Genomic DNA, 144,179 nt, shown 5'->3' with positions numbered 1-144,179 from the left:
CCGCAGACCTTAGTTTGGGGACCCCTGAGCTATAGCTTAGGGCCCCACTCTCTTGCCCCCCAATTCAACAATTCAGTTGAACAATTATTTTGATATTTTGTTATGTGCAAATGGCTTAAGATACCTATTAAAGGGGCCATTCGCAAACCAAGGTCACCCCCTTAGCAGTCACCTGAAAATGTATGTGTGTATGTATGTATTTCATGAAAATGTCTTCGTAAGGAAGAAACCAAGGCAATGTGCTGAAGTAGGGAGGTAAAGGTAAAGGTAAAGGGACCCCTGACCATTAGGTCCAGTTGTGGCCGACTCTAGGGTTGCGGTGCTCATCTCGCTTTACTGGCCGAGGGAGCCAGCGTTTGTCCACAGACAGTTTTTCCAGGTCATGTGGCCAGCATGACTAAGCTGCTTCTGGCGAACCAGAGCAGTGCACGGAAACGCCGTTTACCTTCCCGCCGGAGCGGTACCTATTTATCTACTTGCACTTTGAGGTGCTTTCGAACTGCTAGGTTGGCAGGAGCAGGGACCGAGCAACGGGAGCTCACCCCGTCATGGGGATTCAAACCGCCGACCTTCTGATCGGAAGGTCCTAGGATCTGTGGTTTAACCCACAGCGCCACCCGCGTCCCTAAGATACCTATTAGGTCCATAAATTACTGTATAGCATATATTCAACATACAAAACAGCGACAATTTGTTGTTGACAAAGGACAGCTGGACATATAATGGGCCCCATTACCTTCAGTAGTTTAGAGCCTCATCAAACCTCAATCTGGCCCTGGCTACCTTCCCAGATGGACAAGCCCCATGTGTCCCTCCCTTCCCTTTACAGAACGTGTCGAAACCACCTTCTTGACCGTTGGACCCACTCTTGGTCTTGTCCACTCAATCTTCCAGAGCCTGTCTTCGTATGCAGGATAAGTCCCCAACTCACCAAGGGCTTGAGGCCCATCAGCTACCTGGTTTAGCTGACCAGTCGAAGCCGTTTGCAGGATGCGGTTGCTGTCTCATGCCAACAGCTTCTATGAGGTGAGAGCTGAGTGCAGGATGGGGACCAGGGCCATCTTAAGTACATCCGGCAAATGGAACAAATTACATATCAATTGATCAGTTTAGATCCCCAAATAGCATTGCTTTCTATATTTGCAGATGAAGCACAAAATCTTAGAGACAAAGACATAACTGTGCATCTTATAACTGCAGCACGTCTTGCTGTTGGTAGGCACTGGAGGACATTAAACATGAACCTGTATGAAGTTTGGTAGGCTTATGTCTGGGAGTTAATTTTGATGGAAAACTTAACAGAAAGGGTACATGAAAGAAAACAATGTGAGAAGCTACATAACTTTTACATAACGTGGTCCTCCTTTATTACATATGCATCAAAGAAAGAACATGCATTTAAACCACCTAAGACACATGGGAGCATGTGGAATGATATTTTTTAAACCAGCAATTGTAGAAATAATTTTTCATTTGATTATATTACTAATGTAATTACCTGGATGTAGTTGGGGCTGTTTTTTTTTTGGGGGGGGGGTTAATGGGAAACTGTATTTTATTGCTTGTATTTGATTATATGTTGTTCTTATATGCAACTAATAATATATATTGATATATTTTTAAAAGTACACCTGGCACCGTGGTGCAAAGATCCCTCCGGCGGTCCGTTCCCCCCCTCCCCCGTTTCCCAGAGTTGCCAACCTTCTTGGCAGCTTTGCGGAGCTGGAGGAGGCGGGCAGTGGCTGGAGGGCGTGACGCTGCTTAAGCGAGTTGGGCAAGGGCTGTGAGCTGATACCGGGAGGCTCCGTGCCCAGCCTCCAGCTCTTCCCTGGCACCCTCCAGAACTTAACAAAACAAAACAAACAATACAAGCAACACGCAGACCAGTATACCAGATGGCACTGTAATTCTTATTGCATAATATACATGATTTAGTAACAAAAACAAAACATGTGCACTTGTAAATCCTCAAATATATTTGAAATCAATTGAACACACATCTATCAACCTTTGAAAGTCCGTAGAAGTATAATAAGTCTATGGTTGAAACAAAGCAAGAGATGCTATCCTGTGGGCTAAGCGGTAAAACTTTTCTTTAGGCGTTCATGGTGCCAACGTAGTAAGTGAATAACAACGTAGGACAGTGATCCTGGATAATCTGACAGTTTCGCTGGAATCTTCTTCAGCACAACCCATAGATTAGAAAAATGCAAAAGGAGCAGTGGTCATGTGGATATGTAACCTGGCACCCCGGTGCCACGCGCCACTATGGGCAAGATGCACCTGGTGGAGACCGAGAATGGACAAACTACCGCAGAAGGAGCATGATGTGTCCCCCACCAGAGGTTTTACCCCATCCCTAACACCCCGCGCATTCCTGTACAACAACAATAGCAACAGCAGCAGCAGCAACAAAGTCATAATTCCTTGCCTCCACCTGTCGTTGGTTCTGGTGCCCCCTACTGTCGACCTCCCGCCTTCCAGCCTACCAGTCCCAACAAACAACCGCCCCTTCGCTCCTCAGGGCCTTGCTCAAAAGCAGAAGCCTGGCGTTGGGTGGGGACTGATAGGAAAGCATCTCTCCAGTTGGCACTTGAAACCAAGGAAATGAAATCTAATTACCTCGACCGCAATGTTCTGCCTGAGTGACTCTGACAGGAGGTTTATTAGCCAGACACATCTCACACAAGCATCCCGACAACGCGTTCCCCGCCACCCCCGGCCCGATCCGTACTCTTCGTTCATGCGGTTAACTGGCAACAAGAGATCTGGAGAACGGCTGTTCCTTTGGGAACAGACAAATTGGATATTGATTAGCGTCTATCGCTAATGACGTGGACTATTAATAGCTCGGGGGGTGTGGGTGTGGGTTAAAAATAGCCAGCTTCTCAGAGCAACAAAATCCTCGCTTGCGCTCCTCAGTGAGGCCCGCTCTGTTGACTTGGCAGTGAAGGCAGGTAGACATTGTGTGAAGAGGCTGAATAAGCATAAATCAGCCAGGAGGAAAACACAAGACCACGGGAACAACCAGGGCCATCCTGAGTCCTCCATGGCACAAGAGAACTACAGACTAGGATTGGTGCTTGTGGGCCTCCCATGAGCCTCTGGGGGGCCTCTGTGAGAACAGGATGTGGGTCAGGTGGGCCTTTGGCGTGGGCTCTTCCAACATCTTTTCCTTCTGTCCTTTCGCAGCTCCGCCCTCACCTTTGATCCCCGCCTCCTCGGCATCTGCCGCCTAAGGCAGCCCTTTCACTCTGCCTTATGGTAGGGCCAGGCCCCATCATATACCGTATATTCCGGCGTATTAGACGACTGGGCGTATAAGACGACCCCCAACTTTTCCTGTTAAATTATAGAGTTTGGCCGCCCGCCAAGCGCCGCCAGGCCGGATCTGGCTCCCACGGTGGCAGCAGCAGGTGGGCTGGTGGGCGGGTGAGCACCATGCTCAGAAGAATGCGCGCGGCGGCCAACGAACATGCGCTGTGCCGGTACGGTATTTTCGAGGCCAGCCCCCTAGCATAACACAGTGGGGGTGGGATACAACTACACTGGATCCCAGTACGTTTCTGAGCACAATTCAAAGTGTTTGTGCTGACCTTTAAAGCCCTAAACTGCCTTGGTCCACTACGAGAAGCCAAGTTACAGGGAACCAGGCAGAGGGCTTTCTCAGTAGTGGCACCCGCCCTGTGGAACGCCCTCCCACCAGATGTCAAAGAGAAAAATTACTACGAAACTTTCAGAAGACATCTGAAGGCAGCCCTCTTTAGGGAAGCTTTTAATGTGTAATAGGTTATTGTATTTTAGTGTTCTGTTGGAAGATGCCCAGAGTGGCTGGGGAAACCCAGCCAGATGAGCGGGGGTATAAATAATATATTATTATTATTATTATTATTATTATTATTATTATTATTATTATTATTACAGGGAACACCCAGCTCTCTCCTGGCAGCCATTCCTGTGCGATGGACTCCTGAGAGCAGGGCAGGGATGTGGTATATGGTTATTGCAATGGTTCCTCCACACACTCAGGAAAACCGCCGACTCTTCTGGAAGGGCTCTAAAGGCTTCCTATTTAGGGCACGGCTTTGTGGAGCAATGGCAGTCTTTTGAGCTTGTAGCACTCTGACGTTTTGATTGATCTTTTCCTCTGGGGGGCTGGTGTTATTGTTTTCCACAACCCCCTGCCCCACCTGAAGTCTCCAGGGGGCAGGTGTGGGGGCACACTTTGAAGCTAAAATCTAGGACACCATCTTCCTGTTTTTTGTTGCAAGAGTACGACGACTATCTTTAAAAAATAAATAAAAATCTTTATTTATACTTTTCAAGTTTATACATTTCACTAATTTTATACATTTCACTAATTTTATACATTTCACTAATTTTACAATCATGTCGACTTTTCAAAACTTGACTTCTTTCCCCCTCTTTCTGCGCTTCCTTAAATTTATTTTTAATATCTTCTGCATATCCCAATTATCCCAATTTGCTCATTTATTCGTTTTCTTTAAATATATATTCTTATGAAACTGCAGGTTATTGCAATAATCCTGCCAATGCTTTATCTGTTTACAATTTGTCTGTAAATATTCAACAAACCATTTCCATTCTTTAATAAAAAGTTTGTATTCTTGATTTCTTAGTCTTCCGGTAAATTTTGCCATTTCTGCATATTCCATAAGTTTTTGTATTCATTTTTCCTTTGCCGGGACTTCTGCTGCTTTCCATTTTGTGGCAAGTAACATTCTTGCCACAGTACAATGGCCATCTTCATTGCCATGATCTCACAAGATTTCGTGCCACAGTTCCCTCCCCCAAAGTGCTTTCCCTCCAGGCACAGCACCCCAAAACACATGTTATGGGGTGCTGTGTGAGATCACAGCCCCCCAAAGCATTTTTCCCCAGGGGGAAATCGCACTGTGAAATCGTGCAAGCTCATGGCAACCAAAATGGCCGCTGTTCTCTCGCAATAAGAAATTGGATGTCATTTTTTTTGGAACACTTGTGGGGTATGGGATACACACACACACAAACACACACAACAGTGCCTGTGGCTCGCTAGCCTTAGCCTTGCAAGTTGTTGTTTAGTCATTTAGTTGTGTCCAACTCTTCGTGACCCCATGGACCAGAGCACGCCAGGCACTCCTGTCTTCCACTGTCTCCCGCAGTTTGGTCAAACTCATTCTGGTAGCTTCGAGAACACTGTCCAACCATCTCATGCTCTGTCTTCCCCTTCTCCTTGTGCCCTCCATCTTTCCCAGCATCAGGTTCTTTTCCAGGGAGTCTTCTCTTCTCATGAGGTAGCCAAAGTCTTGGAGCCTCAGCTTCAGGATTTGTCCTTCCAGTGAGCACTCAGGGCTGATTTCCTTCAGAATGGAGAGGTTTGATCTTCTTGCAGTCCATGGGACTCCCAAGAGTCTCCTCCAGCACCATAATTCAAAAGCATCCATTCTTCGGCAATCAGCCTTCTTTATGGTCCAGCTCATACTTCCATACATCACTACAGTACTGGGAAAACCATAGCTTTAACTATACGGGCCTTTGTTGGCAAGGTGATGTCTCTGCTTTTTAAGATGCTGTCTAGGTTTGTCATTGCTTTTCTCCCAAGAAGCAGGCGTCTTTTAATTTCGTGGCTGCTGTCACCATCTGCAGTGATCATGAAGCCCAAGAAAGTAAAATCTCTCACTGCCTCCATTTCTTCTCCTTATATTTTCCAGGAGGTGATAGGACCAGTGGCCATGATCTTTGTTTTTTTGATGTTGAGCTTCAGACCATATTTTGTGCTCTCCTCTTTCACCCTCATTAAAAGGTTCTTTAATTCCTCCTCACTTTCTGCCATCAGTGTTGTGTAATCTGCATATCTGAGGTTGTTGATATTTCTTCCGGCAATCTTAATTCCGGCTAGGGATTCATCCAGCCCAGCCTTTCGCATGATGAATTCTGCATATAAGTTAAATAAGCAGGGAGACAAAATACAGCCTTGTCGTACTCCTTTCCCAATTTTGAACCAATCAGTTGTTCCATATCTAGTTCTAACTGTAGCTTCTTGTCCCACATAGAGATTTCTCAGGAGACAGATGAGGTGATCAGGTGGTGATCAGATGAGGTGATGGGCGGGATATAACTAATAACTAATAATAATAATTATTATTATTATTATTATTAATGCTTGTATGCATTACTATGTGTTTATACGGAACTGTAAATAATATGTTTTAATTCATGTATAAGTTTCTGCAAGCAAAGTTTTTGAATGTTAAAATCTGGACATTGGCTTCATTTCCAAAGAAGGGTGTCAGTCAGATATATGATTTCAATGCAGATCTCCAGGAATCCTAGAGGGCCATGGCTGCCAGTCAGTGTAGACAATATTGAACTAGATGGGCCGGTGGTTTGACTCCGTGCAAGGTAGTCTCCCATGTTTCTGTTTCATGCATGCACCTGGCCAGGATCACCCTGCTAAACCTCATTCCAGTAATTCCAAATGAGTGCCATTGCACCAGGACTCACCTTCCCAGCCTCTCTCTCTCCCCCCAATTGCTATTCTCCTCCTCTGAATCTCTATAACTGATGGATTACTCAGTTGGCAGAGCTTTAGACTCTTAATCTCAGGGATGTGGGTTCAAGCTTCATGGTGGGCAAAAGATTCCAGCCTTGGAAGGTGTTATGTACTGAGTTGAATAGGATCCAAACTGCAGCAGTCTGATTGGTCCTAGAACAATAGGATCCAAATGCAGCAGTCTGATTGGTCCTAGAACAATGCAGCAGTATGATTGGTTGGCAGGAACCACCCAATCATGCTCCAGATATAAGTGAATCCACAACCTGATTGGCTTACAGTAGAATTCCAGAATTAGCCAATCATGTGCAGCCCATTGTGTAAAAAATGTATATACAGCAGATACTTTGAGGGGACTTTCATTCATTCCTCCTCACCACTATGAGCTGAATAAAGAGCATGAAATCACTTTGCGACTCTGAGTATATTTCATGTACTGAATTGAATAGGATCCAAAATGCAGCAGTCTGATTGGTCCTAGAACAATAGGATCCAAATGCAGCAGTCTGATTGGTCCTAGAACAATAGTATCCAAATGCAGCAGTCTGATTGGTCCTAGAACAATAGGATCCAAATGCAGCAGTCTGATTGGTCCTAGAACAATAGGATTCAGAATGCAGCAGTCTGATTAGTCCTAGAACAATGCAGCAGTATGATTGGTCTGCAGGAGCCACCCAATCCAGCTCCAGATGGAAGTGAATCCACAACCTGATTGGCCTACAGGAGAATTCCGGAATTAACCAATCACGTGCAGCCCATTGTGTAAATAATGTATATAAAGCAGATACTTTGGGGAAACTTTCATTCCTCCTCCCACTATGGACTGAATAAAGAGCATGAAATCCACTCTCGACTCCAAGTATATTTCACAAGGGGTTGGGCTAGATCATGGGTAGGCAAACTAAGGGGCCAGATCCGGCCCAATTGCCTTCTAAATCCAGCCCGCGGATGGTCCAGGAATCAGAGTGTTTTTACATGAGTAGAATGTGTCCTTTTCTTTAAAATGCATCTCTGGGTTATTTGTGGGGCATAGGAATTCGTTCATTATTTTTTTTCAAACTATCGTCCGGCCCCCCACAAGGTCTGAGGGACAGTGGACCGGCCCCTTGCTGAAAAAGTTGGCTGACCCCTGGGCTAGATGATCTTTGTGGTTCCTTCCGCTACGATTCCGATTCTGTTTCCTCTCCCTGCAGCTGAGACAGAGGAAGATGGGGGGAAATGGCTTGTAACTATTATTTCTCGGCTCCCTCCTCTGTGCACCGCTGACGTTAGTTTGGATCCTGTTGCTGAGCTCTTATGGGTCCACTGAGCCTTCTCAAGAATAGCTATTCCTTAGACTGCAGTCACAGCACTCTGCGTTCTTCTGAGAAGCGGGTAGGAATGCCACTGCCTTGTGATTAACTCTGTCCGCTGAAGAATGATAACAATCATTTTACTTAATTTATTACCTGCTTTTCACCAGCAGCAATTAGAACATAAAACTGTACCATAAAAAACCTGCATATAAAAAAAATTCAATTAAGAAACCAGCTGTTATGAAAAGAGGCATTCTTAACCGCCCGCATGAGCCTGATGTATTTATTATTATTATTATTATTATTATTATTATTATTATTATTAATACCCTGCCCATCTGGCTGGGCCTCCCCAGCCACTCTGGGTGGCTTCCAACAAAATATTAAAAAACCGCAATACAGTGGTACCTCGGGTTACATACGCTTCAGGTTACAGACGCTTCAGGTTACGGACTCCGCTAACCCAGAAATAGTACCTCGGGTTAAGAACTTTGCTTCAGGTTGAGAACAGAAATCGTGCTCCAGCAGCAGCAGGAGGCTCCATTAGCTAAAGTGGTGCTTCAGCTTAAGAACAGTTTCAGGTTAAGAACGGACCTCTGGAACGAATTAAGTACTTAACCTGAAGTACCACTGTACATCAAACATTAAAAGCTTCCCTAAACTGGCTGCCTTCAGATGTCTTCTAAAAGTCTGCTAGTTGCTGTTCTCTTTGACATCTGATGGGAGGGCGTTCCACAGGGCGGGTGCCACCACCAGGAAGGCCCTCTGCCTGGTTCCCTGTAACTTTGCTTCTCGCAGCGAGGGAACCGCCAGAAGGTCTTCGGCACTGGACCTCAGTGTCCAGGTAGAACGATGGGGGTGGAGACGCTCCTTCAGAGTTGTGACATTGTTGGCTGGGTCTGATGGAAGTTATAGTCAAGGGCATCCCAGAGGGTACATGGTTGGAGAACACTGCCTGGTTCTCATGAGCAGCTGTAGGCTTTTACGCTTGATTATCCTGAGTTCTGGTTGTCATTGTGTGTTGGTTTTTTTTACCACCCCATGAAATTATATTGATTTTTATCACCCACAAACAGGTTGGGTCAGGCCAAAGCACCAGGACTAGGGAGTGTCACGTGCAGAACAATCAATAGCCTCGGGCCGTTTAATTTCCTTCATGAGACAAGTGAGCATACAAGGCTCCCCCTTGTTAACCCCTGCAAGATGGTGGAGTGTGATCTGCTTTGAATCCGCAGGCGCTGAAGGATCCTGGGCTTGAGGAACAGAGCAAAAAGTGATCAGAGAAAGGAAGCTCTGTTTCCTGGAGGAGAGACAACATCCCACACACACCTGTGAGTCTCTCTCTAGGGTTGCAGCTATGCAGCTAAAGTATCCTAGGCAAATTTTATGCAAAAAATTGTATCCTTTTATGTGCAGGGGGCTGCCCTAGCTATATATATATGTATTATACATTTTTATTAATTTTTTAACATATTAATTTCAACATTCATACAACCTAACTTCTCATCCTATACAATATTTTTGGACTTCCGTCAACGCCTCTGATGATTTCCCATTATTTATCACATATTATGCCTTTCTTAATTTCATAGTACCTTTAATATCCTTAACTAATAATCATCCTCATTATCTTTTTTGCATTATTTCAGATAATTCACCTTACAAAACTTCTTGCAGACCCACTAGCGTAATCTGTTCATCACAATTACTTTTCACATAATCCGTAAATTTACTCCAGTCTTCTAAGAATCTCTGGTCCCGCAGGTTTTGAATCCTTCCTGTTAAATTAACTAATCTAATTCTGCATAGTCCTATCAGTTTCATCCTCCATTCTTCTTTCATCAGTAGTTCTTCTTGCTTCCATTTTTGTGCCAATAATAGTCTTGTTGCCATCATTGCATATAAAAAAGCTTATAATCCTTTCTGTTTATATCATCTCCTACAATGCCAAAAAATGCTTCTGGTTTCTTAATAAATGTATATTTCAACATCTTTTTCATCTCATTATATATCATTTCCCAGAAGTTTCTTACTTTTTTACATTCCCACCACATGTGATAAAATGTTCCTTCTTTCTTTTTACATTTCCAACATTTATTACTAACTTTATACATTTTAGCTAATTTCACAGGCATAATATACCACCTATACATCATTTTCATATTTTCTTTTAAGGCATTGCACGCAGTCAATTTTAACCCTTCTTTCCACAGTTTTTCGCAATCGTCTAACTGTGTATTATACCCAAAGCCTTTGGCCCAATGTATCATAACTGACTTTACCTCCTGCCTTAGCTAAATAAGGGGTGGGTGTGTTTTTATTTATTGCTTTTATACCCCCACCTTTTCCTCCAGGGAGTTCAATGGGGTGTACATGCAGGCCCTCCAAGTGCCCCTATTTTCCAGGGACAGTCCCGGACTTACAGAAGCCGTCCCAGTTCCTGATTTGATCCCAGTATGTCCCGCCGTTCCTTAGGATGTCCTTATTTTCATGGGAGAAATGTTGGAGGGTGTGGGCCCCCCAATCCAAGGAGATAAGTAACTATGCAAGCTTTAGAAGACATCTGAAGGCAGCCCTATATAGGAAAGTTTTTTTTAATGTTTGATGTTTTAAGTATGTTTTTATATATGTTGGAAGTTGCCCAGAGTGGCTGGGGCAACCCAGTCAGATGGGCAGGATAATAATAATATAATATAATATAATATAATATAATATAATATAATATAATATAATATAATATAATATAATAATATAGTATGTTGTTGTTTAGTTGTTTAGTCGTGTCCGACTCTTCGTGACCCCATGGACCAGAGCACGCCAGGCCCTCCTGTCTTCCACTGCCTCCCGCAGTTTGGTCAAACTCATCCTGGTAGCTTCGAGAACATTGTCCAACCATCTCGTCCTCTGTTGTCCTCTTCTCCTTGTGCCCTCCATCTTTCCCAGCATCAGGTTCTTTTCCAGGGAGTCTTCTCTTCTCATGAGGTGGCCAAAGTATTGGAGTCTTAGCTTCAGGATCTGTCCTTCCAGTGAGCACTCAGGGCTGATTTCCTTAAGAATGGATGCGTTTGATCTTCTTGCAGTCCATGGGACTCTCAAGAGTCTCCTCCAGCACCATAATTCAAAAGCATCAATGCTTCGGCAATCAGCCTTCTTTATGGTCCAGCTCTCACTTCCATACATCACTACTGGGAAAACCATAGCTTTAACTATACGGACCTTTGTTGGCAAGGTGATGTCTCTGCTTTTTAAGATGCTGTCTAGGTTTGTCATCGCCTTTCTCCCAAGAAGCAGGCGTCTTTTAATTTCATGGCTGCTGTCACCATCTGCAGTGATCATGAAGCCCAAGAAAGTAAAATCTCTCATTGCCTCCATTTCTTCCCCTTCTATGTGCCAGGAGGGGATGGGACCAGTGGCCATGATCTTTGTTTTTTTGATGTTGAGCTTCAAACCATATTTTGCGCTCTCCTCTTTCACCCTCATTAAAAGGTTCTTTAATTCCTCCTCACATAATATAATATAATATAATATAATATAATATAATATAATATAATAATAGGACATCCCTATTTTCATTGGAGAAATGTTAGAGGGTATGTACATGGCCCTCCCCCATCTCATTTAATCCTTACAAGAACAACCCTGTGAGGTAAACTGGGAGGCAGTGACTGGCTTCCAAGGCCACCCAGTGACCTTCATGGCCAAGTGCGGGATTTGAACCTGGGTCTCCCAGGTCCTAGTCCGACCCTCTAACCATTACACCACCACTGACCCTTTAATGAAATAGCCGATGGTCTCATGAGTCAGTGGCTCCACCTCTTGCAACACCGGCCCATCTCCAGACACACACACACACAGTTTTGATTCCACCAATGTTTAATTGTTTTTCCCATGCTTTTAGTGGTTCTTATTTTTATTTATAAGCCGCCTTGTGTCCTGTCAGGGAAAATGATGATGATGACGACAACAACAACGGGGATTTACCGTATATTTTGCTCTATAAGACTCACTTTTCCCCTCCTAAAAAGTAAGGGGAAATGTGTGTGCGTCTTATGGAGCAAATGCAGGCTGCGCAGCTACCCCAGGAGCCAGAACAGCAAGAGGGATTGCTGCTTTCACTGCACAGCAATCCCTCTTGCTGTTCTGGCTTCTGAGATTCAGAATATTTTTTTTCTTGTTTTCCTCCTCCCAAAACTAGGTGCGTCTTGTGGTCTGGTGCGTCTTACAGAGCGAAAAATACAGTAAATCGGGGCCTTCTGCACACAAAGCAGATGTTTCACCACCGAGTTAGATTCTTTCCCTGAGCTACAACCTTTCCTTTCCTTCGTAAAATTTATAATTTTGTAAGGAAAAAAGCCTCAGAGCAGTTTACAAGAATGAAACAATTAAATTGTCAAATAAAAAAACTGTTAAAGACGGCTATTAAAAAAACAACCAAAAAACAACGATGAGCTAAAAACAAGATGAAAACCCATGTCAACATTTCACCTACCTGAGTAAAACGGTACCCCTGCCCGTCAGGGCCAGTTGTGACCAACTCTAGGGTTGTGCGCTCATCTCGCTCAAGAGGCCGGGAGCCAGCGCTGTCCGCAGACACTTCCGGGTCACGTGGCCAGAGTGACGAAGCTGCATCTGGCGAACCAGCACCAGCGCTGCACACGGAAACGCCGTTTACCTTCCCGCTAGAAAGCAGTACCTATTTATCTACTTGCACTTAGGGGTGCTTTCGAACTGCTAGGTGGGCAGGAGCTGGGACCGAACGACGGGAGCTCACCCCGCCGCGGGGATTCGAACCGCGACCTTTCCATCAGCAAGTCCTAGGCTCTGTGGTTTAACCCACAGCGCCACCCACGCCATTTTACCTACCTGAGTAGGCTGGCCAAATCAAAAATGTTTTTCCCAGACAGCCAAAAGTGACCCTGATGTCAATGTATCTGAAGAAGTGTGCATGCACATGAAAGCTCATACCAAGAACTAACTTAGTTGGTCTTTAAGGTGCTACTGGAAGGAATTTTTTTATTTTGTTTTGACTATGGCAGACCAACACGGCTACCTATCTGTAACCTGATGTCAATAGGCAGGGAGTCTGGTTGCCGCCACGCCAAAAGATCAATTCCTTCTCCTGTTTTCCCTTGTGTTTGTGCCTTCAGCCCTCCAGATGTTTCTGAGCCACAACTCACAACACCCTTGGGCTTATTGGCCATGCTTGCAGGGGAGATGGGAGTTGTAGTTCAGCGACACCCGGGAGCAGTGCTTGGAGCCTCTCCTCTCTGAGCCAGCGGTGGCAGTTTCCACCCATAATCAACGCATGTGTTTAGGAAGAGTGACTCATTGCATTTGACCTGAGGAAAAGCCTTGAGGTTGAGCTCCTGGGTCAGGTCACATTGTGGGCGCTCAGTTTTGTCAAAGAGATTTCCTGTTCCATTCAGTAGCACAGGTAATCCCTCTGGTATGTCTGATATGCTCCGAACCGGCCCGCCAGCTCCTCTGCGCATGGCTCTTCTGCTATTTCAAGGGCTCAAGCCGGCGAGGCAATGATGTTTCCAGCTCTCCACAGCTGAGCTTAGTAGCAGAAGGATTTCCTTTCCTCACCAATAGCCTTGGAGAGGACACACTGAATATGAGGACAAGGACATTGGCAATGACTCCCACAATCTCTTTTCACCGCTAGGCCTCAGCGCTGGAACACGGCATGGCATCAAAACGGCACACCTGGGAATTTCCGAGGGGGAAACCCCTGCCAAATTATCGCCAGCTTGGCAAAAAAAGGGCAAACTCCGGAGCGTGAGAAGTAGCTGGAACAGACCCAAGACCTGCGTCTGTTCTCAAAACAAGTCGGCTGGCTTCCTTTGACAAGCCAGTGATGGTGTTGTGGTTAGAGCGTAGGACAAGCAGCCGGGAGGGATCTGGGTTCAAATCCCCACTCAGAGATGAGGCTTGCTGGGCGGCCTTGGAAACCAGTCCCTGCCTCTCAACCTACCTCACAGGGGTGTTGGGACTAAATGAGGAGGGGGAGAACCACAAGCTTCCCCTTGAGCTCCTTGGTGGAAAAGGTAGGATATAAATGCAATAAATAATTTTTTTTTAAATAAATCTTTTTTATTAAGTTTTACATTGCAAATTTAAATTCAAACATTAAACAAAACCAGAATTACCAATCTTTTTTCAACTGCTTTACTTATTTTCTCTATCTTTTTAAAATAATCCATTTTCCCCCTTAGTTGTTTAGTACGAGCATTACTCAAATCCTGCCAAAGTTTTTAGCTGTTTGCAGCGTTCTCTTAAACGCATTATAAAATTTTCCCGTTCCTTCTTAAAGTTCTTTTCTCCCTGTTTTCTGATTCTCCCGGTCATTCTCACCATTTCGGCATAATCCATCATCTTCATCAACCATTCGTCTCTGGTCAGGACTTTATCTTCTTTCCATCTCTGGGCCAGTAGTAGCCGCACTGCTGTCGTTGCATACATAAATACAGTGGTACCTTGGTTCTCAAACTAAGGTTACCAGACGTCCCCATTTCCCGGAGACAGTCCTCGGATTTACAAATCAGTCCCCATACAAAATCCATTGAAGTTGATAAGTGTCCCTGGATTCACTGAAAAAAATCTGGTAACCTTATCTCAAACACCTTGGTACTCAAACAACTTGGAACCCAAACACTGCAAACCCAGAAGTAAGTGTTTGGGTTTGCAAACCTTTTTCGGAAGCTGAACATGCTCCATTTTGAGTGTTACGCTTCTGTTTTGAGTGTTCCACTGAGGTCTGTCTGGTTTGGCTATTAATTCTGCGTTTTTGTTTTTGCGGCTCTTTTTGTTTTGTTTTTGTGACTGTGTGGAACCCAGTTCAGCTACTGATTGAGTGATTGATTGATTGTGTGACTGCAGTACATTGTTTATTGTTTTTATTTTATGGATCAATGGTCTTGTTAGATAGTAAAATTCATGTTAAATTGCTGTTTCAGGGGTTGTTTTTAAAAGTCTGGAACGGATTAATCCATTTTGCATTACTTTCTATGGGAAAGCGCGCCTTGGTTTTGGAATGCTTTGGTTTTGGAATGAACTTCCGGAATGGATTAAGTACCACTGTAGTCGTTTCAATAAATTACAAAATAAGCCAACAAGCAGCGCATGAGTGCAATAGCCGTTTTTCAGTTCAGCACCTCCAGCAGCTGGTACCCAGATGTATGCTGCCTCTGAGAGTAGATGCAGGACAACACCATCTTGACTCACAGACATCGATAGCCCTCTCCTCCAGGAATTTCGCCAACCTTCTTTCAAAGGCTGGTGGCCACCACTGCCTCCTGGGTTTTTCTCAAACGATCTGAGATGACGCCTGCATGCCTGCCTTTGCTCCTCCCGCTTCATTCCTCTTCTGGTTCTAGGAGACCAGGAGGAGGTGAAAGTCCCAGCTAAGGAAGGATGGACAACCAAGACTATGCCGAAATGGCAAAAATGACTGTGAAGATCAGGCACCAAGACAATAAGAAATTCAGTAAAGAGTGGGGGAAATGTATAGAGTATCTGAAATACCACTGTAGATATTTAAAAAAACGTTAGCAGGATTGTTATAACACTTGTAATAAGGCTTTAAAAGGTTAAAAAATGGACATAAAATAAAGTTGAAAAATGTAATTACCGTATTTTTCGCTCTATAAGATGCACCAGACCGTAAGACACACCTAGTTTTTGGAGGAGGAAAACAAGAAAAAAAATTCTGAATATCAGAAGCCAGAACAACAAGAGAGATTGCTGCGCAGCGAAAGCAGCGATCCCTCTTGCTGTTCTGGCTTCTGGGATAGCTGCACAGCCTGCATTCACTCCATAAGACGTACACACATTTCCCCTTACTTTTTAGGAGGGAAAAAGTGAGTCTTATAGAGCAAAAAATACGGTAGATGCAGTAGGAAGAATAGATTAATATTGGAAACCAGGGGGTGGGGAAAGTCCGGGGATTCAAGTAATCCCAGATATATGAAAAATTAAAAATGTTTTAATTGTGTAAGAATACTGTTGGAAAATTAAATATTAAAAAAGGAGGGGAGTTTGTTGCAGCAGGAGGGAGAGACACCCTGGCTTCTACAGCAGTCTGCCTCATTTTTGCTTCTTGGCCGCCTCTGCTTCTGATCTTGCACTTCTCTCTGCCACAGACTCGCCCCGCTCACGAAGCCCGGTCCTCTCCTCAGCTTCTGACATCTCCTCCTCCCAGTCGTCTCCCTCAGACTGCTCATTGTCATCCCACCGCCAGTCCCCAGGCTCCGAGCCTTCTTCCCTTGGGGGTTCCCCAGCTGCTTCCTCCCAACGTTCTTCTGCGTCCAACCAGTCAGCCCTTGGTTCACTGCAGCACACACATAAGGACTGAAGAGCAGAAGAAGAGCCTGTAGCTGGATCAGGCCAAGGGCCCATCTGGTCCAGCATCCTGTTCTCACAGTGGCCAACCAGATGCCTGTGGCAGGATCTGAGCACAGGAGCACTTATCTTAACTTAAAGAAAGCAAAAGAGATTATTGTGGACTTTAGGAAATGTAAATTTAATATTCATCCACTTATTATTGAGGGGAAGTGCGTGGAACAGGTCTCGATGTTTCAAATTCTGGGAATGGAGTTGTAGATTTAAGAAATATGATTATTATTTTTACAGATTTGCACCTGAGTTTGAATGGAAGGAGGAAGCCACTTTTTATTGAGGGGAAGTACGTGGAACAGGTCTCGGTGTTTCGATTTCTGGGAATGGAGTTGAGAGATGACCTAACCTGGGGAGAAAACAGCAAAGACCTGATGAAGAGCAGAGGTTATATTTTCTGAGAATCCTCTGGAAAAACAATCTCTCAAAGGACCTGTTGATGGCATTTTACCATTGTACTGTGGAAAGTGTATTAACTTATGGTCTCTGTGTGTGGTTTGGGAGCTGCACGGTTAGGGAAAAAACAATGCTGTCCAGGGTTGTAAAGACTGCGGAGAGAATAATTGGGTGCGCTCTTCCCACCTTGGATCAAATCTATGCTTCCAGCTGTCATAAGAAAGCTGCAGAGATAGCGCAGGATAGTGCGCACCCTGGAAATGATCTCTTTCAGCTTCTGCCTTCTGGAAGAAAGTACAGGGTTATAAAGACTAGGACTAGCCGCCTGAGAAACAGTATCTATCCAAATGCGATTTTGGTTTTAAACACAGTGTAAGGTAGTCTCTGTGGGAGTATATTGTATTTAATTGCAGGGTATCAGAGTTTTTAGAGGGCTAACCAGGCTGGGATAGCTGGGATAGCGGGCTTGTTGGTTTTTGAATGTCTGATGTAGATTTTTTCAATTTCGTTGTTCTGTACGGGACAATGACAATAAAGATTATTGTATTGTATTGTATTGTATTGTATTGTATTGTATTGTATTGTATTGGAAGTGGGTGGCGCTGTGGGTTAAACCACAGAGCCTAGCACTTGCTGATCAGAAGGTTGACGGTTCGAATCCCCGCAATGCGGTGAGCTCCCGTTGCTCGGTCCCAGCTCCTGCCAACCTAGCAGTTTGAAAGCACCTCAAAGTGCAAGTAGATAAATAAGTACAGCTCCGGCGGGAAGGTAAACGGCGTTTCTGTGCGCTGCTCTGGTTCGCCAGAAGCGGCTTAGTCATGCTGGCCACATGACCTGGAAGCTGTATGTTGGCTCCCTCGGCCAGTAAAGCGAGATGAGCACCACAACCCCAGAGTCGGCCACGACTGGACCGAATGGTCAGGGGACCCTTTACCTTTACCTATTGTATTGTATTGTATCGTATCTTTCTCTGACACGCCCTCCATGCTCACGCCGCTAGTCCTCATGACAAGGCTTTTGTTAGAAAATAATAATAATACGTGGCAATACCTTGCATGTTTTTATTTTCTCGCTTCCTTCTTGTTTTGCTGACATTGCCACAAAACCCTCCTTTTGCAGATGGGCTGTGTTTACTTGCATTTCACTCTCTCACAATACAATGTTTGTCTGGCCCTGCCTGAACTTCAAATGTGTTTGCTTTTCTGCATAAACTGAAAGCTACTTGGAAATGCCTGCCCTTTGCTCCCTCCTGCCTGATATCTTCATTTTGGTCCATGGAAAGCCAAACCCTTTCTCCCAGGCACAACAAACAAGCACATGGGGAAAATAGCGCCCCTTGCCCCAAACTAACAGATGGGAAAGAGAGCTGTATGGAGCAGTGGATTGGAAATGCTGGGCTGGAGTGGAGAAACCCGAGTGCGAATCCTACTCAGTTGCCCTGAAGGCAGCCCTGTTTAGGGAAGTTTTTAATGACTGATGTTTTAATGTATTTTAAATATTTTGTTGGAAGCCGCCTATTATTATTACAGTCATACCTCATGTTACGTTTGCTTCATGTTACGTTCTTTCAGGTTACATCCTGCGGTGACATGGAAGTACCGGAAAGGGTTACTTCTGGGTTCCGTCGCTCGCGCATGCACAGATGCGCAAAATGACGTCACGCGCATGCGCAGAAGCGGCGAATCGCAACCCGCGCATGCGTAGATGCGCTGCTGCGGGTTGCGCACTTTTCCTGTTGTGAACGGGCCTCCGGAACGGACCCCATTTGTAACTAGAGGTACCACTGTATTATTATTATTATCATCATCATCATCATCATCATCATTGCTTCAGAGGAGCCCGGGACCGGTTCAAAATATTTTGCCGCCTGAGGCAATGGAGAAGTTGACACTTTGCATAAAGAAGTCAACTGAATTGGCAGTCGGATCTCAGTGAGATCCATCCATCCATTTCAGTCCCAGTCAGTTTCTCATCTCTCCAACCTTAAATCAGCTTGCCTAATTTCTGCAATAAGATAACGACAAAGCACGCATCTGAAAAATTGCATGGATTTCCCGCCACATTTCTACTATTATACACATTTCTACAATTCTGCACAATGCATTCATTTTTGCATGCAATTTCCCCTTTATAAGATGCCTTCTGGGAGCAGACAGGAAAAAAAACAACAACTTCAGGTCAGCCCTGAAGTCAGAAATGGTGTGATCCAGCAACCCTACCTGAGGCACTCACCTCACTCTACCCAATGGTAGGTACGGCCCTGTTCAGGCCAGCAGCACCAGGCCTAGCAAGGAGACATTTTCTGTGTGGCAGATCATAGCTGGCAGGACCAAGTGCACACGGAACGGTATACATGGAACAGTGCCAAGATTTAGGACGGGAACAGCTGGTGGCCTCTCCGCTTGGCCCTCAATGGTAGGGGTGTCTTTCCTCCTGAACTGCTGCCCATGGCCTATATTTCGCGGCAATGTGTGCAGGGCGGGGGGCTGTCTCCGGTTACCGTTGACATTTTCTTCCTAATCCTGGCCTCTTTTAAAGCCCGCCGGAGGTGTGAGAATGGTGCTGTCTCGCTGAGTACAGCGCCAGGACATGTTAATGCTTCTCACACCAGAAAGACAGATGAACGGCTGGCCTTTCGCCTCCCCTCCCTCCCCTCAGAGATCTTCAAACACACAATGTTCTGCAGGACTGGCGTCCCAGATGGCTAACTAGGTGACGATAATTCGAACCGAGGCCCGGCTGGGAACATCCAGTGCATCACTTTGTAACCAAGAGGAGGGAGAGGCTGGGCTTCGGTGGAAGGCATTGAGGAACGCAGAACAAAAGCAGAGGCTCAAAGAAACCCATCTGGATCCATGTGAACCCTCAGCCACAGGGCTGGGTACCAGCCCATGCCCTCAGCGCCATCACGTGCCACATGCTGTCGGCCGGCTCATCTCTGCATCATATTCCAATAACATCAACAAGGCTTCATCTTTTTACACTGTTAGTTTGGTTCCCCCTTTTTTGAATGGGTGACCTCCTCCCCAAGCTCAGCTCACGTCTTTCATTCATACACACACACACACACACACACACACAGGTTCCAACAATCATTTAACATACTGGTAACTTCTTATCTTATACAATGTTTTAGACTTCCGTCAACAACCTCTGAAGATTTTCCGTTCTTTATCTCTTGTTCTGCATTTCTTAATTTCTCTATTAGTTTTAATTGTCCTTAACTAATAATTCTTCTCAAAGTCTTCCTTGCAATATTTCACAAAGTCCTCCTTACAGAACTTCTTGCAGTCCTACTAGCAAATCTAGCATGCAACTGAGTCCCATGCACCATAGTGCGCTTTCCCCACATTCAAACCATAGATGATGGTTTGTTGTGATGAAGGAGCCTCCAGGTGCAGTGGCAGTATATCTTGGAGCATTTGGTAGGGAAACAAAGAGCAAAGGATGCCTCGGCCCAGTATACCTGAAGGAGAATTTCCACCCCCATCCTTCAGTCCGGACTCCCTCGATGTGAGAAGTGAGGCTACAGGGAACCAGGCAGAGGGCCTTCTTGGTGGTGGCGCCCGCCCTGTGGAATGCCCTCCCATCAGATGTCAAGGAAATAAACAACTATCTGACTTTTATAGGACATCTGAAGGCAGCCCTGTTTAGGGAAGCTTTTAATGTTTGATGCTTTATCGTATTTTTAATATTCTGTTGGGAGCCACCCAACCAGATAGAGTATAAATAATAAATATTATTATTATTACAGTCATACCTCGGGTTACAGACGCTTCAGGTTGCGTTTTTTCGGGTTACGGACCCCCCGAAACACAGAAGTACTGGAACAGGTTACTTCATGGTTTCGGCGGTTGCACATGCGCAGAAGCGCTAAATAGCATCTTAAAAAGCAGAGACATCACCTTGCCAACAAAGGTCCGTATAGTTAAAGCTATTGTTTTCCCAGTAGTGATGTATGGAAGTGAGAGCTGGACCATAAAGAAGGCTGATCGCTGAAGAATTGATGCTTTTGAATTACGGTGCTGGAGGAGACTCTTGAGAGTCCCATGGACTGCAAGAAAATCAAACCGATCCATTCTGAAGGAAATCAGCCCTGAGTGCTCACTGGAAGGACAGATCCTGAAGCTGAGGCTCCAATACTTTGGCCACCTCATGAGAAGAGAAGACTCCCTGGAAAAGACCCTGATGTTGGGAAGGATGGAGGGCGCAAGGAGAAGGGGAGGACAGAGGACGAGATGGTTGGACAGTGTTCTCGAAGCTACTAGCATGAATTTGACCAAGCTGTGGGAGGCAGTGGAAGACAAGAGTGCCAGGCATGCTCTGGTCCAGGGGGTCACGAAGAGTCAGACACGACTAAACGACTAAACAACAACAAAGAAGTGCTGAATCGCAAGCTGTGTATGTGCAGACATGGCACTGCGGGTTGCGAATGTGCGTCCCGCACGGATCACGTTCACAACCTGAGCATCCACTGTATTATTATTATTATCATCACCACCATCACTGTAACACCAGCTTTGTGGCTTCCAAAGGCATCTGTTTGACTGATGCTGCAGTCAATGGACCAGCGCTCTGAAGAGAGAGTGCAGAGTCCACACTTCTTCACCGACGCCTTATGTACCTCTTTCCACTCCATTGCAAGCAGTGTGCTCTGCAATCTTTCCCCCTTGCTTCTAATCCCACAAAGCTCTGCAGGTGGATCCTGATGTTTGTTTAAGATGGCACATGATAACCTCCCTATCATCAAAGGGGCTGTTGCTATCTGATAAATGATGGCATACTGCTCACCTGACTTTGCTGCACGTGAATCTAGCAGGTGTCGGGCTCAGGAAGCTGTGCGCACAACTAAGGCAGGGAGCATCGTTGAGGCTGTTTGAATGATGGATCTGCATGTATTTTACATCAGGGCAGGGAATCTGTGGCCAGATGATACCCGAATATATAGAGTTTTTGCACATATTACTTGGCCTTATGCTGATGGGAGCAGCGGTGGTTTTAGGGTAGCGCAACCGATGCAGCTGCACAACAACATGGTGGAACGAAGTGTGACAGGTGGGGGGAGGCGAATTTTAGCATCGCACAGGGTGCCGCTGAAAATTGAGAGCCCAAAGTCTGCCACTGGCTGCAGAAATGCACCGCAAAATTCTGAGAAGTGCAAATTTGGAAGTCTGCATTCCAGTTCTTGCATAATGTCAGTTTATATCCTTTAACTGTGAGCTGAATTGAATTTCTCCCCTCTCAACCTTTCAAACGCCATCTTCCCTCCCCCTTCTTCTTTTAATAATTTGAAGTTGCTTTTCTTCATCCACATGGAAGGAAATGAAGTTGGTCCTGGGTTCTCCCTGCTGCGGAATTCAGATCAGATTGAAAAACGCTCCTTCTTGGTGCCAGCTTACGAGTCTGTGTATCTGTCACTCTGAAACCGTTTGCCAAGCAACCAGATAATAATTGTATCTCACCCCCTGCCCCACGAGTGCTTTTATTTACCTTCATTTTCTCAGAACAGCAAGGCATGGGTGAGGAGGCCTCTTCCGCCGTTGAGTGGCGGTTCTGCCTTGTGATTAACAGAGACAGGTATGAACCGGCTCCAGCCAACACAGCCCCAGTTAATCTCGACCCACGAGGCAGCGGTCCAAAATAATTATCCCTTGAATAAATAGCAACAGAGCAGAGACTGAAGGCCTGGCCTGCGGCAGGATCGCAGAGATCTCCATCAACGCTCCATTCTTAAGTGTCGATGCTCAGTGAAGTCCCCAAAGGATTGGTTGCAAAGCTCAAGGAAATGACCCCACTGGTGTTAGAAGCTTGAAATTGAGAAGGGTAAGCTAGGGATGGAAGATGCGTGAAATCGTGAGAGCGTTAGGCTGAAGGAAGGCTTAGATGAAATCTTTAGCCAGGGTTCAAGTCTAGAAACTTGTATTTTAATATTTTGCTAGAAGCCGCCGAGAGTGGCTGGGGAAACCCTGCCAGATGGGCAGAGTATACATATATTATTATTATTATTATTATTATTATTATTATTATGTGTGTTTTTTATGAAGACGCCTACTGGATCAAACAGAAAAACTCCATCTGGTCCAGCATGGAGTACTGGCCAGATGGCTCCAAGAAGCCAAAGAACTGGGCATGAAGACAACAATCCTACAGCCTGGATAGCTCAGTTGGTTAGAGCATAATGGGGATAATGCCAAGGTTGCAGGTTCAATCCCCATGTGGACCAGTTGCGTATCCCTGCATTACAGGGGGTTGGGCTAGATGATCCTTAGGGTCCCTTCCAGCTCTACGATTCTTTGATGACTGACTTAGGTTTAATACTATCAATACTTTCAGTCCCAACCAGATGGCAGATTAAGTTGCTGGATTATGCCGAACTGGCAAAAACGACCGGAAGAATCAGAAATCAGGAAGACCAAAATTTTAATGAAGAATGGGCAAAATTTATAATTTATCTTAAAAACCATTGTAAACATGCAACCTTGTTAGTAGGGTTGGAATAACACTTGTACAGTGGTACCTTGGTTTACAACCATAATCCGTTCCAGAGGTCCGGTTGTAAACCAAAACAGGTTGCAACCCAAGGCGCACTTTCGCCAATGGGGCCTCCAAAAAAGATTGGGTTGTAATCCAAAAAAGGGGACATGCACTTCTGGGTTTGACATGGTTTTAGTCCAAAACAGTTGCAAACCAAGGTACCTGTGATGGCCTGGGATTCCGATTCAGAGGCTGAACCAGAGGAATCCCAGCCTGCACAGGAGTCCCCGCCTCCAGGGCCGGCTGAATTGGGGCAGGGCCTGGATTCTGAAGCGCCTGCACCTGTGTTAGATCCTCAGGAACAGGCACCAGGTGATCCCACTCTGGCCCCAGAGGTGGTTGAGGACTCAGTGCCTGCAGGTGAGTCTCCCCTGGGCCCAGTAACCCTTTAGCCTCTCCTGAACTGCAGAGACTCAGGGCAGAGAGGCGAAGGGAACTGGTTTCTCCCAGGATGAGTGCTCGCCTTAAGGCCAAGAGAGGCGGGTCTCCTGGGGGCCGGGACCGCCCCTGGCCTCAGAACTGATAAAGGCCAGTCGGCCCGGTCCCAGGTTGTGGGAGCAACGTCGTTGTTGAGTTCCTGTTCCTGCCCGGACCCAGACTTGACTCTCCAGTGCTCCTGTCCCCGCCTGGCTTCCTGTTTCGGACCTCGCCCCGCTCCTTGTGGACTGATTCCGGGCTAGTGACCCAGGACCGGACTTTGACTACGCCAACGGTAACCTCCTCCCCGGGATCAGCACAGTACCACTGTAGTTTAATGGTGAATTTTGGACACAGTGGAGAAGTAAAAGATTTGGATTATTATAAAAGATGGAGGAGGAAATGATTAACAATAGGACCCATAAAGGGCAGGAGGGAAAGTCCAGGAGAGTCTATGGAATCTTGTCTTTATGTTGTATGTTGAAAATGTGATTGTAAAACTGTAATTTGGAAAACGAAATGAATTTAATAATAAAAAAAATACTATCAATACTTTCAGCAGGGCTCAGTTGAAACCAACCCAATTTCAGTTACAGATAGGTAGCCGTGTTGGTCTGCCATAGTCAAAACAAAATAAAAAAATTCCTTCCAGTAGCACCTTAAAGACCAACTAAGTTAGTTCTTGGTATGAGCTTTCGTGTGCATGCACACTTCTTCAGATGCTTCTTCAGGTATCTGAAGAAGTGTGCATGCACACGAAAGCTCATACCAAGAACTAACTTAGTTGGTCTTTAAGGTGCTATTGGAAGGAATTTTTTTATTTTGTTCCAACCCAATTTGATTCAGAAAATGTGGAATACTGAATTTAAGACTGGTTAGAACCGGAAATTGCCAGATTCACCACTTAGCAATTGCTGACCCTCCTCCTGTCGCTGTGCCTCCAAGATGGCATGTATTGCATGTGGATTCCTGAGCAAGGCCGGCCCTACCATTAGGCAGCGCAAGGCAACTGCCTCTGGTGGTGGATATCCAGGGGCAGCACTTCCTATACTCCTTCTGAGCACCTACCATACATTGCTGTCTGTTCCCACATGGCCTCTTGCAGCCTGTCCTGCTGTCTCAGGTGTGATGGAGATTGCTACCTCATCATCAACGTCAAAGGAAGATTAATTTGCCAGTGTGGTTGGGCTCTGTAAGTGGAATTGGGAAAAGATGCCATCTCTGCCTTGGGTGGCAAAATGTCTTGCACTGAGAGCAACTGCTCAGTGTTGCAGCCACCTTGGAGAAGGCCTGCTGTCAATGTGACGAGCTGATTGACAGACGCCGTGCCTCTCCCTGGATTCAACTGGACTGCAACCCTTGTGGTGGGTGCAGAGACGTTGCCAGACAGATCTGCCCCGATTCTTAGAAATTTCCCGAGCGATCCATGACGACATTAACGTTTCTTTAGAAATGGGGAGCAAACGGTGTTTAATCTTCGGCAACAAACACTGCCAAGAAGCCAAAGGCGGCAGCTTGGGAACAGAGGTGTTGTGTTGTTGTTTTTGAATATAAAAAAGCAGAACAAGACTCGCTGCAAGCACAACCAATATTCTAAACTTCTCGTTTTGTAAGAAGAGACAGCCAGCAAAATCCGAGCCTCTGACTGCAGAGAACAGGACAGACCTGGAATCTGTTGTTGTTTAACACCTCCTTTCATCACTGGCTTAGCAGATTTATGGATTATGCAAGGGGAGAGTATAAAGGAGTAGCTGTTGACATTAGTGTCAAGCAAAGTTGGGGGGGGGAAGGGCCCTGCAAAGTGAAATCTGCAGGCCAAGCTGGTGGGACAGAGTTGGGGTGGGTGCTGAGCAGCAACGAGGTTGGATGGGTGTAGGAACCCCCTGCTGTGAGCACCCAATTGGCTCAATCGCAGCATCTGTGCAATTTTGACATGCCACCCTAGGGCCATCTAAACTGCAGTAACCTTGGTGTTGAGAGGGCGGGCTTTGGGGCTCTGCCTCATACCATTAAGGGTGTCAGAGCAGGAGACAGACAGATATATTGTTGAGGACTAGAACCATTATTCACTCAGATATTTCTAAAGATATCAGACTAGGGGCTGAACTCTGAGGGCTACAAACGCCAACAGCTCACACAAAAATGCAGAACTGTACCATGACAGTGATTTTACCAGCGAGGTGCGGGACCTAGCAAATAAGGACAACTGGAGTGCATGGAGGCAGCTGCTTTCTTCTGAACCCCCCCCCCCCCCCCCCGCAATTTGCCCTTCGACAAGCGAGAGCTAATTTAGACCCATTAACTATAAGCCAAACCGGTGAAACCTGACATATGTTGTCTGAATAATGCAATGCATCTTTGCGTTCTCAGTTGTTAGGGGGACTACTGCCCCCTCGCCAACATGAAGCAAGTTGAGAGGCTGGTGGGGGGGGGGATATCTAAATATACTGTCCTTTCAAAGAAGTCGTGAACAAGGCTGATTGAAAAGCAATAGGGAACATAGCATACGATGCGTCTGGCAGAACAAGGAACACACACAAATAACCCTGGACTTCTGTATTTTATTTTTTCAAACAGGGGCATTTAGCACTCAGTACCTTGAGGCCCGGGGATGCAGGTGGCGCTGTGGGTTAAAGCCTCAGTGCCTAGGGCTTGCCGATCGAAAGGTTGGCGGTTCGAATCCCTGCGGCGGGGTGCGCTCCCGCTGCTCGGTCCCAGCGCCTGCCAACCTAGCAGTTCGAAAGCACCTCCGGGTGCAAGTAGATAAATAGGGACCGCTTACCAGCGGGAAGGTAAACGGCGTTTCCGTGTGCGGCTCTGGCTCGCCAGAGCAGCGATGTCACGCTGGCCACGTGACCCGGAAGTGTCTCCGGACAGCGCTGGCCCCTGGCCTCTTAAGTTAGATGGGCGCACAACCCCAGAGTCTGTCAAGACTGGCCCGTACGGGCAGGGGTACCTTTACCTTTACCTTTACCTTGAGGCCCAACTGCTGTGGACAAAGCGGGGGGAAACAGGGTAATGCTACCAAGATATAAAGCCCAAATTTGACATGGGCTTCCATGCTGTAGCTTGCTTAATATAGCACCAAGAAGGGCCAGAGCTCACTGGTACAGTGTGACGGAAAAGTTTGTTTACTGAGCAGGTTGAGTTGCTGAGTGATTTTTTCCCCTTGCCAGCAAACAGTTAACTAGCAACAATTCCTGATCAGAAGTCTGATCTAGGGAAGATGTGTAAAAGGAAGTAACCTTAAGCCTGAACAGCATACAAACTATAACTTAAGACAGGTATACATTTTAATAAAAAGCAACAGCACTGTTTGTTATATGTCTGTGGAAGAAGAACCAAAACTCCTTGTTTACACCCGTTATAATAAAGTTTGTTTGCAACCTGTTTTCCCAAAAGGAAAACCCATTCTCCATTGGGGATTTTACCCGAGGGAAAGGGAAACAGAGGCATGGCGCAGCGAGAGAGAGGGCTGTTGTGCCGTTGCATACAGCATCTGACAGAAGGTTCCAGGTTCGAATCCTGGCAACTGCAGGTAGTGTTGGAACAGACTCTTTCCTGCAACCCTGGACAGCTGCTGCCAGTCAGTGCAAACAGTATTGAGCAAAATGGCCCACTGGCCTGACTCTGTATAAGGCAGCCTCCTGAGCTCCTGTCTCCTTTTGGTATTTAGTGAGTATAGTTTGGGTGACTGGAGCTAGTTCAGAAAGGTAAAATGCATGGGGCACAGAAGGTTAGGGCAGCAGTGGAAGGAATTTGGATAAGCCCCAGAAGCCGATACTGGGATTGTCTGGGAGATCTTGGAAACAATGGGAGAGCAGTGGGATCACATATTTCCATGGCAGGCTGGTGGAAAGTGGTAGAGCCATAAATGAACACCAGTAAGGAGAGAAAAGAAAGGGAAAGGAATTTATAGCACCAACTGTACACACAGCAAAAAAAAAGGCACCAGATTCCTCATATTGATAAGGGCACCCGATAGCTTTTCCATCCCTTGATCTCCAAAAGGCTTCCAGTCTCTATCATCTTTTCAGCCTGGCCTGAAAATATGGGGTATGACAGGCAGAGGACGGACACACCTCTGGAGGAAAGCCCTGCTAGGGAAACCAGTTTAAGCATGCCGTCATCGATGTGACCTCAGCTGCAGTAAATGTCATCAAATACATTTCAACTTTTCCCAAACCAAAGGGGCAATCGGCTTTGTATTCTGGGCAAGTGCTCAGAGAAGATTTGTGACACTTATGTCATGTTACTTGTTATTCTAAAGCAGCAATGCAGCAGCAAGCAAAGGCTATAGCAGCCAAGTCTGCTGCTTGTGGCTGGAAAGCCAAACAGGAAGTATGTGACTGTTGCCATGAAAACAAAGGGGCAGTCCATTCTCCTTATTGAGCACAGGATGTGAGCTCTGTGTGTGTCATATGACCTGTACAGGATGTACATGGGTGGAGTTTGGAGTTTCTCTCTGTTTGTTGATGAGAGCAGACATGTTTTCTCTATATGACTGCTGAAGACAGGAATAAAACATGTAGATACATTTCTGTCTGAGTCTGATTCCCCTCCCTGGGGATATGCTGGAGAGCAGGGAGGAGGAGAAGCAGTTTGGTGTGTTTTTCTCACAGCCTGAGGAAAATCGCCGGAACGGACCTCGTGTGTTTTTCCTTCGGGAGTCACCGGAGGGAGGTCAAAGGAATTCAGCCGGTGCCTCGAGAGATAGGCACATACCTCTGACCGGCCCTGAATTCTGACTTTGGTAGCAGTTGACGGTTGCTACGATCCATGGGAGTCTGCATCAAGGAGACTGTATTCATCCCTCTCCATGGATGCCTGAGATGGAAGCTGATTCTCTGCAGCCAGAAGCTGACCAGAGGAAGCTGAAAGCCAAGCTACGGAGCCCAGGTATGAGATTTTCGGGCTTAGAAGTGTGAATGCAGATGGATTAATTCTCTGCTTCATGGGAGCAACGTTTGGGAAAAACAGCTCCGAGAGAGAAGAGTCTGCATTCCAAACATTCCTGTGGTTTTTCCTGTCCAAGGAAAGGAATGTGGTTGCTTAGCAACGCAGGCCAGTTTCAAGATAAGGGCTGGAAGTCGTGTTTTGACTAGGCCTTACAAAGGAACTGTTGGAAAGGGACTTTCCAAGCGGCCAGTGTTAGAGCTGCCAGGTGCACAGAGTGTAAACAAGCCAGCTATTGGATTTTAGAGGCTTGTGTTTGAGAGTCAATGCAAGGACTCAAAATGGATGCCAAGAAGGAAGGCCTGCCTTCTCCACCCCTCTTGACCAGTGACAATTATGCATCTTGGTCTATTAAGATGAAGGCCTTGCTGCAGAATCAGAGACTGTTTGGGGTGATTGAGAACCCCATCCCTGCAGCACCAACGCGTCCTTGGGAGTCACAGGATGTGAAGGCCAGAACCGCTATAATTCTGTGCGTGTCAGACTCTCAGCTTGTTCATATACAAGATTTAGAGCACGCGAAAGATATTTGGGACACGCTGAGAAGGACACATCAGAGAGATGCAGGTTCTTCAGCGTTGTTGTATTTTGAAAAGCTGACTAACCTGAGGCTTGCGCCTGATGGAGATGTTCAAGCGCACCTGACGGAAATGAAATTTCTGCGTCAGCAGATGGTGGAACGCAATTTCCGTCTGCAGGAGGAAGTGTTTTGCTTCATGGTGATAAACAGCCTGAATCGGACTTACAAAACGATTGCCAGTCAGCTGGGGTCTCTCCCAGCGCAAGATCTAACGGCGGACAGGGTCTTTGCCGTGGTCCTGAACGAACATGACAGACTTGCCGCCCTGGAAGTCAAGGACAGGGGGAGACAAGAACGGAGTTCTAACACCCCCACTGCTGTAGCTACTGGAGGAGACGCCGTAGCTTTGAACGTTGTCCGATGCCACAATTGTGGACGGACTGGGCATCTTCAGCGGAACTGCAGGAAGCCACGTCAGAACAAAGGAGCCAAGGGAAGCTCCACGAAGTCTGATGCGTCAGGCAGAAGTCATGCCAAGTCACAGGCGAAGCCTGCAAAGGCTTTGATGTCCCTAAAAGCCACACCACAAGTGGGGAATTCTTTCATTTTAGACACGGGAGCGACGGTTCACATGACCCATCGCAGGGACTTGTTTTCGTCGTTTAAGAAGCAAAGCTTCGTTGTACAACAAGCCAACGGTCGAGAGCTGGAAGCCACTGGAATTGGGACTGTGTATCTTAAAAGTCTGAACCTGACTATAAACGATGTTTATTTGGTTCCAGAGTTGAAGTACAATCTGCTCAGCGTTTCGCAGATTGCCAAGAAGGGACTAAAACTGTCCTATGATGATCAACACTGCGAGATCTACAAAGATGGAGAGCTGTATCTTTCTGCCGAAGAGAAAGATGGACTGTATTTGTTGACTTTTGATCAAAGTGATTACATGGAATGTAATTCTTGTGATTCTAACATGATTTCTTTTGCAGGTGTAGCCAAGAAGAACGCCAAGCAGGTCACCTCGAGGGTTGACAGGGCATTTCAGTGGGTGTATGCTGATGTGATTGGTCCTTTAGCACCATCTAGAGGCAATGCAAAGTATTACCTAATATGTGTTGATTCTTTTACAGGTTTTGTCTGGATTTATCTTTTGGAGAGACCGAAAGAAGCCTTAGAAAGGTTTAAAGAGTTTTGTGACAAGGTTAAAAATATGCATGATGCTGACATAGATTGTCTTTGCACAGATGAGAAGCAAATTTTTCTCTTACAGGATTTCCAGAGGTTCCTGAAGAAGAAAGGGATAAGACACAAAATTGCAGCTTCCGAAGAAGCTTGGAACAGATGTGTCTGTGTTAGGGTGAACAAAGAATTGCAAAAGGGAATGCATGCGCAATTGCTTAGTTCGCATCTGCCACATGAGTACTGGGCTGAGTCACTAATGTCGTTTTGTTATACGTGGTTGAGAAAGTTTTCAAAAGAGTTGGGAAGTTCTCCTTTTGAGAAACTGTTCCACAGAAAACCTTCTGTTGCCCATTTCAAGGTTTTTGGGTCTCATGTGAGGACAGAAGCTCCGGGTGGAGTAAAGAATGCCAGAGGCATTTTTGTGGGTTATGAAAAGGGTCTCTACAGAGTAATTTTGTCTGAATCTGGTAAGGTGATTCTCACAAAATTTCTAGAGAGTGCTCCTGAACAGGAGCGAGTGATTGTTCACACATTTCCCACAGGTGATGATGATGATTCTGATGATGATGATGATGAGTTTGATCTCATTGAGTTCAGTAGTACTGATGATGACAGCGATAGCTCAGACAGCTCAGTTGTCACAGTCATTGAGAGGAAATCTCATGTAATGACTAGACCCTCAGAAGAGGAGGATGAACCACTGATTAAGCTTAGTACTGGTTCTTCAGAGAGTTCAGAGGCTGAACCAGAAAGCAGAGAAGAGCAGCACCTCTTACGTAGGTCTGAGAGAGCAACGAAGGGTGTACCACCCAAGAGGTATTCAAAAGAGTTTGCCAACCAAGCTATTGCATGTGTTGCTGTTGTAAACGACCAAGGTCAAATTGAAGCTGTGTCTGAGTCAGAGACAAAGGCACAACAGAGAGTTGCTAACCAAGGTAATGCAGAAGCACTCATTCCTTGGAAGTCACACAACCAGAGAGGTACATTGGTAAAACCAGTGGCGGGTAGTTCCAAGGATGGAACTGAAACAACAGGGGAGTGTTATACATATAACAACTGTTTGTTTTCTTCTCTGGATGACGCTTTGCTCGCTGCACGCATTGATACTTTAGGGGGAGTATGTTATTCTAAAGCAGCAATGCAGCAGCAAGCAAAGGCTATAGCAGCCAAGTCTGCTGCTTGTGGCTGGAAAGCCAAACAGGAAGTATGTGACTGTTGCCATGAAAACAAAGGGGCAGTCCATTCTCCTTATTGAGCACAGGATGTGAGCTCTGTGTGTGTCATATGACCTGTACAGGATGTACATGGGTGGAGTTTGGAGTTTCTCTCTGTTTGTTGATGAGAGCAGACATGTTTTCTCTATATGACTGCTGAAGACAGGAATAAAACATGTAGATACATTTCTGTCTGAGTCTGATTCCCCTCCCTGGGGATATGCTGGAGAGCAGGGAGGAGGAGAAGCAGTTTGGTGTGTTTTTCTCACAGCCTGAGGAAAATCGCCGGAACGGACCTCGTGTGTTTTTCCTTCGGGAGTCACCGGAGGGAGGTCAAAGGAATTCAGCCGGTGCCTCGAGAGATAGGCACATACCTCTGACCGGCCCTGAATGCTGACAATATTGTGGCTCCCACTGCCCCTTTGACATCCCCAGAGGGATTTGATCTGGGTAGGGCTGGAGCGAGACTCGTAAGAGCCCAAAGATAATACTTCTGAGGTTTAATCTCGGAAAAGCCGCTCGCGTATTTCGGAGCCTAAATTCTAACTGCGTGATGTCAGAGCAGGTCAGCCAATGACATCGAGGGCAGAAAGAGAGGCCAAGAAGTCTGCTGCAAGAATCAAAAGACCTCACAGGGTGCGAAGTTGAGTGTGCAGCACATCCTAATTAAGTCATGTGCAAATGTGCACAACCCAAACAGCCAGGTAGAGAACTGAAATACTCGTGCAGCAGCGTCTCATGATGTGTGATGCAGCTTGGGCAGGAAGTACCATTTCAGACTGCAGGAAGGGAGAAATGCTTCTTTAAAATCTGTCACATTTAAAAACAACAACAACAGCAAGAGCCTCCCTGCACAGAATTCTAGCTTATCAGGCAGAATGCTTAGCTGAGTCTTTCCCCTGACATGTTTGTTTTCTATGGGGAAAGGGGCTTGGCTCTCCTCGCTCAAAACCTGTCAAGTTCTCCAGCTGCAGTGTGGAATGGTTCAGCCCAGCAAAAGGCACACCATATAACCATTTGAGCTCTGGGGCACCCCACGAAAAAGCACCTGCCGAGCTTCCGAGTGTGATGCTCTGGCTGAAAAGCTCCGCGAGAAGATGGGTAGCAGAAAAATGACCTCGAAACGTTTGCGTGGACATGAGAAGACGGCGTGATAAATTGCGGCGCTGGGCGTTCCTGCGCAGGGAACGAGCTCCAAACCCCGCTTCCCTTTCCAAAAGGTTAACGCCATCTCCTCTACGCCAGCAGGGGCAAAGCTCTCGTGTGCGTTCAACGGGCCTGTGCAATTATGGCTTTTCTTTTCTTTTTTTATAATATTTATTAAATTTTATATAACCAATAAAAAACATACATAATAACATAATATTTTCCCATTATCCACATTTCATTCTCAACTTTGGACTTCCTCACATCTCTTGTTCCTGCTTTCTAAACATAAATTTTACCAGCAAATTATTAACTTGATTTAATTCATATAATATAATTTTCCAATATTTAATTTAATTTTGGGGTTTAACATACTCTTATTAAAGCTTAATCATAAAATATTACTTATCCCAAATTTATCTTTCCATCTTCCAATTAAATTTAAATTTGTATTCTTTATAACTAGTTTGTTGAAGCCATGTTTTTGCTAATCTTACATCTTTCTTAACAATCATACAATTTACAATATTTTTGTAGATAGTCCTTGAATTTCTTCCAGTCTTCCTCCACCAATTATGGCTTTTCTCTCCTCCCCCCAAGGGGAATGTACATTAATCATCTTTTGGGGGATGTGTGGTTACAGTACATAAAATAACCAGGCCTCCTGCCTGTTCCACTTTTCTCGACGCTCTCCAGTATATAATCAAGGCATTCAGACTTGGCACACTTAATGGAAGCTGCTGAAAGGCAGGGGTGGGGCGGGGGTCTTCGTAGGCCCCCTGCCCCGCCTGGGGCTGGTGAGAGGCTTTGTGAAGGATTGGGGGGGCGTTCCTTCCACAACCACTTGTCAATGCATGATTAGAAGTCAGGCTGTACTTTTCAGACCCCGTCAAATTATCCTGCACCCATTAGCTAGTGGCGGCAGCGGCAGGCTAGCTTCCAGCTTCCAAACCGAGACATTCTTCTCAGGCTTCTGTGGCCTATTTCCTCTTAGCTGCTTTCTGGCGATAGATTTCTTCTGTGAAAGGTCTGGCAGAGGGAATCAGGAGCGGCATACAAGTTTGACAGGGAGACAAGAAGAAGAAGGAGCTGATTAACATGAGACAACCCCTGTTGCCCCCATCTCTTCCTGCGCCAAACCCACACATTTAAAGCGCACATGGCTTCCCCCAAAGAATCATGGGGACTGTAGTTTGGGGTGCTGGGATCTATTGTTATTAATTGTATTTAGTTTGTATTCCCCCCTCCTTTTTCTGTTAAGATTGCAGGTGAAAACCAGGGGGGAGGGTGCTGGGAGTTGTAGCTTCGTAAGAGGTAAACTGCAGTTCCCAGGGGAAGCCATGTGTACAAGCCCCTACTGCCAAAACAGAACCACAAATCCTTGCCTATACATGCAGGCTGAATATGCCGTTAAATGGCTGGGGTGGCAGAACGGGCAAGTCCGTAGCATGCCCTCGGCCCCCGACCTTTGCCCCTTTCCCCAACAAACCTGGTCTCTGACTATTGTTAAGTAAGTCAGTTCTGTGTGTCACAGCTTAGCATGACCAACAGATGGAAGCCAGGCTGGAGCTGAGTGTATAGGAGCGGATTTGATGTTAGTGGCTCCTATAACTTCCTGTGAAAGGGATGCGGTTCAATAGAAAAGCACATCCTTTGCACAAATAAGGTCTCAGGTTCAGGCCCAGGGATCTCCAGGTAGGGCACAGCAAGACCTGAGTCTCTGGAGAGCTGCTGCCAGTCCGTGCAGACAACACTGAGTTATATGGCACAATGGACTGACATAGTACAAGACAGCTTTCTGTTTCTAAACTTAAATAAGAACATAGGAGGAGTTCCTGCTGGATCAAGCCGATGGCCTACGTAGCCCGGCATCCTGTTCTCATATTGGCCAACTGGATGTCCATCAGGGGAAACCAGAAAGCAGAATTCGAAAACAAGGGAGTTATCCCCTCCTGCAGCTTCCAGCGACTGGTATTCAGAAGCATTAACTGCCTCCAACTGTGGCGGCATGGCACAGCCGTCATGGCCAGTAAGCAACTGGTAAGGTAAAGGGACCCTTGACCATTAGGTCCAGTCGTGACCGACTCTGGGGTTGCGGAGCTCATCTCGCTTTACTGGTTGAGGGAGCCGGCGTACAGCTTCCGGGTCATGTGGCCAGAATGACTAAGCCGCTTCTGGCAAACCAGAGCAGCGCACGGAAATGCCATTTACCTTCCCGCCGGAGTGGTACCTATTTATCTACTTGCACTTTGTGCTTTCGAACTGCTAGGTTGGCAGGAGCAGGGACCGAGCAACAGGAGCTCACCCCGTCGCAGGGATTCGAACCACCAACCTTCTGATCGGCAAGTCCTAGGTTCTGTGGTTTAACCCACAGCGCCACCCGTGTCCCAAGCAACTGGTAGCTTTCGTGAAATTGTCCAGCCCTCTGTCAAAGCCATCTGAATTGGTGGCCATCGCTGGCTCCTGTGGCAGTGAGTTCCACAGTCCACAGTTTCATGGTAAATTGAATGTGGTTGACAAGAACGTTGTGGGAGAGGGTACCATGGGTGCTACACATCTCCTCTTCCCTCAGGCCAGGGTTATGGGATGTTGTCTCCTCCTCATGCCTAAATAAAAGGAATTTTGCTAGCAGGTAATTAAACTCCAATTCTAGTCACCACCTAGGGGTTTCTCCGTCAGCCCGAGAGGAAGCAGAGTTAGACCTCCCCCTTCCTTTCGCAGATCACATTTGAATGAACGAACTGGAAATATCGGGAGCTGCCAGCATATAATTAATGCAGCAGGAGACGCTTTTTCAACAAGTGTGTGGGTTCAAGCGAGAGAAAAATCATGCATGGCAACTGGAGGAGTACAAAATGTTTCTTGCCAGTTTGGGAGGCCAGCCGTCTAATCGGGTCGGGCATTGGCCAAAAGTTCTTTGCTGGTTCAGAGCAAAAGCTGTAAGAAAAGCCTGCTGGATCAGGCCAATGGCCTGTCCATTTCAGCATCCTGATCTCACAGTGGCCAACCGGAAGCCTGGGGGAAATTCACATGCAGGACTTGAGCACGACAGCACTCTCCCCTCTTGTAAAGGTAAAGGGACCCCTGACCATTAGGTCCAGTCATGACAGACTCTGGGCTTGCGGCACTCATCTTGCTTTATTGGCCGAAGGAGCCGGCATACAGCTTCTGGGTCATGTGGCCAGCATGACTAAGCCGCTTCTGGTGAAGCAGAGCAGCGCACAGAAACGCTGTTTACCTTCCCGCTGGAGTGGTACCTATTTATCTACTTGCACTTTTGTGCTTTCGAATTGCTAGGTTGGCAGGAGCAGGGACCGAGGAACGGAAGCTCACCCTGTCGCAGGGATTCGAACCACTGACCTTCTGATCGGCAAGCCCTAGACTCTGTGGTTTAACCCACAGCGCCACCCGTGTCCCTCCCCGGGGCTGATGGGAGATGCAGTCCAACAGCACGCGGAGAGCCACTGGATCCCAGGTCTTCAGTTAGTAGGTGGGCGGAAAGAATCCTGCCTTAGGCCCTAGCCCAGTGTTTCTCAACCTGTGGGTCCCCAGATGTTGTTGGACTACAATTCCCATCATTCCTAGCCAGCATGACCAGTGGTCAGGGAAGATGGGAGTTGTAGTCCAACAACATCTGGGCACCCACAGGCTGAGAACCGCTGCGGCCTAGAGACTCCATGGTCAGTTGGGAGCAGAGTCAGTGTAGGGTAGTGGTTAGAGCAGTGTTTCTCAAGCTTGGGCCTCCTCCAGCTGTTGTGGGACTGCGACCTCAATCATCCCTAGTGATCAGGGATGATGGGAATTGTAGTCCAACAACAGCTGGAGGAGGCCCAAGCTTGAGAAACACTAGTTTAAGAGCTTCAGACTAGGTTCAAATTCCAGTTTGGCCACGACTTGGGCCAGTCACTGCTTCTCAGCCTAGGCTACCTCACTGGGTCGTTGTGGGGGTGAAAGGGGAAGGGGGAGAGCTACGTACACACACACACACACACACACACACACACACACACACGAGTAAGTTAACTGGGGGAGGGCGAGGAGAGAGAGTCTCTTCCCTCTACACAATTCTCTGAAACGAAATTGCTTCTGGTTATTCCGTTCAGCAAGGACCAAAGAGACTCACCCTTCGTACCGCAAAGCAATTGTGTAGCACAGCGCCACCACTGCCGTCAGGATGAGACCAGCTGGGCTCGCATGCCTGAGTTTGAAAAGGCGGAAGGAGACAAAGAGGTGAGAAACGGGTAAGTGGTTTCTTACGGCCAATATTCTAGAACGGCCTTATGTAAGACACAGTTGAGTCAGGGGGCCGGGAAGCTGTTGCGCTGGCCCTCCAAAGGAGGAGGCCCAAAGTTTCAAATTTGCCATCGGGTGGCAAACTCTCCCCACCTAATAAAGCCGTTGGCAAAAAACCGGCCAATCTCTCCTTGGCGAAAACTGCCTCTTGACCTAATTGGGTCCCCTCTCTCTTGCTAAGTTAAACAATGTGATTTTGCTTTCGGGAGATGGAATGATGAGGCTAACTCCTGAGAATTAGGCTTAAGGTGGTTATATAAGCCCACGGAAAGGAGTCAGCAGAATCAGATGAGGAACGACTCCCCGACCCCCCAGCTCAGAAATGTAGGCCAAGGAGGTTAGAAAGGAGGAGGTAAAAGGGAGACTCAAAAGTGCCGACGTGCATTTGCTGTCTAGATCCGAAAGGAAGACTCAGCTGGATGTGCCCCCATATTTATTTATAAAAGTATTTACGTAAATACCACCAACTCTTAGAATATAATAAGGAGGTGTGTAACTATATGTACAATGCAACAGCATAAAAATAGTACCAAAAATCATTAAAATGACATGTGATAATTAAAGTGTGTTTCACGATCCACCCTATTCTTCTGATTCCGAATGCTTTGCAGTTATTTTAACTTTGTAACCTTTATCATGTTGTAACCCACCCTAGGACACATGGGGATGGGGACGGGGACTTAGGGTGCGGTTCATTTGTAGTTCTCCGTCAGGAGTGAGCTGGCAGTAAATCGCACTGTGAAAGTTGGAGTTAACTCTTTATTAGCAAAAACATGGCCCCCTCAGACTGTGTTGAGTGTCAGGCCTAATAAGCATAGCAGTGCATCCCCAGTAGGTATTGCCTCACAGATCAGTTGCTGAGGCTGAAATAATAATAATAATAATAATAATAATAATAAATAATAATAATAATAATAATAATAATAATATATTTATACCCTGCCCATCTGGCTGGGTTTCCCCAGCTATTCTGGGCGGCTTCCAACAAAATATTAAAAATACAGTAAAACATCAGACATTAAAAACTTCCCTAAACAGGGCTGCCTTCAGATGTCTTCTAAAAGTCAGATAATTGCTTATTTCCTTGACAGCTGATGGGAGGGTGTTCCACAGGCTGGGTGCCACTACCGAGAAGGCCCTCTGCCTGGTTCCCTGTAACTTTGCTTCTCGCAGTGAGGGATCCGCCAGAAGGCCCTCGGAGCTGGACCTCAGTGTATGGGCTGAACAGTGGAGGTGGAGACGCTCCTTCAGGTATACTGGGCTGAGGCCTCCCCATAGCCGCCTCCCCGTAGTCGTCTAAGTCCCCTCCTCTCCAGGGGTTTTACCAATCAGAGACTATGTCTGCACATTGCCTCTCCTCCGCCTGTTTCATGCCTCTTCTGGTTCTGGGAGACAAGTTGGAGAGGGAAGCTTGTTGCAGTAGTACAGGGAGACACCCAGGACTCTTCAGCAGCCTGACTTATCTCTGCCTCTTGGCCTTCCTCCTCTCCTGCTTCAGTTTCTGCCTCTGATTCTGGACTGCTCTCTGCCACAGACTCCTCCCGCTCACTTAGCCCTGTTGCCTCTTCAGCTTCTGACACCTCCTCTTCCCAGTCTTTTCCCTCTGACCACTCATCATTCTCCCACCACCACTTCCTGGCTCCTGAGCCTTCTAACCTTCTGCGTCCCACACCTTTTACCTTTCTTAACTAGTTTAAAGTGGTATTGCAGTAATCCGAGAGGAATGGCAAGTCAGGCTGTTGGAATACGCCAGGCGTAGGCAAACTCAGCCCTCCAGATGTTTTGGGACTACAACTCCCATCATCCCCAGCTAACAGAACCAGTGGTCAGGGATGATGGGAGTTGTAGTCCCAAAACATCTGGAGGGCCAAGTTTGCCTATGCCTGGAATACGCTGAAATTGCAAAACTGACCGGGAAGCTCAGGAACCAAGAAGACGAAAACTTTAATAAAGAAGGGGGGGGGGGATTTATTTAAGAGACAACAGTAAGCAGATGAAAACATTAGCAGGATTTTTTAATAACACTTGTAATGTAGCAAATAACATGGATGAGGCAGGGAGATTTATAATATGGATTATGAAATACTATGCAGTTGAAAAGGTGGACAATAGGACCCGTGTAGGGGATGGTGGGAAATCTTGAGATTCAGAGAAATCTCTAAATAGGGATATCTATTTTGTATTACTTTGCACTTGTAAAATCAAATAAAAATTATTTCGAAGAAGAATTGGGATTGCAGAGCTTTAAATGTGCAGTGTGAATCTGACCTTTTTCTGTCTCTCTGTGTACAGTGTGCCTGATGCTGGGGGGGCAGGGGGGGCAGAGAAGTGACTAGGGGAGGCATCACCCACAGCACTAACTCCAGAAATCCAGTTCCAAAAAGAGCTAACAATCCCTGGCTCAATGGGCACGTAGCCTGACTTGATGTTAAGTTAGCATCCTAGGATGCTTCTCTGCCAGGGTTTTGGAGAAAGCGTTTCCTCATTGGCCGGCGACGGATTCGTCTCGACGTGACGTGTGTCTTCCTTTGATCAATCCGAGCCTGCAGAGGACAGAGCTTGTGTCTAAGCCCACTTAGAGGATTGTTTTGTTCTGATGAAAGCCCTGATCAAGTTCCTCTCCTCAGATAAAGCCGAGTTAGCAACTTCAGAAATGGGTCACAGCGGAGAGGACAAATGAATAAGAATGACCAAAAAACAGTATCTAGGTAGCGCTTGGTGATTGGCAATTTTGCTGCTGTGAGGAGGATGGCAGGCGAGCGAGACGCACTAACAATGTGGGAAAAGGAAGGAGATTTAGATGCTGCAGTCTGATGATAAGGTTAAGTCACAGATGTGGAAACTGCCAGGTAAACAATTGGCCCACATGAGTTCTGATTTGATATACCGAAGAGCAGAAACTCGTATCATACGAGACCACGACGCAAGGCAGCTGCATCCCAGAAGTAGGTTAAATGTAAGGGAAACATTTTTTAAAAACAGATGGTGCGTATATCTGTGACGGCAGGCACCATCGTAGAAGGATGGACACAGTAAACCATTGCCCTAACTAGAATAAAGAACTATTTGATCATGTTTCGACAGCTACCATACTTGGGTAACTCAAGCAATGCAAACTGAGTTCGTGTGTACTAAACAATTGGGATTAAACTCTGGTGGATCATGTATATTTATTTGAACTTCCATTTGCCGCTTTTAAAACAACAACAAAGTCAACATAAAAAGAGTTGCAAAAGGGCTCCAGGGGTTAGTGTCACAACAGGCAGCCGCCAATCAACCCTATACAATATCTAGTTTCCGTTGGTCTGTTAAACCAGGTCAGGTGGACCTCAAGGTTTGGAGCTTTCTGGGAGCAGCTGCCATCTGACAACTGCAAGGGCTGTAGCTCAATGGCAGAACAACTGCTTTGCATGCAGAAGGTCCCAGGTTCATTCCCTGACATCTCCAGGGAGGGTTGGGAGAGAAACCTCCCTAGATTGCTACTGGTGCAGACCATTCTCAGCTAGGTGGGTCAATGGTCTGGTAGCTACCTATGTTCTATGTCAGGCACCCCCAAACTCAGCCCTCCAGATGTTTTGGGACTACAATTCCCATCATCCCTAGCTAACAGGACCAGTGGTCAGGGATGATGGGAACTGTAGTCCCAAAACATCTGGAGGGCCATTTTTGGGGATGCCTATTCTATGTGGACCAAGAAGAAAAGCACTGCTAGCATTGAACCAAATCTTTGGCTGAGGCCATAGGTAAAGGTAAAGGGTCCATTAGGTCCAGTTGTGACCGACTCTGGGGTTGCGGCGCTCATCTCGCTTTATTGGCCGAGTGAGCCAGCGTACATGTGGCCATGTGGCCAGCAGGACTAAGCCGCTTCTGGCGAACCAGAGCAGCGCATGGAAACGCCGTTTACCTTCCCACCGGAGCAGTACCTATTGATCTACTTGCACTGGTGTGCTTTTGAACTGCTAGGTTGACAGGAGCAGGGACCAAGCAACGGGAGCTCACCCCGTCATTGCGGGGATTTGAACCGCCGACCTTCTGATCAGCAAGTCCTAGGCTCTGTGGTTTAACCCACAGTGCCACCCACGTTGGGGACAGGCTCATATGCAAAAAAGGGGGTAAAAATACATCCAGATTTTGGGGGTGGTGGTCAAGAAATGAATCTTGAGGGCAGAGTAAGCTAAACTCATCTACATCTCCCCTGACTCTAGTCTGAGAATGCCCCAGCAGGATTTTGGTATGGCATTGTTCCGGAACAGCAGTCTGATGGCAGCAAAACAGCGACTAGCAACTCCAAGGAGCCACAAAGATTCCCAGCGAGCTTTGAATCCACCACCCTCTAAATTCCACCCCTCCCTCTGAAATAAACCAAAATGCCGCCACCTGCTTTCTTGGGGCTGCAAAGGGGACCTCGAGAAAAGGAGGTGGCATTTCGCGGACACACAGACTCAACTCATGCGGCAGATCGAGAAGTTTCTGGCTTCCTTGCAGCAGTCAACAACTGACATGACCAGTCAGTAATCAACCTGACCTGCCCCTTGCATTGAGCAAAAGTCATTACATCCCATCTCTGAGCCACTGAGTGATGCTCCGGGCAGGCAGTGAGATAAGAGCAATGAGAGCTTCAGGGGCCCAAACCAGTGGCTGACCTTGTTTAGCTGGCGCGCAGGAAGAAAACGATCATTGTGGCGTCAAGGGGCCGAGTGGAAGAAAAGCTGGATTGACTTTTCCGGCTATTCTAGAAGCAACAATTTTCAGAGAGAACCATCATAAATACGAGCGATTAGTCCTTGATCATGTTTCTCTCCCCTTTTTTGCAATCTCTTTTCCAGGCCTCCTCAGTAAACACAGTTTTTTCTTCTTCAAGGGAAAGTATTCGCTGCAAACAGGGAAATGAGCACAACCGGGCTCCCTGGTTTACCGAGGAGCTCCGGAAAATGAAGCGGGACCTCAGACGGCTAGAGTGAGTATGGCGGGGTGCCCGTGACGGAGCCTCAAGAACATCCTATAGGGTTTTTATGAAAACCTACGAGATGGCAGTGAAGGCCGCTAAGAAGTCCTACTTCTCGGCCTCCATTGCATCCGCTAGCTCTCGCCCGGCGCAATTATTTAGTATAATTCGGTCTTTAACGTCTCTCGAAGGACAGCCAAATTTAAATAACAATTTGACACATAGCTGTGAGGCATTTGCGAGCTTTTTTGCGGAGAAGGTCTTGTTGCTCCGCCATGACCTCCCTGCCAATTTGGATACAATAAAGGAACTGGAGGCCCCTCGACTGTCCTCGGGTTCAGTATTGGACCACTTTGACTGGATATCCCCAGCCGATGTGGACAGACTCCTCCGAGCTGGAAAGCCCACCACCTGTCCTCTTGACCCGTGCCCGTCCTGGCTGATTAGAGCGTGTCCAGACGAGGTGCGGGCCCCCCTGGGGGATATCATCAATCTGTCCCTTGGCACTGGGACATTCCCAGGGGAACTGAAGGAGGCAGTGGTGCGCCCGCTCTTAAAGAAAACATCATTAGATCCCTTAGATCTATCCAATTACCGCCCGGTTTCGAATCTTCCATTCCTGGGTAAGGTGATTGAGAGAGCGGTTGCTGAACAGCTTGGTAGGTTTCTGGATGAAACATCAGCTCTGGATCCATTCCAGTCCGGCTTCCGCGCTGGTCATGGGACCGAGACGGCTCTGGTCGCCCTAACAGATGATCTCCGCAGGCAGCTGGATCGAGGCGGGTCGGGGCTGCTGATTCTTCTAGACCTGTCAGCAGCCTTCGACATGGTCAATCACGAACTCCTGGACCACCGCCTTGCCGACGTGGAGATCCAGGGCACAGTCCTTCAATGGCTGTGCTCATTTCTCTCTGGTCGGGGACAGAGGGTGGCGCTTGGGGGGGAATTGTCATCCCGCCACTCCTTGGTGTGTGGTGTGCCCCAGGGTGGAATACTCTCCCCGATGCTTTTTAACATCTTTATGCGCCCCCTCGCCCAGTTTGTCCGGAGTTTTGGGCTGGGCTGCCATCAGTATGCTGATGACACCCAACTCTATCTGTTGATGGACGGCCACCCGGTCTTGGCCCCAGACACACTGATCAGATGCTTGGAGGCTGTGGCTGGATGGTTACGTGGGAGCCGGTTGAAGTTAAATCCTTCGAAGACAGAGGTCCTCTGGCTGGGACGGGACGACATGGGACTGAGGGGGCAACTCCCATCTCTTGCGGGGGTGCAATTAGTGCCAGCACCGTTCGTTAAGAGTTTGGGTGTAAACTTCGATACCTCCCTCTCCATGGAGGCGCAGATTGCAGCTATAACAAAGGCGGCATTTTTTCATCTCCGCCAAGCTAAGCAGTTGGCTCCTTACCTCTCTCGCCCTGACCTAGCCACTGTGATCCACGCGACGGTCACCTCCAGACTGGATTATTGTAACTCGCTCTACGTGGGGCTGCCCTTGAGACTGACCCAGAAACTCCAGCGGGTGCAGAATGCCGCAGCGAGACTCCTTACGGGGTCTTCGCTTAGAGATCACATTCATCCGGTGCTATACCAGCTGCACTGGCTCCCGGTGGAGTACAGGATCAGGTTTAAGGTGTTGGTTTTAACCTTCAAAGCCCTATACGGCCTAGGGCCCTCGTACCTACGGGACCGCCTCTCCTGGTATGCCCCACAGAGGAACTTACGGTCTTCAAATAAAAACACCTTGAAGGTCCCAGGCCACAGAGAGGTTAGGCTGGCCTCAACTAGAGCCAGGGCTTTTTCGGCTGCGGCTCCAACCTGGTGGAACGCTCTGTCACAAGAGACTAGGGCCCTGCAGGACTTGACATCTTTCTGCAGGGCCTGCAAGACAGAGCTGTTCCACCAGGCCTTTGGTCAGGGCGCAGCCTGACTCCCTCCTTTGGCAATCTTTACAAAACTTTAGTTTATGGTTGCCATCAATTTTGATTTTAATTAATTTTTATAATGTTTTATAATGTTGTACTGTTTTAGTGTTGTTAGCCGCCCTGAGCCCGGCTTCGGCTGGGGAGGGCGGGATATAAATAAAATTTATTATTATTATTATTATTAAATGGATTCACTCTTCTCTTCCTGGGAGGGCTAAGGTGGGCCAGTGGGAAGGGGGTAACGACTCAGTTCTCCACCAGGTTCCCCCTTCTGCTTTAAAGGTAAAGGGACCCCTGACGATTAGGTCCAGTCATGGCCGACTCTGGGGTTGCGGCGCTCATCTCGCTGTAGTGGCCGAGGGAGCCGGCGTACAGCTTCCAGGTCATGTGGCCAGCATGACTAAGCCGCTTCTGGTAAACCAGAGCAGTACACGGAAACGCTGTTTACCTTCCCGCTGGAGTGGTACCTATTTATCTACTTGCACTTTGACGTGCTTTCAAAATGCTAGGTTGGCAGGAGCAGGGAACCACCAACGGGAGCTCATCCCGTCACGGGGGGTTCGAACCGCCAACCTTCTGATCGGCAAGTCCTAGACTCTGTGGTTTAACCCACAGCGCCACCCGCGTGGGTCCCTTCTGCTTTAATGCTGCCCTATTTCAGCCAGGCTGTGCGACACAGGAAACAAGAGGCAGCTGGATGTTTCAGGAGGTTGGTACAGGGCTTACAGGACTTTGGACAGCTCCTGTTGAAGACAGGCGTTGTTCTGGTAACAGCCCAAAGCTCAACAGTGGCTTTAACAGCAAGCAGGGACTTCATGTCCACCAGAGTCTCACTTCTGAAGTGGAGTTTCAGGAAATGGAAAGGGGGGGTCACCCTGGCTTGGAGTCATTAGGGTCAGTGTTGGTACTGAAAGGCCTCAGACTGTTCCTTTCGCCTTCTGCATTAGGGGAGGTTGAGTTGCGTTGGGTGGGAGACAGTCTGATTCAGACCTCTTCTTGAAAACTATTCCTCGTCCTCTTTCAGCTTCCAGATCCAGTGGATGCAGGGATAAGGGGGTCTCCCAGTCCACTGATCATAGGAAGTTGCCTTTCACCAGGTCCGATTATTTTCCCACAGAGGCCACCTTGCACAGTTAAGGTAACTGGCAGACCAAGATCTTTCTGGAGCTCCACATTTCCTGTTCCCTCAGGATGGAGAATGGGCCCTCCTTCACTGAAGTTACATCTGTAAGCACATGAAGCAGAGCCTTCATAGTTGTGGCACCTGTACTGTGGAACTTGCTCCCTCTAGGAAATAAGAGGCATTATCAGACTCCAATGGCACATTCCACTGGGCAAAAACAATCACAGCGTGTCCCGAGGCCCAGAGAGCTGAAAATGGCCCATCCCTGGTTGAAAACATGTTTTATTCAGGAAGGCTTTTGAAATGAAGGGTGGAAAAAAACATAGCAGGTGGGCACAGGCAGGGTTTAATTTTAAATGGGTATTCAATTGCATTGGATTTCTGGCTCTTTCAAAATGTTGCTTCATCCTGTTTTCTAAGAGATGCCTTTTCTTTGCAAGGGGTGAATTATTGACATAACAGGCTTAAGGCAGCTCAGTACTATATATAGTGATAATTTTAATACTTTCTCTCTCCTTTGTATTTTCTTTATGGGGTTTTATTTATAAAATTCTTCCCTACAGGGCTTCAAAATAAAAAGATAAGTTGAAAGGTAATTTAGTCTAGACTATATCAAGGGCAGGAAGCAAACATTATCCTTTTACAATTGTATAATCAATTAAGGCTTTCCATATTTTCTCAAATGGCTCCTTTATCTTTTGTCTCCCGGTTGCTCTTAGTTCTTTCTTTTTCACTTGCCTCAGTTGGTTTCTGGAGAAGCAACTTATAAGATCACAGAAATTGGAGAGTTGGAAGGTACCCAAAGAATCATCTAGTCCAACCCTCTGCAATGCAGAAATCTCTACACGCGGTTCCCCATCCAATCTGAAACCATACCAGACCCTGCTTAGCTTTGCAAATGTGCCAATACTGTAGAGTAGAATACTGGCTGGGGTTCCATTTAGATCTCATATAACCCATTTTAAAACAACTGCACTGATTGCTGGTTCACTTCCAGACTCACATTAGCGTTTAAAGCCATAAATGACTCATGCCCCAAATATTCGAAAGACCGCCTACTGAGACTGACATGGGCCCTCTTGGCAGTTACTCCACCCTCAGAGACTTGGGGACGGGGCCTTCTCTATGGTGGCCCCTAAGCTGTGAAACTCCCTCCCTACAGAGGTGTGCCTGGCACCTTCAGTGCACAGCTTCTGGCAAAAGCTTTACCCTGGCTTTTGGCACTTGGGGTGTATATTTTTTTGCACCCACCTTCTTTTTATTTTTGTGATTGGAAGTTGTTTCAAACTGCCTTTTAATATTGTGTTTTAATGTTGTAACCCAACCTGGGACCCTAGGGTGAAGGGGAGGGTGATAAACAAACAAACAAGTAAATAATACAATAGCAAACAACCTGGGGCTGTTTTAAAAAGTGCCACCCCTATTACATGCTGATACTGTTTACTTGCAAAGGTAGGTAATATCGGGAGGAATAAGACAGCCAAATCAGTTCTGTTTGCAGCATCCTGCAGAGAGAAGGATTACAGCTCCTGAGTGTTTGAAACATTGTTCGGAGGATGCTGAGCTAAAGCCTGGGAAACTGGATCCATCCTTCTATTGAAGTCATACAGAACATGTTCTCACAGAGTGGAAGGAAACAGCCTTGGTGTTTGGGCGTCATGGCGACGGTGATGAGACAAGCAGCGGCCGAGATGGGGCACGACAGTTGCCTGCCCTGGTTCCTAACAGAGTCACAGCATTCCCACTTGCGATGGAAAGCAGAGGGCAAGTCACCCATGATTGTTACAGCTCTGGGCCTGATGCCACAACTGTAAGCTGCTTGTGGGACTTCTGTGAAAACAGGGGGCTGTAACTGCCAACCCACCCAGAAATGTCTCCATTACAAGATGTAGGTTGGGAGACGCTGGTGTAGCCTTATGAGGCTTTGCCCTCGGGTGGGAAAAATATTGCGCCTGGGAAAGGGAAGTGGGAGTCAACAGACACTCAAGGAATAGTTTCGGAGAAAAGGCTTTTATTTCTACCATCCATGAACTGGTAGAAGGAGCAAGTGTGATAGTTCACAAAAGCATGCACGAAATTCACAGTCATGTGCACAAGCATATATACCCCTTTCCAGTTCCCTCCTCCTTTCTCCTCCCTCAGGAGTCCTCTGAGCATGAACAGAAAGCTGTCTTGGGACTATTGGGACTCTTGGCACCCTTGCCAGGAAAGGGGTTTCAGAGTGTTCAGATATGTTTCAATCTCTTGTTCTGGCATGGTTCCTGGACAGAAAGTAAGTTGCAATGTGGTTCTTTAGCAAGGCCAGAAGGCATCAGAAAGGCCTGAGAAACAATGGACTGTGTTCCCTACCTTTGTTGCAATCTTTTTAGTTACAGCAAGCAGAATGTTTCTGATGCTTAGCTAATGCCTTTTAGCTGCTGAGAAAAATGATTTTGAAAAGCTCTGAGAAGCTTTGAGCCTGCTTTGGTGGGGGGTGACTTCCGACCTAGGTGAGGTCACCTGTCCTCACCTTCCCTCACTGGGCAGTCACAACTCCCAGAGTGGCTTAACATGGACCCTCCAACATTTCTCTGATGAAAATAGTAAAGGTAAAGGTACCCCTGACTGTTAGGTCCAGTCGCAGACAACTCTGGGGTTTTGTGCTCATCTCGCTCTATAGGCCGAGGGAGCCGGCGTTTGTCCACAGACAGCATGACTAAGTCGCTTCTGGCAAACCAGAGCAGCACATGGAAACACCGTTTACCTTCCCGCCTATTCCATCGTTATTGTTTTTGCTGTTGTTGTTGTTACTATTATTTTATTACTGTACACCACCCATCTGAATGGGCTGCCCCAGCCACTCTGGGCAGCTTCCTGCATTAATAATAATAATAATAATAATAATAATAATAATAATTATTATTATTATTATTATTATTATTTATTATTTATACCCCGCCCATCTGGCTGGGTTTCCCCAGCTACTCTGGGCGGCTTCCAACAGAATATTGAAATACAATAGTCTATTCAACATTAAAAGCTTCCCTAAACAGGACTGCCTTCAGATGTCTTCTAAAAGTCTGGAAGTTGTTTTTCTTTTTGACATCTGGTGGGAGGGCGTTCCACAGGGCGGGTGCCACTATCGGAAGGCCCTCTGCCTGGTTCCCTGTAACTTGGTTTCTTGCAGCAAGAAAAACACAATAAAACATGAAACATTAAAAAAAACCCTTCCTTATTCAGGGCTCCCTTCAGATGTCTTCTAAAGGTTGCATAGATACTTCTCTCCTTGCCTCAGGGGTCACAATAACTCCATGCCCTCCAACATTTCACCGATGAAAATAGGGGCATCCTAACAAAAAGTGGGACATTCCGGGATCAAATCAGAAACTGGGATGGCTTCTGTAAATCCGGAACTGTCCATGGAAAATAGGGGCACTTGGGAAGGTCTGTACTTCACAGCTGACTCTGAGAATTGTAGCTCTGTGAGCGCCTAACAACTATCAGCACCCCTAACAAATTACAACTCCCAGAATTATTTGTGGGAAACTTAAAAGTGGCGCCATAGTGCTTTAAATGTACACTGTGAATGTGGCCATGGTGTCAGTCATACGGATGCCCACATAGGGCCTTCGGAGCAAAGGGGAGAAGCATTTGGAGCCTCCTGAGGAGAATTTAGGCCAAGCACAGAATCTTGGGTTTCCTTGTTGCCAATTTCTTCTGAGAGGGATTTGCACTTGTCCAGTTTTTCAGCAGCATCTGAAGTCAGCATCTTAAAAAGCAGAGACATCACCTTGCCAACAAAGGTCCGTATAGTTAAAGCTATGGTTTTCCCAGTAGTGATGTATGGAAGTGAGAGCTGGACCATCAAGAAGGCTGATTGCCGAAGAATGGATGCTTTTGAATTATGGTGCTGGAGGAGACTCTTGAGAGTCCCATGGACTGCAAGAAGATCAAACCTGTCCATTCTTAAGGAAATCTGCCCTGAGTGCTGACTGGAAGGACAGATCCTGAAGCTGAGGCTCCAACACTTTGGCCACCTCATGAGAAGAGAAGACTCCCTGGAAAAGACCCTGATGTTGGGAAAGATGGAGAGCACAAGAAGAAGGGGACGACAGAGGAGAGATGGTTGGACAGTGTTCTCGAAGCTACCAGCATGGGTTTGACCAAACTGCGGGAGGCAGTGGAAGACAGGAGTGTCTGGCGTGCTCTGGTCCATGGGGTCACAAAAAGTCGGACACGACTAAACAACTAAACAACAAGCTTTCAGGGTGGTTTCAGGAACCGGTCCTCTTCCCGCCTTGTGGATATCTCTTCTTCCACTACTCCAGCCCTCTCTGACTTCATCATCTCCATCCCCATGAGCTTTGCTTTCATTTCACGGAGGGTCATTTACTAGCATCGCCAGCTCATCGCAGGGCTCATTTAGCAGCCAATTAAAACGCCAGAGATATGTGCGAGAGAGTCAGTGCGTCATACGAGCCGGATCTGCCGCCAACACCACCTCGTCGACTTATGGTCTCAGTGGCACCCGCAGATGTGCATGCAATCACTCATCGCTGGGCCTCTCTGTGGACGCTCCCTGATTGAAACATGTAGAAAGGGATGCTTCAAAACCAGAGAAAGAGGCTTGTTAAAAACAGACGCAGAGAAGAGGCAGACTAAGTGACCGGGTGGAAGGAGTTATGAAATATATAAAGCAGGGCTGCTGAATCCAGGGCCCTTCAAACGTTGCTAGACTACAGCTCCTGTTATCCTTGACTGTTGGCCATGGCTGCTGGGGATGATGGGACTTGGAGTCCACCCAAAGGCAACAAGTTCACCACTCATGCATTTTATATAATAATAATATAATATAATTTTATTATTTATACCCCGCCCATCTGGCTGGGTTTCCCCAGCCACTCTGGGTGGCTTCCAACTGAATATTAAAAACAATACAGTGTCAGACATTAAAAACTTCCCTAAACAGTTGTCTTTTAAAAGTAAAATAGTTGTTTATTGCCTTGACATCTGCTGGGAGGGCGTTCCATAGGGTAGGCGCCACTACCGAGAAGGCCCTCTGCCTGGTTCCCTGTAACCTCACTTCTCACAGCGAGGGAACCGCCAGAAGGCCCTCGGTGCTGGACCTCAGTGTCTGGGCTGAATGATGGGGGTGGAGACGCTCCTTCAGGTATACAGGTATACATTTTGCTCTCGTGGCTCCGTTGCTCAGGTGCAAACCATCCCTCGTGGCCCAAGAGCTGCAATTCCCTAGTAGAGCACCTGTCTGCATGAAGAACAGATGGTTTGCATGAAGGTCACTGGTTCGATCCGCAGCATCTCCAGGTAATGTTGAGAATTGAAATGTAGGAGAGTAGATTCCAGTTCAGTGTGCAGACAATACCACGATAGATGGACACATGGTTCATAGGTTCTGTTCACCAATTCATAAACAGCAAGTTCATCCCAGCTCTTACACCACCCTAGGATTCTGGGTTGAAAGGTGGGGGGAAATAAAGGCTTGATGAATACGCAAAACTATTTTGTGCTTGTTTGGGGCTCAAAAATAAACACATCAAAATGGAGTGGGCACTTTTGCCCTAGAGAGAACGCGAGAAAGTACTGTCTGTTCTGTTCCCTGTGGTTACTACCGACTGACCACGGATGATGCATTCTACCACCATGAAAACGGGGACATCCATTTGACACCCTGTGTGTAGCAGTCAGAGAACAACGAACAAAAGGCTCTCGTAGTTAATATTATCCGCGGGGAACACATTAACGCAGGACACGAATTAGTAGAGAACATTCATGTAATGGGGAAAGTGCTCTTTGCTTTAATAGGTATGCTCAAGTAGTGGTAGTAATACTAATAACAACAGATAATCCTAAAAAAAGGACAGGCCAAACACCAGAACAGAGACCCAGCAGCTAAAAGCCTTTTGCTTCAGGATGCAACAATGGGAAAACAGCCAAACTCTTGGCACCTGCAAGCAAAAATACTCACCGCAGCCAACTTGCACAGTTAATGTACTTTATATATTTCATTTTGTTTATTTTTACATTTCTAACAACCCACTTTTCCTTTGTGGCTGGGACGGGATTTGAACCCTGACCTCCCAGGTCCTAGCCTGACGCTCTAACAACTACGCCACACCAGCTTGATAGAGAGCAGTCCTTCATTCCAAGGAAACCAATTCAGGGCATGCACTGAACCCCCTCAAACTTCAGAGAATGGAGTGCAAGTAACATGATAGCTGGCCATGCGCTGCTGAGGAACGTGTTTTGCATTTTCCGCAGAATCGGCCAGTTTAAAAGCTTTTTTGTTATTCTGAGCAGCCTGTCTCTACACTGTACTGACCGTTCCCCAAGTCCCTTCAGCCGACCTTCCTATTTAGTGAAATTGCTGATCTATTTACCGCGGTCTCCACTGGCGTCATCCGAGTGACTTGGAGGATACACTGGGCCTGCGCTGTCGATCCCAGCCCCCAGCCCCTGCTGCGTCCTTCCTGCTAAGGACACGGTTATAGAGGAGACCAGGAAGTGGACGTTTCACCTTTCCCGCTCTGGAGATCACATGCACTGTGATCATTTGGCTCTAGATGCATTCTACAAAGTAGGTCAACATTTGCGTGGCGAGTTCCCATCCCCAACCCAGTGGAAATAAAGACACACGACACAATTATTAAGGTTAATGGGCTAAATAAGGCCACAACTTTATTGGTTACAGGTGATGAGCGGTATTGGGTTAGGCAATTGGTCCTAACTGACTATATCCAGCTTCAGCCCGTCCACTTGAAGTCCGGGAAGGGTTAACCAGCAGTAGGGGGAGCCCTGCTGATGCACATCAACTAGGAACTCCCTAGGGAGTTCTTCCAATAGGGGGTGTGCCTTAGGCCCTCACCTCCCCAGGCTTCGGACAGGGCCACGCCCCCCGGAATCCTTTAGAGAACTACCCTTCAGTATGTAAACCAAGGTACCACTGCAAATGTAATAAATAAATAAGTTTGAAAAGAGCAGAAACATGATGGACTCACATGACGGACCAGCCCAGGTAGATCATGGTGCTGCCCCAATACATGGGATTGTCCAACACGTTGAACGGAAAAGACGTCACCTTTGCCTCCATGAGGATGCCGAAGTAGTCCCCTAGAAAAGAAACAGACACAAGGATTAAGGCGGGGTTTCCCAACATGGTACCCATGTCTCCTTTAGGTGCCTGAGAAAGGTCTCAGTAGACGTTCCCTCCAAGATCCATAATGCACAAGGAGACAGCATGCTACTTCTGATTTAATTCCACACGGCTCAACCGTCCCAATTTAAGAGGGACACCCTGGCATTACAGAGGCCATCCCAGTTTCCGATTTGATCCTGGAAGGTCCTCGTTTCCTTTTTCCCTCCCCTCCATGTCCCAGAGAACAATTAAAAGTGATGTTAGGGCACATTTGAGGGTAAACCATATGTGGAACGAGTCTGCCCCTGCAGCTTGATGGAGGTAGAAATTGTCTCTCATGTCTTGTTTCTATGGGGATATACGCTTGGTATTTATCACTCCTGTTATACAAAAATCTCCAAATGGGTCTGAACTTCAATGTCTAAAACTCCTGGTAGAGGACAAGGACCTAGAGATCATGAGAAGGGTGGCTAAATTCTGTGCGACTGCCATAAACTTAGGGAACAAGCTGTACTACCAAAATGATTAAGGTTTTAAATGACAATTTTAGGTTATATTTTAGTGATCAAGATTTAATATATATTTTTAACTGCCGCCATATCTGAATTGTTTCTGTTACACCCAATTGCAATTCAACGTATTCCTGTTGTGTTTTATGATTTTCCTGATACTGTAAGTGAGCCGGAACTGGTCTGTGACCGTAATAATAAAATTCATTCCATTAAAAGTGATGTGGGTCTGTTTGTAGGTGCAAAACCAGAGTCCTGTTTATCCTGAAAATAAAATTCCTGCACTGAGTGAAGGAAATGGTGAAGCTGGCATATGAAGCCACTTCCTATAATTTTGAAGGAAAATGTCACCAGTCCACTTTATTTAATTGCAACGCTTCAGCAGCCAGTCATTTTTAAAGGAAATGTGGGGAGCGTTTATTCCTTTATTGTAAATGGAGCCTTACACTGCCTACTCAGAAGTAAGCCCCATTGTAGTCAATGGAGCCTACTCACAGGTAACCGGGTAAAGACTGTGCAGCCTTCTGAGCACAAGATATAGGGTATAATATACCACTTGGAATCACGGGGAAAGCTGTGGAAAGAAAATTTTAAATTTACAGCATGCAGCTCATTGCAAGAAAATTATATGAAAATGATGTATAGATGGCATTTAACACCTGTAAAGCTTGCTAAGATATATAAAAAACTCATCTAATCTATGTTGGAAATGTAAGGAAAAAGAAGGTACTTTTTCCATATGTGGTAGATATGTAAAAAGGTAAAGGCTTCTGGGAAATGATATATAATGAAATGAAAAAGACGTTCAAAAATATGCTTGTTAAAAAACCAGAGGCACACCTAGGAATATTAGGAGATGAAGTTCCAAAGAAGCAAAAGTGATTATTTATGTATGCATCCACAGCTGCCAGAACGTTACTTGCCCAGAAGTGGAAAAAAGAGACCATACCAACGAAAGAAGAATGGAGGACTAAGATGATAGACTATTCCGAAATGGCAAAACTAACCATGAAGATCAGGCACCAAGATGAAGGAAAATTTAATCAAGAGTGGAAAAACTTTATAGATTATTTTAAAGAACATTGTAAGAACGTGGAAACATTAGCAGGATTGTTGTAGCATTTATGAACTGAAGGTAGAATTACGATGTGAAAAATAATTGGAAATTAAATGGAAAAATAATTAGATGCAATGGAAATTATAAAGGGACAATTGGAAACCAGGGGCGTGGGGAGAGTCAATCAATGCAAATTTGGATTGGATATCTATGTATAAGAAAATTGTTATTATTAGAAAAATAAAAAATATATATATATTTTTAAAAAGACTCTGCAGCCTTACACTGCAATCTTAAGCATTTTTACTCAGAACTATGTCCCACTGAGGATTTGCTCTGTGGTATGTTTCTGATCATTCTCACAGTTTCCATTATTATTATTATTATTATTATTATTATTATTATTATTTCCTGCCTTTTCCCCTGACAGGGACTCATTACATTCTGTTGGTGTTGTACGTGATCCCTTCCCTCACACATTCTTTTTTTACAACAATCCTGTGAGGTAGGTTCAGTGGAGAGGTTGCCATTGGCTCAGGGTGACCGGCGTCAATGTGTATAGGATGTCGATGTTTGGCGAGATCTAACGGGGGAGAAGCTTTGCGATGTAGAATAAGATGTCCCTATTTTCATCGATTTGCAATGACAAACCTAGACAGCATCTTAAAAAGCAGAGACATCACCTTGCCAGCAAAGGTCCGTAAAGTTAAAGCTATGGTTTTCCCAGTAGTGATGTATGGAAGTGAGAGCTGGACCATCAAGAAGGCTGATTGCCGAAGAATGGATGCTTTTGAATTGTGGTGCTGGAGGAGACTCTTGAGTGTCCCATGGACTGAAGATCAAACCTATCCATTCTGAAGGAAATCAGCCCTGAGTGCTCACTGGAAGGACAGATCCTGAAGCTGAGGCTCCAATACTCTGGCCACCTCATGAGAAGAGAAGACTCCCTGGAAAAGACCCTGATGTTGGGAAAGATGGAGGGCACAAGGAGAAGGGGACGACAGAGGACGAGATGGTGGGACAGTGTTCTCGAGGCTACCAGCATGAGTTTGGCCAAACTGCAGGAGGCAGTGGAAGACAGGAGTGCCTGGCGTGCTCTGGCCCATGGGGTCACGAAGAGTCGGACACGACTAAATAACAACAACAAATTTGCATCGGAGAAATGTTGGAGGGTATGTAATTCCAGGAACAGGTTCTCACTTCCGCTAAGCTGACTGGGGCTCTGGCTGCGTTGCGTTTCTCAAAATGTACCACTGACCTCCTGCAAAGCAATTTCTCATCTTCTTCTGCCTCCCCTCCACCTTTGGACATAACAGAGAGCTTGTTGCCAGCAAGATAGGGTTGTGAGACGTCCATTTTGGAAGAGAAGGCAGATAAGGTCAGAAAGGAAAATTACTGGGAATGTGGGTAGCTGCTAAAGAAGCGAGAGAGCCCGGGAGATGTTTATGTACTTAGTTGAGATTTAGATTTATCGCCTGTCCGATCCCCAAAGGTGAAGGGGGAGTGATGATAAAAGTAACAATAATATAAAAATGTAAGAAAAAGTGGAGCCTGCAACAAGATGTTGCAGTACAAAGTGCTTCTGTTCAGGATCACAGTTAGTAATTTCATTACATTCCTCCCTACAGTTTTCAGCACAGTCAGCCAAGGTTCTGCAGCCACTAAATATGTGAGCTTCCCCCACCTTAAAGGTTCCCCCCAATTTCCCCCCTTCTTCTGCAAACTTTGGGGTCGCCACTCAGTCTGTTGATATCCTCCCCTTGTTTGTGGATGAGCCAGTTTTGGACATATAAGCAATGCACTCACTTCCTGAATGCTGGAAATAAGTGGGAGTAATAATAATAATAATAATAATAATAATAACAAGAAATTTATATGCCGCCCTTCTGAATGGGTTGCCCCAGCCCCTCTGGGCATCTCCCAACAAAATATTAAAAACAAAATAAAACATCAGACATTAAAAACTTCCCGATTCAGGGTTGCTTTCAGATGTCTTCTAAAAGTCAGATAGTTGTTTATCTCCTTGACATCTGATGGGAGGGTGTTCCACAGGGCGGGTGCCACTACCAAGAAGGCCCTTTGCCTGGTTCCCTGTAGCTTCACTTCTCACAGTGAGGGAACCACCAGAAGGCCCTTGGCACTGGACCTCAGTGTCTGGGCTGAACAACAGGGGTGGAGACATTCTTTCAAGTATACAGGTATTCAATTAAGTTTGCATTTAAAGACAAACCTACCCACACTTTCAGAAATGATATGTAAACCGAAACACAGCCACCCTTTGGAATTTGCAGTTCTTTGAATTTTGCAATGCTGTTCTCTAGTCAGGTAATACATACGTATATAAATGCATACAGTATGGTAAAGTGTGCCTACACCAGCCAAAATTACAAACTAAAATGTGTTATATTAGTAAAAACGGACTTTGCAAAACTGTGTTGATTGGGGGAGCTTGCATATTGCAAGAAGGTGCATATTGCAAGAAAATCCTGATAGGTTTCCAAAAGTATTTTATCATTATCATTATTATATTTATTGCAAACTGATGTGGAAATGCGGAGAAACGAAATGGAGGCTGGGAAAAATGAGAAGCTGAAACTGACAGATCTGACCACTCCCTTTTGGTAACACCGAGAGGGGAGAGATGCAAAATGAACTAAAGGGGATATGAAAACTGCAAACTGAGTGTTCCAAAATTAAATTTTAGAAATTTTCCTAAGTGACCCGTAATTTGCATGGCAGACTAATCCACAACGGCGATAGAAGCACAGGAGGGGAAACAATTATTTCCTAACTTAGAGGGAGACGCTGATGGGACGAGATGGTAGCCAAGCGCTGTAGCTTGGGCTCTGGGCGTTTGATTTTAACTGGCTGTCTGACCAAACCCAAAGGGTGCTCATCAATGGTTCCTCTTCATCCTGGAGAAGAGTGACTAGTGGGGTGCCACAGGGTTCTGTCTTGGGCCCGGTCTTATTCAACATCTTTATCAACGACTTGGCTGATGGACTCAAGGGCATCCTGATCAAATTAGCAGATGACAGCAAACTGGGAGGGGTGGCTAACACCCCAGAGGACAGGGTCACACTTCAAAACGACCTTGACAGATTAGAGAACTGGGCCAAAACAAACAAGATGAATTTTAACAGGGAGAAATGTAAAGTATTGCACTTGGGCAAAAAAAATGAGAGGCACAAATACAAGATGGGGGACACCTGGCTTGAGAGCAGTACATGTGAAAAGGATCTAGGAGTCTTGGTTGACCACAAACTTGACATGAGCCAACAGTGTGACGCGGCAGCTAAAAAAGGCAATGCAATTCTGGGCTGCATCAATAGGAGTATAGCATCTAGATCAAGGGAAGTAATAGTGCCACTGTATTCTGCTCTGGTCAGACCTCACCTGGAGTACTGTTTCCAGTTCTGGGCACCACAGTTCAAGAAGGACACTGACAAAACTGGAACGTGTCCAGAGGAGGGCAACCAAAATGGTCAAAGGCCTGGAAACGATGCCTTATGAAGAACGGCTAAGGGAGCTGGGCATGTTTAGCCTGGAGAAGAGGAGGTTAAGGGGTGATATGATAGCCATGTTCAAATATATAAAAGGATGTCAAAAAGAGGAGGGAGAAAGGTTGTTTTCTGCTGCTCCAGAGAAGCGGACACGGAGCAATGGTTCCAAACTACAAGAAAGAAGATTCCACCTAAACGTTAGGAAGAACTTCCTGACAGTAAGAGCTGTTTGACAGTGGAATTTGCTGCCAAGGAGTGTGGTGGAGTCTCCTTCTTTGGAGGTCTTTAAGCAGAGGCTTGACAACCATATGTCAGGAGTGCTCTGATGGTGTTTCCTGCTTGGCAGGGGGTTGGACTCGATGGCCCTTGTGGTCTCTTCCAACTCTATGATTCTATGATTCTATGATCACAAGGGACTTTGTGCTTCCCAGGTCAGATCGAACCCTGCAGATCCCTTCCTGCTACAAACTGAGCCCCCCCAAAATGGCAAGCAAAAACCACCTGCCCCAACACCATGAAACATGCATTTGGGTGGCTTTTTTGGCATTCCGAGTGGCAACACACAATACCAGCCAAGCCCATCTAAAGTATGACTCAGCTTGCTGCGGCTCTGATTGCCAGGCAACAGAAAGCAATTGTCTCTTGCGGGTAAAACTTTTCCCCCCTGCTATGTCATTAGCCCACTTAGCCGCCTATAGCAACCACCCTGTGTTTGTGTGTGTGTGTGTGTTTAATCGGACAGGGGGCCATTCATTCTTGGAAGTTGAAATGTGTTTCTTACACGGCATGAGGCCAGGGAAATTGACAATTTGACCCAGGTAGTAATAGTAACAAATTACAGCGCTTTGTTCTCTCGGCGGCTGCCTTTTAGCCCGCTATCAGGAAACACTTTGCTAATGTCAATTAAGCACAGATTTGAAAAGAAGTGTCAACTTTGTAGCGAGAGGGGGGGCAAAACGAACCGGGTCGTGTTTTACGTGACTCACTCCAAGGCCATAATTTCTACTTTTCGAAAGCACTTTTGATATCCAGTGCACTTTAGAATCCTTGATTTGTTGAGAGAGAGAGAGAGAGAACTCATTAAGATTCCTGCATTCTTTCCCTCCCCCATTTGGCCAGGCACAACCTTTCGACATCTCACTTTTCTTGGAAACATTCAAAGGGCCTATAACAGAAACCCACGTCCAGACACAGCGCTCAGAAAGTTCAGGCAGATGAACAGGGTCTGTGGATGGTTTCAAGGACCCTTGAACTGAAATGATCTGAATGCCAAGAGCAGCTGCTCAGTAGATATCCTATCTGGCCACAGTGACCTATGTCTTAAGTTACTGTGACGTGCAATACGTGGGCTGCCTTTGAAAAGGATCGAGGCTTTGCTCGAAATGGACTGCAGTTTAAAAAATAATAATCTATCAGTCATATCTGTACCATAGATTTAAAGTACCTCTACTTATGTAACCCTCTGGATACAAAATCTTCAGGTTAAAAAGGTAAAGGTACCCCTGCCCGTACGGGCCAGTCTTGACAGACTCTGGGGTTGTGCGCCCATCTCACTTAAGAGGCCAGGGGCCAGCGCTGTCCGGAGACACTTCCGGGTCACGTGGCCAGCGTGACATCGCTGCTCTGGCGAGCCAGAGCCGCACACGGAAACGCCGTTTACCTTCCCGCTGGTAAGCGGTCCCTATTTATCTACTTGCACCCGGAGGTGCTGTCGAACTGCTAGGTTGGCAGGCGCTGGGACCGAGCAGCAGGAGCGCACCCCGCCGCAGGGATTCGAACCGCCGACCTTTCGATCGGCAAGCCCTAGGCGCTGAGGCTTTTAACCCACAGCGGCAAACCAGGAAGTGTATACATGCCCAGAAGCACTCTGCGCGCCTTGCGCATGCGCAAAAGCACTCAATCACGCCGCATGCATGTGCAGAAGCGCACCTCTATTTATATTATTTTTCGGGTGCGAACAGACCCCAGGAATGAACTAAGTTTGTATCCGGAGGGTCCACTGTACATTTGTACCACTTCAACAGGGATATCTCCAACCCCAAAGAATCCTGGGAATGGTAGTTCACCCCTCAGAGAACTACAATTCCCAGGACCCTTAAGAAACTACAGTTCCTGAAGGTTGAAGAAGTCCCCAGCAAGGAAAGATGAATAAGTAAAGTGATGCTGAATCGGCACAAGTTAACAGCTAAAAATAAGAGACCTTAAGGATGATTGCTTTATGGAAGAACGGAAGCCTTTGTTCCCCTCCTGGACTATTTAAATATTACGGCGTGATGCAATTCTCGATCAGGATTTGAACTATGAGCAACAGAAGGAATCAGAGGTTATTGTTATTATTATATAAGAAAGAGAAGATAGGGTGCTGCAAGTGGAAGAAACTAAAAAAAAAAAAAAAGCTCCATGGAAAATGGGATGGGAAGTCGACAGAGTAAAATAAGTATCTGCCTCTATTTCTTCTCCTGGCAAATAGAAGGGGAAGAAATGGAGGCAGTGAGAGATTTTACTTTCTTGGGCTCCATGATCACTGCAGATGGTGACAGCAGCCACAAAATTAAAAGACGCCTGCTTCTTGGGAGAAAAGCAATGACAAACCTAGACAGCATCTTAAAAAGCAGAGACATCACCTTGCCAACAAAAGTCCGTATTAATCAAAGCTATGGTTTTCCCAGTAGTGATGCATGGAAGTGAGAGCTGGACCATAAAGAAGGCTGACCGCCAAAGAATTGATGCTTTTGAATTCTGGTGCTGGAGGAGACTCTTGAGAGTCCCATGGACTGCAAGAAGATCAAACCGATCCATTCTTAAGGAAATCAGCCCTGAGCGCTCACTGGAAGGACAGATCCTGAAGCTGAGGCTCCAAGAAGAGACTCCCTGGAAGAAACCCTGATGTTGGGAAAGATGGAGGGCACAAGGAGAAGAGGATGACAGAGGACGAGATGGGCAGTGTTCTCGAAGCTACAAGCATGAGTTTGACCAAACTGTGGGAGGCAGTGGAAGACAGGAGTGCCTGGCGTGCTCTGGTCCAGGGGGTCACAAAGAGTCGGACACGACTAAACGACTCAACAACAACAACAACATTATGTATTGGAATGCATATGTGAAATTTCTGGAAATTTAATAAAATGTATCTAAAAAAACAAGCAAACTACAGTTCCTAGGGTTCTTTGGGGGAAGCCAAACTCCTTCAGTTTCAATTCATTAAGCCTGAAGAATGAGTGGGAGGGAGAGAGAGAGGGAATATTTATCTAATTCCCAAGGTGGGGAGAAATAACCCAATACAAATCTTATAGATTTACTGATGCCAAACCTGCTGATTGCTGGAACCTGAAGAGCAGGCTGGCAACACATCTGATGCTACTTTGATCTCAACAGAGGGATCATTATTCTGTTTTCCTGCAAGAAAATTGCTCTTTTCCTCCCCGTAATATCAGCTTCTTCGGTGCGCACGGATGCTTCAGAGAGGTTTTGCTTCCTGACATGGGTTGCACATCCTGAGCATCTTATCTCCTCAGAATTCCAGAACATAATTCTGGTAATATACAAATCTTTTGAAGTCAGGCAGGAGGAAACAAAAGGACAAAGGGAGCAAAGTATTATTGGAGGTGGGCGGGGGGGGGGGGGAGAGGAAAGTACGAATAAGGAGAAAGCAGTTGCTAAGCTTTGTGCTCTCAAAAAATTGCAGGAAGCTGTGCTGGACCAAAACCAACAGTGCCTTAAGTGGAAATAAGTCACAAGGAAGGCAACAAGCTTTTGAGTGTGTCCGTGTTGTCCATCAACATGTGAGTTTGGGGAGAGGGGTTGTGGGAAGGAGGGAGAAACAAACTCCTGCGTACGATGAGAAGTCCAAGCCTGCGTTTTTGCACGAGTTCTTGGAGCCAAATTAGAGAAGATGTTGAAGATGCATGAAGAAGTTGCCCCATTTCTGTATGTTTTGAAAAAGAAAGTGGAGAGACGGACATTTTGCTCCCTCTCCCACTAGAACTCGTGGGGATCCAACGAAGCTAAACTGCTGGAAGATTTGGGGCAGGAAAAAGAAAGGACTTCTTTCCACAGCACAGAATTAAACTGCACAAGTCCCTCCCCCACTGGGGGCAGAGACGGTGACCAACTTGGATGGCTTTGAAAGACGATTAGGCAGATTCACAGAGGATATGGCGATATCAATGGCTGGTAGCCAAGATGGCTATTGGAGGCCTTATGTCTCTGTGTGCCGGGGAGAGGGCTGTTGGGCTCCTCCTGTGAATATGTGCTTGGCCATTTTGTGAAAATACTTGACGCTTTCTCTTGAGATATGCTGCCAGATAGGATTGAGAGAAATGGCTTGTCAGACAATCTGTTGCTACACCACACGAGGTGCCAACTTTGGTCCTAGGTTTCTGGTTTTGATCTACTGGAAAAGCCTTCATTTAAAGGGGGGGGGGTCATAAAATCATAGAAGGGACCCCAAGGGTAATCCAGTCTAACCCCCTGCTATTCAGGAATCTCAGCTAAAGCGTCCCTGACAGATGGCCATCTAACCTCTGTCACGGTCCGGTCTACGGGCGATCGAAGTCCTGGCTGAGGACGTTGGGACCGGGGGCAAGATGGCGGGGTGGGAGCAGGAATGAGGGTCCAGAAGCCAGGGGTCCGTGGGTCAGGAAGCCGGGAGTCACAAAGTCAAGGGTCCGAGGGTTGAGAAGCAAGGAGTCACGAAGTCAAGGGTCCGAGGGTCAAGAAACCAGGAGTCAAGGAGCCAAGGTCCGAGAATCATGAAGCAAGAAGCCAAACGCAGCAAAGCAGAAAATGAGTTGCTGTGGCAAAAGGCTGAAGGGAAATGCTGACCTTATATCCCTTCCCAGCTCTTGACACCAGCTGCAATGCGTTACCAGGTGGAGTGTGTCACCTGTGCGGTCGGACCTTGCCTCTCCAGAACATACTTAGGAAGGCCCCAGTCCTGCGAAGCCCTACTGGTCACAGGGCCTGGCTCCTGCACGGACTCCTGACAATCTCTGCTTACAACCTCTAAGGAAGGAGAGTCTACCACCTCCTGAGGGAGACTGTTCCCCTGTCAAACAGCTCTTGCCTACAAAAAGATCTTCCTGAGGTTTAGTCAGAATCTCCTTTCTTGTAATTTGAAGCCATTGGTTTGAGTCCTAGCCTCCGGAGCAGGAGAAAACAAGCATGCTTCCTCTCCCATGTGATAGCCCTTGAGATATTTGAGGATGGCTATCATAACTCCTATTAGTCTCCTCCTTACGAGGCTAAACATACCATCAGCCATTCCTCAAAAGGCTCGGTTTCCTCTGCACACCTTCCAGCTTGTCAACAACCTTCTTAAATTCTGGTGCCCAGAATTGGACACAGTATTCCAGGTGTGACCTGGCCAAGGCAGAATAGAGTGGCGCTGTGGTGTAAACCACTTGCCGATCGGAAGGTCAGCGGTTTGAATCCCTGCAACGGGATGAGCTCCCGTTGCTTGGTCCCTGCTCCTGCCAACCCAGCAGTTCGAAAGCACGTCAAAGTGCAAGTAGATAAATAGGCACCGCTCTGGCGGGAAGGTAAACGGCGTTTCCGTGTGTTGCTCTGGTCTGGCCAAAAGCGGTTTAGTCATGCTGTCCACATGACCCAGGAAAACTGTCTGCGGACAAACATCGGCTCCCTCGGCCACTGAACTGAGATGAGCACCGCAACCCCTGAGTCGTTCGCAACTGGACTTAACTGTCAGGGGTCCTTTACCTTTTTATTACTTCCCTTAATCTGGACACTATACTTCTGTTGATGCAGCCTAGGAGAGTATTAGAGTTGCTGCTGCATCACGCTGTTGACTCATGTTAAGCTTGTGGTCCACCAAGAGCCCTAGATCCTTTTCACATGTACGGCTAGTAAGCCAGGTGACCCCTATCCTATATTTGTGCATCTGGTTCTTCCTGTGTAGAACCTTGCATCTGTCCCTGTTGAAACTCATTTTGTTAGCTTGTGCCCAGTTCTCCAATCTGTTAAGGTCATTTTGAATCTGAATGCTATCTTCTGCAGCATTAGATACCCCTTCCCAGTTTGGTGTCATTGAAAATTTGAGGAGCATCCCCTCCAAGTCATTTAGAGAGAGAAAGAGAGGGAGAATGAATAAGAGAATAATGTCTTTGACAGACCAATTAAGTCAGGGGTTGGAATCCTTCTCAAGCAAAGAAGAAGAAGAGGAGTTTGGATCTGATATCCTGCTTTATCATTGCCCTAAGGAGTCTCAAAGCGGCTAACATTCTCCTTTCCCTTCCTCCCCCACAACAAACACTCTGTGAGGTGAGTGGGGCTGAGAGACTTCAGAGAAGTGTGACTGGCCCAAGGTCACCCAGCAGCTGCATGTGGAGGAGCGGAGACGCGAACCCAGTTCCCCAGATTATGAGTCTACCACTCTTAACCACTACACCAAACTAGCTCCCACATTCCCATCTGGGAAACCTTTTGAGGGCCGCATGCCAGAGGGAAAACTGAGCGCAGCAACAAATGCTTCGTTTGCACAAAAGGCTAGTTTCTACACACCACATTCATCCGACAAAAGGCACTCAAGCTACGAAGCAGAGTCAGTCAGGGAGATGCTCTGGGGAGGGTTTCAAGGACCACATAGAAGGTCTGGAGGGCCACATTTGGTCTCCAGGTATGAAATCCCCTACCCCTGATTTAAGCCTTCTTCAGGCCCAGAAATACAGGTTACTTGTGTCAAAAGGTCTCTCCATTTTGGTGCTAATGCAAACGACCACACAAGATTGGTACCGCTTTTCTAGTCAGGAAATCTGAGGCACCAAGTCCCTTCACCTCTCTGTGAAGCTGCCCACTGAGTCTTAGCTGATTCCCGATCTCTTTTACTAATAACTTAACAAGGGAAAAGGAGAGAACACGATGGTTTTGCTCCAGTCACAGCGCCACAAAATCTTTGTCAGTTGTTTTTTTTTTATGTGTTTACAGAGGGAATAAATACTATTAACACAGAGTTGAGATGGTCGCGACTCATAAGCACACTCTCCTGCTTGCACCTTTGCCACGAAAACCTCCTTACTCCCCTCCAAGAACACATTAACCAAGAGGAACGGCAGAAAATAGGGCAAGCATCTCGGCGAAAACTAGGCGTTGGAAAGTAGGATTCCAGGGAGTGCCAGCCCCTGTCACAATGGGCCCAATTGTGGAGGAACAATGAGGAGGGAAGTGCTGGGGAGCTGCCCTACTGACTGGCTGAAGCACGCACACAAAATTAGCCAGCACTCAAGAAAGAAAATGGGCCCACATGAGGTCAAAGTGAAGATTCCCAACTGTTGCAAAATTGAGGCCTTGAGCTACCCCTACTGTGAAGGAAATTGGGAAGCCACAGAGAAGTGGTTTAGTAAGAGTGATTCACGATGTGCCTCTCCAACCTTTCAGCCTACATTAAAGAGCCCTTGGTGCCAGGCGGTTGCTAAGTGCTTTAATCCTAAGATATATAAGAGACAGCTCTAATTGCCTCATTAGGAAACAGCAGTAGCCAACGTGGCGCCCTTCAGGTGAGGGAACTACCACCAGCCCCAGCCATCATCGCCAATGGACAGAGGGGATGGGAGCGTCTTTTCAGAAACATCTGGCGGGCACAGAAACCCCATCATTGCATGTATTATTCTAGCCAGGTGTTTGTACAGTCTCTGCTGCCGTCCTTTCCCAAAGACTCTTTAAGTAGGGCCTTTCTGCATTGGGACGGAGGCTGTGCCTTGAGCCTCGCTCCATGTCGTCAACTCTCCTTCCTCCATCCTCCAGTGTGGTTGTCGCCAAAGGGAGCTCAATGCAAAACCAGGGGTCTTTGCGCAAGGGGGGGTGGGGTCACCAGTCTGGGATAAGTCAAAAAAGGAGACCTTGTGGAAGGTCGGCGGTTCGAATCCCCACAACGGAATGAGCTCCCATTGCTCTGTCCCAGCTCCTGCCAACCTAGCAGTTCGAAAGCACACCAGTGCAAGTAGATAAGTAGGTACCGCTGTGGCAGGAAGGTAAACAGTGTTTCTGTGCGCTCTGGTTTCCGACAAGGTGTGCTGTTGTGCCAGAAGTGGTTTAGTCCTGCTGGCCACATGACCCAGAAAGCTGTCTGAGGACAAACAATGGCTTCTTCGGCCTGAAAGCAAGATGAGCGCTGCAACCCCATAGTCGCCTTTGACTGGACTTAACCATCCAAGGGTCCTTTACCTTACCTTTGTTTTTTACCCTACATGGGAGTGATGTGCGAGTAGGGCTCTAGTTCACTTTTCTTGAGGAGATGAGAGGGGCACATTTTAAGAACGCAAGGCGAGCCTGCTGGGTGAGGGCAGTGGCCCCAAAAAAGTCCACAATCCTGTTCTCACAGTGGCCAACCCGGAAACCCACAGGCAGGCTCTGAACACAAGATCATTCTTCCTTCCTGGGGTTTCCAGCAACTGGTATTCAGAAGCATTGCTGCCTCCAGCTGTGAAGGGGAGAGAGGAACTGGTGGGGCTAGTTGCCATCAACAGCCCTCTCTTCAAGGCCATCTAAGTTGGTGGCCGTTGCTGCCTCCAGTGGCAGCGAGTTCAAACACTCACTGCTCAGGTCAAGAGGCAGTTGAAGAATCCTCTGTGGCTGCAAAAAGCTCCCTTCTCTCCAAGAACATGCAGACTAACGAGAGCAGAAGAGAGACCAGAGGTGTGCAGGTGCAGTTTGAGACTGCTTGGGAAACATCTGGGAGAAGAGGAGCCTTAGAAAGCATGGAAGGCAGGGACCGTCAGTCCTGGCAACTGCTCTATAGGGGCAAGACCAGTGCTGCCCCCCCCCAAAAAATGTTTAGGGGCACTTTCATTTTGACTCAAGAAAATAACCATTTTACAGTGGTACCTCAGGTTAAGTACTTAATTCGTTCCGGAGGTCCGTTCTTAACCTGAAACTGTTCTTAACCTGAAGCACCACTTTAGCTAATGGGGCCTCCCGCTGCCACTGCACCTCCGCTGCACGATTTCTGTTCTCATCCTGAAGCAAAGTTCTTAACCCGAGGTACTATTTCTGGGTTAGCGGAGTCTGTAACCTGAAGCGTATGTAACTTGAGGCGTCTGTAATCCGAGGTACCACTGTATAGTTTGAATCAGGAAAAATAAATACAGTAAATGGACAAAAGTACAAAGAACATGTATTAGCTCAGGGGTCAGCAACCTTTTTCAGCCATGGGCCAGTCCACTGTCCTAAGACCTTGTGGAGGGCCGGACTATATTTTTTTTCGGGGGGGGGGGGAATGAACGAATTCCTATGCCCCACAAATAACCCAGAGATGCATTTGAAATAAAAGCACACATTCTACTCATGTAAAAACACGCTGATTCCCGGACCGTCTGCGGGCCGGATTGAGAAGGCGATAGGGCAGCAGGTTGCCTACCCCTGTATTAGCTCCACACATTCCACACAGCTTCATACACTGACAATTCACCGTGCTAGAGAAGAAACTAATTTTTATTTTTAGTTTCTTCTCTCGTTAGATTCACAAAATGTTTAGGGGTATGCGCACCCCTGCAACCCCCCAGAAAAGAAAAGAAAAACACTGGGCAAGACCTACTGGGAAGTGTTGCCAATTTGCATGCCGTTTCCTTGAATAAAGAGCTAACTTCACTGACAACGGACCTTGCTTCTTCATACTGAGCTATGCCCTGACACAGACCCACATGTGGAACTCAGTTCCCCTCCCTGCTCACTCTGGCGCCCCTCATTAACCACATGCCCTCTGGAAGGCTTTTGACATGAGCTGGTTTATGGGGTTTGATATAGATAGATAGATAGATAGATAGATAGATAGATAGATAGATAGATAGATGATAGATAGATACAGTGGTGCCCCGCAAGACGAATGCCTCGCCAGACGAAAAACTCGCTAGACGAAAGGGTTTTCCGTTTTTCGAGGTGCTTCGCAAGACGAATTTCCCTATGGGCTTGCTTCGCAAGACGAAAACATCTTGCGGGTTTGCTTCCTTTTTCTTAAAGCCGTTAATACCCGGGGAATCCATGCTCCGCAAGATGAAGCAACTTGCAGCCTGCCGCCCGAAGCACGCGGAGCGCTCTAGAGGGCTCCCTGTGCTTCGGGCGAGTGTCCGTGCTTCGGGCAGGTGTGGGCAAGGCTTGGGGCGGCAGCCGCAGCTGGGGGGGGGGGAAATAATTTTTTTAAATTGATTTCCCCCCTCCAAAAAACGAGGTGCGTCCTATGGGCCAGTGTGCCCTATAGGACGAAAAATACGGTATTTTAAAGGCAGCTCAGTGGTAGAGCATGTGCTTTGCAAGAAGGACCCAGGTTCAATCCCTGGGCAGGAGTGCGAATGCTCCTTGCCTAAAACCCTGAAAATCTACTGCCTGTCCGTGCAATATTGAGCTACAAGGACCAAGGCTCCGAATTCACAAAAGGCAGCTTTCCTACGTTCCTGAGCATCTTCCTCTGGGCTGCTTCCCCACATGCTTAATTGTCTGGGAACGAGGCATAGCAGGATAACTCCCTCCCACTTCCAAATCCAGCTACGCCACTGACACGCCCTGCAAACTGAGTGCCAGGCGGCTGTTGCGGGCAGAGAAACATGCCTCTCTCCACCTCTCCCTGTCTGCCAAGGCTGTGCTTATGAGCATCTTCGGCGTCAAGAAAAAGCCCCGAGAGAAGGTGAGGTCACACCTTCAGCTCATCCTGACTCACCTGTTTTTGCGTTTCAGCGGAAATGACACCCAAGTTAAGTCATCCCGGCTGCGATGAATCAGAGCTTCCGCAAGCAAGCTGGAGACCCCGCTATGCTCGCTTAAGATGGCGTCGACCCCAATTTTTCGCCCAGCAATGTGGGAAGGGAAGAGGTAAGGAAGGTGATTCCTCTCCTGTTTGTCACGGCCCCCCGTTGTGTATTAAAATAAATGGAAAACACATCTTCACGATTTGAAATGCTTGCCTGCAGGTGGGTTCATTTAAAAGACCCAAGCCTCCGTTTCCATTAATGTAGAGCTGTCAGGGTGTGAGGCACTTTACGGAATAATGGAAGGAATCCCCATTCCACAATGACAGGTCTCTGCCCCAGGAAGCTTACAATCTGAATGGTGGTGGTAGAAGAGATGAGCCGGGGGGTTCAGGGTGTGGGGTGGGAAGGAAGGCAGAAGGATAAAGAGAAGCTGACAATATACAAAAGCTGATCTGCAAAGGGCTCCATTTCAGGTTGGGACTGGGGTAAAGGGGTTAAAGTTGCCAGAGGCTTAATGGAAAAGATGGGAATTTATGCAACCGGACTTACATAAATCTGCGTGCCTGAAAGGATGTTTTTCAAAGGGGGTTAAAAAACTTATGACCTCCTTTCCAAGACCGAAGAAAGATTTCAAATGGAATCGATTTATCTGAAAAAGATTTTGACGGAACCGAAAAGTTCTTGGATGCTGAGTGGCAGAAAAGCCTTTGTTGATCTCCACTACAAAGGAGCACAGCATGGTGTCTAGGAAAGGGGACCCCAATCCCCACCCCACATGTTGTGGGGCAGAAGGAGGGATGCCTCAAAGGCAGCGACAGAGAGAACAAGGAGATAGAAAACAAGCCAAGAGGCAAAGCCAAGAGAATTATTCCCCAGGCAAAGTCCCACTCTTGAACAGGAAACTGTTAGCACCACTTCCTGTTTAGGAGAGCCAATGGACAGCTCGGATGGACAGAGCCAGTCCCATCACGGGGACCTGTTTGCTGCAGGGATGGGGTACCTGTGCCTCCTAAGACTCAAATCCCACCAGCCCTGACCATTGGCCATGATAGCCAGGGCTTATGGAAGTTGAAGCCCAGAAACGTCGGGAGGGCCACAGGCTCCCAAACTCAGCTTTACTTCCTAGGAAGAAGCCCCAATTTGCAGCCCTGGTCGACCCCAACTTTAGGCAGCTGTGCACAGAACCAAAGGTCGCCTGGTTCTAGCCCTGGTGGCTTCAAATAAAGTACAGTGGTACCTTGGTTTACAAACCTAATCCATTCCAGAAGTCTGTTCTTAAACCAAAGCGTTCTTAAACCAAGGCGTGCTTTCCCATAGCAGCGGGGGACTCAATTTACAAATGGAACACACTCGACAGGAAGCAAAACATGTTCTGCTTCCAAAGCAAAGTTCACAAACCAAAACACCTACTTCCGGGTCTGTAGCATTCTTAATCCAAGTTGTTCATAAACTAAGCTGTTCTTAAACCAAGGTACCACTGTACTGGATCAAGGATCGTATTGCGGCATCTCCTGTCCCAGCAACAAGGGAGATGAGGATTTTTTTGTTTCTGTTGAGAGAGTGCAATGCAAAATGAAGCCCATTGGTAAGAGGAGGGGGGCATAGGGTCTGCAGCACAGCTTGGGGGAGGAAATGCCTGTTTTCTGACAATTATGGGCTCCCAAATCCATGGTGGTGGTGCTTAGTATGATGATGATGATGATGATTTATATTAATTTCATTTATATCACACCTTTTCTCCAAGGTGACATGCATGGTTCACCTTCAGTTAATCCCCACAACAACCCTAGGCTGAAAGGCTAAGACTGGCTTCCAAAGTCACCTAGTGAACTTCATGGTTGAGTGGGGGATTTGAACCCTGGTCTCCCAGGTCCTAGACTGGCACTCCAACCACTGCACCACAGGATGACACAAGCCCCGAGAGCTGCTATGCCTCCTCAAGGAGAGATTTGTGCCCTGATCTGTGAGGGTGTGTGGGCATCGGAATCCACCTACTCACCCGTGAACCCCAAGGAGGTACCTCTGCCAGCCGGCTCTGACATTTAGTCCAGACTTCTCAGGGGATCGAGGCAGACACAAGAAGCTCAAAACCTCATCACCATCAAGGACCCCAGAAGACAACACTGGTCCTCTTTTGGTCCCAGTTGCAGGAGAACTATCCATGGTCCTGAACCAAAACCCAGATCTCCCTCCTAAGTGCTGACTTTTGCCTCGCCATCCCACAGATAAGGAGGAACAAGGAAGTATCGATCTCCCCTCGCTTGAGGTATCACTTCTCCAGAGGAATGAATAGGATCAAAATAGAGGCCTTTGTAGGGAACAGCCAGCCGGTGGAAGGCAAGGGTGCTCAATCCCATGTTATTTTAATTTGCATATGCACCTATGCTCCTCCTCCCTCACTCCAGCCCACTAACAGTTTAGGAGCTTTACTGGGGGTGGGGGGGTGGGACAACTCAAAATGGTTAGGAGGTGGTGGGGAAGACTCGAACCAATGGCTTCAAGTTACAAAAAAGGAGATTCCGACTAAATGTCAGGAAGAACTTTCTGGTGGTGAGAGCTGTTCAACAGTGGAATGGACTCTCAGAAGGTTGTGGACTCTCCTTCCTTGGAGATTTTTAAGCAGAGGTTAGATGGCGGGTGGCGTTGTGGGTTAAACCACAGAGCCCAGGGCTTGCCAATCAGAAGGTCGGTGGCTCGAATCCCCGCAATGGGATGAGCTCCCGTTGCTCGGTCCCTGTTCCTGCCAACCTAGCAGTTCAAAAGCACGTCAAAGGGCAAGTAGATAAATAGGTACCACTCCGGCGGGAAGGTAAACGGCGTTTCCGTGCGCTGCTCTGGTTCGCCAGAAGCGGCTTAGTCATGCTGGCCACATGACATGGAAGCTGTACACCGGCTCCCTTGGCCAATAAAGCGAGATGAGCATCGCAACCCCAGAGTCGGTCACGACTGGAGCTAACGGTCAGGGGTCCCTTTACCTTTACTTAGATGGCCGTCTGCCATGGATGCTTTAGTTGAGATTCCTGCGTTGCAGGGAGTTCGACAAGATTGCAGACCCTTCCAACTCTACAATTCTATGATTCTATCCCTGTATTTCTGCTCTAACAACATGCAAAAAAATGAAGTTGGCTTTATTTTGGTTTTCTGCATCGTCCCCACTTAACTTTGCTGATTGGCTTAATCACTACTGAAGTAGTCTTACCTTTTGATAGTCTGGGATATATCTACTCCAAATCCTCATTCAACAAACCAATTATTTTTGCCATAACAATATTACTGCCTCCCATTCTGGCGCTGAAATCACCCACCACGGTAATAGCTGTTAATGGTTGTTCTATCATTCTCTCTAACATAATGTCTAACAAAGCCCACAGATTGCCCACAGAGTCCACAAAGTAGTCTGAAACTGGCACCGCTGAACACTTGGAAATAAGAAGAGAGAGACACACAGTTTGCTCTACTTTCACATTTAAACTTGTTGAGACTGAAATAAAAAAATTAAGGTCTTATATATATAATAAATGTTCATAAATGTACCAAGCAAACATGTACATAAATATATAAATCACATGTCTGAAGCAGCACAGGAAAGCAGTCCTGGAGCCATTTTGACTCCCAAACTGATCAAATGTTTCCTCTGCAAGGTCAAAGGAAAATGGAAAAAGCCTCCCCATTGTCTTTTCATTCACAAAACCTGTCTTAAGGGTATATCTGTGTATGAATAGGGTGAGCCTGTGACCTGGCTCAGGAACTAAGTATTTATCATTACAAAAGACTGGCTAGGCTCCCCAGGGTATCCAGCCAAGTAAGAATTAACAGTTAACTTGCCAGACAGGAGGTAAACAATGAAAGGAGGTAAACAACGCACTCAGATTTCTGCTGTAGACTGCCTTTTCTATTATGTAGGTATGATGTGTCTGGGGGTGGTCTTGGACTTCAATTTAAAATGTCTATATAAGGGCGGACACACTTTTGTTCTGTGTCCTCCTCCTTTCCTCTGTGAAAGGGGAGCACCTTGTTGCAACAGTTCAATAAAGATCAGGCTTACTAGCTGCTTTGCTTCTCAACATTCTCTGGTTGGCCTCTGTTCTTTTCTCTGAACGATAGAGAACCTACAAAGGACTCTATAAGGGCTCTTGTGTCCCCCATAAGAGAATAAGGGCAGATTTTCGTTTATTACAAGGTGCAAAGGGACATTCGACCATTACTTCTTCCTTTGCTGTTAACTGTGCTTGGATTTATCAATACTGTTGTGTTTATTTTTCGTCTCTCCCTCCCACCAGTCAGTCCTTTTGCTGTTGTTTTTCACCTTGAGAATCCCTGCATTGGAAAGTGGATTACAAATCAAGTTAATAAGATGACCATCACAAACTCCATGTGAAACAAAACAACAAGCCATATACTTCCCTTGTAATTGTGTCATTTTACCTGTGGAGTGCTAGATCACAGGCAAAGTCTAGTTCCATTGTTCGGAATCGATCTCTAGATTAAGGGATTAGTCACTGGAGAAAGTGCTACCTAAAGCTACCTTCACAGCTTAGGCCCAGGTTTTCTGAAAGACCATATTCCCGCACATGAACCTGTCTGGGTTTCAAGATCTTCTGGGAAGGCCTTCTCACGGTCCTGCTACCCTCAAAGGAACGCTTGATGGGGACACAGGAGAGGGCCTTCTCGGTGGCTGCCCCCTGACAACTTTGGATCTCCCTTGCTATAGAAGCCAGCTTGGCTCCCTCCTTGCTGTCCTTCCACTGACAGGTGACGACATTCATGATCCAACAGGCTTTGGGGAACAAGCAGAGAATTGCAGAGTTAGAAGGCACCACCTAGTCCAACCCCCTTGCATTGCAGGAATCTTTGGCCCAACGTGAGGCTCGAAGCCAAGACCCTGAGTTTAAGAGTCTCACACTCTTACTAACTGAGCTTAAATGCTGGCCTTGTCTTAACACATCTCTAACTTAATGGTGTCAGATTTATGTCTGTTGACGTTTGCACCGGGACGTATTTTAATTACAGTGGTACCTCGGGTTACATACGCTTCAGGTTACATACGCTTCAGGTTACAGACTTCGCTAACCCAGAAATAGTACCTCAGGTTAGGAACTTTGCCTCAGGATGACAACAGAAATCATGTGGCGACGACATGGCGGCAGCAGGAGGCCCCATTAGTTAAAGTGGTGCTTCAGGTTAAGAACAGTTTCAGGTCAAGAACGGACCTCCGGAACGAATTAAGTACTTAACCTGAGGTACCACTGTACGTGCTTCCAACTCGTTTGTTTTCATCGTTCTGTATTTGATAATGGATGGTTTAAAATGCCGTAGGCTCAAATATAAAAATTAAAAATGTCGTAGGTGCTGCCTTGCATCCCAGTTTGGAATGGAAAGGGATATATGGAACAAACAAGCAACAAATACATAAACACGCAGTCTAGCAAAGCAACCTTTAGCCTTACCCAAGAATGTTCCAATGAATCCCAGGGCCAGGAAGCTGGAAGTGACAAACACGATGCCTACGGACATTAGGGCTACACTGGTGTAGTGCGCCAAGAGGGAATCCAGGGCCTTCAGTTTGGGCTGGCTCTTCATGGCTTCTGTGAAACTGCAAGGAAGGGAGAGGAAGACCAGCGGTTCCTGGTTATCTTATCTCATTCTCTGCTCTCTCTCTCTCTGCTTACCAAGGCATATTGAATAAACACACAAGATGTAACCGGCTGTACCTTTAAATAAATAAGGTATACTATTCATTGTATCAAATCGTAGATTTCAACGGAAGTCTCATAAAGTTCAACGGAAAAAGCAGAAGACCCAGTGGATCAGTTAACATTCTCTAGTCAGTTCATGCATAAGGTCCATACATGTATAAGTGTCTATTCTACCTGTCTGTTCATAGAGTTCAATAATCCACATGAAGGGTTGTTACAGTTCCACAGAATCCTTTCACAGAGTAAGACAAGGATTTCAGGAATATCAGCCTTGTTTCGCCATTCTAGGCTTCATCAGTACTACAGGCTCATATGTAATATTACAGGATAGCGGGTCTTATAGCATAGTAGTGGTTCAGTTTGGAGCCCTCCCTTCTGGGTCCGTAGACCTGACAGCATAGTCAGTGCAGCATACCAGTTGGAGATAAACACACAAAGTGCGAAATTCCCCATTTGACTCTCGCCACTGCCACAAACTACTCAGACCGCCTTGGGCAAGTCTCTCTTAGCCTCAGTTTTCCCTTTCTGCAAAAATGGGGATATTTACAATTGCAATGGAAATTATTCAGACCCCCCAAGTTGCATTTTCAGCTGAATTTGGGGGAACCACTTAAAGCGTCCGTTGTGTTGAGCTATTTCAATTGCTCTTGTTGCGTTTGCTCATTGCAAGCAGCTGAACATCTGTAAATTTTGATAAGAAACCTGATTTGCAATGGGGGGTTGAATAACTTCGATTGCAACTGTATCTATCTTATTAGTTGCTTGTCGCCCACAAGTCTCCAAGCGGCTTATATTAAAGGAAAAATATATGTACATATATTCCTTTTCAGTAGTGGCGCCCACCCTGTGGAACACCCTCCCTTCAGATGTGAAGGAAATAAGCAGCTATCCTATCTTTAAAAGACATCTGAAAGCAGCCCTGTTTAGGGAAGTTTTTAATATTTAATGCTGTATTGTTTTTAACACTTGGTTGGCAGCCGCCCAGAGTGGCTGGGGAAACTCAGCCAGATGGGCGGGGTATAAAAAATAAATTATTATTATTATTATTATTATTATTATTATTATTATTATTATTATTACTACATACTTAATACCATAGTGGGGTAAAATGAGAGTGAGACGATGTAATACTTTAATATTTCATGTGACATGCAACTTACGGAGAAACAAAAACATCGCTCCAGCCCCATAAACAGTAGCAAACAACGTTAGCAATATGCATTAAATAAAGAATACAGTGGTGCCTCGCAAGACAAAAAGAATCCGTTCTGTGATTCTCTTCGTCTAGCGGTTTTTTATCTTGCGAAGCAAGCCCATTGACGGCTTAGCGGATTAGCGCTATTAGCGGCTTTTAGCGGCTTAGCGGATCAGCTGATAAGCGGCTTAGCGGCTTAGAAAAGGGGGGGGGGAAACCCCGCAGGAACTCGCAAGACATTTTCGTCTTGCGAAGCAAGCCCATAGGGAAATTCGTTTTGCGAAGCGCCTCCAAAACGGAAAACCCTTTCGTCTAGTGGGTTTTCCGTCTTGCGAGGCGTTCGTCTTGCGGGGCACCACTCTACTCCAAACCACTAATAATATTGCTCTACTTTACAGGGTGGTTGTACTGATTACAAGATGGGAAGCATTTTTTTGTATAAGAACGAATGAATGCTGGAAATGTAAAGAAAAAGGAAGGTATCTTCTACCACATGTGGTGGTAAAGGCTTTCTGGGAAATGATATGTAATGAGTTAAAGAAAATGTTCAAAAATACCTTTGTTAAAAAACCAGAAGCCTTTTTATTGGGCATAGTGGGTTTTGAGATACCAAGGGAAGATAAAAGACTGTTTATATATGCAACAACAGTGGGAAGAACCCTTTTAGCCCAAAAAATGGAAACAACAAGAAGTAACAACGAAAGAAGAGTGGCAAATGAAGATGATGGACTTTGCAGAACTGGCCAAGCTGACAAGGAAAATTCAAAACCAGCAAGATCAAGTATCCCAAAAAGACTGAAGTAAATTTATACGATATTTGAAAGATTATTGTAAGCAATTAACATCACTAGCAGGGTTGTCCCAAATCTTGTAATGAGAAATTTTCTCCCCTTCTATATTCATTTAAATTTTGAGGTATTTTGTGAGTGTAATTAGAACTGGAAAATGTACAAAACGCAATGATACAAAGGTTAATTTTGAAAGTCATGAAGCGAGAGGGAAGGAAGTTGATAGGCTCTAAGGAGCCAGAGCGATAAAGTAGATAATAATAATGTGAATGTATATTGTATTACTAAATAGAAAACCAATAAATATTATTTTTTTAAAAACCAAGATGGGAAGCATTTTCAGCTCTAGCTTCATGCGATATAAGTGCTTCATATCTTGGCTAAATATTTGAGTTTCTTTTGCCAGCTGGAGCTCAGTGTTGAGTCAGCCCCACAGAGATTCCTGAAATTATCCCAAGAAAACTCCATGGTGCTTTGAGCTTTTCAGCAGAGATGAACCTCCAGATGCCGTTGGACTCCAACACCTATAAGCCGCAGCCAGCATGACCAGTGGTTAGGGACGATGGCAGCTGGAGACCAGCAATATATGGGAAGGCCACAGGGTTCGTTCCTGGTCCCGCATCCGCCTTGGCCAACAGAGTTCTTCCTGTTTCTCAGAAAACTGAAAAATACGGTAGTCCCTGGGTTGCTGTACGAGTGGAAAGTTTCACTGTACACTTTACTCCCTGAGGGTGGTAGGATAGTTCGGGCCCACCTGTGATCTTGGGCAAAGCTACTTCCGCCCTGCAGAGGAGGTGGGATTGCAAGTGTCACGGATCAGCCCCGGCGCGATTGGGGGAATCCCCAGCCGCGTCAGCCCCTGGCCAGCCAATCGGCTGGCTCTGGGGGTGTGGCCTGCCCTATTCAACACAAGCGCGGCCGGGGATCTCCCTCTTTGCTGCCTACCAGCTCTTCCTGCTTTTCCCACCCTCCCGTCCTATAAGGTTTTCGTTCACTGTACACTTGACTCCCTGAGGGTGGCAGGATAGTTCGGGCCCACCTGTGATCTTGGGCAAAGCTACTTCCGCCCTGCAGAGGAGGTGGGATTGCAGGTGTCACGGATCAGCCCCGGCGCGATTGGGGGAATCCCCAGCCGCGTCACCCCCTGGCCAGCCAATCGGCTGGCTCTGGGGGTGTGGCCTGCCCTATTCAACACAGGCGCGGCCGGGGATCTCCCTCTTTGCCGCCCACCCGCTGTTCCTGCTTTTCCCACCCTCCCGTCCTATAAGGTTTTCGTTCCTTGACCTTGCTATGGACCTCGGTTGGTCGCCGTTGAGGAGCCTGGTCGGAATTGTTCCACTTGGCAAATTGGCACCAGCCACTTGGTTTTCACCTGCCTCGTAGCAAATCGTCACAACTTTCTGGGTATTGGTGGTTAGGCATTGGTATTGGTATTGTTCTGTAGATGGAAGAGGGGAGGTAGCGCCATCACCTGCCCCGCATATTGAGGGGTAGTCCGATAAAGGATTCCGGGGGGGTGTGGCACTGTCCGAAGCCTGGGGAGGTGAGGGCCTAAGGAACCCCCCCCCCTATTTGTGACCCCGGGGGAGTTCCTAGTTGATGTGCATCAGCAGGACTCCCCCTACTGGTGGTTAACCCTTCCTGGACTTCAAGCGGATGGGCTGAAGTCAGATATAGTCGGTTAGGACCAATGCCTAAGCCAATACCGCTCATCACCTGTAACCAATAAAGTTGTGGCCTTTTTTTAGCCCATTAACCTTAATAATTGTGTCGTGTCTTTATTTCCACTAGGGTGGGGGCGGGAACTCACCACGCAACTGAGTCCCGATCAAAAACATCCATCTCAGACAGGAGTTGAGAAAGGTTTGCTCTGTTATCTGGTCCTTTCCCCGCCTCACACTTCCAAAATATCGCATAGCTCACATAACTCACATATCGGGCACAGCGTCAACACATTTTCCACAGCTGGAGCCTATAATTAGATATTTGGGAAAAGGTGGTGGTAAACAATGGAAAGCCCCTTCTGGAAAACTTCCAATATTTATTTTTAAACTAAAACAGTGCAAGCGTCAGGTCTGGGCTGGGATCAGAACAGGTCAGCTCCAGTGGAAAGAGTGCTTGGGCCACATTGAAGCCTGAAGCTAGCCAAACATTTAAAGTGTTGTGATGTTGCCTTGAACTGTCACATCTTCCCCCAAAGAATTCTGGGAGATGTAGTTTGTGAAGAGTACTGAGAGTTTTCAGGAGACAGCTCCCCCATTCTCCTCATAATTTCCAGTGTGATTTAACAGACCCTCTTCATAGGGAATTGTAGCTCCCAGTAACAGGGATTCCAAACAACTCTGAGCACCCTTAAACTACAACTCCCAGAATACTTTGAAGGGAGGAGAATTTCTGTCGCATTCACGCCATACATTTAAAACACTATGGTGCCACTTTAAGCAGCCGTGGCTTCCCCCCAAAGAATCCTGGGAGCTGTAGTTTGTTAAGGTGTTGAGAGATGTCAAGAGGTCCCTCACAGAACTACAGTTCCCAGACTTCCCTGGGGGGGGGGGGAGAGGCAAGAGGAATTTTGATTGTTAATATACCATGTGTCTGATAATAAATGTTGGAAGTGTAAACAAGCTGAAGGAACATTCTTTCACCTCTGGTGGACTTGCCCTAGAGTGAAGGTTTTCTGGGAAATGATTTACAATGAACTGAAAAAGGTATTTAAGTATACCTTCCCTAAGAAACCAGAGGCCTTTCTCTTGGGCATTGTTGGTCAGAGTGTGCAAAAGAAGGATCGAACCTTTTTTATGTACGCTACAACAGCAGCAAGGATACTCATCGCTAAAAGCTGGAAAACTCAAGAACTACCCACACTGGAAGAATGGCAGATGCAACTGATAGACTATATGGAACTGGCGGAGATGACGGGCAGAATCCGAGACCTGGGAGAAGAACTGGTGGAGGAAGACTGGAAGAAATTCAAGGACTATCTACAAAAATATTGTAAATTGTATGATTGTTAAGAAAGATGTAAGATTAGTAAAAGCATGGCTTCAACAAACTAGTTATAAAGAATATAAATCTAAATTCAATTGGAAGATGAAAAGATAAATCTGGGATAAGTAATATTTTATGATTAAGCTTTAATAAGTGTATGTTAAATCCCAAAATTTGAGATATTAAATATTGGAAAATTATATTATATGAATTAAATCAAGTTAATAATTTGCTGGTAAAACTTATGTTTAGAAAGCAGGAACAAGAGATGTGAGGAAGTCCAAAGTTGAGAATGAAATGTGGATAATGGAAATTATTATGTTATTATGTATGTTTTTTATTGGTTATACAAAATTTAATAAATATTATTATAAAAAAAAAGGAATTTTGATTGTTAAACCACTCTGAGAATCGCAGCTCTATGAGGAGGACAGAAGTCTCCAAACACGTCTTAGCACCCTTAACAAACCATGGTTCCTCTTTTGGGGTGGGATGAGGAGAGGGATAGAGGAGAAAAAAAGGAAAAGGAAGAAGCGAGAGGCAGGTAAAAAGAGAGAGAGAGATAACAGGAGCAGGAGGGCAGAAATAGGGGAAATATAGGAGAAACTGCACCCTGTACTGAATCAGTACAGGACATAGCATTTTACCTCGAAATAAGGGACAATCCAATTTAAAAAAGTCTTTTTTATTGGGTATAGTGGGTAGAGAGATACCGAGACAAGATAAAAAATTGTTCTTATATGCAACAACTGCGGCAAGAATTTTGTTAGCCCAAAGATGGAAACAACAAGAGAAAGAGACTGTGGAAGAAGATTGGAAGAAATTTAAGATGTATCTTAAGAACTATTATAAAATTGAGGAGTGCTAAAATGCTGAGGGAAAGGAAGACGTAGAATTGCAGCGGTAAACTGTGTTTGATTTTAGGGTGGAATTGAAAAGGAGAATGAATTTATATTTAATTGGCTAAGAAGGGTTGCTGAATAATGGCTTATAATTAAGGATGCAAAAAGGGAAAGGTATGGGGAAGTCCGGGAAAAGAGGGCTATGGAAATAAGGTTAAGAAAATATGATTTTTATGTTTGTTTTTATGTTGTTTTTGTTTATGTTAAAAAATTTGGAAATTAATAAAAAAAAATTTTTTTAAAAAAAACAAAGATGGAAACAACAGGAGTTACCAACAAACGAAGAGTGGCAGATGAAAACGATGGACTTTGCAGAACTGGCGATGCTGATGGGAGGAACCCGGAACCAGCGAGACCAAGCATTCCAAAAGGACTGGAACAAATTTATATTATATTTGAAAGACAACTGTAAGCAATTAACATCACTAGCAAGGTAATCTGAAGATCTGTAAGGTGAAATTGCTACCTATTCGGGTTGAGTAATATAATATTTTAGGTAATGATATAACAAGGGTAGGAAATGAAGCGAAATGTAAAGATGTAAAGTTAAATTTTGTAAACCATCAGATGGGAGGGAGGGAAGTCGTTAGGCTCAGTCAAGCCAAGAGATAAAATAAGAGGGTACGGTGTTACATAATGTGATTATAAGAAAAACCAATAAAAATCATTTATATATAAAAAAAAGAAATAAAGCACAATCCTGTATGATATAGGGCGGGCGGCAACCCTAGGTCTACTATTTCCACACTGTTGGGAATCGCAAGCAGGGAGAGGGGCTGCTGAGGTCAGATCCTGTATGTGGGTTTCTCAGATGCCTTTGGTTGGCCACTGCAAGATCAGGGTGCAGGAGTAGACAGGCCTTTGGTCTGAGGCAGCAGTCTTTTCTTACAGTCTCACTTGCCTCTGGGCAAGAGGACCGGCTCTACCATTAGGCAGAGCTACCGTATTTTTGGCTCCATAAGACGCACCTGACCATAAGATACACCTAGTTTTTAGAGGGGGAAAGCAAGAAAAAATATATTCTGTGCAGAGCACGTAAGCGGCTCTCGCTTTTCTTTTCTTTTTTTAAAAAGATTAAAATTTTTCAATTTAATACAAAAAGAAAAAACAACAGACAAAAAAGCAAAAATACACAATTAAAACAAACAAAACAAAACAAATATAGTTCCCATTTCTTATTTCCATTACCTTGTATCCCGGACCTCCTCTCACCTCCCCCTTTTGTATTCCAATTCAGATTCTTAATTCAGCAAATCCTTATTATAACTTAATATAACTTATTTTAGCTTATTGTTCAACCTTTACATTACAGCTGGTAACCATTTAATTTCTGTCCAACATCATTCTAACATTCATTAATTTTACAGTATTTCTGTAAATAGTCTATAAATTTCCTCCAATCCTCTTCCGCCGACTCTTCTCCCTGGTCTCGGATTCTGCCAGTCATTTCTGCCAATCCCATGTAATCGATCAGCTTCATCTGCCATTCCTCCAGAGTGGGGCTCTCGCTTTTCTTGCTTTAAACCCTTCCGTTCCTCCTCCCGCTTCACTCAGAAGCCAGCAGAGCAAGCTGCGCACCTCTCGCTGAAGCCAGCAGAGCAAGAGCGAAAGCTGCGCAGCAAAGCGGGATGAGGGACAAAAGGGAGCCCTTACAAGGGAGCGCTGAGCAGAGCATGACAGCGGCTCTTGCTGGCTTTTCTGGGAGGTGGGGGAAGGGACAGAAGGCAGCCCATCAGTCCCTTCTCTCTCCTCGGGGAAAAGCCCCCAAGAGCCACGCACACGCTCCGTGCGGCTCTTTAAAGGGAGCGCTGAGCAGAGCCTCCAGACTGCATTCGCTCCATAAGTTGCACACACATTCCCCCTTACTTTTTAGGAGGGAAAAGGTGCGTCTTATGGAGCGAAAAATACGGTAGATAGCTGGTGCCTGAGGGCAGACCCAAGCCATTCCCCTCTGGGTTCAAGGCAGAAGAGCGCTGGATACCCCCTTTCAAGCCCACACCCCCATGCCACGTTTGCTCAGGCTTCTTCTTTTTTAAAAAATAATATTTATTAAGATTTCAAAAAAGTTACAATAATAAAAAAGAAAAGAAAAAAAGAGAAAAAATACAAAACACAAAAAGATAAAAAACAATTAAAAACAAATCAACCTTTCCATATCTTAACTTTCATTTACTTGTTTCCCTGACCTCCTCGCACCTCCCTTTTTTGTATTCTAGTTCAATTAATTATTTCAGCAAATCCTTTCCATTTTTGCTTGTATCCTAATGGTTTATCTTAATATATTATAACTTTACATTCTCACCTGTTAACAATCCATCTTTAAATACTCCTTTATAACATTACTGCTAAAGCCACATAACTTCATTCCAGCATCCTTCTAACATTCCTTAACCGTTTGCTCAAGCTTCAATGCTTAGGCCATTGCTTCTCAAACTCGGGTCTCCAGTTGTTGTTGGACTACAACTCCCATCATCCCTGACCCACTGGTCCTGCTAGCTATGGACAATGGGAGTTGCAGTCCAACAACAGACGGAGACCCCAGTTTGAGAAACACTGACTTAGACAAACAAGGGGTTCCATCCATCCGAATCTTGTATGAGGCCACCTGGTGTTTTGACTACAGAGAAGAAGGAAACTGTTTGCAAAGGGTAATGGGCCATTTTCTCCCGGAGTAATGATTTGTGGCTTCTGAATCATAGTTTTTATTTGCACAGCGCTCAAACTCAGGTCTCTTTCCCTTCCGCCCCGCCCCCCCCACGTCCCCTCAGAACTGGTAAATAAACTTTGCAGCTCTGCGCTATAACAACAAACAGCGAATTTCTCGGCGGATGGAATCAGTCCAGCATCCGTAGTCAATCTTGCTGGTGACATCTGTTAAAAATTCAGCTGGAGCCATCAACCAACCGCCTTTGCTTTACGGTTAACACAAGCCTTGTCAACATAAGGGATCTCTGGGTATTATCCTGCAACATGGTGTTGACTCCAGCTCTGGGACTGTAATAATAATAATAATAATAATAATAATAATAATAATAATACATTTACACCCCACCCATCTGGCTAGGTTTCCCCAGCCACTCTGGGCGGCTCCCAACAGTTTTTTTATTATTTTTTAAAGCGATAAAATATCAAACATCAAAAACTTCCCTGTACAAGACTGCCTTCAGATGTCTTCTACAAGTCAAATAGTTGTTTATTTCCTTGACATTGGGTGGGAGGGCGTTCCACAGGGCGGGGGCCACCACCGAGAAGGCCCTCTACCTGGTTCCCTGTAACCTCACTTCTCGCAGAGAAGGAACCGCCAGAAGGCCCTCGGCGCTGGGCCTCAGTGTCCAGGCAGAACGATGGGGCTGGTATATCCTTCAGGTATACAGGGCCAAGGCCATTTAGGGCTTTAAAGGTCAGCACCAGCGCTTTAAATTGCTTTTGGAAAGTGAAGGCAGAACTGGAACCAATCACAGGCAGAGCCAAACTGATGAACTAACTCAGAGGCTGTCACCATGGCGCCCTGCCGGATGCTGTTTGGACCCCGGCCTCCATTATCCCTGACCATTGTCCCCATTGGCTGGGGCTGATGGCAGATGGGGTCCACCATACAGGACACCATGCTGGCGGCCCTTGCTCTAACCACTACACCCCACACCCTCCTGCGGAAACTTCCCTCTCGAGCCTGGCTTAAAGTTCAGGAGCTCCAAGCCGAAGTGGACGCCAGTGAGGGGCTGGAGGGGGTTGACCCGAACTGCAACGAGGAGAGGGGAGAGATAATTTTAGCAAGGGAATATACGGGCAGAGGAGAAATCGATGCCAAGAAAAGGGTGCTTGTTGTGATAACAGTTACATACTGACCCAAATAACACATAACACCCAGGCAGGGCTTGTTAGAAAAGCAGAGTCATTATCAGCCATGGAAAAGAACAGTCTGGCAGCGAGGCCCGCAGGAGAGGCTGGTTTTCTTAAGGAAAGCGCCAGGTATTGCGCTTATGAAAGGCTTGGCTCCGACACCTACCGGCAGCAAGCAGGTGGAAAGCAGTCAAGACACAATAGCTGCCCCCTTCCAGCCAATGAGAACTCGCCTTCTTGGTCCAATTTACACCTTTTCGGGGGGGGGGTTTACGCCACCCCGGCGGGTCTCAGCTTTCCGGTTAATGTGGTAAGCAGCGATTCCAGCAAAACATCAATTGGAAACGGCAGTGTTGGGTCATTTTCGGCCCGAAGTTGTTGGGTTTCGTCTCAGGTTTAGCTGGGGTCACTTGGCGTTGTGGGGTTGGGAATGAGGGTACCGGGGCAGCTTGCCATTGTGCTAGAGAAAAAACTAATTTTTTGAACATTTTTAGTTTCTTCTCCTGTTAAGATTCACAAAATGTTCAGGAGTATGCATTCCCCAATAAAAAAAAGCACTGGGTTAAAGTGCTCTCATATAGCAGCAGGTATAAAGTAGGAACAGTGCTTTTTTCTGGGGGTACGCAGGGGGACACATACCCCTAAACATTTTGTGAATCTAAGTTTGGCCTCATTGAGGGGCAGTATTTCCATATGAGTAGGAAAATGAGAGTACCCCTAAACTTTTTTTTTAGGGGGGGGGAAACACCGGGTAGGAATAAGAACATCAGGGAAGTAGGGTGGGAAGTCAAAATTCAAGAAAAGACATATATTGAAATACAAGTAAATTTGAAAAACTTATGAAAATCAATAAAAAATATGTCTTTAAAAACCCAACCACAAGCAGCCTCGTTCATTCTTACTCTAGAGGAAGAACATAACCAGGCCCATCCCACTAAATATGAAAACCCTTTCATGTAAAAGGAAGTGCGAGGCGATCTGTAGCCGTCACTCAGCTGAACGAAAAGAGCAAGATTTTGGAAAGGGCAGAGGAATGTAAAGCAGTAATTTTATTTAATGCACAGCCTGGCTTTATTCGACTCGGTAGATGTGCATCTTTTGGGAAAGGCATTTGGTGAGTCAGAAAATAAAAAGGGTGGGGGCAGGAATCAAAGGAACGACACAGAAAGGCAGTTTTGCTTTTCTGACGTAACCAGACGCTCAGATTACAGGGCCTGCGTTAGCCAAGCGGGTGCCACTTACAACACAGCCCTTCCATTTTGTCTGCCCTTTCCCTCGGCCTCCCTCGGCCTCTGCGTATGTTCCTACTAGTCAAAGAGCACAAACGTGTGTCATGCCCAGAGTTGGCGCTCATCAAACGTTGCTCAAGAATTCGTCCCTCTCTCCTGTTATCTAAACAGGCATTTGCCAAGCCTGGCGCCTTCCAGATCTCGTCTGATTGCCCATGGCAGGGATGGGGGCATATCTGCAGTCCAATGGCCACATTCCTCCCCCCCCCCCCCGGGGCAACCTTCCGGGGTCCACATAGAATTGGTGGTCAGGCTCAGAGACAAGAAGTGGGCAGAGCAGGGAATGAGAATTTTACCGTTGTACAGTGGTACCTCGGGTTACAGACGCTTCAGGTTACAGACGCTTCACGCTACAGACTCCACTAACCCAGAAATAGTACCCTGCAATTTCTGTTCTCATCCTGAAGCAAAGTTCTTAATTGCACGGCAGCGGAACAGCGGCAGCAAGAGACCCCATTAGCTAAAGTGGTACCTCAGCTTAAGAACAGTTTCAGGTTAAGAACGGACCTCCAGAACGAATGAAGTTCGTAACCCGGTACCACTGTACAGTAGTCTAGCTTCTTAGGTAAAGGACCCCTGACAATTAAGTCCAGTCGCGAACAACTCTGGGGTTGCGGGGCTCATCTCGCTTTACTGGCCGAGGGAGCCGACGTTTGTCCACAGACAGTTTTCCTGGGTCATGTGGCCAGCATGACTAAGCCACTTCTGGCAGAACAAGAGCAGCGCATGGAAACTCCATTTACCTTCCTGTCACAGCGATACCTATTTATCTACTTGCACTTTGATGTGCTTTCGAACTGCTAGGTTGGCAGGAGCAGGGACCAAACAACGGGAGCTCACCCCGTTGCGGGGATTTGAACCACCCACGTTCCGATCGGCAAGCCCAAGGCTCAGTGGTTTACACCACAGCGCCACCTGCGTCCCTTTATATATATATGATTTGGGACATGGGTGGCGCTGTAGTGTAAACCACCGAGCCTCTTGGGCTTGCCGATCGGAACGTGTGTGGTTCGAATCCCTGCGACGGGGTGAGCTCCCGTTGCTCTGTCCCAGCTCCTGCCAACCTAGCAGTTTGAAAAGCATGCCAGTGCAAGTAGATAAATAGGTATCGCTGCGGCGGGAAGGTAAATGGAGTTTCTGTGCGCTTTGGAACTCAGCACAGTGTCCCATTGCGCCAGAAGCGGTTTATTCACACTGGCCACATGACTAGGAAAGCTGTCTGTGGACAAACGGCAGCTCCCTTGGCCTTAAAAGTGAGAAGAGTGCTGCACCCCAGAGTCGAATTCAAATGGACTTAACCATCCAGGGTTCCTTTACCTATATAGGTTATTTTCTCATGTTAAAGATAATCACAGAACAGTAAACCAAACAGGACCCCCTACCCTACTCAGGAGATTATAGATTACCATGAGGCCAGTATTCCCAAAACAACACAAATCCAGCCTCTTATGCAAGCAAATAAGCATATTACCAGATCCTCTGAGTGTCCCTATTTTCCAAAGAGTCCTGGATTTACAGAAACTGCCAGTTTCTGATTTGACCCTGGAATGTCTCACTTTTCCTTGAAGGTAAAGGGACCCCTGACCGTTACGTCCAGTCATGGACGACTCTGGGGTTGCGGCGCTCATCTTGCTTTATTGGCCAAGGGAGCCGGCGTACAGCTTCCGAGTCATGTGGCCAGCAGGACTAAGCCGCTTCTGGCGAACCAGAGCAGCACACAGAAATGCCGTTTACCTCCCTGCTGGAGCGGTACCTATTTATCTACTTGCACTTTGACGTGCTTTCAAACTGCTAGGTTGGCAGGAGCAGGGACCGAGCAGCGGGAGCGCACCCCGCCGCAGGGATTCGAACCGCCGACCTTTCGATCGGCAAGCCCTAGGCGCTGAGGCTTTAACCCACAGCGCCACCTGCGTCCCCATTTTTCCTTAGGATGTCCCTATTTCCATCGGGGAAATGTTGGAAGGGATGGAGTTATTTGACCCCCAAGTCATCTGAAGGCAGCCCTGTATAGGGGAGGTTTATTTATTTATTTATTGTTTTATTATTAATGTTTTATTATGTTTTTATATATGTTGGAAGCCATCCAAAGTGGCTGGGGGAACCCAATCAGATGGTTGGGGTATAAAGAGTACATTATTATTATTATATTATGGACCCTCATACCTACGGGACCGCCTCTCCCGGTCTGCCCCACGGAGAGCCTCAAGGTCCATAAATAGCAACACCCTAGTGGTCCTGGGCCCTAAGGAAGTCAGATTGGCTTCAGCCAGAGGCAGGGCCTTTTCAGCACTGGCCCCGGCCTGGTGGAACGCTCTGCCTCATGAGACCAGGGCCCTGCAGGATCTGATTTCTTTCCTCAGGGCCTGTAAGACAGAGTTGTTCCGCCTGGCCTTTGGCTTGGAGCCAATTTGATTCCCTCCCCCTCTTTCTTTTTTCTTTTCCTTTCTCCTCCTGCGATGAGGCTACATTTTAATATTTTAATGTTTCAATATTTTAATGTTGTATTTTAATTTTGTTTTTAAGTTGCATTCATTCAACTTATTTTTATTATTGCTTGTTAGCTGCCCTGAGCCTGGCCTTGGCTGGGGAGGGCGGGGTATAAATAAAAATTATTATTATTATTAATATTATTATTATTAGGCTGTCCCTACTTTCATCGGAGGGTATGCAAACATGGGTGTAGCCAGGATTTTGGGGGATGGGTGGGAACCTCAGTTTGCTAAGGATTTTTTATTGATTTTCATTGATTGGGTGTTAACTGCCCCCCTGGCTACGCCCATGTATGCAGATATGTGCCTTAAAAGCAATGCTGTCGGCTAAGATTCATTAGGAAGGAAGGTTCACTGTGCTGAGTCCACAGATCTCATGCTTGGAAGCTGAGATCAGATGGATCAGACTGGCACCAGGAAGCCAATTCCCTGCCCACTCGCTCCCATTGATTACACGCTTCCATTGATATATTGGCTCGCAAGCCTTCAGCCGTTTATGAAAGCCACCAGCTGAGTTAGCTGGCAGCCCGGCAACGAGCCTCTGTACACACAGAGTAGTCCACCTTTTACTACCAGGTGTTGTTTATGTCCGGAAGCTGATAGCACGGTTTATGAAGAGTCCCGGAAAAAGTGAAAAGCAAACAGCACTAAGATTTCCTCTAGCGAAACTGACCTAGGAGGAACTCAAACACACTTATCTGCCTGTTACATAAGCCAAGTGGGCCCTGAACCTACCATTACCGTGGAATCAATTATGATCCAATTGCATCCTATTGCAGAAGAGTTCCAGGAAAATGCTGCATTGCCAATAAAAACTGCTGGTGGTCTGCGCTGTAATGAACTGAGGCCATTGAGCTGTGGGAATTATCTCAGCAGTTTGCAAGAGCTCTGTGGCCTGACTCCCTTCACCCACAAATACTAGGAATTGGTTTCGGGGGGTTGTTTGAGGTCTGCCTTACGGAGGGGGCTGTAGCTTGTATGAAGATTTGCTGCCTCCATCCCGGCCTAGGACCCACGTACCTATGGAACCACCTCTCCTGGTATGCCCCACAGAGGACCTTAAGGTCCACAAATAACAACACTTTGGTGGTCCCGAGCCTCAAGGAGGTTAGATGGGTTTCAACTAGGGTCAGGGCCTTTTCAGTACTGGCCCCGACTTGGTGGAACGCTCTGTCACAAGAGACTAGGGCCCTGCTGGACTTGACATCTTTCCGCAGGGCCTGCAAGACAGAGCTGATCCACCAGGCCTTTGGTCTGGACTCGGTCTGACCCTTATGTTTCCCTCCCCTTATGGTCTTGATTTATCAGCTATTTTAAAATGAGGCTGCATTTTAAATTGCATTTTAACCTGTATTTTAAATTGGGTTTTTTTCCCTCCGTCTCTTTCCCCCCTATTATGTTTTTACTGTGATTTTATTTTATTGGTGTTAGCCGCCCTGAGCCTGACTCTGGCCAGGGTGGGCGGGGCATACCGTATTTTTCGCTCTATAAGATGCACCCGACCATAAGACACACCTAGTTTTTAGGGGAGGAAAACAAGAAATAAGAAAGTGCTCTTCCCTCTTTGCTCAGGAGGCATTGCGTTGCTTTCGCTGAAGCCAGGAGAGCAAGAGGGATCGGTGTGCACTGATCCCTCTTGCTGTTCTGGCTTCAGGGACAGCTGCGCAGCCTGCATTCGCTCCATAAGACGCAAACACAGTTCCCTTTTTAGGAGGGGAAAAGTGCGTCTTATAGAGTGAAAAATAGGGTAAATAAAATTTATTATTATTATTATTATTATTATTATTATTATTATTATTATTAAGGTAAAGGTAAAGGGACCCCTGACCATTAGGTCCAGTCTTGACCGACTCTGGGGTTGCGGCGCTCATCTCGCTTTATTGGCCGAGGGAGCCGGCGTGCAGCTTCCGGGTCATGTGGCCAGCAGGACTAAGCCGCTTCTGGCGAACCAGAGCAGCGCACGGAAACGCCGTTTACCTTCCCACTGAAGTGGTACCTATTTATCTACTTGCACGTTGACGTGCTTTCGGACTGCTAGGTTAGCAGGAGCAGGGACCAAGCAACGGGAGCTCACCCTGTCACGGGGTTTCGAACCGCCAACCTTCTGATCAGCAAGTCCTAGGCTCTGTGGTTTAACCCACAGCGCCACCCGCGTCCCATTATTATTATTATTATTATTATTATTATTATTATTATTAGCCTTCCCCTCCAAGAATTTGCTCAGTCCTCTTTTAAAGCCATCCAAGTTGGCAGCTTCTTGCAGCAGTGAGTTCCACAGTTTAACCGCGCACCGCATGAAGAAGGACTTCCATTTATCTGTCCTGAAACTCCCCGCATCCGGAGCTATGGGAGAGGAAGAAGAACTTTCCTCTATCCCTCTGCTCCAACCTCAGTGGCGGAGCGTATGGCCTTTCAGGCAGGAGGTGGCAGAAGGTCCAAGATGGGCTGTGGGCGGGACCCCACAGTTCCTAAGCTCTTGGTCGGATCCAGCCTTGGCCTTGTGCCCTGATCCCACCTCGGACACCTGCAGAACCAGTTCCAAACAAGGAGAGAGAAAATGCTCCCTGAAATCACTGCGGATTTCGGCAAAGCCGCTCAGAAGCCGGGTTCTGCCTCTTCAATTACCTTTGCTGCACCGAGAACACCTGAGGACACATTACCATAATGTACAGTACATCATTCATACTAGATTACGAGCGAGCTGGGGCGGTGTGGGAGGCGTTATCTTGTCATATCGCAGATAGGGGAGTTGAATTGACCTGCCAACTAAGTGCACAGATAATCCTCAATGCTTCTCCAAACAGGGAATTCTGTAAACACTCGAGGAGCACACTAGAGCTATGTTTTGCTTCCCGCAGGAGAAAAAGGCAGCAAGAACAATCAGTGCAAAACGATATATTTCTCCTCTCTTTCCTTTAATATCCATTGCAAAAATTTACAACAATCCCTCCTAACTACAGAAACTATACTAAAAGAACCACTAATGATTATTATTTTTTTTGAAAAAAATGTTAATTATTAAAATGGCAATAGTGAAATGCTTTAACGACAACAACAGGCAGTGTTGTAAATACCAATCTTTGGGAAATTTGTAAGAAATTGACCTTTTAGTATGGCAGCAACCAAACTTTGGAACTCCCTGCCTATGGACACCAGAAAGGCTCTTCCGCTGCACTCTTTCGGGTGCTTGCTAAAAATGTTTGTGTTTAGGCAAGTCTACCCAGATATGCGGGTTAAACCACAGAGCCTAGGGCTTGCAGATCAGAAGGTCGGCGGTTCGAATCCCTGCGATGGAGTGAGCTCCCGTTGCTTGGTCCCTGCTCCTGCCAACCTAGCAGTTTGAAAGCATGTCAAAGTGCAAAGTAGATAAATAGGTACCATTCCAGCGGGAAGGTAAACGGTGTTTCCATGCGCTGCTCTGGTTTGCCAGAAGCGGCTTAGTCATGCTGGCCACATGACCCGGAAGCTGTACGCCGGCTCCCTGGGCCATTAAAGCAAGATGAGCTCCACAACCCCAGAGTCGGCCATGACTGGACCTAATGGTCAGGGGTCCCTTTACCTTTACCCAGATATGTAGAACGTTTAGTCTGGTTGATATCTTATTCCTGGTTTTAACTGTATCTCAGCTAAAGCATCCATGACAGATGGCCATCTTGACAGAAGTGCACTTGATATTGGTCCACGTGGGAGCTCTGGAAATGTAGTTCTTTGAGGGGAATGGGGAGTCTCCTAACAACTCTCAGCACCCTTAACAAAAACTACAGCTCCCAGAATTCTTTGGGGGATACCGTGGTTGTTTAAAGTGCTACCACAGCACTTTAAAGGTATGGTGTGAATGTGGCCCACGCCCGTTGCGGCCACGGCTTCCGGTGTCTAGCGGCCAATATCAGCCGGATTTAGCCCAAAGCAACGCTCCTTACCAGTGGCTCCGCAGGAAATTAAGGGACACGATGACAGCTCCCAGGCAGTAACAGGCCAGGTACGGAGAACGGAAGAGACGCGTGAGTGACCGGGTCCTGTACTCCCATCTCGCTACCTGATTGGACAAACAAAAAACAAGGTGCGTCAGAGACAGGAATGCTTAAGGGCGCAAGCTGGCCAGATAAGTCAACTTCCCAATTTTGTTGCCTGGAAGCAACCAGAGCTGGGTGCAAATGAAATCCCAAAGGTCTCCACTCTTGTTCGTGGGCAGAGAAACTAAGGTTTCAAGGGGAACAATTTAATTAATTAATTAATTGAATAATCATAGTTATTGTTTATTACAGTGGTACCTCGCAAGACGAATGCCTCGTAAGACGAAAAACTCGCAAGACGAAAGAGTTTTTCGTTTTTTGAGTTGCTTCGCAAGACGAATTTCCCTATGGGCTTGCTTCGCAAGACGAAAACGCCTTGCGAGTTTGTTTCCTTTTTCTTAAAACCGTTAATACCCATGGAATCCGTGCTTCGCAAGACGAAAAAACTCGCAGAACGAAAAAAACTCGCAGAACGAATTAATTTCGTCTTGCGAGGTACCACTGTACCGTATTTTTCGCTCTATAGGACAAACATTCCCCCCTCCAAAAATGAAGGGGAAATGTGTGCGCGTCCTATGGAGCGAATGCAGGCTCCTTGGCTTCAGCGATAGCAACGCGAAGCCTCTGAAGCGCAGAGGGAGCGCTCCCTCCGTGCTCTGGAGGCTTTGCGTTGCTTTCGCTGAAGCTGGGAGAGCGAGAGGGGTCGGGGCGCACTGACCCCTCTCCCTCTCCAGGCTTCAGGGATAGCCGCCTGAAGCCTTCGGAGCGCAGCGCGAGTTCCAGCTGCGCTCCGCAGGCTTCAGGTTCCTTTCGCTGAAGCCGGGAGAGCAAGACTCTCCTGGCTTCAGCAGAGAGGGAGAGCTGTGCAGCGCCCCTTCAGCCAAGCGGGGGGAGAAATGGAAGGGGCTCAGTTTCTCCTGCCGCTTCGCTAAAGGGTTGCTGAGCAGAGAGGGGGAGAATTTTTTTTCTTGTTCTCCCCCTCTAAAACAAGGTGCGTCCTATGGTCCGGTGCGTCCTATAGAGCGAAAAATACGGTATTTATACCCCGTCCATCTGGCTGGGTTTTCCACTCTGGGCGGCTCCGAAGAGAATATTAAAAGCACAATAAAACATCAAACATTAAAAACTTCCCTAAACAGGGCTACCTTCCGATAGTTGTTTATTTCCTTGACATCTGATGGGAGGGCGTTCCACAGGGCAGGTGCCACCACTAAGAAGCCCCTCTGCCTGGTTCCCTGTAACCTCACTTCTTGCAGGGAGGGAACTGCCAGAAGACCCTCAGAGCTGGACCTCAGTGTCCAGGCTGCAATATGGGGCCCAAGTATATTGGGCCACAGTGTTTTAGATGTTCACAATGTTGTTGTTTTTTTAATGTTTCGTTTTAATTGCATTGCTGCACCTTGTTCTTTCCTGCCCTAGACTCCTCTGGAGGAAGGGCAGAGCAGACATTTAATGAACAAGTAAGCAAACAAACAAACAAAAACAAACAAACATGAGTTTCTCTTGGAGAAGAGAAAATCTATACAATTTTATTGCAGGGACGGAATAACCCTACGCAATGACAGTAAGCTCAGCTTCTTTCCTCTATGGGTTTATTTGGGGGGTGGGCGGGCGGTGTACACTGAGGGTTGATTCTGCAAATGGCACCAGGAGCAGCTGTGTTGGCGGCATGACCCCCACAGCTCCATCTGCAGTATACACCGAAAGCACTATGCTAATAACACTTTGAACAGTCATGGCTTCCCCCAAAGGATTCTGGGAACTGTAGTCCGTTTAGGGTGCCGAGCACCCTGACATCTCTGTCCTTGAAGTGTGATAATGTGGCCCTCAGGCTAAAAAAGGGGTGGGTGGGGAAAGATGTAAATATCCACGACATTACTGCATTCTGCCCTGGGAGGAATAAAGCATCAGGGCAGGTTATCTTTTCCGCCAGAGGGCAAAACCAGCCACCAGTCAGATTTGCTGCAGGCTTTGCGAGGCAACAGACCCAGAGCCTGCAAGCTGATTCGATTACTCATGCAAACGTACGGCTCCGCAATTGCAACGGACGGCTCCGCGATGGCAGAGTGATCAAGTGCAGATGTACCATTCCTCCTTTCTGCCGGCAGAAATAGTTTGCAGCTGTAAATTCAATTTAAAAGGAAAAGGGGGGATGGGGGCACAGGAGGCGTGCGTCACCAAGGCTGCTATAAGTGGAGCTCCGGGCAAGGGTTGGCCGTAAAGGGATGAGGGCAAGGCGAGTTGCTGCTTTTTTTTGCACCAACAACAGGTCCTGCTGACTCACGGGGAGCAATGGCGCCACATCATCCGACAGACAGGCAGGCAAAAACAAAAAAAGAATGCGCAGCCAGTTATTGATGCCTCGGATGGGAAATCATTTTGCTTGTCAAAAGTGTCGCTTGGAACGAACGATGCTATGGGACAAGGTTAGAAAACCAAGTACCAATCTGCAAACCCTGATTGCTGGTTCTGATGCTGTAATCTAGGGGCGCAGAAACAACACCAGCACTAGTTCTAGAGCTGCCTTTGGGTGGGGTGGGAGTTGCATGCATCCCATTAAGAAGGATATTAAACAAAACTTGGAATGCGCACAGAGGAGGGTAACCAAGACGATAAATGGTCTGGAAACCAAGCCTTACAAGGAACAGTTGAGGGATTGGGATATGTTTGGCCTGGAGAGGAAAAGACCGAGAGGTGATAGGGTAGCCATCTTCAAATATCTGAAGCGCTGTTACATGGAAGATGATGGAGCAAGCTTGTTTTCTCCTACTCTGGAGGGTATGACTTGAACCCATGGCTTCAAATTACAAGAAATGAGATTCTGACTAAATATCAGGAAACTTTCTGACAGTAAGAGCTGGTCGACAGTAGAACAGTCTCCCCTGGGAGGTTGTGGACTCTCCTTCCTTGGAGGTTTTTAAGCAAAGGTTGGGCAGCCATCTGCCACGGATGTTTTAGTTGAGATTTCGGCATTGCAGGGGGTTGGACTAGATGACTCTCAGGGTCCCTTCCAACTCTGCAGCTCTATGATTCTATCCCACCACAGGTTCCAGTAATGCCTATTATATCATATTTGGCATCCCGTATTAAGAGCTCAAATTCATCTTGTTTGTTTCTCATATTCTGTGCATCAGTATAGAGACAACTGAAACAATGAATCATTCCCTCCAGCTGCTTCCTTCTTGTGGTTTCCTGCCCACTGGCAGGTTTCTTTGGCACTGCCTCAGTTTCCTGTGCATCAACGAAGCCTTGGGCTTCAACACCTTATCCTCATATTACAGGTGCCTCACTCTGACCAGGTAAGGCCCCCGGGCACCTGTTGAGGCCCCATATCTGAAGGGCCTCCTCACCCAAGGGCCACAAGCCTTGGAGGTATTTAAGCAGAGGTTGGATGGCCATCTGCCAGGGATTATTTAGATGTGATTCCTGCATTGCAAGGGGTTGGACTAGATGGCCCTTGGGGTCCCTTGCATCTCGACAGTTCTATGATTCTATGTCAGAGGCACCATCCTAGCAAAAGGACACATTGCAGTCAGGCCAAAGCCATAAAGGAGGATGTGGAGCAGCACAGGAGAAAAGAAACCTACTACTGAACCAGACCAAAGGCTCATCTAATCCAGAATAATTTCCCACAGCAGACAACCAGATGCCACTTTCCAAAACAGTTTCACGGGATGATTCCATTGCTGTTATTTAGATACTAGGAGCAACTGCAGCATAATGGTTAGAGCAGGCATAGGCAACCTTTCGGCTCTCCAGATGTTTTGGCCTACAACTCCCATGATCCCTAGCTAACAGGACCATGGTCAGGGATGATGGGAATTGCAGTCCAAAACATCTGGAGGGCCGAAGGTTGCCTATGCCTGGGTTAGTGTGTCAGACCAGGACCTGGGAGAGACCAGGGTTCAAATCCCCCCCCCCTCGACCTGAAGCTCACTAGGTGACCCTGCTGGCCTATCGCTGCCTCTCGGCCTGACCTACCTCACAAGGTTGCTGTGCGGATTCAATGAGGATGAGGGGTGAAGAACCACGTTCACCCCCTTGAACTCCGTGGAGCGAAAGGGAAATTATAAATGCAATAAATAAACATTAAATAATGACATTTAGAAAATAAAATGGCTCCCCCCCTACCCAAAAAAAATCACATCAAATATTTAACATCCTGGCTGCAATGAGTGTGGTGGCTTCTCCAAACCCACCCGCCCCCCCCAGCTCCATTTTCTTCCTTTTTAATTGGAAAGCTGCTCAGCCTCTCCAATTTAATCAGCTGGAAATAGCCCAGATCGCTTTTCCGTGCTCCGCAGACCATATATCCTTGCCATTCATTCATATTTAGTATTTGTTCCGGGGACATGGATATACGATTTCTCCATCAGCCAAGCGGTCCCGGCTTTGAAACACGTTGCATTTTAATTTTATGCCATCTCGGCTTTCAAACTCAGCCCCCGTTCTATTTTATGCCGTTCCATTTTTATCTCCGGCTTACTGCAAACGTACACTCCAATGCCAAATACAAACGAGGGGAGGTTTTGATTTCTCCTGCTCTGCGCTAATGTACCTGTCTAGGTCCTTATGTGGCCTCCATCACAATGACCCCAGGTCATGAGCAAAAACAACAACAGCTATGACGGCCCTCGTGACCAGGTCGATTCTGGACAAACCTGTGCACATCATATAATTGTTTATAGCTGTTCGGCGCAACTCTGTGTGTGGCGTAGATTGCGTCATTTTAGGGAGTGAAACCTAATTTTTACAAACCCCTTCAGCGAGGGGTCTTGAAAATAGGGTTTTTGGGGTGTGATGAACTCAAATCTGCTATTACTTTTGTGACTAGACAATACTCAGCTTGCCTGATGAAGAAGCACATAAACTGCTTTCGGAAAACCAAAGAATTTTAATCGTGCCTTCTGAAAATGTCAGGTACTGCTAAATAATGACGATGACAAATAAAAATAATATTACTGACTGCAAGTACTTGACAATCGGTTTTAACAATTTCTATGCCATTTTGCACACATTTTGCTCAGCAGGCAAAACCAACGTATTTTTCGCTCTATCAGACGTACCAGACCACAAGGCGCACCTAGTTTTTGGAGGAGGAAAACAAGAAAAAAAATATTCTGAATCTCAGAAGCCAGAACAGCAAGAGGGATCGCTGTGCAGTGAAAGAAGCAATTCCTCTTGCTGTTCTGGCTTCTGGGATAGCTGCGCAGCCTGCATTCGCTCCATAAGACGCACACACATTTCCCCTTACTTTTTAGGAGGGAAAAAGTGAGTCTTATAGAGCAAAAAATACAGTAAATCATATTCGTTTAACCAAAATATCTTTTGAATTTGTGTTACAACTTTTTAGCACTCCTCGTTTTTCGAAATTTGAAAAATTCGGAACGCCCTGTCCCCTTTCAGAAAAATAAAGGTTCTGCTCAAAATGGGATTTAAAGCCAGCTGTATATCAGAGCAGGACATCTGCAGACTAAGGTGCCATCTGCACTACACATGCAAAGTAGTATTACAGCACTTTAGGCAGTCATGGCTTTCCCCAAGGAATTATGGGAATTGTAGCTGCAAAGGATGCTGAGAGTTGTCAGGAGGAAACCCCCCCATTCCCCTCACAGAGCTACAGTTCCCAGAGTTCCCTGGGAAGAGGGACTGACTGTAAAGCCACTCTAGGAACTGTAGCTCTGTGAGGGGAACAGGGGCTTCCTAATAACTCTCAGACAACACCCTTAAGAAACTGTATTCAAGGGCAGCCCCATGTATAATGAATTGCCGCAATCTGGAAGTGAGAGCTGGACCATAAAGAAGGCTGATTGCCAAAGAATTGATGCTTTTGAATTACGGTGCTGGAGGAGACTCTTGAGAGTCCCATGGACTGCAAGAAGATCAAACCTATCCATTCTTAAGGAAATCAGCCCTGAGTGCTCACTGGAAGGACAGATCGTGAAGCTGAGGCTCCAGTACTTTGGCCACCTCATGAGAAGAGAAGACTCCCTGGAAAAAACCCTGATGTTGGGAAAGATTGAGGGCACAAGGAGAAGGGGACGCCAGAGGACGAGATGGTTGGACAGTGTTCGTGAAGCTACCAGCATGGGTTTGACCAAATTGCGGGAGGCAGTGGAAGACTGGAGTGCCTGGCGTGCTCTGGTCCATGGGGTCACGAAGAGTCGGACACGACTAAACAACAACAGCCATGCGCTTACATGATCATAGGCTACTTATGCCTGGCTGTCACCATCCAGATTTTTGCTTGGCTGGAATGTACACCACTGGTCGGCACGAGAGAATACAGCTCTAAAAGATCACAAAAAATGATGTGCACAGCAGAACTGCATTTCTGGGACCTTCAGCCAGGCAAAAGCTTGTGTTACTTGGCTGACTGTGCTGGTCCCGAGGGCTAACCGTGCGGCGAGGTCCGAGTCCAGTCCGAGGTCGATGGTGTGGTATGGAGGCTGTCCGTCAAAATTGAAGCGGAGTCCAAGGCAGGGAGTCGGGTGAGGTCAGGAACTCTGGCAGAAGAGCAGGACAGGGTACAGGCAGGAACAGGCTACCAACAATGTTGCTCCCGCAACCTGGGACTGGGCTGGCTGGCTTTTATCTGCCCCGAGGCACAGGGTGACCCCGATCCTGTGGTGACTCACCTCTCCTGGTCTGGAGGCGAGCACTCCTCCTGCGGAAACTTAGTTCCCTTCACCTCTCTGCCCTGAGTCTCTGCAGCTCAGGAGAGGCTGGAGGATTACTGGACCCAGAGGCAACCTCAGTTTCCCCTGACGGGGCTGAGAGTGGAGCACCTGCAGGCAATGGGTCCTCCATCACCTCAGGAGCCAGACCAGGCTCAGCTGATGCCTGCACCTGAGGATCCAGCACAGATGAGGACCCTTCAGGCTCAAGCCCCAGCCCCGGCTCAGCTGGTTCTGGAGGCGGGGACTCCTGTGCAGGCTGGGATTCCTCAGGTTCAGCCTCCGAGTCCGAATCCCAGGCCATCACACTGACATTTTGGGCGTCTTATTGTGTGTATGAATGAGAACCCCCATGCACATTTCTGCATATAATTGGGTCCCGTTAGCAGATCCGTTGCTGCGTCTTTAGAACTGAAGACCCAGAACGTCTAAGTCTGGTGTTCATCATCTACTGTAATGACAGGAGACGCAAAGGACACGTTCCCAGGCCATATGACAAGATTAACAGGCATTGATTTTTGCATGATGAACTTCCTTGAAATGAGATTGATTTTCACACACGCACCCCTCCGGCGACAAAGGAATTCTCTGATCTGGCACATGGATTTCTCATATGGGCCCCCCGCAGTTCAAGAGAGGGAGGGATCCGATGTAAAGCAACAACTCCAGAAAACACTCAACTATCAGCCAAGAAAGCCAACAGGACACCAATTAACATCTAGACAAGCCACCCCCAACCTGGTGTCCTCCAGATATCGTTGGACCTGAACTCCCATCATTCCTGTCCATTGGACATGCAGGCAGGGGCTGGTGGGAGTTGGAGTCCAATATATCTTGCCGGAATTAAGATTGCCAGAAGAAATATCAACAACCTCAGATATGCAGATGACACAACCTTGATGGCAGAAAGTGAGGGGGAATTAAAGAACCTTTTAATGAGGGTGAAATAGGAGAGCGTAAAATATGATCTGACGCTCAACATCAAAAAAACGAAGTTCATGGCCACTGGGCCCATCACCTCCTGGCAAATAGAAGGGAAAGAAATGGAGGCAGTGAGAGATTTTACTTTCTTGGGCTCCATGATCACTGCAGATGGTGACAGCAGTCACGAAATTAAAAGACGCCTGCTTCTTGGGAGGAAAGCAATGACAAACCTTTGACAGCATCTTAAAAAGCAGAAACATCACTTTGCCAACAAAGGTCCGTATAGTTAAAGCTATGATTTTCCCAGTAGTGATGTATGGAAGTGAGAGCTGGACCATCAAGAAGGCTGATCGCCGAAGAATTGATGCTTTTGAATTCTGGTGCTGGAGGAGACTCTTGAGAGTCCCATGGACTGCAAGAAGATCAAACCTCTCCATTCTGAAGGAAATCAGCCCTGAGTGCTCACTGGGAGGACAGATCCTGAAGCTGAGGCTCCAATACTTTGGCCACCTCATGAGAAGAGAAGACTCCCTGGAAAAGACCCTGATGCTGGGAAAGATGGAGGGCACAAGGAGAAGGGGACGGCAGAGGACGAGATGGTTGGATAGTGTTCTCGAAGCTACCAGCATGAGTGTGACCAAGAGGCAGTGGAAGACAGGAGTGCCTGGCGTGCTCTGGTCCATGGGGTCACGAAGAGTCGGACACGACTAAACAACAACAACATATCTTGTTCAGCATCCTGTTCTCATAGAATCATAGCGCTGGAAGGGAAGCTGAGGATCATCTCCTCCAATCCTCTGCAATGCAGGAATAGGCAACTGTCCCTTTGGGGGACTGAACCTGTGACCTTGGGGATATCAGCACCATGCTTTAACCAGCTGAGCTATCCACCAGCATCTATCCATTTATCTAAAGATTCCCACTACAGTGATAGCTCTGCCTACAAACTTAGTTCGTTCTGGAGGTCCGTTCTTAAGCTGAAACCGTTCTTATCCCAAGGAGCGCTTTCGCTAATGGGGCCTCCGGTGAACGATTTCCGTTTGCATCATGGGGCAAAGTTCACAACTAGGAGCAGCTACTTCCGGATTAGCTGAGCTCGTATCCAGACCGTTCGTAACCAGAGGTACCACTGTATGACATAAAAAGGGAAGAGGCAGGCTTTGAAAACTGAAGCGCAACACAAGGGGAGACAGGCCTAATAACATCTGGAAGCTGCCAAAGAAGAACAGGCCATATGCCCCATCAAAACAGCATTGATCCCTGAGCTGTTGGGTGGGAGCGTGTATAGAGGACAACGAGGACGAGGACAACGACAACGACAACAACAACAACAACAACAACAACAGTCTTTCTGCGTACATCATGGATTCCAGGGATGAAGCCGGGTTCTCTTTTTTTGGTAGTGAATTTCTCTATTTTTTCCAAAGTAATTTTTATTTGATTTTACAAATATAGAATTATAACAATACAATTACATATCCATATTTTTAGAGATTTCTCCAAATCTCTGGACTTCCCACCTTCCCCTCCATGGGTCCTATTGTCCACCTTCTCAATTGCAAATTATTTCATAATCCATATTTTATATCTCTCCATGTTGTCCATAATATTTGCTACACTACAAGTGTTATTAGAATCCTGCTAATGTTTTCATCTGCTTACAGTGGCCTCCTAGATAAATTATTAAAAAAAAATCCCATTCTTTATTGAAGAATTGCAGGTGCATTGCAGGTGGGTTCTTATGGCAAACACAGAGCAGTGGAAGGGTAGCAAGATGAGCCCCAGCAACCTTCAAGGATGCCGTTGACTAATGGAGGCAGGAATAAGGAGTGAAAGGCTTCTGGAACGAGCAGGTGCATCGTTGAAGGCAAAAGGGAGGAGTATGCTGGGATGCAGCCCTCGTGCTCAACAAAACAGATGAAGGAATTAGGGAAGGAATTAGGGAAGACGCAGTCGGGAATGCTGCCATCTCAGAAGACAGAAGGCGAAGGTGCAGAGATCTGGAATGAAAACAGGATCATTCCTCAGGCAAACACACCTCAAGAAATCCAGGAACGAGTTGTGTGCTCAAGGGTCACCGTTCCCTCCCGTCTTTCATGCATCACCACAACAAAAAACCTTCCACAACCATATTTGCTCATGTGACCCTGCAAGCATTTCTAATAAATAATAACAATAATTTATTTATACCCCCGCCCATCCGGCTGGGTATCCTCAGCCACTCTGGGTGGCTCCCAACAGAATATTAAAAACATGATAAAACATCAAACATTAAAAACTTCCCTAAACAGGGCTACCTTCAGATGTCTTCTAAAAGTCAGATAGTTGTTTATCTCTTTGATATCTGATGGGAGGGTTTCCACAGGGCGGGCGCCACCACTGAGAAGGCCCTCTGCCTGGTTCCCTGCAGCTTCACTTCTCACAGTGAGGGAACTGCCAGAAGGGCCTCAGAGCTGGACCTCAGTGTTCGGGCTGGATGTTGGGGGTGGAGACGCTCCTTCAGGTATACTGGGCTGAAGCTGTTTAGGGCTTTAAAGGTCAGCACCAACACTTTGAATTGTGCTCGGAAACATACTGGGAGCCAATGTAGATCTTTCAGGACCGGTGTTATATGGTTTCGGCGGCCGCTCCGTCACCAGTCTAGCTGCCACATTCAGGATTAGTTGCAGTTTCTGAGTCACCTTCAAAGGTAGCCCCACGTAGAGCACATCCTAAGCCTACGTTTGGCTTCTTCACTCGGCCACAAAGCAGCTCTGTAAGCAGCTCCAGGCAGGGAAATATCTGTTTCTTTTGCTTATGCTGCAACAAATCACACGGGCACTTGGCGCAGCAGAAAGAGAGACTGGGAATGTGGTGTTATGTCTTGGTAGCAGGAAAACCTAGGAGGAGAAAGGAGGCTCCTTAAACACAACTCCCCTTTATTGTTACTGGAAAAGCGAACTGCACTCTGGAGCCCTGCAGCATGCAAACTACAGGAACTCCAGAGTTCCACCCCTTGAATGCAGACCCTGGAAGATTTAAGAACCTAAGAAGAACCTGCAGGAGCAGCTCCACGGCCCTGATCCTGCTCTCACTCTCTCCACTTCTGATACACAGCAACTTCTAACATTCAGCTTCTCTGGATGTCTGTGAGTTCTAGTTTTCCTGAATTAAGGGTTCTTCAGCCTTAATCCAGAACCACAAATCTGTGTGTTTCTTTATGCTTACAGTGGTACCCTGGTTTTCAAACACCTTCTTACTCAAACAACTTGAAACCCAAACACTGCAAACCCGGAAGTTACGGATTTGACTTCCGTTTTGAGTGTTATGCTGAGGTCTGTCTGTTTTTACTATTTACCGGTATTTTGCGTTTTTGTGGCCCTTTTGTTTTTGTGACTGTGTGGAACCCAGTTCAGCTACTGACAGATTGTGTGACTGCAGTACATTGTTTATTGCTTTCCTTTTATGGAGCAATGATCTTGTTAGATAGTAAAACTCATGTTAAATTGCTGTTTTAAAAGGTAAAGGACCCCTGACAGTTAAGTCCAGCTGCAGACGGCTCTGGGGTTGTGGTGCTCATCTTGCTTTACAGGCCGAGGGAGCTGGCGTTTGTCCGCAGACAGTTTTTCCGGGTCATGTGGCCAGCATGACTAAGCCACTTCTGGTGCAACGGAACACCGAAACCAGAGCAGCGCATGGAAACACTTTTTACCTTCCCGCCGGAGCAGTACCTATTTATCTACTTGCACTTTTTTTTTTTGGTGTGCTTTTGAACTGCTAGGTTGGCAGGAGCTGAGACCAAGCAACAGGAGCTCACCCTGTCACGGGGATCCAAATCGCCAACCTTCTGATCAGCAAGCCCAAGAGGGTTAATCCGTTTTGCATGACTTTCTATGGGAAAGCTCGCCTTGGTTTTGGAACGCTTTGGTTTTGGAACGGACTTCTGGAACGGATTAAGTTTGAGAACCAAGGTACCACTGCATAAGTGTCTTCTTTGCCTTCTTCACACCCCTCTGCTTTTGTCTGAAGTCTGCAAGGGGAAAACAGTGCAAAGATGAAAAGTCTACACAAATAAGTGTCATTTGCGGAACCAAATTAAGTATAGTCAACTGCATCCCGAGGCAGAAGAACTCGAACGAACAGTCCCTGACAGCCTTCCAGCCTGCTCTTTCCTAGAAAACTGCTCGTCTCTGTGCTCTGACGTGGAGGACATGGATTCTGCTTAGATTCTCGGAGTCTGAAAGCAGTAATGATAAAAGTGCATCCGAGCAGAGATGATTCGTTTGCAGGGAAGAGGATGCTTTGAAGTTTCACTTGCATGGGGCACTTTTCTGAGTTCTTCAGGGCTGGTGCAGCCGGAGACAAACAAGGCATCCATTGAGAGGTGCGAGTGTCAGAAAGAAGGTATTTGTGCACCTGTAAAAGGCAGTCCGCAGTCCGGGTGCAATGCTTTCGAGAAAGGAACAATTAAGAAGTGTGAACTCCTGCCAACCTAGCAGTTCGAAAGCAAGTCAAAGTGCAAGTAGATAAATAGGTACCGCTCCGGCGGGAAGGTAAACGGCGTTTCCGTGCGCTGCTCTGGTTCGCCAGAAGCGGCTTAGTCATGCTGGCCACATGACCCGGAAGCTGTAGGCCGGCTCCCTCGGTCTATAGAGCGAGATGAGCGCCGTAACCCCAGAGTCTGTCTTGACGGGACCTAATGGACCTTTTTAGCCATAGGATGGAATCTCTCACACTAGGGGTTGGGCAAATTTTTCCCATCTCAAGGGGAATACTCCCTTTGGGGCAGCCTTCTGAGAGCTCCATATCATTTGTAATCTCTGTTGAGTTTGTAATCTCTATTTGAGTTTGTAATCCTTGTCAGAATACGTACTTTTGAATGGATTAGTTTTTGTTACAAGTGACTATTGATTTGCGAGCAGGGACCACTCCCACTATTGAAACTGTTATTGGCCAGAGTTCTTGGTGTGCTTTTTTCTTGGTATATTTAATAACAAGAACTCCAACTTATTTAATGTCCATATCAATTTTGGGCAGGACCAGAGGCACTAAGTGAGTGGAGGAACAGAGGAGACCAACTTCTGGGCAACAGGCTATATTGCAGCCCAGCAAGATCCAGGAGTTTCTAAACACACACTTCCCTTCTGGCAAACAGCTGGGAATTGTCACAATCCAATGGTGTCTTCCAGCCAGGCAAAAGAGATCAAGGGTGGGGAGAGAGGGTATCATCTGGGGAGCAGATATGGGGAGGATGCAGGGCACACTGGGGGGGGGGGGAGAAGAGGGAAGGGGCAGGAAGTTGCATCACGCAAGCGGAAATCCGTGATGTCTGGAAGAAGGATAGAGCTATGTCAGAAGGAAGGCATTGGCCGGCTTCACGGTTTTCTCCTGCATTGTGATTTTTGCATAGCACACACACACACATCATGATTCGCAATATACTACCCAGTCAAAAATTATGAAGCCGATATCACAATATGGACTTCAAACCAGTTTGGGACAATATATTGATAAATCGCCCAGCTCTATACAGTGGTACCTCAGGTGACATACGCTTCAGGTTATATATGCTTCAGGTTACAGACTCCGCTAACCCAGAAATAGTGCTTCAGGTTAAGAACTTTGCTTCAGGATGAGAACAGAAATCGTGCTCCGGCGGCGCGGCGGCAGCAGGAGGCCCCATTAGCTAAAGTGGTGCTTCAGGTTAAGAACAGTTTCAGGTTAAGTACAGACCTCCGGAATGAATTAAGTACTTAACCCGAAGTACCACTGTACCTATTATAATACTGTTTTTTGTTTGTTTGTTTTTGCTGTTGTTTGATTATTACAGTCGTGCCCTGGAAGTCAAACGGAATCGGTTCCAGAAGTCTGTTCGACTTGCAAAATGTTTGAAAACCAAAGCACGGCTTCTGATTGGCAGCTCCTGCAGCCAATCAGAAGCCACGGAAGCCTCGCCGGACATTCGGCTTCCAAAAATAGTTTGCAAACCGGAACAGTCACTTCCGGGTTTGAGACATTCGGGAGCCAAAACGTTCCGAGAAGTAAGCTGTTTGAAAACCAAGGTACAACTGTACTTACTACAGTTAGGATTGCATTTTAAATCTGTTCAGTTCTTTTCCAGAGGCTGCTTTGAGCAAAGTCTGCCACAAGAAGTCGGGATGCAAATGTCTAGAAACAATCAGTCAATAAATTCCACAACTGCTCAGGGTCACATGAAGGGAGCATCCAGACATGGTGAATATTGAGTTACTTTTCTTATTCGCAGCACTAGTGCTTCTGACCAATTTTCTAATATTCCTTAGACTCTGCAGTCCCAGTTGCGTCACGGAGCTGTAAGGTTTCAAACGACATACCAGCCGGCTGCGCTAAATTTCATTCACACCAGAGGGTGCGGTATGACACAACAATGCAGCGGTTCTCAACCTGTGGGTCCCCAGATGTTGTTGGACTACAACTCCCATCACCCCTGAGCTCTGGCCTTGCTAGCTAGGGGTGATGGGAGTTGTAGTTCAACAACCTCTGGGGACCCACAGGTTGAGAAAGGCTGCAACAACGGGTATCACTGGACAACATAGAGGCCGAAAAGCACTAACCAGCCGGTTGCAGGAATGACATAGATTAGGAGGGACTGAGGGGGTGGGACTTTACTTGGGGCAACACCACCATGTGAATACTGAATAAATAACGTGGTAAGAATTCTTTTTGGTTATCTGCTTTTTAACCGCCACCGGGGGAGGGATCGTAATTCCCTGATGACACTCAAATGAAACATGGAAGTTAAGAGCCAAGGAAATGGAACAAGCAACCTGACTTATAGTAAAAAGTAAAAAGCAGAGCCATCACCTTGCCAACAAAGGTCCGTATAGTAAAAGCCATGGTTTTCCCAGTAGTGATGTATGGAAGTGAGAGCTGGACCATAAAGAAGGCTGATTGCCGAAGAATGGATGCTTTTGAATTCTGGTGCTGGAGGAGACTCTGGAGAGTCCCATGGACTGCAAGAAAATCAAACTGATCCATTCTGAAAGAAATCAGCCCTGAGTGCTCACTGGAAGGACAGATCCTGAAGCTGAGGCTCCAATACTTTGGCCACCTCATGAGAAGAGAAGACTCCCTGGAAAAGACCCTGATGCTGGGAAAGATGAAGGGCACAAGGAGAAGGGGATGACAGAGGATGAGATGGTTGGACAGTGTTCTCGAAGCTACCAGCATGAATTTGACCAAACTGCGGGAGGCCGTGAAAGACAGAAGTGCCTGGCATGCTCTGGTCCATGGGGTCACGAAGAGTCGGACACGACTAAATGACTAAACAACAACAACAACCTGACTTATTGAGAAGACGGCCCCCAATTATGCCTTCTTGTGAAAAGTGGGAAAGCTGCCATGACTGTCGCCTGCAAAATAGAATCCGCAAGGAGTTAAGGACAGAGTTGGCCGCAAATCTAGCCACCGCCGAAACTGAACAGACCCTCTTCCTCAATGGAGAAGCAGCCCCCATTGCTCTTATTGTACTACCATCTAGAACCACGTTTCATTGTCAATGAGAAAGAGAGAGAGAATATAATTTTAATTGCTAGTAAAAATAGCAGGAGGAGGGCAGACCGGGGAACAGAACAAAAGGGGGGGGAGGGAGAAAAAGGAAAAACATGTACTAATTAATTTGTACAAGCTGGCAATTAAGAGAAGATGATATTTGCATGAAATCTCTAATGAGCCTCTTTAAAATATGTCCTACGTGTAGTCCTATCGTATAGGAACGTTCAAGGTGTCTCTGCCGGCGAGGGAACACCAAGCAATCTTCATCAAACCAAGAGCCAATTAAGCGACGTTAATTAGGCTGCTTAAACAGTACTCAACTCGCTACTAACAATTACCCAAGATTATATGCCGCAATCACATTCCTTCTGAACGGGGAGAATACGTGATCGGGAGCCTTGTTTCTGAGTTAATTGTTTCCACCCTACAGTCTTTTCGGAGATGTCTCCTTCTGGCGGCATGGAATAAAGGCGATGCCAAAATACTGCACGTTCGCGGAAACACACCATGGCTCTCAGGAGAGGAAGGGGACCACAACAGTGCCATAGTGTCGTATGGAGGCAGAGGGGCTGTTGCCCCAGACACAAAATTTGAGGGGCGCAAAATCCCAAAAGAAAAACAAACCACTTTGAGGTTTGTTTGGTTTTTTAAAAAAAACCATCAAGTGGTGTAAAAAAATTGTGAAATTAATAATAAAATAAAATAAACGGCTGCTGTCACTGTCCCCTCTCCAGCTTTCGTCTCCCTGCTGGGGAGACCCTTCCTCCCCCATCTCTGCTGTCACCTGGCCCTAATAGGAACAATGGGTTAGGAGGCACAATACTTGACTTGCCCCGGGCATTGGCAACCCTCACTACGCCACTGGGCCACAGTCCTTAGAAGTTCTCACTCCCCCTATTTTTTAAAAGGAAGTTTCTAGTCCTAATGAATATGGAATTATGTCTGAAAAAGAGCATGCTTACACCCAGCAAAATCTCAGAAGCCACAGGAATTGGCTGAATCATGTCCCCAACAAACTGAGGGGCAGGACCACAGAAGCTGATTTGCCATGAATTGGCCCAAACAACCTTTTGCTTCAAGGGGAGGGGGGAGAACCTGAATCTTTATATACCGCTGGGGAACATTTACTACCAGTTTCTGATGCATAGGAGCATTTGCCAAAGGGGGGGGGGGCTTTAAAAAATAAACAATCTAGATAATGAGACGGGCCTTTTAGCAAATCACATTGAAGACTATTAGAGAGATTGAAACCTTATCAAGCTATTACATCATGTGTGGATTTAAAGAGTGAGCTCATTGAGAAATAATCTCAGGGACAGGTGCAAAGGCAAAACAACATCCTAGACCTCATGAAACCTATATCTGTTTACTTTCTGAATGCCTCGTTTCCCTAGGTCAGATCCACATCAGGCTGAGGACAGTGAAGTCAATCCAGTCTAATTGATTTCCCCCGGCACAACTTTTTAGGCTATATTCATTCATGGACTGATAAGCCAAAGCCTCGTATTGTTGAATTTTCAAAAGCGAAAACAAAGCTCCTTTCGATACGAGCAAAACAGCCAAGCTGCCAACAAGGGAGAAAAGTGGCCCAAAATGAACTCTGGGCTCTCTGTGGTCACTGATAGTGACAATCGTAAAATAATAAGCTGGTTAAATACGGACGGGCATCTAGCAATGGTCAGGCTGCCAGTGCCTACAAGGACCACGGATGCAAGGAAGAGATAAGGAAACTTGGGTTCAAAACCTGCTTTTTCTCCTTCCTTCCTTTCTGCGAAAAGCATCGGGTCAGATAAAAGAAATTTCTTCTTTGCGGAGCGCATAGTTAAACTATGGAATTTGCCACTGCAGGAGGCTGTAATGGCCACCAACTTAGACAGCTTTTGAAAGAGGATTAGACAGCGATGGCTGTCACTGGCCACTAACCACAATGCTTCGCCTCCACTGCTGGGGGGCAGAAAATGCTTCTGAATACTAGTTGCTGTTGCACTCAGGTCCATAAACTCCCCCCCCCCAAGGGAAGAAGGCTCAGAGCCCAGGAAGTGGTGGTGAGACGAAGTGAGTGGTCAGAGGGAGAAGACTGGGAGGAAGAGATGTTGGAAGCTGGAAGAGGCAACAGGGCTTAGTGAGCAGGTAGAGTCTGTGGCAGAGAGCAGTCTAGACTCAGAGGCAGGAGAGGAGGGAGCCCAGGAGACAGAGAAGAGGCAGGTTTCTGAAGAAGCCAGGGAGTCTCCCCTTCCTGCTGCTCTTCTTTGCCCTGGTTTGCCAGAACTCTCAGAGAAATGAAAAGAGCAGAGCAGAGATTGGTCGCACGCCAACACAGTCTCTGATTGCTTTGGGGGGGGGGGGGGAACCATCACTGTCTCTCACACACAAAACATGGCAGAGGAAAATTCTTCCTTTTGCAGGGGCTGTGAGGAAAAAAGAGAGAGAAATTTCAGGAAGTCGCTCAGTAAGAAACGTCTTTCAGAGGAATTTCGGCTCACCACATATAGGAGCGAGTGAGGCACCCCCGCCTTGCCTCAGGTTTGTAGTTTTGGGTCAGGCCACACCTCACCAAGTCCCTACCTTGCCCTCCAACTGAGAGTCACCTATTTCTTCATTCCAGCATTGCTCACCTTGGGGTGGGGGCAAGGAACTGCACCTCTTGCAAACCTTGTTTTACTGCTGTTCCGGCATCTGTCAATGCCCACACACTTTCAAGCATACCTTCATAAGGGACAGAAACTTGCCCTTAGTAAAAAGATAGTGGAGACTGAATTTGTACCCAACACCACCTCCATGGTTTTTTTTTCTTTGCGCGCCCAGGGAATTGCAGCTGGCCCCCAGCCAGCCCTGCTTATCAGCAATTCAATCTTCCTGCCCCACACCTCCCACAATCGTATAAATTGACTTTTTTGAAGACTGTGGGAGCTGCACGTTTGTGTCTAATAGGTTCCAGGAGAGCGCTCTAACTAGACTGAGCGGTTTCTGCCACGTGAAGGTGCCCAATCTTCGAGGGTTGCTGGCTAATTGCTGAATTTCAGGCAGAGGATCCATTCCTCATTTCCGCATCTTAGGGAGCTATTGCTGTTATTCTAAAGCAGCAATGCAGCAGCAAGCAAAGGCTATAGCAGCCAAGTCTGCTGCTTGTGGCGGGAAGCCTGTTTGGCTGTTTGTGCCTATCTGGGTGCATCAGGTGAAATCTCTCTTACCTGTTCCATCCTAAAAGCACGTGAGACAGGAGCCCAAGGGGCTTCATCAATCAATGAGCTGGAGATGGAAGGCCCTGGTAAGTGTTATTATTTCAGGAGAGCTTCCTGAAGATTTCGTTTCTGTCTCCCGTCAAACAGCGACCTGCCCTCGCATAAGGCAAGGCAGCACCCGAGAACTGTCACCTGCACACATGCAGAACCTTCAAATGGAGGAAGTAATTAAATAATGTTCAGCAAGAACACAACTCACAGGAAACACTTTCCCAATGGAGCCGAGAAGCTATAGCAGAGAGTTTTGCATTGATCAAGCACTCCGAGAGTTTGGGAGGAAGGGGAACAGGATGTGTCCAGCTGGAAGCATAATCCGATGAGCAATAACACAACGGCACCTACTCTGGCAATGTGCTCCTCCCTCTACTGTTCCGTTTCTCAGGCTTAGAAACTCAGATATATACATAAATTAGGCACTAAGTGGCTCCCTAAACCAATGTTGCAGTAGCCATTTTGGGGCAATGTGGGAATGTTGTGGGTAGCAGGAGAGGATATATTGATTAAATATTATCCTTCCTAACTCACGCTAGTGAGTTTATTCATGCAGCAGAGTAGATTCCCTTCTTTACGAAGCAGGAAGCTAGTTGCAGATTCGTTAAAACAGGCATAGGCAAACTCAGCCCTCCAGAAGTTTTGGGACTACAACTCCCATCATCCCTAGCTAACAGGACCAGTGGCCAGGGATTATGGGAACTGTAGTCTCAAAACATCTGGCGGGCCGGGTTTGCCTATGCCTGCGTTAGAATCTCTTAAGTTCTATTATTCCTGGCGAGACCCCTTTGATTCCCTTCTAAAAGAATAAAGACGCAACAGTCTTCTTTTGAAAGTAATAAGAAGTTTGCTCACATTCATTTCACAGCTGGATCCCTGAAGGCAGGCTTTAGCTTAGAGTTACAGAAGAGGGTTTGAGTTCATCCTATATGGGAACTCATCCCACATGCTGCTGGCTGAGAGAAGAAAGGGCATCAAAAGAGGAAGGTGGCCGCGTGATTCATTAGGGTCTGGAAGGGTCATGCCCACTTACCTGGTCACATGCAAAGGAAGGATACTCCAGACCAGGTGTAACAGGAAGTTCGACTGGCTGGACCAACATTCCCCTGCATGTCTGCGCTAGGCAAACAGGAAATGTTGTATTTGACTGCACATGTTCCATCCCACATGCAAGACAGTTCTAAAGCCTTATTTTTCAAGTGATGGACTAACTGTGATTGAGTCTCAGATAAACATCTGGCTAGTTCAGATGACCACCTTGGGCTACAGCTTGAGAACTTTGAGAACTTAAAGAAGAAAAGTCGCTTGATCCAGGGACACTCCAAATATATATAGGCCGGTTTCTATTTATTTTTCTTAATGCTGACACGGACCATTTTTAGCACTGGAATATTCTTCACAATTGTGAGCAGGGCACTGGGGTGGGGGAAATAAAGGCAAGCTGCAACAATTCTCTAAAATGATTACAGCTCCTGCTGCAGGCTGCACAGAAGCAGCATTTTGGCTCCAGAAATCCAGATATGCACATGCCTCGTTATGCATCCTTTCCCTTATGCATTTTTGTACACATCTCATCTTTGCAGGTAAGGGACGCGGGTGGCGCTGTGGGTTAAACCACAGAGCCTAGGGCTTGCCAATCAGAAGGTCAGCGGTTTGAATCCCCGCGACGGGGTGAGCTCCCGCTGCTCGGTCCCTGCTCCTGCCAACCTAGCAGTTCAAAAGTATGTCAAAGTGCAAGTAGATAAATAGGTACCACTCCAGCGGGAAGGTAAACGGCGTTTCCGTGCGCTGTTCTGGTTCGCCAGAAGCGGCTTAGTCATGCTGGCCACATGACCTGGAGGCTGTACACCGGCTCCCTTGGCGAGATGAGCACTGCAACCCCAGAGTCGGCCACGACTGGACCTAATGGTCAGGGGTCCCTTTACCTTACATCTTTGCAGAGCTGCTTCCCAAAACTCAGAGAAGCATGAATGTCACAGGACAGCTGTTTGCATGCCATCTTAGCCGTGGCGAGTTGGGTGCAAACCAAATTTCTTCCCCATCCATAGTATGGTGGTGACACCTCCCCCCCAAACCACCATACCCCTCCCAAGACAACATGGTTCCGCCCTCCATAATTGCATCGCTTGGATTCTAGCTCTGCTCCCCTCATTAGCCACACGGCCAATTAGGATACTAAATCTAGATCACCCCCACTGTTAATGCCCGCCAGTTGCAAATCAAAACCACGCTGAGGTTGTTTTGCTTCCCTGCTCACCTCTCTGAAGCCAGTACGGTAGGCGTTGATTAAGGCACCCTTAATGAAATCCTGAATACAGGATGAAAATAAAACATTATAGGCCATTAAAATGACCAGCCAGAGGCAGCAAGACGGTGATTAGCTAGCATCATCTGGAATGCCAAGCACCCCAGGGAATGAGTCCAGCTCATCACCCTTCGCAGGGTACCTAATGTTCCCCCATTAGCAACCTTTGTGCTCCTGCCACCGTGTCCCACAGCTGCACCCAATTAGGAGCAACAACAACAACAACAGCACCACCACAACAACAACACCGTAACAGAGGGCACTGTTTTAATGCACCTGAAATGTGACGTTTCCAATTTGAGAAGATGAAAGTGTTTGACGTCGGTTTTAAATGATTCTCATCACGGGGGAAGCCAAGCATTATCATGATCTATAGCACAATGCTAATCATGCAGACCCCCCACACCAACTACCCTGCATTAATTGCATAGAGAACCACGTCAGCAGAAAAGGAAAAGGAGAGGGAGAAACTGGGCTGGAGAAATCTGCATATTTCCAATCAGTCAATTAGTTCACTGATAGACTGAAATCTACCTGTTCCCAATCCATGCATGTTTCGCGTGTTTCTACCCATTCATTTCCGCCTTAACCTGCAATTTAAACAAGCCCAAATAAGTACAGTGGTACCTCGGGTTAAGAACTTACCGTATTTTTCGCTCTGTAAGACGCACCAGACCACAAGACGCACCTAGTTTTTGGAGGAGGAAAACAAGAAAAAAATTATTCTGAATCTCAGAAGCCAGAACAGCAAGAGGGATCGCTGTGCAGCGAAAGCAGCAATCCCTCTTGCTGTTCTGGCCTCTGGGATAGCTGCGCAGCCTGCATTCGCTCCATAAGACGCACACACATTTCCCCTTACTTTTTAGGAGGGAAAAAGTGAGTCTTATAGAGCAAAACCTACGGTAATTCGTTCCGGAGGTCCATTCTTAACCTGAAACTGTTCTTAACCTGAAACACCGCTTTAGCTAATGGGGCCTACGGCTTCATCCTGAAGCAAAGTTCTTAACCTGAGGTAATAATTATGGGTTAACGGAGTCTGTAACCTGAAGCGTATGTAACCCAAGGTACCACTGTATATAAAGCAGGGGTTTTTTTCAGCTGGAACTCACTGGAACTCAGTTCCGGCCCCTCTCTGGTAGGTGCCATTGCCATTATAAGAGAACAAAGGAGGCGTTCATGCTGAGTTCCGGCCCCTCTTTTTCCAGAGAAATAGCACCGATTTGAACACTCAAGGGATGCTAAAGATCAACGCACACATTTTTTTGGGGGGGGGAATGGGGGTATGTGGCGATTTGCTTAAAAATATCTCTCAAATGATGGCAATGTTGATTTTGCACGCAGCATGGTTATATTGATTGTATTTTATATACAAATATTGAGGCACGTGCCCACTCAGCACAATGAGAATATGCAAAAGTCTGGCTCATTTGAGACTATAGAGAACCTTCATTCTCAATCATGAAGGAACTCCCAGGTGGAGAATACTTACAGACATATATGATTTCCACAAATACGCACTCGGGGTTAATGCCCCTGCTCAATTTGCTCCCTCTTAGGGCCCCACTCTCTTGAGGGCCACCCAAAAAATTGAAGAAAGAAAGAACTGGATGTACATTTCCAAAATATAAGATAAAAAACAAATAAAATAAAACATACATACAGCAACAGGGTTTGTGTTGTGTCGGCTCCTATGATGTAAGTAATGGGCCCCGCCTGCTAACCTGCTCCTAAAATATCACTGGTTTGCTCATTTCTATATACAGTTGTGCCCCGCAAGACGAACGCCTCGCAAGACGGAAAACCCACTAGACGAAAGGGTTTTCCGTTTTGGAGGCGCTTCGCAAAATGAATTTCCCTATGGGCTTGCTTCGCAAGACGAAAATGTATTGCGAGTTCCTGCGGGGTTTTTTCCCTCCCCCCCCCTTTTCCTAAGCCCTAAGCCGCTTATCAGCTGATCCGCTGATCCGCTGATAAGCCGCTTATCAGCTGATCCGCTAAAAGCCGCTAAACCGCTAATAGCGCTAATCCGCTAAGCTGTCAATGGGCTTGCTTCGCAAGACGAAAAAACTGCTATACAAAGAGCCTCACGGAACGGATTAATTTCGTCTTGCGAGGCACCACTGTATATGGTGCCTACATTCTGCATGGACTGCTTGCATGGCAGCATGGGCAAATGACTTTAGATACATACCTATTATGTCAGTGATGGCCAAACTTGGGCCTCCAGTTGTTTTGGGACTACAGTTCCCATCATCCCTGACCACTGGTCCTGTTAGCTAGGGATGATGGGAGTTGTAGTCCCAAAACAGCTGGAGGGCCAAGTTTGGCCATCACTGTATTAAAGGTAAAGGTAAAAGTACCCCTGCCTGTACGGGCCAGTCGTGACCGACTCTAGGGTTGCGTGCTCATCTCGCTCAAGAGGCCGGGAGCCGGCGCCGTCCAAAGACACTTCCTGGTCACGTGGCCAGCGTGACGAAGCTGCAACTGGCGAGCCAGCACCAGCGCCGCACACGGAAACGCCGTTTACCTTCCTGCTATAAAGCGGTACCTATTTATCTACTTGCACTTAGGGGTGCTTTAAAACTGCTAGGTGGGCAGGAACTGGGACCGAACGGCGGGAGCTCACCCTGCCGCGGGGATTCGAACCGCTGACCATACGATCAGCAAGTCCTAGGCACTGAGGTTTTACCCACAGCGCCACCCGCGTCCCTCCCCTCTTGTAGCTTCAAGCAACTGGGATTCAGAAGGAATTTTAGTCTGACATCAGGAGGTCGCAGGTCTTCCATGCCTGATTATCTAGAAGAATGCGGCAGCTAAACTGGTGACTGGGAGCGGCCGCTGAGACCATATGACACCAGTCCTGAAAGACCTACATTGGTTCCCAGTACATTTCCGAGCACAATTCAAAGTGTTGGTGCTGACCTTGAAAGCCCTAAATGCCCTTGGCCCAGTATACCTGAAGGAGCGTCTCCACCCCCATCGTTCAGCCCGGACACAGATCCAGCGCCGAGGGCCTTCAGGTGGTTCCCTCATTGCGAGAAGTGAGGTTACAGGGAACCAGGCAAAGGGCCTTCTCGGTAGTGGTGCCTGGCCTGTGGAACGCCCTCCTGTCAGATGTCAAGGAAATAGACAACTATCTGACTTTTACAGATAGGTAGCCGTGTTGGTCTGCCATAGTCAAAACAAAATAAAAAAATTCCTTCCAGTAGCACCTTAAAGACCAACTAAGTTAGTTCTTGGTATGAGCTTTCGTGTGCATGCACACTTCAGATACACTGAAACAGAAGTCACCAGACCCTTCTATATAGTGAGAAGGTCTGAACAAAGACATTGGATTCTTATCTCATTATACATGACAAAGCCATTTTTCACCTTCTCACCCCTTGTTTTTTCCTGTAAGACCTATTGCAGTCGTTAAGAGTCGTCAACAGGCTCATCACAGCTATCTGCCAATCACCCATTCCCACCACCCTTCTGAGTAATACCCCTCCCCACCTTCTCACTATATAGAAGGGTCTGGTGACTTCTGTTTCAGTGTATCTAAAGAAGTGTGCATGCACACGAAAGCTCATACCAAGAACTAACTTAGTTGGTCTTTAAGGTGCTACTGGAAGGAATTTTTTTATTTTGTTTTGTCTGACTTTTAGAAGACATCTGAAGGCAGCCCTGTTTAGGGAAGTTTTAAACGCAGAAGGATCCCAGATTCTTCCTTCCATTCACCAGCTGGAATTCCAAGCCGGTAAAAGGGGGTGTCCCCTGCAGACACAACCTCCTTGATCCTGCTTCCCATCGCTTATATATATAAAAAACGTGCCATGCTGTAAGCAGAAATCACATTTTAGAGTTAATGTTTTACCAAACGGAACACCGCTCTCAGCAGGGAGCACATCTTGCCTGCAAACGGCTAAGCCCATCTGCCAGAATGTGCTTGCCCTCGCCGGTGCCCCTCCAATTTGGCAAGCGCTCTAAAATCAATGGCATTAGCAACAAAACAAAACTGAGCTATGTATACGTCAGAACGGAGTGAAACCATGTGACTGGTGGTGAGTGCTTTTTTAAAACCAAATTGTGTTCAGCCTTCCCCTGTAACGACAGCCACAAGCCTGCACGTAACAAAAGAGGGACGCATTATTTTATATTGTTGCAGAAGAGGGGGGTTGCTCGCTTTGCCTGAAAGATGTTATTGCTATAAGAATGACGCCCTGGCATTTAGCAATCAGACTGGTCGCCATAGGTGACCAGGAATTCCATACAGGTGAGTGCCTAGAATCCCATGAAATCGCATGAAATCAGAGAAATCGCAAAAGAGAGACACCTGACTTCATTTCCCTTCCGCTGGTCTGTCTGCTTGGCTTCTGGGCTGGCTGCCTACGCTGGGGCTGTGTATCACTCTTCCACTAAAATGCATAGTTAAAAAAAGAGAGAGAAGTGATTCGCAAAGAGATTACTGGCCTGCATTTCCCTTTTTTTAAATAATAATCTTTCTTAATTTAAATTACACACTTATACAAAGAATTTACAATCTCATACTACAAAAAGAAAATTAAAGAAAAAAGAATTAAGAAAAAAGAAAAGAAAATACAGAAAGAAGAAATGCAAATTTACGTACATAAAAAACCCCTTAATCTTCCTAATTAATACTTAATTAAACACTTAAATAAAAAAAGACTTCTGACAAAACGAGTCTTCCAATCATTCTCATTGTACTGTTTATACTGTCGTCGTTTTCCCCACACAGTTTTATATTCTTTAATATTGTTCCTGTCTACTCCACAAACAATATTCTCCACAAGAAGGCTGATCGCCGAAGAATTGATGCTTTTGAATTCTGGTGCTGGAGGAGGCTCTTGAGAGTCCCATGGACTGCAAGAAGATCAAACCGATCCATTCTGAAGGAAATCAGCCCTGAGTGCTCACTGGAAGGACAGATCCTGAAGCTGAGGCTCCAAGACTTTGGCCACCTCATGAGAAGAGAAGACTTCTGGAAAAGACCCTGATGTTGGGAAAGATGGAGGGCACAAGGAGAAGGGGGCGACAGAGGACAAGATGGTTGGACAGTGTTCTCTAAGCTACGAACATCAGTTTGACCAAACTGCGGGAGGCAGTGGAAGACAGGAGTGCCTGGCGTGCTCTGGTCCGTGGGGTCACAAAGAGTCGGACACGACTAAACGACTAAACAACAACAATGAGAGCTATGAGAGCTGAAGTTGTTTTTGATCGGCATGGACGGCCAGTGGCGCAGGAAGAAACGTGCCGGACGCCATCTTTATTCACAACAACAACTCCACAAACGGTATTTGTTGTGTTTACAAGTATCACTCAAGTTCGGCTGTGAAGGAGGGGGTCGCAGTCAGCAGAGAAACAGACTTTCTAGCCTCTTTGCAGGCTAGTGGAAAACAAAAGGCAGACTAGTAATTTTCACTGGCTTATTTGCAAGGCTGGGCAGTGACCTCTAGCTCAGAGACCGTTGCAAAAGGGGAAAAGGTAAATTCCTGGAAAGTTGGTCTGCTTTTACTAGCCATCTGGCTGCAACTCTCATGTTCAGAGACAGCATGCCTTGAAAACCAGGGGCTGTGGGATGGCAATGCGAGACGTTTTTGATTTGAGTTTCCACTGATATGAGGCTGCATTTTAATGTTTTAATGCTGTATTTTAATCTTGTTTTTTAAGTTGTATTTCAATCAATTTGTTTTTATATCGGTTGTTAGCCGCTTTGAGCCTGGTCTTGGCTGGGGAGGGCGGGGTATAAATAAAAATTATTATTATTATTATTATTATTATTATGGCTGCATCCTCTCTTGCTGTCCTTAGGAACATGAACGGAATATGAGCGGGTTCAGAAGGCACAACTGGACCCCATTAAACACTGGAGCCAGAAGAGGAAATAAGCAGGAAGGGGACAAAGGAGTTGGGTCCTAGAGAGGGGCCACGCAGATTGAAGCCCACTTTGTGACATTGGTTTCATAATTTTTGACCTGGCGATACAGTGGTACCTTGGTTCTCAGACTTAATCCGTTCCAATACCAAAGCATTTGAAAACCAAGGCACGCTTCCCCAAAGAAAGTAATGCAAAACGGATTAATCCGTTCCAGACTTTTAAAAACAACCCCTAAAACAGCAATTTAGAATGAATTTTACTATCTAACGAGACCATTGATCCATAAAAAGAAAGCAATAATCTATGTACTGTACTATAAAATAAATAAGACAGTATTGTAGATAAAAATGAATATTTATTTTTCTTCCCTGAACTGATGATAGTCATTGTTTGGATGGGGGGCTTTTATCCATTTCCACAGTCACACAATCAATCAATCAATCAATCAATCAGTAGCTGAACTGGGTTCCACACAGTCACAAAAACAAATGAACCGAAAAAGTCTCAAAAACGCAAAATAAATAGCAAAAACAAAAGCACCAAACTTAATCCGTTCCGGAAGTCCGTTTGACTTCTGAAGTGTTCAAAAACCAAGGCGCAGCTTCAGATTGGTGCAGGCGCCCCAGAAACAATAGGCAACAGCCACAGCGGACGTTCAGCTTCCGAAAATTGTTCAAAAACCAGAACATTTACTTCCGGGTTTTCAGATTTTGAGAACCAAGGCGTTTGAGAACCAAGGTACTACTGTACAATGGACACTCGGGTTGCGAACGTGATCCATGTGGGATGCACGTTCGCAACCCGCAGAGTTCGCAACCCGCAGTGGCGCGTCTGCGCACGTGCGGGTTGTGCTTCTACACATGCGCAAAGAGCGATTTAGCGCTTCTGTGCATGCACGGCCCCCAAAATCCGGAAGTAGCCCATTCCAGTACTTCTGGGTTTCGGCGGGTCCGTAACCCAAAAAAAACCCCGCAACCTGAAGCATCTGTAACCCGAGGTTATGACTGTACTACAAAACAAGCTTGAGTTCTTTGGAATTTGCAGGAGATACACTCCCGCACATTGCAGTGATCTACTGGGCGCACAAGGAATAAGGCTGTCCCAAGAGTTATCTCAGCACTGCTCGGCCACCTGCCCTGGCATGCACCCACACCCTCAGGTAATGGCTTGGGGGTTTTAACGAGAACCCAAGCGAGGTTGTCAGGAACCTTTCCAAAGCCATTTGCAAACACCCAGCAGGAACTGGAGTGCCTAATGAGTTCCAGGAATCTGGTCCCAACAGACAAAGCCATTATCTAAAGTGTCGATTCCTGCTTTCCACTTTCACACACAAAATAACAGAGAGCACAATATACACTCCAAGTGGTGCCCAGTCATTTATTTCATCAAAGGTAAATAAGAAAAGGAAACCGAGAGAGGAAAGAGATAAATATGTTTCTGTTCTCTCTCTCTCTCTCTCTCTCTCTCTCTCTCTCTCCCCGCGAACCTCAAGTGCTTGGTCGTAAAATGTCATTAGAAGAGGCGTCCAAGCGGGTGGGAGGGGAATAATATCAACCGGGTGCGTTCAAAGCTGATGGGAGGAGAAAGTATGTTGCTCCTCTAGTGCCCCCTGCTGGCAAATGACAAGAATGACATGGTGAGCAAACAAGAAAGAGTGACCAAGAGACAGGTACCCAAGGGATGCGGGTGGCACTGTAGTCTAAACCACTGAGCCTCTTGGGCTTGCCAGTCAGAAGGTCGGCGGTTCAAATCCCCGCAATGGAGTGAGCTCCCGTTGCTCTGTCCCAGCTCCTGCCTACCTAGCAGTTTGAAAGCACACCAGTGCAAGTAGATAAATAGGTACCGCTGTGGCGGGAAGGTAAACGGCGTTTCTGTGCGCTCCGGTTTCCGTCAAGGTGTCCCATTGTGCCAGAAGCAGTTTAGTCCTGCTGGCCACATGACCCAGAAGCTATCTGTGGACAAACGCCGGCTCTCTCGGCCTGAAAGCGAGATGAGCGCTGCAACCCCAGAGTCGCCTTTGACTGGACTTCACCATCCAGGGGTACTTTGCCTTTTTAACTTACCCAAAGGTCCACCTAGTCCAGCATCCTGCTTCTCAAGAGGATCAACCAGATGCCTTCTGGAAGCCCTCCTTCCGCCCCAAAAAAGGATTATCCCCTTCCTAATAATCTTAAGTATGCCATTCATCTTTCTCCCTGCTGTCACCAAGGGTGTAAGGCATGGTTTTTCCATTCTGCCTTTTATTTGCCAGACGCAGCAGCGGTTCTCCTCGGCTGCAGTTCACCTTCTTAGCAAAATGACACCTGCTTGAGGGGAGCTAAAGAAGGGGGGAAGATGGCCAGCACTGCTGCCCCCCACAAAATAAGAGTGTATTGCCTCGCCCCACTCACAGTTTTGATGTCTGTGACTGGGGCAGAATCCTATCCACGGATGCATCAAATATCTCCAGTTGAATGACCCAGTTTGTCACGCCTTTGTGTATAACTCAGACATGCCGAGTCATTGGAAAACTATATTTAGCAGCCGACAAAGCTTTTGTCCATCATCCCCAGGTGTCGGAGTTATGAGTTAGCCTACTTAGAACCTTGCTCGCTTTACAGGTTGACAAAGCGTCGATGATCAATGCCTTTCAGCCAGGGAGAGAAAGTCTCAGCCGCCAGCATCTCTCTCTCTCTCTCTCTCTCTCTCCCTCCCAGGCAGATTCAAGAGCATCAAACCACACCACCCTCTGGAAATGTCATTATTCAAAAAAGGGGGGTATGAGAAAGGTCACCTCTATTTCTGAAATCAAAAGGCCAGAAGGAATGGGATGAACAATCCTCCCTTTTAACTCACTGTCTGGTGTGGGGACAATCGCTCCCCGAAAAAGGTGAGCAGCGACAGTTAGACATCAACATCAAAATGGCTCTGAAGAACAGTTTCCAAAAGGGCCTTACTCCCTGCAGGCAACTGATAACAGCTGACTGTTTCTGATCAGGAAGTGAGTAAGTGAGTAAATGAATGAATGAATTTCAATTGCATTTACATCCCATTTTTCTCTCAAGGGGCACAAGGTGATGTGTTTTCTCCCTCCTCATTTAATCTGCACAACAACCCTGAGAGATAGGTTAGGCTGAGAGGCACCCAGTGAGTTTTGTGTGTGTGTGGCCGAGTGGGGATTTGAACCCTAGCCTCCCAGGTCTTAGTCCAACACACTCTAACCACTACTCCACACTGCCCTTCTAGAATGTGAGCCTACTTTTCCTGTTCCCGTTCCTAGCCACATGCACCTTGCCCAGCTGGAACTGGTAAGGAAGAAGGCATGGGTACATGTTCCATGTGACATCTTTCCACATTCCGTATTCAATTCTTCTTTCCAAAACTGCAAGGATGAAATGGGGGGTGCGTCAGGTCAGGAACAGGACAACGCCGCTGGGTTAAGTTATGAAGATAATTCATTGCATTCTGGAACATCATCCAGTCTCCAGAGTGGACCATCTTTGTATCTACGGGACCGCCTCTCCTGGTCTGCCCCGCAGAGGACCTTAAGGTCCATGAATAACCATAGTTTAGAGGTCCCGGGCCCTATGGAAGTCAGACTATCCTCCACCAGGGCCAGGGCCTTTTCAGTGATGGCTCCGACCTGGTGGAATGCTCTGTCCCATGAGACCAGGGCCCTGCAGGATTTAACCTCCTTCCGTTGGGCCTGTAAGACAGAGCTATTCCACCTGGCCTTTAATTTGAATTCAGCCTGATCTTTTATTTCCCTTCTCTTCCTTCCCCCTCCCCTTTTTATGAAGATCACCCGCTCTGAGACCCCACAGTTAATTCTCCCCTGGCCTCCTCGCTGGCCCAAGTAGGACCAATTCAGCCAGCTAGCCCTGGACATTATCTAATGCTTATTTCCCCTAAATTGATTTCTAGATTTTGAATTTTATTGTTATTCATGTTTTTATACTGTATTTTATGCTGCTTTTACAATTAAGTGTTTTAAATTTGTTGTTAGCTCCCCTGAGCCCGGTTTTTGAACCAGGAAAGGCGGGGTATAAATAAAAAAATATTACTATTATTATTACAACCATTTCTTCCAAGGAGGCAGTGATGGCCACCATCTTAGATAGCTTTACAAGTCAACTGGAGGAGGAAGAGAAAGCTATCAATGGCTATTAGCCATGACAGCTGTGCTCTGCCTCCATGCTTAGTGGCAGTAATGCTTCTGAGTAGCAGTTGCTGGAAGCCACAGGAGGGGAGAATTGCCTTGAAAACCAGGGCTCAAATCCTGCTTCCAGGTTCCCCACAAGCATCTGGTTGTGAGAACAGGATGGGCCAGTGGCAAGATCTAGCAGGCTCTTCTCGTGCTCTTCAGTGGGCACCCGCTCACCAGAGCTCCAGACAGATGTCTTCTCCAAACCCTCCTACCCAACCAAGATCCTCCTCACTCAGGGAGAAGGAACCTGAGGCCCTCTAGACGTGGCTGGACTCCCAGCTCCCATCAGACCCTGTGTCCTGGACTGATTGGACACAGAAGAGTGGTGAGAAGAACCAGCTGGGGAACCACGAAGGGAAGAAGGCTCAGAGCCCAGGGCGTAGTGGTGGGGCAATGATGGGTGGGAAGAGGGAGAAGATCAGGAGGAGGAAGTGTGGGAAGCTCAAGAGGGAACAGGGCTTTGTGAGCAGGGAGAGTCTGTGGCAGAGAGCAGTCCAGAATCAGAGGCAGAAGCTGAAGCAGGTGAATGGTTGGAGGGAGGCCAAGAGGCAGAAATGAATCTGGCTGGTGAAGAGGCCTGGGTGTCTCCCCGTCCCCTCCACACCCTCGTCTCCCAGAACTAGAAGAGGGCTGAAACAGGCAGTGACAGCCTTCACACAGGTGCAGTCTCCAATTGCTGGTGAAATGCCCTGGAGAAGAGGGGACTTAGGCATCTGTGGCATAGCTGTCAACTTACAGATTTGAAAATAAGGGACCAGCAGCCTCGACAATAAGGGATCAGCAGCCAAAATAAGGGATTTTCTGGGCACAGGTATGTTCAACTTCTGAGCCCCTCCGAGCCAAAGGCAGAAAGCCCAGCCAGCAGCCAAACGAAGCCTCAAGCGGAGGTTCCCACAGTGCAGCAACCCGGCAAAGGGGATGCAGCAAGGAAAACCACCGTCACCTCTCCACTGGGAAGCACTGAGCAAAGGCGAGTCCCCGGGCAACGCGGCCGATTTGACTGGAACAAGGCATGCAAGCTCCACCCCCCATTCATTCTTAGACTCCTTATTGGGTGAGCAACACAGCCAAGAAACACAGTTGGAGACTCCCTCCTCCCTGGCCGGCAGGGAGGGAGGGAGGGAGAGGAGCTGCTTCCTTTGAAACCCGGGAAATTTAAGGGACATCATCACCAAAATGGTCAAAGGCCTGGAAACGATGCCTTATGAGGAACGGCTAAGGGAGCTGGGCATGTTTAGCCTGGAGAAGAGGAGGTTAAGGGGTAATATGATAGCCATGTTCAAATATATAAAAGGATGTCACATAGAGGAGGGAGAAAGGTTGTTTTCTGCTGCTCCAGAGAAGCGGACACGGAGCAATGGTTCCAAACTACAAGAAAGAAGATTCCACCTAAACATTAGGAAGAACTTCCTGACAGTAAGAGCTGTTTGACAGTGGAATTTGCTGCCAAGGAGTGTGGTGGAGTCTCCTTCTTTGGAGGTCTTTAAGCAGAGGCTTGACAACCATATGTCAGGAGTGCTCTGATGGTGTTTCCTGCTTGGCAGGGGGTTGGACTCGATGGCCCTTGTGGTCTCTTCCAACTCTATGATTCTATGATAAGGGACAGCAGCGGGACACGGCGCTGGGATAAGGGACTTTCCCGCCAAATAAGGGACGGTTGACAGCTATGATCTGTGGGAACCTTCAGTCTCAGCAACTACTTCATAGAGGCAAGAGCTACCAAAAAAGAGTGGCTGTACTCATTAGGCCTGACACTCCTGTACAGATCCTCGTTTTTTCCCCTTCTTCTTTCTAATAAAGGGGGAACTCCACTTACTTCATGTCATCTGCTACTGGTTTGCTCCTGTCACCCTGCCTGCCAGCGTAGCCAGTGGTCAAGGACCATAAAGCATCCATGACAGAGGAGTTGTAACTGCAGGGAAAATCCTATAAAGTCAGGGCATTCGCAGATGACTTAATAATAACAACACAAGATCCGGAGCAAAGCATTCCCGTGGCGTTGGAATTAATTAAAATATATGGGGAAACAGCAGGCCTAAAAGTAAACTACCCAAAAACTAAAATGCTAACTAAACATCTAAGTACAGAAGAGAACAAAGAACTTCAAGAAATGACGGGCTTAGAGATAAAAGAATAAATTAAAATATCTAGGGGTCTGGATTTCAAGAAAAAGTATCAACCTATATGAGGACAATTATGTCAAAACGTGGAAGGAGATTAAGAAAAAAAATGGAAACCTGGAAAAAATTACATCTCTTGCTATAGGGTAGAATCTCGGTGGTGAAGATGAACATCCCAAAATGATCTTCCTGTTTTTTCTCTTATTTTTTCCTTGATTTTTATACACTTGTCCTAATTTCACGTTTTTCTTTTCTTTCTTTCTTTATGTTGTCTAAGCTTGTAATGGCAAATACTGTATGGATGTATTCGTTTCAACTCAATAAAGATTGACCAAAGGTTAAAAAAAAGAAAAGAAAAACATTGCCCTATCCCAGAAGTCATCTGACTGCAACTGTTTACCCAGCTTCCATTGCTCCCTCAGCATTTGCTCCCTCCCTCCCTTTGTTCCGATAACTCTGTTGTCAATGCCTTCTTTTTTTCCTGACAGCCGCTGCGGGTAATTCATCTAATATCTCGGCATGATGGGTGGCATATCCTCAGCCAATGAGACTAGAGGGGCTGCAGAAAATCAGCGAAGCTCATTTCCTCTTAGTCATCTTGCTGCTGCTAAATTGGAACTTTAATGCCCCCCTCCTGCCTTGATCTTCTGGCTGCCGCTGTAGCTATCACTCTGAGCGGCCGCCAGCACTCACACAAAGTGAAACTTCAGGGGTAGCTGCAGAGGCTCCTGCCCGGGTGAAACATCTGTCGAATTTTGGGACTGGCAGAAATAGAAGTTTCTAGAAGGCTGGTGGGACGGACCCAAGCTCAGTGGTAGTGCATGAGCTTTTCACGAAGATGGCTCACCCCCTGGCATTTCCAGGTAGGGTTGGGAGCCCTGGTGAACTGCTGAAAGTCAGTGCAGGCAACACTGAGCCACATGGATCAGGAGACAAGGCAGCTTCCTGCCTTCCTGTTGACTTTGGGGGAAAGGGCTGTAGCTCTCTTGGTTGCTAGACAACAAAAACTAGGCAACAAAGGAAAAATCTAGCACCTAGTGAAAAATAAATAAATAAACCCAGCACCGTCCTTCTCTCAGATTGTCTACCAAGAGAGGCCCAAAATAGGCTGGGTCTTGTAGCGTGAAAAGGCAGAGTTACTTCTGGCGTCCACCACCAGGTCAAGCCTAGGGGCAGCTGCAGTGAAGACTCTACACCAGCGGTTCTCAACCTGTGGGTCCCCAGATGTTGTTGGACTACAACTCCCATCATCCCTGAGCTCTGGCCTTGCTAGCTAGGGGTGATGGGAGTTGTAGTTCAACAACATCTGGGGACCCACAGGTTGAGAAAGGCTGCTCTACACCCTCACTGCTACTGAGTGGACTTCACACACATACAAGCAAAGGCAAATGGAGCAAGGATGTCGCACCTACTTCCAGGAGAGCTGTGTCGGCACCATGACACTCACCGATTGGGCAGCCCAGACAGCAGGGTCAAGGGAAGTCAAGCAGTCCAGTCACATGTAGTAGGAACTGCCAGATCCTGACCAGGGTGGCAGCATGCACAGTGGAGCAAAAAAGTATCTAGTCAGGACCCTGGAGAGCTCCCAGCAGAGAGAGCTTGCTAGGACTCCCTCTGGGAGATCTGTTGCCTCAGCTGCATGCTGAACTCTTCTGAGATCTGCTGAAGGCTGGATGGCCTGGTCCTCTTAGCCCCACCCCATATGAGCAGCTGTCTGCTCCTTTAAACAGACCTAGTTTGTAACCACTGGCTCCTACAGCACGGAGACAGTGAGGGATGACTGCAGGGCTGCCATCCAAACAGAATGGTCCTGTGAGGGGTGGGTGTCTGCCTCTGAGCTAGACGGAGGATTGTGGCCAGAGTACATGACAAAGACCAAGTCAAGAGAGGTTGACCCGCATGAGAAAGAGGCAGTCTTAAGATTTGCAGATCTTGGACAAACATTTTCTTGTGCACTCCTGTTTGCCTCTGCAGAGCTCATCAACTGCGGCTTGCCAGCACTATCCTGAGCTCACCGCTTTCCAATTGATTGGCTTTTCAATCCCCACACCGTGCAATCATGGCAGAGTAAAAGCAATTGATTGCAGCCTCTGTGTCTCCTCAGAACAGTAATAATAATAATAATAAAATCATAAGGGGAGAAAGGAAAGGAAGAGTTCAAAGAGTCAAGGGCATTCAAGCACTGGAGGAGGAAACAAAGAAAACCCATCACTCACTGAAAAAGTTCACTAACGCTGGTGCAGAACTAGGCCAAACCATGGTGACTGCCTCTGCTAGGCAGAAAACCTAAAAATACAACTCCCGGTCAGTGAATTGGCAAAATAGACAAAACATACCAGATTCCAGAAAAGAGGGTTAAAGGCGATGCAGAGGACAGCTATCCCAAAGCTGGGGTCGGTCACATCCACGAAATCAAGGAGCAGAGACATGGCCGAGAGATCAACCTGCAAAGTACAGTGAAAATTAGTTGGGGCAACCATGTTTAGCACTCAGCAAGAGCTTCCACACAGGGCTGCTTCAGATGAAACACGAACCACGTGGTTTGTGCTAATCATACTCGAGACTCTGAACTATACTTTGTGCATTCCAGGTGTACCAACAAAACCATGGTTTGGGACACTGATCTACCATTTGGGAAACATCTTAGGGTTCCCAGAAAACGGGGGGTGGAGGTAGAGAAGGGGCACAAACCATGGTTGGTCTGAATGTCTGGAATGCTAACCATGGCTTACCCATACATATCAATCATTGTGGATAAGGAATAATAATAATAATTTATTATTTATACCCCGCCCATCTGGCTGGGTTTCCCCAGCCACTCTGGGCGACTTCCAACAAAGTAGTCTGTTCAACATTAGAAACTTCCCTGAACAGGGCTGCCTTCAGATGTCTTCTAAAAGTCTGGTAGTTGTTTTTCTCTTTGACATCTGACGGGAGGGCGTTCCACAGGGCGGGCGCCACTACCGAGAAGGCCCTCTGCCTGGTTCCCTGTAACTTGGCTTCTCGCAGTGAGGGAACTACCAGAAGGCCCTTGGAGCTGGTCCGGGCAGAACGCTGGAGGTAGAGATGCTCCTTGAGATATACTGGGCCGAGGCCGTTTAGGGCATTAAATGTCAACACCAACACTTTGAATTGCGCTCAGAAACATACTGGGAGCCAATGTAGGTCTCTCAAGACTGGTGTTATGTGGTCCCAGCAGCCACTCCCAGTCACCAGTCTAGCTGCCGCATTCTGGAACATAAGCGGCAGTCTTATATTGAGTCAGACCTAACTCTGCATTGTCCACACAGGTGGACAGTCACTGTCTAGGGTTTCAAAACGTAAGACATTGCCAATCCCATCTGGAGATGTTGTGGATTAAAACTTGGGCCTTCTGCATGCAAAGCAGATGCTCTACTTCTGAGGAGGCCCTGATTTATTATAATTGTGTATATCCCTCCCTGCCCAAGGCTCCTCTTCTTGTAAGAACATGCAAAACACTGGCAATTTCTGCCTTGCACAGCCCATCCCAGGTTGTACTCAATGACAACTCGCAACCAAGCAGAAGGCCCTTCTAGTAACACCTCTATGATCCTGGAGGACCTCTGGGACATCCTTTTGGTCCCTGTGAGAACAGGATGCTGGCCGAGACAGGCCATTGGCAACAGGATGTGTTCTGAAAAAAACAGCCTGTCGTATTTTATTTCACCCCATCATTTTTAGCATATTTTATCTGACCATCTCTTGAGAGGCGGAGCTAATTTTAAACAGCTGATATTAACCCAACAGTTATGCTGAGATGTATTAATTGAAGATATATCTGTTGCTTACCTAGGTGTAAAACTATTAAGGGTTTGCAAACAGCAGAGGAGAAATTAACTTCCTTCCGTCCTTGGTACCAAGTTCCTTTAGATATCCACAAGGCAATTATGAAGGGTATTTAGTGGGACTTCCGTGCCAGTTATACTTGCAATTTTGTGATAATTTGATCCAAAAATACCTGTAGTGTCATGTGTCGATGAATGCAAGGGCTCTGTCGTACATGGAGTCTTCTGCAAAGGGTTCTGGGGCCCCTGCTCCTACCTTCCTTTTTCCCAAGCTACAACTTTTAAAAAACCACACCCTTTGCTTACAGTGTGGCTCTCCACACTCCAAAGCACATTGCCAGTGAAATCTGGACATCTGCCATCCTAACATGCCCAGAGGGAAATGTGCATTATGTGCTTGCGCTTCAAGCAGGGATGGGTGACCTGGTCGATTTCAGCTTCTCGTTTTCCACTCTTAATCACTTTTCCACATCCGTTTGCGAACTTCTTACAATCTCATGAAAATTCATCAGCACCTCCACCTAAATCTCTCTTCATATACATTTATGTATACAATTTTGCTGAATATACTCATTTTTGCCGAATATACTCATAAAAGCAATTTCAATGCATGCTTTCCACCCAAGTACATGCATGATGGTACACACTCACTGGACTGAGAACTGTGCTGAAGATTGGGAGAATGGTGAATTTTCAAAGGATTGCTGCGGCTTCGGTTTATGTACAGCTTCCGAAAGTGTGCATTAGGCAGGCTAGTCTTTAAATGTGAACTAGATTGATTGATTGATTGATTGATTGATTGATTGCTTTCCCAACCTTAGCCTCATGCCTTTGTAAGCACCTAACAGACACTGCATGTATATATTCAAACATTTAAGTATATAGCATTTACACATTTACACACACAGTTTGTGTATATTAAAATTCTGTTATCACCAGGCTGGGCATCGCTTTCCTTTTGGGTAAAGATGGAGGCAAAGTAGGTGTTGAGTAGTTCCACCTTTTCTCTGTCACCCAATTGCATTTCTCTGTGTTCCCCACGCAGAGGACCTACCGCTTGCTTGTTCTTCCTCTTACTTCGAACATAGCCAAACAAACCTTTATTATTATTTTTAACCTCTCTTGCAAGCCTGAGCTCATTCTGAGCTTTAGCCAGCCTGACTTTCCCCCTGCAACTGTTGGCTACTCAGGTACATTCCTCCTTTGTGATTTCTCCTTTCTTCTATTTCTTATACATGCCCTTCTTGAATCTCAGCTCATCTGCAAGCTCCTTAAGCAGCCACAATGGTTTCTTTAGATGCCTCCCGTTTTTCTTTCTTGTTGGAACTGTCTGCATTTGGGCCTTCAATATTTCACCTTTAGGAAACTCCCATTCATCTTGGATTTCCTTCTCATCGAGACTTTCTGACCATAGAACCTCACCCTGGGGGTCCTTAAGGTTTTTGAAACCAGCCTTCGTGAAGTCCAGAGCGCATGCAAACTTATGAAGCTAACTGCCATTCACCAGGACAGACCTTTGTGGCTTAGGGCCCTCGTATTTACGGGACCGCCTCTCCTGGTAAGCCCTGCAGAGGACCTTAAGGTCCATGAATAATCATAGTTTAGAGGTCCCAGGCCCTAAGGAAGTCAGATTATCCTCCACCAGGGCCAGGGCCTTCTCAGTGATGGCTCCAACCTGGTGGAATGCTCTGTCCCATGAGACCAGGGCACTGTGGGATTTAACTTCCTTCCGCAGGGCCTGTAAGACAGAGCTATTCCGCCTGGCTTTCAACTTGAACTTAGCCTGATCTTTTATTCCCCTTCCTTCCCTTCCCCTCCCCTTTTTATGAAGATTACCCACTCTGGGATCCCACAGCTAATTCTCCCCTGGTCTCCTCGCTGGCCCAAGTAGGACCAATTCAGCCAGCTAGCCCTGGGGATCATCTAATGTTTACTGGATGGATTTCCCCCCTAAATTGATATTTGAATTCTGAATTTATTGTTATTCATGTTTTATATTGTATTTTATGCTGTTTTTTGTTGCATCAATTAAGTATTTTAAATTTGTTGTTAGCTGCCCTGAGCCTGGTTTTTTGAAGTGGGAAGGGCGGGGTCTAACTAAAAATTATTATTATTATTATTATTATTATTATTAGGCACAGGAGTAACCAACTCTGACGGGCAGAGGCTCTCCAAGAAGCCACTCTTGGTACCTGTCAGGGAACTGCCATCGGAAGGACAGGTGGTGAGAAGGCTTCAGGAGAATAGGAGAGCCTCTTCTTCAGCAGAAGAGGGAACCAGTAGGGGGAGTGCGGGAGCTCCAAAGGAAAGGGAGTCGGAGGGGAGGCTCTGGGATACTTCCAGTGAGAACAGCGAGGAGGTATAAGAACAGCCTTTAAGGACCCCCACCCCTCGCCGGAAACTGTCACGCAGGGAATCCAGGAGGCGCATGTCTGTGAAACAGCTTTTATGTTGGAAACGTTTCCGCAAACGCCCACTGTCAGATTCTACCAGCGACTGACGGAGCCTTGCTGAAGGGCTCCGCTCAAGGCAGGGTTTCACTACACTGAGTGAGCTCTGAGGGATCCAGTTTCAACGCACAAGCAGCTCATTATCCCACCACAGCAATCTGACAGTCCCTGAAAGCAGCTTGTGCAAAGAGAGGCATCATGAGCAACCCAGCCGGAGCCGGAGATGGGGGAGCAGCTGCAGCCGGTCCTAGCCTGGAAGAAAGGTACAGGATGTTGGAGGTACAGTTAGCTCTGCAAACGGCGAGGCTGGAGGAGAGGAGGGCTCATGATGCAGAAAAGGGGAAAGCCGCCCAGCTCTCGAGGAAAGTGCCAGGACTGGTGCAGAAGTTTGGGGGTGATCCCAGGAATTATCAAGCCTTCAGGACAGAGATGCAATATGCCCTCAATCTGCAGTTTGATGATTTTCCTGATGAGGATTCGAGGGTTGCTTTTGTGATTGGGCATCTCGAAGGCGGGGCCAGAGATTGGGTGAGGCCACTAATGGCAGCCAATAATGAAGCCCTAAGGGACACAAGGAAGTTTTTTCGCGCCATGGATCTGATGTTTTCCAGCGAGATTGAGCAGGGAGTGGCGCGCAGGCAGTTAATGGCGTGTAAACAAGGGAACCGATCTGTCCGTGAGTACTGGACTGAGTTCACCATGTTGATCCATAAATTAGGATGGGATTTGTCAGCGGAACCGATACAAATGCTGTTCGAAGAAGGACTATCTTCGGCAGTGAAAGACGAACTTTCCCGGGGGCCCAGGGCGGAGTCTATGGACCATCTGACTAAATCAGCGCTGGCCATAGGGTCACGCCAGGAGGCCAGAGCCTTGGAGAAGCGGGAAGGGAAAGGGGAGCGTTGGAGGGATTTCCGCATTCCAGAGATGCCAGAGCAGCCCTCTCTGCCAGCAGAGCCGATGGAAATCGGAACAGCGCGCGCGCGCGCAATTTCAAACCCCAGTGAAGGGCGGAAGAAGGAGGGAAAAGGCGCCAAGAAATGTTTTCTCTGCCAACAGCCAGGTCATTTTGCCAGAGTTTGTCCGCAAAGAAAGGAATGGCAAGGAATGGCGGGGGCTGTTGGGGAGGAGGGGGAAGGAGCTAAGGAGCAAGTAAAAGCCAACGCCTGGCTGCCACCGACGGGGCACAGCAGCCAGGCCAAGGAACAGTAAATGTGCCCACGCCAGAACCCCCAAGACCAGCTCTTGTAATAGAGGTATTGCTGGAGCTGGCAAACGGACACCCACTAAAGGTGAAGGCGCTATTAGACTCAGGCAGCTCCTGCTACTTTATGAGTAAGGAGTTTGCAGCCGCCCATCAGATACAAACCATTCCTTTAAAAAATCCCCTGCAGGTGACCACGATTGATGGGAGGGCGCTGTTGGGGGGAGAAGTAGACCAGCAGACTGTCCCCATGACAATGAGGGTGGCAAGACACATGGAACGGATAGCGTTTAATATAGCCACGTTGGGAGGAGCGCCCATCATTTTGGGGATGAGCTGGCTAGCGCTGCATGATCCGCTTGTGGGATGGCATCAGAGAGTGGTTTCCTTTGGGTCAGCACATTGTATGGGACACTGCACAGAAAAAGGGGGCCAAGTAGGCACTCAGGCCACGTTAGCAAAGATAGAAGCAATGGAACAAGGCAGGGTACCACGACAATATGCAGATTTTGCCGACGTCTTCAGCGAAAGGGAAGCAGATAAACTACCCCCGCACAGACCCTTTGACTGCCAAATCAACTTACTTCCAGGAGCGCAATTGCCAGTGGGCAAGGTGTATGCAATGTCTGACAGAGAGATGCAGGAGCTAAGGGAGTTTATTGACAAAAACCTCAAGCGTGGGTTCATCAGGGAGTCACGAGCGGTGGGGGGCAGCCCAGTGTTCTTTGTAGACAAAAAAAACTCGGACAAACCGAGATTAATTGTGGATTTCAGGGCCCTAAACGCAGTGTCCGAACCCGTGACCTTCCCTATGCCCAGAATCGATGACATTCTGACCCGGGTGAGAAAAGGGAAGATTTTTACCAAGCTGGACCTGAGGGGGGCGTATAACCTGATACGTATGAGAAAGGGAGATGAGTGGAAAACCACTATGTTCACCCCCTTGGGGGCATTTGAGTACTGCGTTATGCCTTTCGGCCTCCAGGCGGGTTCCGCAGTATTTCAATCATTCATGAATCACGTACTAGGACCATTGCTGTACAAGAACTGCGCTGCGTTCTTGGACGATGTGCTGGTGTACTCAGAGGATGAAGAGCAGCATGTGCGAGATGTAAGAGAAGTACTGAGCAAACTGCAAGAAAACCAGCTGTGGGTGAAACTGGAGAAGTGTCAGTTTCACACCAGGGAGGTGGAATTCCTTGGGTACCGGTTGTCGGACAAGGGGCTGGCCATGGATCCTAGCAAGGTGCAAGCAGTGCTGGAATGGAGGCCACCGAAAACTAAGAAAGATGTGCAGAGGTTTTTGGGGTTCGGAAACTTCTATCGGAAGTTCATCAAGAACTTCGCCCATTTAACAGCCCCCATCACGGATTGTCTCAGCAGCAAGAAGAAATTTGTCTGGACGGAAGAAGCGCAGCGAGCTTTCGAAAGTTTAAAGAGGGCGTTTGCTTCGGAAGAACAACTCTTACACGTGGATCTGCAGCAGCCGATGAGGGTGGAAACCGACGCGTCTGACAGAGCGGTGGGCGCCGTGCTTCTGCAGCCAGGAGCGAATACGTCGGAATGGAGGCCGTGTGCCTTCTTCTCGAGGAAATTGAACAAGTCTGAGAGGAATTATACGGTGTACGACAGAGAATTACTCGCTGTCCACGAAGCGTTCAAGAGATGGAGACACCTGTTGATTGGGGCGCAACACAAGGTTCAAGTGCGGACAGACCACAAAAATCTAGAATACTGGAGAACAGCCCGAGTATTGAACCAGAGACAAGTAAGATGGGCGCAAGAGTTCTCCAAGTTCAATTTTGAAATTCGCTACGTGCCAGGGGCTGAGAATGTCAGGGCGGACGCTCTCTCCAGAAAACCTGAGTACTTGGAGGGGGAAGGAGGGGCGGAAGAAAGACATATCATCTCAGAGGACCACTGGGTTTGTGGGGCGGCATTGGTGGGGCAAAGAGAACTGGTAGAGGGTATTGAAAACGATGAATATGCCCAAGAGAAACTTAGGGAACTCAGGGAGACAGGTGAGAACGCAGGGGGGTTTGAGGAAAAGAACGGAAAACTATATTACAAAGGGGCGCTCTACATACCAGGTGGGGGACTAAGAGGGCGGGTGCTTAAACAGTTGCATGACAGCCCCACGGCGGGGCACTTCGGGCAGCACAAGACCATGTGGTTGGTTACCAGGGAGTTTTGGTGGCCCAAGGTGCGGGAAGACGTGCGGGAGTATGTCAGGGGATGCGACAGGTGCCAAAGAGCAAAGGGAGAGAGGTTGGCGCCAGCGGGGTTATTAGAACCCTTACCCACCCCAGAAAGGCCATGGGAGATGGTATCCATAGACTTCATGACCGATCTACCGAGATCCAAAGGGAAAACCGCGGTCATGGTGGTGGTGGATCTACTAACTAAGATGTGCCACTTTATAGCTTGTTCACATGCAGTGACAGCGGAAGAAACCGCAAGGTTGTTTGTGGAGCACATTTTTAGGTTGCATGGCGCCCCCTTGAGGGTTTTGAGCGACAGAGGAAAACAATTTACTTCTAGGTTCTGGAGGAAACTAATGAGCATGTTGCATGTGGAGGTAAGTTTTTCCACCGCCAGGCACCCAGAAACAAATGGGCAAGCAGAAAGGGCAAACGGGGTTTTGCAACAATATCTGAGGTGTTATGTAAAGGACAGAGAAACTGATTGGGTAGACTGGTTACCTCTGGCAGAATTTGCCTACAACAACGCGGAGAACGTGTCCACAGGGATGAGTCCCTTTCTAGCCAATTATGGGTGTCATCCTCGGGCGTTTCCAGGAGAGGGCGGGGGAAGGTGGAGTGTACCTGCAGCGGAAATTTTTGTTGAAGAGATGGAAGCGATCCACCGTCAGCTCCAACTCAACTTAGAGAAAGCCAAAGAAGAATACAAGAAGCAAGCTGACAGAAACAGGAGGGAAGGCGAAACCATAAGGGTGGGTAACCGGGTGTGGCTATCCACCCAAGGACTGCCGTTCAAGGGAGGGTGTAAGAAATTGAGACCCAAACGGTTGGGACCCTTTGAGGTCATACAGCAGGTCAACCCAGTAGCATTCAAACTCCGATTGCCCAGTCACATGAAATTGCACCCAGTATTTCACAGGTCATTACTGTCGCCATACAGAGAGGGGTGTGAGTGGGGGGAACATGAGAGGGAGGTGACCCGGACACCCGTCATAGAAGAGAGAGAACGCAACATGGATGTGGCGGGGATCATTGATTCCAGGTGGAAGGGGAATCAGGTGGAATACTTGGTAGAATGGGAGGGGGAGGAAGAGTCAGAAAACACATGGGTACCGGCAGAGGAAGTCAAAGACGAGATTTTAATAGAAACGTTTCATCGGCGTTTCCCAAGGAAACCACAACCAGTGGCAAGGTTTGGGAGGGAACACTTCGGGACCACAGATGAGGAAGGGGAATTTGAAGGGTTCCCAGAGTCGGAAGTGGAGGTGGAAACAGATTCCGACGAAGGAGAGGAAGAAGGGGAAAGAGGCGGAAGGCCGTGGTTAGAAGTGTTTGAATCCTCGGAGGATGAGGGGAGTTCCTTCCAGGGATTTCCGTCCTCGCCGCCAGTAAGAGAGGAGGCGGGAGGGGGTGAAGGGGGCCCTGGGGGGGAGGTGGATGTCAGGGAACTGCCATCGGAAGGACAGGTGGTGAGAAGGCTTCAGGAGAATAGGAGAGCCTCTTCTTCAGCAGAAGAGGGAACCAGTAGGGGGAGTGCGGGAGCTCCAAAGGAAAGGGAGTCGGAGGGGAGGCTCTGGGATACTTCCAGTGAGAACAGCGAGGAGGTATCAGAACAGCCTTTAAGGACCCCCACCCCTCGCCGGAAACTGTCACGCAGGGAATCCAGGAGGCGCATGTCTGTGAAACAGCTTTTATGTTGGAAACGTTTCCGCAAACGCCCACTGTCAGATTCTACCAGCGACTGACGGAGCCTTGCTGAAGGGCTCCGCTCAAGGCAGGGTTTCACTACACTGAGTGAGCTCTGAGGGATCCAGTTTCAACGCACAAGCAGCTCATTATCCCACCACAGTACCCAATAAGATCATATGGAAAGTCTGCTGGATCAGGCCAATGGTCCATCTAGTCCAGCATCCTGTTCTCACAGTGGCCAACCAGAAGGATGCAAGACCTCCATGCTCTCCAGCAACTTGTATTCAGAAGCATCATTGCCTCCAACCGTGGAGGCAGAGCCGGGCATCATAAACTAGTTGCCATTGACAGCCTTATCCTCCATGAATTTATCTAACCTTATTTTCATCCAGGCCATCACTGCTTCATGTGGCAGTGAGTTCCACAGTTTAACTATGCACTGTTTGTAGAAATCCATTCTTTTGCCTGTCCTGAACCTTCCAACATTCAGTTCTAGTGCTATGGTGTTGGGGGGGGGGGTACTTTTCTCTGTCCACCTTCTTCCACCAAGCCAAGCATTAGCTTAAGAAAAAGTCAGCAATAGGTATTCATTCTTTCTTCAGTTCTTTGTCCGCGGTGTAGCTAAAAACAACAACAACCCATGCTCCCTGTGAATGCCGTAAGACTCCAGATTTTTTTTCGCTCCAAAGTTCATTGCCAAATTTTCACAATTATCTCCCAAGGCCCTTGTTCCAGAGAGAAACCCATAGGGCACCCAGTCCCCAGCAGAATGACCTCCATTAATTCTTAGAATAAATTGCAATTCACCATTTTTCAGTTCTGGAGAGACAGAGGTGGGGAGAAACAATGGCAGAAGTTTCTAGCACAGAAGCCTAAACCTTCTTTCCCAAACACAAACCGAAAGCTGGTTGTTATTTCACTCATATTTCTATATATCACCAAAAGCGCCATCCTTAAGAGAAACTTCAGAGAACAAAAAGGCACATCATTTGCTATTCTCAGGTGGGATTCAATGACATGCAGACTTATAATTGGTTGGGAGGTCTGGGGCAACACATCTCCAAAAGATCAGAATTTTTTTGCATTAGGTTATGTGAAAATGAACTGGAAAGTGTGAGTAACACTTCCTCTGATGTAATGCCATTAATTTCCTTGTAAACAAATCAGGGTGAACGCTCAATTGAAAGGTCAAATGGAAGCACTCTAAGACTGCAGGCCTAAACAACACACTTTCAGGGGCAACTTGTGGTCCTACGGATTTCATTGGACACCAGATCCTATCAGCCTGAGCAAGGGATGGTGGGGGCAGGACTTGAACCCATGGCTTCCAGTTCCAAGAAAGGAGATTCCGACGAAACATCAGGAAGAACTTTATGGCAGTAAGAGCTGTCTGACAGTGAGACGGATTCCCTCAGGGGGTGATGGGACTCTCTCTCCTCGGAGGTTTTTAAGCAGAGCTTGGACGGCCATCTGTCATGGATGTTTTAGCTGAGATTCCTGCATTGCAGAGGTTTAGACTAGATGACTTTTGGGGGTCCCTCCCAACTCTACAATTCTCTGATTCTATGGAGCAGAACAACATCTGGAGGAGAACAGGTTCATCTAGGCGACAACCATCACTGAAAACAACAAGATTTAGCTTCCAAATAAATTTACAGTGGTGCCCCGCAAGACGAACGCCTCGCAAGACGGAAAACCCGCTAGACAAAAGGGTTTTCCGTTTTGGAGGCGCTTCGCAAAACGAATTTCCCTATGGGCTTGCTTCGCAAGACGAAAATGTCTTGCGAGTTCCTGCGGGGTTTTTTCCCTTTTTTCCCCCTTTTCCTAAGCCCTAAGCCGCTTATCAGCTGATCCGCTAAAAGCTGCTAAACCGCTAATAGCGCTAATCCGCTAAGCTGTCAATGGGCTTGCTTCGCAAGACGAAAAAACCGCTATATGAAGAGCCTCACGGAACGGATTAATTTCGTCTTGCGAGGCAGCACTGTACACAGAACTGCACTGTGGAAAAAATCCTGTAAGATTTCCAGATTCTTCTCCCTGAAAGCAAATCAGGGTGAATACTCAAGTAAGCAAGAAGCACCCACAGCTCTTAAGCCAGCAAAGCACAAATTTGTTAAACTTACGGGGCGCTGCTTTCTCCCAGATGAGAATTTTGGCACCAGGCAGCAGGAGGCGAGTCTAACCCACGTGGGTTTTCCTCTCCAACTTTGAAATACTGTGCATGTTTTCCCAGGTCAAGATAGCCTCAGAAAGGCTTGGGGTGGGGGCGAAGCATAGAGTTCCCTGAAAAGATAACTGATGAAGGCAACACAAAGGGCGCAGGAGGAGAGGGAAAGTTACAGGATGTTGCAAGGAGACACAGCACCCTTTGCAGACTGGGAAATGCTGAAATTGTGGCTGATTAGCAGGACAAGGGGATATCGCCGGCTCTGCATGCAAAAAGACCACCAAGAAACCTATTTTGTTTCCAACACAACAGACGTCCATCAGCTACCTCCAGGAAACCAACAATCCTCTCTGCATTGCAATCCTCTTTATCAGCTAATATTTTGTGATATACTGCTGCCTCTGAACATTGAGGTTCTGCTTAATTAAGCCAAGGTGCCTAATAGCCTTTCCTCCATATTTAAAAAAGGCATCCAATAAACTGGTGGCCATCAATGCAACTTACAGCTGCAATTTCAGTACATTTTGATTCTACCCACATTTGCACCATTCCTATACAGTCATACCTTGGATTACAGACACTTCAGGGTTACGGACACTTTTGGGTTATGGACCTCCAAAACCCGGAAGTGCCAGAATGGGTTACTTCTGGGTTTCAGCGGTCGTGCATGCGCTAAATCGCGCTTTGCACATGCGCAGAAGCGCTGAATCGCAACCCGCACATGTGCAGACGTGGGTTACGAATGTGCATCTCGCAAGGATCACGTTTGCAACCCGAGCGTCCACTGCAGTACTTTTAACAGCCATAAAAAGTAGAGGTAAAGGTACCCCTGACCATAAGGTCCAGTCGCGGACGACTCTGGGGTTGCGCGCTCATCTCGCTCTATAGGCCAAGGGAGCCGGCGTTTGTCCGCAGACAGCTTCCGGGTCATGTGGCCAACATGATTAAGCCGCTTCTGGCGAACCAGAGCAGCGCACGGAAACGCTGTTTACCTTCGCGCCGGAGCGGTACCTATTTATCTACCGTACTTGCACTTTGACATGCTTTCGAACTGCTAGGTTGGCAGGAGCAGAGACTGAGCAACAGGAGCTCACCCTGTCACAGGGATTCAAACCGCCGACCTTCTGATCGGCAAGCCCTAGGCTCAGTGGTTTAGACCACAGCGCCACCCACTTCCCACCATGTCTTCCCCCAAATGGCTTTCACCTAATGCTGAAATTGTCAGCAGGACAGGAGTATATCGCCTGCTGCTCTGCATGCAAAAAGACCTCCGGTTTCAACCCCGGCCATATCCGAAAACTCTGGAGAGCTGCTGCCTGCCAGAGTAGACAGTCCTGAGCTATATGGACCAATGCTCTGACTCAGTTTTAAGACAGCTTCTTATGCCTGCTGCCAGACTCTTGTTGGGTATCTCTGCCTTGGAGAGTTCTAGTTTTCTTTCTTTTTCTAAGACGTTAATAGCCACTGAATGCAAAACGTCTTCCACGGGAGCCCAGCAAAAGGAAATAGCGTGTGCTGCTGCTTTCTACTGCAGCCCTGCTGGCTGCATCCACGGGGCCGCGGGGGGGGGGGGGGCTGTCTCTCCCCCAAGCCGCCTCTCCTTTGGGAAGCGCCTCTTTTTGCAAATCAAAATACAATCATTTTTTTTCCAAAATATGCATACATATATTGAGAGATACCTTGCTATAATCCACATTACTCAGCCCTTCGCAGCAATCCAAATAACACAGCGAGAGATGCATTCAGGACTGCAGCTTAAATGATTGCACCTTTATAAAATTCGCACAGGAATTACCGAAGGAGGTTGGGTTCAGCACCCTGATGCAATGCCATTTGCAAAAGAGGGAGCTTCCTGGTTGCCCGGTGGCGCCAAGCGTCTCGCAAAGCACGCTGGGAAATGTAGTTGCCTTCCACCCACGCGCCCGAAGCTTCGCCGGCAGCAGGTGGTCGAGGAGAACTGCAAAACCCAGCAAGCCGCGCGGGACGGGGATCCTCGGGCAGAAAACGGGCTTCTTTGGGAATGAATCGAAACAGCTTCGGGTCAGCCTCCGTGCACGTGTGCAGGGGGAGGGTCTCGGCAGCTTCACGCACGATGCCTCCAATTCCTCACAGAATACAAGCCCCGCTCCCTGGTGCAGCGGTAAACACGTGTCTTGGCATGCACACGTTACAGGGTTTTTTTAAAGGGTATATGTAAAAAATAAATTGGGGGTTGAGGAGGTTCCAGTCCTAAACCCACTAGCCTGGGAGTAAGCCCCAGTGAGTTCAACAGGACTTACTTCTGAGTAGACATTATTAGGATTTATTATTATTATTTATTAAATTTATTAGCTGCTTTTTTTTTTTTTTGCAACAGCGGCTTGACTGACAATATTGCAAGCTTCCTCTGAACGTGCACCCGTGTATGTGTTCCATTTTACAAGATGAGGTGGTTATCTTTTCATCACATACTTTTTTTAAAAGCAAATTTATATACAGCTTCACATTTCAGAAACATTTGTCAAGTGGTTTTATAATCATTTCGAGCAAAATGAAACACAGTAAACACACAAAAAAGTTACAAATAAAGATTATAAAGCAAAACAGTAAAGACAAAAATCAGGGCATACTGGTGAGACGGTGATTTAGCAGAAAACAGGGTCTGCTTAACAGGTGTAATAAGAAACCAAGAAGAAGAAATTATTAAAGATTGGGGGAAATTTGTGGAATATCTGAAAAATTCTTGTATGCAAATAAATTAATTAGCAGGGTTAACGTAAACCAAGCAGTTAAACATGATCAAGAGAAATTAAAGAATGGCTTAAAAATGTGGAAAATGCAGCCTTAAAAAAAAAAAAATTAAAAAGGAACCACAAAAGGGGAGAAGGGAAGTCAAACATATATGAGTACTGTATTGGAAATGCATGTGATTTGTGTGTTTGCGATTTGTATGCCTGTAAATCTTATAGAAAAATAAAAACAGGGTCTGTAAATGGGATGTATGAAAGAGTTCCAACAGAGAGAGAGAGAGAAAGGGGACAGATATTAGAATTCTGACACTGACCTTTGCAAGATTGTTCATTCTTGGGCTGGTGGAAGCTCGAAAGAGACTGGCTAATTCATTTAAGCTGGTTCCTGGCAGGCCTGGACTTTGTACTGTACACAGGCAGAGAGTGGTTCAAAGTGGGCTGATTCGGAGCTGGAGACTCGCACGCGGCGCCTGGCAAATCTTGGCTGACCTTTCTTCTCTTCCAGAGCACGCTGAGGTTGCAGTGCAGCCGGGACAGGGGGATAGATCCATTAGCTCCAGTGCAACTTTTGCAGTTGCTTCGGAAAAACGAGGGCACAGCGGTTCGAATCCCCACTCAGCCATGATGCCCCTAGTCTCCTGCTCGGAGCCTCACTAACCTCTCAGGCAGTGCCAGAGTTATGAATACAGGTGAAACTCGAAAAATTAGAATATCGTGGGAAAGTTCCTTTCTTTCACTACTTCAACTTCAAAGGTGAAACTAATATATGAGATCGACTCATGATATGCAAAGCAAGATATGCTTCTACTTCTCAGAGGTCCAATCTTGCTTGATTTGCAATCCTTGTTTTGTGATTTCCTTGAATATTCTAATTTTCTGAGATTGTGAATTTGGGGTTTTCATCAGCTGTACACCATGATCATCGCAATGACAACAAATCAAGGCTTGACATATCTCGCTTTGTATGTCATGAGTCTATCTCATGTATGAGTTTCACCTTTTAAATTGAATTCCTGAAATCAAGGAACTTTTCCACGATCTTCTAATGTTTCAGGTTTCACCTGTAGAACAAATAAAGGCTTGACATATCTCGCTTTGCATGTCACGAGTCTATCTCATATATTAGTTTCACCTTTGAAGCTGAATTAGTGAAAGAAAGGAACTTTTCCACGATATTCTAATTTTTCAAGTTTCACCTGTTAGCTAAACAAGCTATATAGCTTAGGGCCCCACGCTCTTAGGGGCTCCCAAAAAATGTAAAGGGAGAAATAACCTGGATGTTCATTTCCAAAAGATAAGCTAAAAAACAAATAAAATAAAACCTACATACAGCAATAGTGTTTTGTGTTGTGTAGGCTCCTGTGATGTAAGTCATGGGCCCCGCCTGCTAGCCTGCTCCCTCAAATATCACTGGTTTGCTCCTTTCTATATATAGGGTGCCTACATTCTGCATGGACTGGTTGCACGGCAACATGTGCAATTGGCTTTAGATACCTATTAGGTCCATAAATCGCCATATAGCATATATTCAAGACAAAAAACAGCAACCATTTGTTGACAGCTGGACACATAAAGGGCCCCATTACCTTCAGATGAGCTTAGGGCCTCACCAAACCTAAATCAGAGGTAGAATGCTTCTCAACATGAATGTTCCATTTACCAGTCAGAGGAAACAAGAACCTTGGTGGAATTGACTTGGATGGGTGATCTGTGGCTCTCTGGTTGTTATCATTGGGGGGGGGGTTGTTTTGTTTATTATTTATACTTTTCAAATTTATACATTTCATTAATTTTACAATCCATTAAACATTTCAAAAATTGACTTCCTTCCCCCTCTTTTTGCAATTCCTTAAATTTGTTTTTTTCATATCTTCTGCATATCCAAATTCATTTAATTTACTCCTTTAATTATCTACTGTAAATATATACTCTTACAAAACTGCAGGCTACTACGCTAATCCTGCTAAGAGTTTGTTATCTTGATTTCTTATTCTTCCAGCAAGTTTCGCCATTTCTGCATATTCCATAAGTTTTTGTATCCATTCTTCCTTTGCCGGGACTTCTGCTTTCCCCCCACTTTTGGGCAAGTAACATTCTTGCTACTGTAGTAGCAAACAAATAAATTTCTATACAATTTAGGTAGTTCTGGCCCTATAATTCCCCAAAGAAAAGCTTCTGGGTTTTTTTTAAAATAAAAGTTATTTTGAACATCTTTTTTAATTCATTATATATCATTTCCCTTTTAGCTTTAACCTTACTACAAGACCACCACAGATTGTTACCACTGTTGGACTACAACTCCCATCATCCCTGGTCATTCACTATGCTAGCAGAGGCTAATGGAAGTTGAATTCACCTGGTCCAGCAACCTGTTTGTTTCCAACACAACAGACGTCCATCAGCTACCTCCAGGAAACCAACAATCCTCTCTGCATTGCAGTCCTCTTTATCAGCTAATATTTTGTGATATACTGCTGCCTCTGAACATTGAGGTTCTGCTTAATTGAGCCAAAGTGTCTGATAGCCTTTCCTCCATTGTTTAAAAGGCATCCCATAAACTGGTGGCCATCAATGCAACTTACAGCTGCAAATTCAGTACATTTTGATTCTACCCACATTTGCACCATTCCTATTGTACTTTAACAGCCATGGTTTCTTCCAAAGAATCCCAGGGAACTGTGATTTGTAAAGGGAGCTGTCCTCACAGAATAATAATAATAATAATAATAGAAATATACTCGCAGTTGAGAGTGGATTTCATGCTCTTTATTCAGCTCATAGTGGTGAGGAAGAATGGAAGTTCCCCCAGAATGTCTGCTTTATATACCTTATTTACACAATGGGCCCCACGTGATTGGCAAATTCCGGGATTCTCCTGTAGGCCAATCAGGTTGCGGATTCACTTCCACCTTGAGCTGGATTGGGTGGCTCCTGTGGACCAATCATACTGCTGCATTGTTTTAGGACCAATCAGACTGCTGCATTCTGAATCCTATTCAACTCAGTACATAACAATAATAATTTTTATTATTTATACCCCACCCATCGGGCTGGGTTTTCCCAGCCACTCTGGACAGCTCCCAACAGAATATTAAAAATGCGATAAAACATCAAACATTAAAAACCTCCCTAAACTGTAGCTTCCTGAACTACAGTTCTCAGCCCCTGTAACAAACTACAAGCCCCAGCATTCTCCATGACTCTCAAAGTGGCATCGGAGTGTTTTTAATGTGAAATCTGCGCTTTCTTTCGTCGGCTGTGAACCCAATGCCAATCGGCTCCGCCAGGTGACTCTGAATTCTCCTTTAAAAAGAGGGGGGACCCGATCCATCTCTCTGTGGTTGCATTCACACCATTCATTTAAAGCAAATGGCTTCCCCCTAAGAATTCTGGGAACTGCGGTATGTTCTGGGTGCTGGGACTTATAGCACTGTGGGAGATAAACTACAGTTCACAGGGTTCAAGCCGTGGGCCCTTGAAAGGTCCTTTCTTTCCCTATCAATCGTTTTGAAAACCTTTACCACCATCCCTTCTCAACAGCAAAAACCCAGCAACCTCTCCTTAATTTCACTGTTTTGGTTTTTTTCTGGGTCACTGCTCCCCACCACCCCATGGCTATGTGCTTATTAAGGGCACCAGCAACAACGACTCTTGTGAGCAATTCTGGAATCAATCTTGGCAAGTTGCGCCACCTGGGGTTCCTTTGCTTTCCATGATGCCAGCAAAAGGGGAACAGAAAGAGATCTTGCCAGGAAACTTCATTTATTCATCGTGTTTCTCTCCTACCTCTTTCTCCCATCTGCTCAGGGCAGCGCATGCGATTCTTTCTCTCTCCCTGGTCCATTTTAACCTCACGGCAATCCTGCGAAGTGGACCAGGCTCTGAGAAAGTGACAGGGCAAAGGTTCCGCAGCGAGAAATGGTGGGAGACACATGCAGGCAAACAAATATCTGTTTTTCTGGCTGAAATCCGACACCAGCGGCTATGTCGCCTGGGCTGAACTCTCCCCAAACCCTTTAGGTTGGTGATGGAGCAATGGAAGCTGCCTTGTCCTGAGTCAAACCAATGGTCCAGCTAGTCTAGTGTTGTCTCCTCTGCCTGGCAGCCACC

At 46.8% G+C, this 144,179-nt stretch overlaps 1 protein-coding gene and 2 long non-coding RNA genes across 8 annotated transcripts; 1 reads left to right on the top strand and 2 right to left on the bottom strand.

Moving 5' to 3' along the window:
• Positions 1–26,140: 26,140 nt before the first annotated feature.
• LOC307203336 lies at positions 26,141–26,702 on the bottom strand. The gene is made up of 2 exons (XR_013833156.1): positions 26,570–26,702; positions 26,141–26,192 (listed from the first exon to the last, which is right to left on the bottom strand). It is a non-coding gene; the product is annotated as an uncharacterized lncRNA (long non-coding RNA).
• A 6,474-nt stretch (positions 26,703–33,176) lies between these two features.
• Positions 33,177–140,518, bottom strand: PEMT (phosphatidylethanolamine N-methyltransferase). 6 transcript variants are annotated; one of them, XM_079954017.1, is made up of 7 exons: positions 139,020–139,199; positions 126,160–126,267; positions 90,896–91,011; positions 73,236–73,381; positions 51,892–52,003; positions 36,734–36,808; positions 33,177–33,639 (listed from the first exon to the last, which is right to left on the bottom strand). In XM_079954017.1, the coding sequence occupies exons 1-7, from the start codon at positions 139,080–139,082 to the stop codon at positions 33,591–33,593; spliced, it is 669 nt and encodes a 222-aa protein (XP_079810143.1). In that variant the 5' UTR covers positions 139,083–139,199; the 3' UTR covers positions 33,177–33,590. The 6 variants fall into 6 exon arrangements, with proteins under 6 accessions (XP_079810143.1, XP_079810145.1, XP_079810141.1 ...); XM_079954019.1 differs by lacking the exons at positions 33,177–33,639; positions 36,734–36,808 and adding exons at positions 50,111–50,345; positions 115,652–115,742 and having other exon boundaries at positions 139,020–139,041; XM_079954015.1 differs by lacking the exons at positions 33,177–33,639; positions 36,734–36,808; positions 126,160–126,267; positions 139,020–139,199 and adding exons at positions 50,111–50,345; positions 112,285–112,327; positions 115,652–115,742; positions 115,955–115,997.
• On the top strand, positions 36,781–75,114 carry LOC307203364. The gene is made up of 3 exons (XR_013833193.1): positions 36,781–36,851; positions 67,775–67,909; positions 75,078–75,114. It is a non-coding gene; the product is annotated as an uncharacterized lncRNA (long non-coding RNA).
• Positions 140,519–144,179: the final 3,661 nt, after the last annotated feature.

The sequence above is a fragment of the Podarcis cretensis genome (genome assembly GCF_951804945.1).
Source record: "Podarcis cretensis genome assembly, chromosome: 14".
In the NCBI taxonomy this organism is placed as follows: domain Eukaryota; kingdom Metazoa; phylum Chordata; class Lepidosauria; order Squamata; family Lacertidae; genus Podarcis; species Podarcis cretensis.
This window is presented reverse-complemented; position numbering and strand designations above follow the sequence as displayed.

What these genes read in the sequence shown, in the direction of transcription:
- PEMT (XM_079954014.1), bottom strand. Translation starts at nt 139,082, where the DNA reads ATGCATCTCTCGCTGTGTTATTTGGATTGCTGCGAAGGGCTGAGTAAT. An exon ending in ATTCATTGGAACATTCTTGG is followed by an intron (nt 52,004 to 73,235) that starts GTAAGGCTAAAG and finishes TTTCTTTTCTAG; the next exon opens with GGGACTACTTCGGCATCCTC. An exon ending in TACCTGGGCTGGTCCGTCAT is followed by an intron (nt 50,346 to 51,891) that starts GTGAGTCCATCA and finishes CTTTCAACCCAG; the next exon opens with AATCCTAGGGTGGTGTAAGA.